A 144,179-nucleotide genomic window follows, 5' to 3' on the forward strand; every position below is an offset into this window, starting at 1 on the left:
AGTGTATTCATGGCTTCATTTGGGGGGTTCAGTTGTATATGATTTCACTCTTACAAAAATGACTAATATGGAAGTATGTCTTGCGCAACAATAAAAAAATGAAACAAAATCCGCATCGGCCAGTGGTTATGTCCTCTCCATCACCTGTTCCCTAATTTTTGTTGCATTCTATGCTTTCTCTGTAAAGGAGAGGATCACCCAAGCGGAGGGACTCAAAAGGAAACCTGAAACAACTGCTTTCCACATCTTCACCCAGAGCTTAGATGAAGCTCTCATAACACACTGAAGACTGGGGTGTTTCAGTGAAGTTCAACGAGCATTTCATTATTCTCCTACCATGAATCAGGCACCATGCTAAATTCTGAGGATACAAAAAAAGGCAAAAAGAAACCCTGTCTTCAAAGAGTTCACATTCTAGTGGAGGAGGGACATCATGTGAATAGACATGGATATTTAAGATACATATTGAGTAGTTGGGAAATTACCTCAGAGAGGAAGGCAACTAGAAACAAGAGAAACTGAGGAAGGCTTCTTGGGAAAGGTGGGATATGAAGGAAGCTAGGGAAGCTAAGAGATGGAAGTGAGAAGGCCAGTGAATACTAAGGCATGGGAAATGGGGAGGCATGTGTAAAGACCAACCAGAAGACCAATGTCTCTAGATCACAGGATCCAAAGAGAGAGGGGGAAAAAGTGTAAGAACAGAAACGTAGGAAGAGTCCAAGTTTTGATGAACTTTAAATATCAAATAGCAGACTTTATATTTGATTCCATAATGTGGGAATTTATTTTTCATCCACGGTTTTAATTCCCATATATTAGGGAGAATCGCTATGTATTCTTGAGTCAGTGATCTGGATCAGAGACACTGTACTACCTGATGCTTTGGGCATTTTCTTTGTCCCTGGAAATACCAAGGAATGTCTTCCTTTTAAAGAGAGTTTGGTTAATAAATGAGGGGACGGTTTGGCTAGAAAGACAAATCAATGCTTTTGTAATCTCGAGTTGGACTTGGGGCTGTGTTTAGGAGAGTGATTAGGATTGACTAAAGATTTGGGAACCATCTGCACAGAGATGGCATTTGATCCTATCAGAGGGCAGTGTTGTGGCTCAGGGGATGCAGAGCCATGCCTGAGGAGGGGAGGTCTTGGGCTCCAATCCAACTTCAGACACTTCCTAGCTTTGTGGCCCTGGATAAGTCCCTTAACCCCTCTTTGGCCAGCCCTGACCACTCTTCTGCCTTGGAACCAGTACACAGCTTTGATTCTAAAATGAAGGAATAGAGGTTAAAAAAGAGGAATGAGACCGAGAAATTCTACAACCAATGCAGCCTCTACAGTGGGACTCAATGGGACTTCAGGGTCACCAGCCTCCACCTCTATCTCCAGACTCTGGACCACCTCACTGGCTTCCTCTCTTCCTCCATCTCCTCTGTCCTCTGCCTTCCTGGCTTCCTTCAAGCCTCAACTGATGTCTCACCTTCTGCCACAAGCTTCCTTCAGGTCTGACCAGCTTCTCTCCAGGATCCCCCTTCACCCCTCCCCATCTCTCTTTTGCTCGGAGCCCTTTCCCTCTTGTCTCCCCATGAGACTGGGAGCTCCTTGAGAACAAGGACTGACGCTCGCCTCTCTTTCTAGCTCCAGAGCTTAGCCCAGTGCCTGACCTTCAGGCCCTTAATAAATGTTTGTTGACTGACTAATACTTAAGAGAAAATGGACCCAGTGAGCAGAGCTTAAAATGCTGAGCTTTAATATTTATAATCTGAGTCCTCGTGGAGTTGATCCCACGAAGGACCCAAAGGACAGCAATAACAATAACGTTTTTCTTATATGGAAATCCCAAAGGCCTTTTGAGGGAATATCATCGTTATCTACCACCAGATGGCACTGGACCATTTATCTTCACGGAGATAGCTGACATTTTGAGTTCATGGAAGCACAGGGTCCTACTTAGAGCCGGAAAGGGCCTCGGGGCTAATCTTCGTCCACGTTTTCATTTTACAAATGAGGAAACTGAGGTCTGTGGAGGTTAAATGACTTGCTAAAGGTCCCCCATAAACTCCGGCTCCGGCTCCAGCTCTTTCCAGTGTATCTCAGAATCCATCTAATTCATTCCCATCCAATTTGGTCTTGGGTCAGCTCCTACCATCTGCTTGGGAGGACCACCAATCTGAGCCCTGATGCCAGGCTAACTCTCAGCCCCCACCATCCCCCACTCCTTTCCCCATCGCCCTTTATCTTCCCCACATTTTCCAGAGTGAGGCTCTTCCTCACATCCTGCACAGGCCCACGGAAGGCCATGATGGGCAAGAAGGAAGCTTTTCAGAATCACAGAACTTGGCAGCGATTTAGTCCAGCTTCTTCCCCAGAGGAAGGACTCCTCACTAAGATACCCCTGACGAAGGGTCGTCCAGCCTCTGCCAAGGACCTCAGGAGGAGATCTCACCGCCTCTGGAAGGGGCCCGTCCTGCTTTGGACCAGTTCTGAGTATGAGGCAGCCTTTCCTGACATCACGCCTGAAGGGGCTGCCTGCCTCTCTGCTCCTGTTCTGGCCTTTGGGGACAACAAGAGCACGTCTCATCCTTCTTCCTTTAGGGCAGTCCTTCTCATAGCTGAGCTGGCTCTCCTGGGTCCCCTGAGCTTTTTCCTTTTCAAACCATGAGAAGGACAAAGAAGTAAATCTAAAGAAAAAACAACAACAACATTTTCAGTTTGGGGCATATTCACTCCCATCTTATTCACAGATCCAAAAAAGATTCTGTGCCTCAAAGGGCACCCAGACTGAATGAGAGCTAAGGAAAGGCACCAAGATCAAAAGACTTCATCAGAAAGCATTTACTGGAAACAGCTAGGTGGCTCCATGGATAAAACGTCAGATAAAGTCAGGGAGACGGACCTGGGTTCAAATCTGACCTCAGACACTCCCTGGCTGGGTGACCCTGGACAAGTCATTTAACTTCATTTACCTCACGCTTGCCCTACTGTATTAGAGTTGTTACTAAGATAGAAAGTAAGGGGTTTGGGGGCAAGGGAAGCATTTCCTGGGTTGGAGTTCCATGGGATGGGACCATGAGTAAGTCACCATTCTCTGAAATGTTTCCCAGATTGGTAAGACAGATGAGATCCACCCCATTTCAAAGGCAACAGAATGGTACGTGAACAGCCAGAGCGCTGCACTTGGACTCAGAGAAACTCCATTTGGGCCTGTTTCAGGGCAAATCCAGACCTTCTCAGTCTTATTCCTCATCAGTAAATTTGAGGCCATCCCTGGAACACCTACTTAATAGGGCTATGGCTCAAATGAGATTATCTCTACAGGGTGCTTGATGTGGGCAGTTAGAAGTTTCAATAACTTTTTTTTGAGTTTTTTTTTAAATCCTTACTTTCTGTCTTAGTAACAACTCTAAGTCAGAGAGCTAAGGGCTAGACAATGGGGGTTCAGTGACTTGTCCAGGGTCTCACAGCTAGGAATTGTGTCTGAGATTATATTTGAACCCAGGACTTCCCCTCTCCAAGCCTGCCACTCTCTCCAGCTGTCTTTATAACATATTGGTTAGCAAAACTTCTTAATTTTATTTATTATTTTAATTTTTATTAATAAAACTTTTGAGATACTATTTAAAGTATGAGAATGTAAACTCTTTGACAGCAGAGACTGGCGACACTTTGGGCTTTTCATCCACAGTATTGGGAATGCACTTATTATTATTATTATTATTATTATTATAATAAAATGGCTGCAACATTACAGAAATCCATTCTGTTGTCATAATCAATAGCAATGACGATTGGAGACTGCATGGCCTAGAATAGGTCCAAGAGTGGAGAAGACCTATATTCAAGTCCCACACCACCTATTAGCAGAGGGAGCACTCTCAGGGTCCCAACAATGATGAAAAGCCAGCACCTTGGACAGTGGTTTGGGTCTAATAAGAGCTTAGGAAATGGCTATTGTTGACTTGAACCACCCATCCAAGCCCTTCGCCAATGGTGGGTCTACATGGAGTTAATCCCAGGTCCCCAGAGGCTCTGCCAGGGCAGCACGAGGGTCTGGTTAGCCACAGGACATCCCACAGCTGGACTAAAGCATAAGCTCATAAATAGATCTGGGAATGGAAAGACCTTCAAGAGTTAGTGAGTCGGTCATTTCACAAGCATTAGGAGCTTACTAGGTGCCAGGTACTGGGCTAAGCACTGAGGACAATAAGGCTAAATAAATACTATCCAGGAACCTTAGCGGTCATCCAAGATCATTGATGGGGCAGCTACAGTGGTTACAGTGCTGGGTCTAGAGTCAAGCAGACTCATCTTCCTGAGTTCAAATCCAGCCTCAGATGCTTCCTAGCGGTGCAATGCTGAGCAAGTCACTTAAGTCACTTGTTGGCCTTAATTCTTCCTCTAGGAAATGAGCTGGAGAAGAAAATGGCAAACTACTCCAGTGTCTTTGCCAAGAGAATTCCAAATGGAGTCACAGAGTCTGACATGACTGAAAAAATGACTCCATGATGACAAAAGATAACATACAGGGTCATCTCTGAAGTAGCCATCAAGTGCCACTTAAACAAAGCTTCAGCCAAACCATCAAAACAAATGACTGTTGGAAGTTAATGAAGTCAGAATTAATGAGGTGTGGCTATTTTCTTTTTATATATCTTTGTATTTCATGGCAGCCAGGACCAGCTGGCCACTTTCAGCAGCCCTTAAGGAGCTGACCATTTGCTAATAAGAAGGCAGAGGCCCATTTTTCCTGGGAACTGATGGGCTTTTCGTGTCATTAGAAATCTGTTACCCTAAAAACTACATTTCCCAGGAGCTCACTGACTTCCTGTCATTACTCACTTCCTGTAGATGAAGGATAAATTGAGTGGGATTCCTGGTCTTGCTCTCTTTGCTTCCTGGGTTGCCACTGTGGTGAAGTGCAGTTTTTGAACAAGTAGATAAGTGATGGGCATGTGGTTTTTTATTTTGTTACCTTTTTATTCCTTTATTTCTAAGGACCATTAACAAATCTCTTAAATATTTTACATTGTTGTATATTAATTTTAATTTTTACATTCTCCAATGGGGATGTGCCGGCATTTGGTAGTTAGCAGACAATCTAGGGCTGGTGAACTCTTCTGGGAGTGTAAAAATAGACTCGAATCCAAGACTTAAATCCCCAGAAATCCTTGCTCCTCTTCCCCAGAATGCCCTCTAATCTCACTGAATTCTCACCTGGGCCGAGAGCAAGATGGGGTATTTAAACCTGGTTGTGAATAGGCTCAGCCTTTTTTTACTTCCTTTTCAGAGCACACGTGGCTCTCCACCTAGCAGGCAAGATGTGAGTGGTCGTGAATAGACTCTTTGGGCCTAGACACGTGCTTTTCTTACTTGTGTTTTTCTTTATATTTAATCTTCAATAAACCTCATAATATATAATACTCCTTGCAGAGAGAAACTAATTTCTACCTGCCTCAGTTTCCCCAAAATTTTTAATCTTTACAGTAGCCACGTTGTTAGTTCAGAGCTGAGGTAGACCAACTTGGCTTTGCTCCACATCCCCAAATTCTGACCCCATAAACTGGGTCAATTATCTCCCAAATAAGAGCATTGGACAAGAGTATGAATCATTGCAAGTACCTCTGAACTATCTGAAAGACTAAAGTGCACCTAAGGCCCTCCTGACAATGACTCTGAAACATTTTCATGTGCAAATACTGTTTTAGGTTCCATGCCAAATAGATGGAAATACTGTCCACACCGACACACATACAGTGGGAAGGGGAGAATTCAGGTCTGAGATTTTAGCTATGTGGAAATTCCCACAAATGGGCAACACTTGAGTAAGATTCTTCCTACTCTAAGCCTCAGTTTCCCTCTCTATAAAAGGAGGAGGTTGGATAATGTGAACTGAGGTCCCTTCCAGCTCTAAATCAATGGTCCTATCAATGTTCTTAGATGCAATCTACAATCTCCTTTACCTTTAAGGCTCCCCAATCATAGGGTGGCAGATGGAGGGGTTGCCTTCATCTTTGAGTTTCACCCAGAATGCTTGTCACATGAGTCATTATGGGGCCAGCTGAAGTTGCTACCAAAGTCACCCCCTACAAACCCCCCAGAACTCCCCACAGTGATCTAAACTGGCGCCACATGGTTTGCTGAGTTTTACTTTTTATTGAATCATCCAGCAATATGGAATTAAGTGAGGAAAGACTCCCTTTGGCTTTCCTCCCCACTTTAGTTCTAGCCATTCCCATGAATCCACTTGGCAAATGTTTAGCCTTCGTGAAGAAGATAGAAGCAAGTTACAAGCGGAGATGTTATGCTTTCTCCATCTCCTTCCATGGCACCAAAGCCTTGGAACCCAATTACTGCCTTCTATTTCCAGAGCATCTCCAGGATTCTCTGTATTCCAGATCTGAACCCAGACACTAAAGCCATTTGGGCAGGCAACTTGACTGTGCCTTCATGAAGTGTGACTTCTGTTTCTCTGACCTTTTACTGAATGTGACATAATATTATCTAATAATTTGGGAAGAACTTTAAGATTTGCAAAGTACTTTATATACATTTTTGTTATATCCTCACCATAACCTTGTGAGGCAAGTGCTATCATCTCCATTTTAAAGATGAGGAAACTGAGGGAGACAGAGGATAAGTGGCTTGCCCAGATCACATAGCTAGGAAGTGACTGAGGCCAGATTTGAAGCCAGGATCTCCCATCTCTGGGCCTGGTTCTCCATCCACCGAACCACCCAGCTGCCCCTCATTTGGGGTTTCCTTGACAAAGTTATTTGAGTAGTTTGCCATTTCCTTCTCCAGCCCATTTCACACATAAGCAAACTGAGGCAAACAGGGTGGTAACTTGTCTAGCATCATGCAACTAGCAAGTGTCTGAGGCCGGTTTTGAACTCAGGAAGAGGCACCTTCCTGACTCCAAGCCCAGCCCTTTATCCTCCTTGCCACCTAGCTGTGCAGAACCTCATTTCAGATGTACAAGCACAGAAAGCATTGTAGACGAACAGATGAACTCTCTGCAAACACTTGGGGGAAAGTCCAGTTTGCAAGTGGCATCATTTTAGCTAATCCCATCCCTGACTCTCCTAGAGGCTAAAACAAAGAACTCAAAAGACTCAGTGGGCTGAATTGACTCAGAATTATCCAGCCTGGCTCCTAGAAGTCACGGGTCCTGAAGACCTAGATTCAAAAGGTACTTAAATCTGCTGTACCTCTCAGTCACCCTAGCCAGGATTAGTGAAGACAATCACATCTTCAGGACCTCTTCAACCATTTCAGTCTCTCCTCTGGGAGGTAGGTCCCTCCCAGCTATCCTAGCACTGGCCACATCCTGTCCCCAGGATCATGGACTTCCATAGCCAGTCTGTGGTCCTTCCTTTCTTCTACTGTCTAAACATATCTAAGGATCCTGAGTTCTGTGGGGATTCCCAGTAGGACATTTCCCGAGACTGGAGGGTCCCCAGGTGGTGGCTCTGTGCCAGTGTTTTTTATGATGGTCTCGTTTGCCCTGATGAAAGACCTGTTTTATAACTGTGGGAAGTTAGGATTTTTTTAAGGTTGACCTAAGCTCGCTTCCATAAGGAAAAAGGAATGAGAGGAAGTGGGGCATCTGAAGTTTGCATTGGTTCTCACTCAATGGAAAAGGGAAAGGTTAAGGAGAGCCACGTCTTATGAAGGAAGATGATAGATTCTGAGCCAGAAGGGACCTTAGAGGCCATCTAGTCCAGCACCCCTTTATTTTACAGATGAGGAAACTGAGGCCCAGAGAAATGAAGGTGTTCAAAGTCACAGGGGTATTAGGTAGGTAGTAAGGGACTGCTGGGGTTTGAATCCAAGCTCCCTAACTGCAGATCCAACGCTTCTTCCAGGTATCCATTAAGCCCTATGATCTCTCTCCCAGCCCCTCTTGTAAACCTTAAAATTTCTTAGACTTATAAATGTTGGAAATTTCACCATTGGGAAATTTCATACTTGGAAAATTTCTTACTGATAGTCTATTGGAATGTGAACCCCATTGGCATGGGAGGTTCCTCCTCCTCCCTTCTTAAGATTACTTTAGGACAGAAACCTTTTGCTGAACAATGGAAAGGGCTTTGACCTATGCTTAAGCATAGAATAGGAAGTTCTTTGAGTCATGATTGATTTTAGAATTGATACAATAGAGATACTTGGAATGAGAGAACCAGGTCTTGGAAAATACAATTTCCACCCTACTCAGTCCTAACAGGATTTAGGAAGGGCTGCAGCATAGATCAAGATTTAATTATTTGAGAATATGACCTTCAACAGACATGTGCAAAGCCCCAGACCTCTGGGCGGTCCTGGGTTAAGCTAGAGCCACCATTGACACAGGGAAGACATGGACAGTGATTGGTAGATGTGAGAACTGAGGGGAGGGAACTTGGATGGTTTCCTTAAAGATAGCAGGGTCTGAGGACTGGGGGGTGGTTGGAGAGGTTTTGCTCTGAGAGGTTGTGCTCTGAGAAGCTTGCTCTAAAGGAAGCTGGAGGTGGAGGCCCCTGAGACTGTTTCTCCATTTTGGTCACGTGAGTAATAGGGACTGATCTCCTTTCTTTGCCCCAGCTATCTAAGGGCTTGGGCCTTTTGGCCCAGCCTAAACAGAAGGGGTATTTAAGCCCTATTCCCTTCTCTCCCCTTTCTCTCTCCCTCTCTCTCTCTCTCTAATACCTTTCTTCATCCTGTTTGTAATTAAACTCCATAAAAGGTTGACTGCTGACTTGAGTTTTCATTTAGGAATTACATAGCTGAATTCCTTGACAACCTTAAATTAATATATATCAGTCTTTTAAAGTGATTTCCTTGTCACACTCTCAATCATAGCCAAATCCTCCATCATTCCATGGTAATGAACAGAACAAGGTCACCATTCCCAAGTTAATTGTTTAAATGTACAGCACTATAGACCACACCTAGAAAAGACAGAAAATCACTTTTTGGTGGAACAATTGGAATTCTTGAGAGGCAGGATTTCTTCATTTTAAAATTGATTCATCAACCAGACCAGTCAAGACATCCGAACCTGGTTAGATGACTCCACACTCCAAAAGGACAAAGGAGAGGGAACTCCTCTTCCAAAAGCTAAACCCCATGTTAGTTCCAAGTTCAGTCGCTTCCTGGGATGAGACAACTGATGGGTAAATAACCACTGATGAGTAAACTTAGGAACCTCCACTCCTCCCTCCTTACTCCACAAGAAGGCAACATCCTGGAAGACAACCCCACGTTCAGCCACGTGGCAGGACCACAGTGCAACAGGGCTGCTAGTTGACTGCCCTCCTTTACCTGGGAGAGTTCTTGTGGTCTCCAACTTACCAGCCCAATGGGGGGAAGACATCTATTTTAGCTTGGAAGCAGGCTGACCTTCAAAACCCAAGGTTCAAAAAAGGTGTTGTAAAAATGATTACAAGTCAACATTAATTTTCCTTAATGGGAAATGCTTTTCTCCAAGAATCTTAAAGAACCATTTTTGCCTAGCTTGAAAGATTAAGCAGAAAGGCAGGTGGCTTTTTTAAAAAATGAAGAGACAGAGAAAGAAATCAGGGATCAAAGTCGGTGGGTTAAAAGGCTTCGTTATAAATTTTAAGGGGTTATAAACAGTAGGTATTTATGACAAATTTGAGTCCTTTCACTCAAAAATCCCAAATCATAACAAATGCAAAGGATGATACAGATAAATTATCACCTGGAATTCTGTCTATATGATGTACTGAATTTACTGGTATTTTTTTTTAACCCTTATTGTCTGTCTTAGAATCAATACTGTGTATTGGTTCTAAGGCAGAAGACTAGTAAGGACTGGGCAATGGAAGTTAAGTGACATGCCCAAGGTCACACAGCTAGAAAGTATCTAAGGCTAAATTTGAACATGGGACCTGCTGTCTCGAAGCCTGGCTCTATCTACTGAGCCACCTAGCTGCCCAAACTGGTCATATTTGGATCATTCTTCTGATCCATTTCCCTAACTGTAAAATAAAAGGTTGAAATTGAACATCTCTGAGACCATTTTCTGTGCCATACTGTTTGGCACTAACAAAGTTGGATCAAACAATACTGACTTGAAAAGAAAAACAAAACCTCCAGGCATGTCTTCCCAATTCCTTTTGACATCCACAGGTATGAAACCGCATAAAATATCAGATGTATTGATGTTTTCACTCAATTTCTTTTCTCGTTCCTTTTTGTCTTTTAAAAAAAAATGTTATAATGAGATGATCGTCTGGGAGGTAGGAAAAAAGGAGGGGCATGTAAAATAAAATAAGATGTCAATTATTTATTTTAAATAAGAAAAAAAATTAAGGCACCTATTTTTGGAGTCCATCACTTAATCCTCAACTATGAACATTTTTATAATTTAAAATATTTGGAGTTATGTGGTCAAATGCTTAAAGTGCAAAATATGATAAAGCGTCAGTAGATCACAGGGCCTAAAGTTAGAAAAACTTGAGTTCAAATCTGGCCTCTGACAGTTACTAGCTGCATGACCCTGGGCAAGTCACTTAATCTCGGTATTTCCTCATCTGGAAAATAAGGAGGATAATAGCACCCACCTCCCAGGATTGTAATGAGAACCAAGGGAGATAATAGTAAAGCACTTCTCCTGCTACCTGGCTCAATGCAGGGGGCTATAGAAATGTCAGTTTTTGTTACTAAGTATTCATAAAGCACTATATCCATAATAAAGTGATTATGCAATTAATTATGAGTTATTCATCTCAATGAAAAGCAAAAACGCATAGCTGAAGTATTTCTTGAAAAAACGAAGCCAAAATAATGTTTAGATACCAGCCTGCCATTTCTAGCTTAGAGGGATGTCTAAACTGCCAGTCCTCCATGCCTTTCAGCAATACTCTGACTCAAGATTTCAGATAACATTTCTAGAAACCTTGAACAAGGATGTAGTATTTTCAAATAACCCCAGTTAAACCACCAAGCCTAACCATTAAGCCATTCATTCTTCCTGAACCACTCCCCTCATTCCTAGAGTTAAAACTAAGGAACCTCCCACTCTTCCAAAGAGAGCTTCATTGGGAGAAAAGTGTGTGTTAGGGGTCATTTCCAATCAGCAGATAAAGAGGAGACTGAGATGGGTCAAAAAATCAAATCCGCTGGCTTCAGACACTTCCTAGCTGTATGACCCTGGGCAAGTCACTTAATCCAGTTTGCCTTGGGGGGTGGAGAAGGGGAGCTTTCCAGAGCAATCATGGTTTCCATGTTAAAAATGAAATTTAATTAATTTAGACCATAAGCTTCTTGAGAGCGGGTCCTCTGTCATACTTGTTTCCCAAAGAAAACGATATAGGCATTGAATACCTGTTCAAGAATTGTTTAGAAATGAAACTTTCATCTTAGATTTCAAAGGAAGGGTTACCAGTTGGGTAGAAAGAATTAAGAAATTATCTAGCTATGACTAGACCTTGAATTCCGATGGCTGAGATGGATTCTAATTTTACTGAAATGTGCCCCTCTCCCACATGCACAATCTTTTTCAATCACTGCTGTATTTTAGAAATCCAACACCGAGTTCTGTTCCCAAAGATGCTGCCAATAGAATATTATACTGTTATGAAAACTATTGTATAATTTCCATTTTATTAAATGTTTACAGTTATCGTCATTCTCAGCAAGTCCTCTGAGCAGGTGCATTTCACAGGGAATATGGCAAAACCAATCTTTGTAATGCTTCCTTTGACAACTAGGATAACCCTATTGATGTAAAAGGTTCTCATCATGCTTATTGTTTCAATTCAAACTCTCCGACACTCGCTCAGCTCTGTCAGATAGTGATCACGAGTCCCTGCAGTGGTTAATTTTCTTAACATAAATCCTTAAATAATTTTTTCCTAACTTGAACACATAACTGGACAAGCATTCTATGATACAGCTATTCCCAAGAGATTGGCCTAATAAAATGCATAGGGTGCCGTGTTTAATGCAGGGATGTTTCTCTAAAAGGAACAACGTTCTGCTACAAAGTATAGAAATAAGCATAAGGGTCTGCAAAGCACAAACATTCTATCAAGTTATGTTATTACATAATGAGAAATAGGTATTTGCTATAAATCAAGGGGGGGAAACAGCACTGAAATTTTTAATAGTTTGCCAAATATACAGCTATTAGGATTCTCTAAATAACACTTAAATTAAAAAATTGGTATAGATGATTCTATAAAATGAACACAAATTACATATCAACAACCCCTGCAGTCCAATAATGAACCCCCAATAGCAAACAGCATGGATTACAGTCAAACACATTTTAAGAAGACATCATTTAGACATTTAAATCAAAGTAACTAAGACCAGACTAAGTACATTCATTCAAGTACAATAAATTTAGCTTTTCAGTTTTTATAATCATCAGTTAATGACAAAACTTTAGGTGCAATTTCACATATTCTCATACACTTTCCAGTCCAGTTCCCAGAGTAATAAAGTGTCTTTGTGCACTTGATTTTCTTTATATGCAGGTGCAATATACATTGGTTATAGAACATTTCACTTCATTAAAACTGTTAATACATACTGTAGGTGAACACCAGATTAAAACTCAACCCAACAACTATAAAATTTCAAAGAAAAGACTTGAAAGTACTAATTACTGTTTAATCTCTTGAGTATAATCCCCCATATCGGAGTCTATCAAAGTAATCGAGAAGAACTGATTTGAACATTGACTCCAAGAACAGGAGCCCTTAACCTTTCTAAAACATGAATAATATATATTACAAGTTTTTTGCCTACATTCCAAAAAAGAACTTTTATTCTCACTATCAAATTCAAAGTAGTTGCACTTTGAAAACACAGAGGATGACCACGGTCTACGATTGTTTATGATAAAAATGTGTAGTATTTTGCTTGTGGATATGGAATGGAATGTACTTCACAGTAATTTACTACATTATTCTACTTTATACATCATTGAATGAACACTATAAGTAAAATGTACCATCTGGATAAGAAATTAAAAAGAAAACAAAAACTTTTAAGGCCTTTGGATGTTATCTATCATCATTACACAAACTCTAGGATTGAGTAGGGGTAATGCTGTTGGATAGTATGAACTCAAAACATTTCCAGCCATATTTTAGTAGCCATTTCAACTCTGAATGCTGGATACTCAACACGAATTTATCTAAAGGTTTTTTGGAGGTTTTTTAAAAAATAATTCGCATCTTCTAAGTATCAAACTAAATTTGATCTCTGAAAATAATCACATTTTAAAATTTTATTATTTTTTTCTTAGATGGTGACTGAGTTTTAATAAGACATTTCATTTGTTATCACATAAAGTATTGGAAGTGTTCCATGTTTTTTGAACATTTGACATTTTTTACGAATTAGCCTTGACATTACAAGCCTCATGAAAACTCCATCCTGGGATGTCATTGATTCTCTAAATAAGGTTACAAAGATACCAAATCAAGGGTTGAAGGCACTCAATAGGGAAGTTATTGCGAGGTAATGTAAACAATTTGAGAAGCAAACAAAATTTTATATTAGCAAATGGCAAAAGTATTGATGAAAGGCGATGGCAACTCCTTAAAATGGACACTGTAAACTAGATTTCTATTATTTGACAGCAAATATCTTAAAGATTCTATCCACTTTCCTCTCATCTAGATTTTTTTTTAAAATATTATCCCAAATACATAAAAAGAACTTTGAAATCCAGCACCTTGGGTAATGCCAATGCTCTAAAACATTCACTTATATCCATGCTGAGAGGTCAAAAAGCTTTACTTGTTTGCAATCTAAAACCTGGAAATAGTGGACTGGTAATGTGTAAAAAAGAAAAAAAATATCTTTCTGTGTACATATATAACAATTAATGAACATCGAGTTGAAAATACAAGCCCCATGTTGAAGCAATTTAATATACAAGTTTTCATAGGTTTTTTTTTAAAACTAGATAAAATATTGAACATTTTTATAATTGCTTAATAGCTTGTGATTCATCGTAATCTATGCAACTTCCATCCGTATTAAAAATACCAATTAACGTAAATACTTTGTTATAAAAACTATTGTATAATTTCAATTTTATTAGCGAAACTTTTACATAGTTATCACAATTCTCAGAAAGTCCTCTGAGTGGGTGCATTCACAGGGAATATGCTAAAAATCAGTATTTGTGATGTCTCCTTTGATAACTATGACAACTCAGATCTCTGTCATGCTTATTGCTTAAAATTAAAACTCTTATACACTCAAATGTTTGCTAAATAGTGAATATGAGTCCCCACAGTGGTTAATTTTAGCACAAATCCCTAAATATTGATAGTTGGTTTTTAACTTGAATCAGTTGTTCAACCAAATCTAATCTGATTCACATATGCTACATAAAGAAGTTACAAAGGGGGTCTTGACTGACAATGACATCAAAGTGTAAACAAAAAAATTAAAATCTAATCCCATCCCTGAAAAAAGATAACAGTAATTAACTCTTTTCATGTAAAAATTGGATTTCAGTGATCAGTAAACTAGCCAAAAATAAGATACTGATCTCATAATAATATACCTGCAATAACAGGTGTTAGCAAGTCTGGTGTGTTTATTCCATACTTTACTGATCTAGAATGTGCAACAACAACAAAAATAGTCTGCAAATAATACGACTTTCTCTAAATCAGAGTTGACACATAAATGCTCTTCTGCACAAAGGCTCTCACCATATTTAAATCAGGCTTAAAATAACCTTAATCTTCTGAGTTTAGGGTTTAACGAACTCATAATGTTAATGATCGTTCTTAAGGAGATTTCTTGGATTTGACTTGTCTTCGCTTTTCTTTCTCAAACCAAAGACTTCCCCATTATTCTGCTGGCCTCATGATGGATGTAGCTTAAGACAGGGAGAACATATGACAAAAGCCCAATCACTGCTATCAGAGGATTTGGGGCCAATTCTCAAAACTAAACAACTACAGGGTCAACTGCACTTATTTTCTTTTTTGATAAAACTGTAAAACACAACCAGATTTAGAAAAGGGGCTGAATTTATTGAGGTACTTTTCAATCACAAAATGAACTCCTACAGAGGAGCTCTATTTTCTTAAACTGGAGCATTCTGCAGTCGGGTCTCTTAGTTTTAGGAAGTCAAGATCGTTCTCATCATCCTCCCCACTCTCCCCGCCTCTATCTCAAAGCCCTACCCCACCCCCCCCCAAAGTAAAAAGAAAGAAATCAACCCTAGGGTTTAGAAAAACAAATAACTCTCACCCTTACCAATGGTTTAAAAAAAAAACTTATCTGTTGTGTGAAAGACCCAAATAACAACCCATGGCTAAGCAAGTATTTTCCTGGAATGTGGCAAATTTAGAAATGAAGCAAAATACAAGGATAAGGATATGGATTGCAACAGGAAAAGATTTTTTTAAAGCCATAATCAACACCTCCTCTTCAACTTAGTTTAGGCCCCTAAAAACAAAAAGATCAAAGGATTGCCGATGGACTTTTTCCAGCAGACTCTGACTGTAGTTTGCAAGATACTGGAAAGTCAACCTTGGAACCAGAACTAAAAGTATTTTGCCTTACATTTTCGCCTTTAAGCAAAACTGAAACTAAGCTTAAATGAACTCCAAATGGCATTTTCCATTATAAACTAGTCTTTCAAATTATGACCGACTTGATCACAAGCAAAAGACTACAAAATGTAGCCCCTTGCCTTTACCAAAAATGAATGGGAAAAGTTTCAGATATGCAATCTCAAAAAAAAAAAAAAAGCTTTTGGCATTATGAAAGGTTTTTTTTCCCCTTGTTCACTTACCACAAATACTTAAGCATCCAATTTTTCAATTTATATAAAAATATCTAAGAATGTGTGCAAAGTGGCATCTTCCCTCGATAAAATTCGATTCTAAAGGTTTAAGTCATCTTTAGGCATGATCAGAAATGTAAGACTATTTCTACTGACTTGAATAACAATAGCAGAAAGATGGATTTTATGAAAAAAGCACAGAATTCTATTATAATACACCAAAAAAAAACAATCTGATTCTAAATAATGACTCATACTTATAACCGCTGTCCTTGCTTATGAAAATTGAGACACCGCTTTAACAACAGGTCCATATGTTCTTTTCAAACAAATGCTGGTAAAAATGAAATATTTCATTACCTCTAGGAGCAAAAATTTTATTAAAATTTAAAAATTGTTAAGGGCATTAGTTCAATCCTCCATTCCATAAGAGTTTGGATTCTGTCAGAGAAGTAAACTGTAAAAATACATTTATCTCTGAAATGCAAGATTTTTTAAAAAGAGAAAAACATTTTTCTTTTTCTCCTTGGGCAATAATGATTAATGCTCTTCAGATTCCAAACCATTTTTTCTCATGCCAGATAGACAGTAGAAGAAATCTATTGTCTTTCAAACAAGCTGTTCTGGAAATGAAAGAGATTGTCTATTCTTAAAATGTGCCAAGAATAGTATCCACTTTGAGAAAGAAGCACCTTAGCACCTGGTGATATGCTGGTCTGAACATGGAAGAAAGAATCTAGACCTTATCATCATCACTTCATCGATTCAAGAGTTTGTCCAGTTTAGGAACTTGGTCCAGGGCCACTACTGAGGTTGAGGACATCAACTTGCCCTTTCTAGTTTTCCGGCTGTTTTCTAATCACTTTCTGTTTCCATTTCTATGGCTCAATGTCAAGGCTGGGTGGACAGGGGATGCACTGATGAATTTGCTACAGGAAGCTAAAACTAAATCCTTCGAACTCAAGAGTTTTTATTTAACTTAGGCCAAACAGATACATACTATCACGTACCACACCACGTCCGTGCCCTGTTTAACATTTCCTATGTCTTTTATTTGTTCATAGTTTTCTAATGACTATTCATTAATTTTCCTGAGTAAGAGTATAAAAAGTTAACCCTTCTACCCAAAAGTACAAAGACAAATAAAATGTAGTTGAATCACAATACAAATCTGTTACATAACATTACAAGGGCAGAGATTTGTTGCTGCTCTTCATTAGCATTGGCCCCGTAAAAAGAACGTAGCAAAGAATTTAATTATCTAAAATATTTTGCAGTACAGTAATTAGATGTTTCAGCCCATAGACATATCCCTCATCCTTCGTGTTGCTAGGGAACACGTGAGCAAAGTCAATCATCCGCACTTCCACAAGTGAACTTTCAGGGGGCTCCGCGGGACGGTGGTAGAAGACTTTTTCCAGTTGAGAGAGTACATTGCCATTCAAGTGTTCCTGGGATATGCAATTGCTGCTTTTCCATACATTGCCTTGCTCCCCATTTTCAACTTTCAACGGAGTCTGACCATGATGATTCTTTGAATAGGCTTCTTTATGATGCACGTACACTTTGCCGACAGAAGCCCCCACTTTTCCATTCTCTTTAGAACTCAGTAAGTGAATGTTGTTGTTATACTCGAGAACCTCTGCCTCTGGCAGCTGTCCTTTGGACCAAAAGGCCTTCTCTGCTGAAGTCCCGTCACCCAATCTGTTAGCAGTTGGCAGGGATGAACCTTCATAAACAAACAGTAAGGAACTTGCGTAAAAGTTAAGTTGACTCTGGCTTTCAAACCACTGAAGAATTTTCTCAATCTTCTTAATGCTGGCAGCAATTGCATCTTTTCTCAAACAGTACCCATTATGAAAAAATCTGGAAACTCCTACCAAAAGGAAAACAAGATCAATTAAGCAAAGCTCTACCGCGTGTGAAAGTAGCCTCCTCCCGCACAAGAGAGAACCCTATTTTAAACCTCATTTTAAAGTGAGAACAATAGAACAATAAGAATGATATTCAGACACAGTTCTCTATTGGGGATTATCTTGAGCTCCTGAGAAATGTCAGAATCACAGCTACAAAAATAGAATTATGCTATTGATGCAAAGAGGCTAAATACAAGAACAGTTCCATTCAGAATCTTTCATCTATCTATAGAAATGGATATCAACTATCTCTATGAAAAACTCTATGTTGGATGTTTGTCCAGTATATTCTGACTGAAGGTCAGCAATAAAAACCCTAACCTAGACTAGATTCAAACTAGAAAAGAATGTAAAAACCAGTAGTCGGTAGCTTTGCATTCCAGTTCCTGATATAATACTGAGTACACAGGAAACATTTAATGAATAAATGATTAAACATTCTTTTTATTTTAGCTAAATATGCATCACGTATTCTTGTGAGGTGGTTATTTAGGGCTCTGAGCTATTCGAAGCTTATTAGTTCACTCATTCCTAACTAAGATTTCTTATTGTTCCCTTTCTATACCCATTTGGGAATCCAGGAGCTTAGACTAAATTCCTGTATTGGTGAACGATCCAAACAACAAGAAGAGAAATATGGACTATTTGGCCTGGAGGATGATTCTAATCAGTTACTGTGACAGGAGATACTCTTAAATATTATTCTGAGGACGCTATCAGAGTTCAAGGAAGAAAATGGAGCCAAACATATTTTGCAAGACTTTGACTCTTAAGGTCACAGACATGGATGTGTGTTTCCTGCACATACAATGATAATTCTCACAAAACATTTTTTTCCACCTTCAGGTTTCGCTACAATTGAATCCTCAACAAAGTTTATCAGGAAATGTAGATACACATAACATTTGTTGCCACAAAAACATTAGGCTCATATCCTACAAACACAACTTTTTTAACTATCACTCCATTTAATATTATCACATATGGTACCTACATGTTAAAACAATTTTACTCTACGGTTCTCCACAGTAAAGGCCTCCTATGGTTCATCACAGTGCAGTTCAGTTGGGGTCCAGGGTTCTGAATGGGGGTGTTCATGAGACACAAACTCCACTGGGTCCTACCCAAGCTGAGACAGACTTCAAGAGCACAAGCTCAGTGACAGCCTGTATTTCTGCCAAATGAGGTTAGCCAGAGACTATTTATCAAGATGGCTAAAGCTTTTCTGCCACAAAAACTCTCTATTAAGTTGTAGAAAGACTAAAAAATCAGCTTCAGTAGGGAAAGTAACCCCACCAAGAATTCTGCTTAATGCACCTTAAAGTCCATTAGAAGTATTTTGATTCCCACAAAATAGGAGGATTATTGATCTAGAGCTAGAAGAAACTTTAGAGGTCATCTAGTGAAATGCCCTCGTTTTCTCTCTGAGGAAACTGGCCCAGAGGGATGTTACTCCCTTGGCCATGGTCTTACAGATAGTAAAAGTAGCAGAGGGGGTGGCTGCCTCAAACACTTCCTATCTATGTGACCCTGGGCAAGTATTGACCCCCATTGCCTAGCCCTTATGGCTCTTCTGCCTTAGAACCAAAACCCAGTATTGATTCTAAGGTAGAAGGTAAGGGTTAAGTAGCAGAACTGCTATGTGAACCTACACTCTCAATCTGGGTTATACACATATTATCATATAAAACATCGTACTGTATTTCTGGAAGCCTCATGCACATCTACTATAAACTTATCTTGATGATACCTTCTAACTCCCACTTGAGGAGAGAGAATACAGTCAGAAATGGGAACATCATAAAATCCAATTAAGTCATGGGCCCCTTACCATCTTGAATTGTTTCCTTCGTTAAACTTCTTCCATAATGCTGGTTCTGAGTTTCATAACTATCCGAATGAGCGTGATAAACCTGCCAGGAAAGAAAAATGGGATCACACACATTTTCCAAATAGCAGGGTTCTCGATCAAAAAGGGCTCAATTTCACTCCATGGGCCAAGGCCAACCTTCTTCATTGGCTCAAAGCCCGGGAGAGCAATCTCAGAGGTCACGGGATCCTGTCTGGGACAGAGCAGACTAGCCTACCTGGGGGGGCTGACTTATGACCACAACAGAGGAAAGGCAATTTCTAAAGATGAAAAGGAAACGCAGTTCTCATTAGAGTCCTGGGAACTGAACCTCATTCAGATTTAATACCATCTCGACTTCCGGACTTTCTATGAGGACACGGCGTGCCTCAGACTGACTGATCAGGTCAGTCCTGGAGTAGTCTTGGCTTTGCACGTCAATACCCATTCTAGTTTCATCACTGCTTCTCTAGACGTCTATTCAGTCTGATGCCCAGAATTCTGAGTTTGGCTTATAGTTGAAAGGAAAGAAGTCTGAGGTGGCCTTCTGTATCTCCCTACTTTCCATCCCTGAGAACCATCCAAATTTCATAGAAACCAAGTCACATACCAACTCTTTCCTTGATTTCTAGGGAAGTGGTTATCGACCCCACTAACACCAAAATATTTATGGCTGCCTACCTCCAGGGGCAACCAATGTTTAATATACATAAAGTATGTAAAATAGTTATTAAAAAAAGAATGTAGTAAAAATGAATCCTATTTGAACCTAAAGTCAAAAGGGAGTCCCTGGAATTTACTGGGTAGGTAGGAGTCAGATCTATGCTTTGGGAACGTCAATGTGGCAGCTACATAGATAGGGGAAGAGATACAAGGGCTGGAAGCCAGTGAGGAGGCTACTGTAAAAGTCCAGGGGAGAGGCGAGGAAGGTCTGAAATCTGATGGCAGTGTGAGTGGAGAGAAGGGGATAGAAGTGAGAGATATTGTAGAAATAAAAATGTTAAGATTTAGCATCTCTTTGGATGTGTGGGGGTTAGGAAAAGTAAAGGCAGTGAAATGGAACTTTGATCAGCTAGTCTGTCCAGCTAGTTCTTTTTACAGGTAAAAAAAGGAGGCCTCAAATTGTGCTAGATTTGGAGGTAGAAGCCCTGGACTGGGACTAGCTCTGCTGCTTGTGTGACCTTAGGTGAGTCCCTTGGGGTCTGTAGCACCAGACCCTCCCTTTCTAGGTTTTTGTGTCACTGTGCTCACTTAGTTCTTTTCCAGTCGCCTTTCATGGAAGCCTATTTGTATCATCCTCTCTAAAAGAAGAGGTTCCCAAGTCCTAGATCCTCTTCCCTCCTCCCTTTGCCCTTTCTCTCCTGAGACTTCATGGGTGTTCATGAGTCTTGAACAGAATCTTCTGCAGCCAGAGGATGCTTAGGTCCCAGTCCCTCTAGAGCTCTGGCCCCATATTAGCAACTGCTTATCAAACATTGAAACCGAATACTACACAGACATCTCGGAATGGATATTTCTAAAACAGAGCTCCTCCATCCCCTCTGAGACACCCTACTCTCTAAACTCCCCTATTTACACTGAGGACACCATCATCACTTCCAGTCACCTAAGAGCAGGTATTCTTTAATCCAGTGACTCTGGCTTCTTGGCTGTGCCACATAAAAGACACTCCATCTCTCAGCTTTGGGCATTTTCTCTGGCTGTGGCTCATGCCTGGAACACTCTCCATCTCTCAGCTTTGGGCATTTTCTCTGGCTGTGGCTAATGCCTGGAACACTCTCCATCTCTCAGCTTTGGGCATTTTCTCTAGCTGTGGCTCATGCCTGGAACACTCTCCGTCTTGTACTCTACCTACTGCTTCCCTGGCTTCCTTTCAGTCCCAAATGAAATCCCAAACTCCCCTTTAATTCTCATCCTCTCTAGGTTAGTAAGTTCCTACTGATCCTGTCTAGAGCATCTGTACATATTTCTTCATATGTTTATGAACTTCTTAAGGGCTGGGGCTGTCTTTGAGCTCTTTTTCCATCTATGGTGCTTAGCACACAGTGCCTGACACCAAGGAGATATTCAACAGATATTTACTGATTAATTCTCTACTCACCTGCATTGCGGCCAAGTTGTGAATTTTACACCTCCCCACCTTCCTTCTCTAATTTCACTCCAGTGGTCCCAGTTTACCTCAGGCCTTAATCACCTCTCACCTTCATGACTGCAATCACCACTATACTTTATACTAGAAAATCATCTGCTCTCAAAACACAGAAGCATCATATTTCAGAACTGGAAGGACCCTTTGAGATCACAACTACCATTCACATAGGATTTACAAAGAACATTGTAGGTTAACTAATCTGATGCTCCCATGGCCCTTTTCAGTCAGGATTCCAAGTACCACGGCACATTTTAGAAAGAAGGAAACTGTGGCTCAAGGACTTTAAGAAACTTGGCCATGGCCACACACCTATTTAATAAGTGCTACAAGTCTCATTCACCTAGTACGACTCTCATCATATTATAAACGAAGAAAAATGAGAGTCAGAGAAATAAAATATGTTGACAGTAGGAACAGAAGACTTTCTAGGTTAAGTCTTAATATATGAATAATTTTGTTTGAAGTGTCGTAACCTCCCCAAAATGTGAGAAACAAGTGAAATTTTAAAGGTCTGTACGCAGACCAAATTTGAACCCGGGTCTTTCCAACTCCAAGCTTGGCACTCTATACACTGAGCCATCCAGCTGCCCCTAAAAATAAAATATTTAACAAAAATATATTCCAAATTAAAATAATTTTGTGGGTGGTATAACTAACCAAGATTCCTGATATACAGACTTCTCCCAGAAATTATTCTTTCTGGAAGTATATATAAGATTTCAGCCTTCACAAAGGAAAATAACTGTCATCTAAACAAAATGTAATAAAGGTATCATTTCACTATTCTCTTAGTCATGTACAAACTTGTGACATTTCTTCTATTGTTACCTTTAACTTATTTAAATCCTGTCCTATGTAACATGATTTCATGTGAAGGGTCATAGTCATAGCAAGACACCTTGATCCTGGCTGGAAGGTCGACATTTTCCTGTTGCACATCCCAGTTACTGACATTCTTATGGGCTACAGTAGTTAAACATTATGGCAGATGAATCCTGTCTCTAGTTTCCCTAAAACACTGGAGGGTTCTTAAGCCCAGGAACAGCATCACAGACCTCTTTTCCTCCCCACAACATTACAGCTTCTGTTTCCACACCCAGGCCAGAAATCAGCTCCTCCTCCTCAACCTGGTAAAATTCTTTATTCCTTTCAAGACCCAGATCATGCTCCATCTTCTACATAAATGAAGTTCTGTGGATAGAGCCCATAAAAAAGGCAGTAACTGGGATGTGTGACATGAGAAAATATTAACGTTCCAGCCAGGATCCAGCTATCTTAATATGGCTATGACCCCCCAGATACATTCATAAATTACATAGGACAGGATTTAAATGAGTTCAAGGCAACAATAGAAGAAATATCACAGGGTTATATATGTTTTAACAGAACAATGAAATTATATCTTAGAGGATCGTTTCTATGTGAAATAACTATAATTAATAAAATTTAGTATAACATAAGTATTTTTAAATAATGTATATTTTAATATACTTTCATATAATTTTAAATATAATTTCAGTTTGGAAAAATCAAGCCCAATCTATTTTATACTATTGTTAAGTAATATGTAATTTTATTGGTTTTCATATATAAATAGTATTTCGGACAACATTAAAAACATGGAAATTTTTATTAGGATGGAATTTTCAAAGGGACACTTGAGACTCATGAAATCAATATAATGATCAAATATAAAATACATCACTAATTCACTAGCAGACCTCTTTTTGATAATTAAAAGGTAGTTTCCCCTTTCTTGCTATGTCCTAAAATATATACATGGTATTTACAATTAGATGTAAAGTAGTAGGCTTCACCTTGCAAACAATTCCAAATTATTCCTCAAGGAGGCACAGAGGATTCTTTCAAAGATCTAGAATTTCCTAAGTATAGATATATATTCCAAAAATGCTGGTCACAACTTAACTTGGTGTAAACAAAAGTATATATTATGTGCAAGGGGAAGGAAGGGAGGGAGGAAGGAGGAAAAGAGAGGGTGAGGGAGAAAAGGAAGGAGGGAGGGAGGAAGGAAGGAGGAAAGGAGAGGGAGAGGGAGGAAAGGAAGGAGGGAGGGAGGGAGGAAGGGAAGGAAAAGGAGGGAAGGAGGTTGAAAGGAGAAACTAACATTCTACTAGGAGGAGAGATCAGGAACAAAACATCCACAGATCAAAAACGGATAATTTGAGGAAAGGAGAAGTACCAATAAACAAAGGGAGATCAGGTAATATAAATCCACAACCCGAAATAGGCTCTTCATCAACTTCTATGGAAGAGAAAAAATTCACCAGCTGATACTCAGCACACTCTGGTAATGAGCTTCTCTGTAGCTTGGCTAGACCGATCCTCAGAACATTTCTCAGTCCAAAAATTTAGTCTATACTCAAAGAAGGTCTTTCTATAGTATTAATCCCACTAATTATGAGCTACTGACATGGCCTTTGAAAAATTATCTATGAACAATGAGAAAATGAAGGAGAATTTTTATGAAGGATGAAAAGAATTGATGGAAAAGCATATACATAAAAAGGAATTGCCCGGCATTCTCTCTATCCAAGAGCATTAATTCAGACTTCCTTCTTAAAGAAAAGAAAATTGATTTGATGAGGATGACCTCAATTAGATTCGTATTCATCATAACCGGAGCACTTAAAAAGTCCAACTCCATTTTTCAAAATGGAAGAAGAGAGAACTTTATGGCATCATATTTCCTCAATTCAATTCAAACGCTTAACAAATATCTACTCTTCTGGGCCATGCCTAACTCAGGCCAGTCCAGTTATTCAGGCTGGAAATTAAAATTCAATGAGATACTCAGGAATAATGATAATGAAGCCACTTTATTTAGAATGATTAATAAAAGGATAGTAACTAAAACAAAAATGCTATTCTTCAATCCCTCTGTAGACACTACAGCAATCAAGAAAAAAAAGCTAGGTCAGAAAGGAATTTGTATCCTATTGACCAATGAGAATTTCCAACAAAACCTCCAATACCAACTGTGTCCACAAACTGGACCTTCCTTTGAAGTTTCATGCATTTCCTCATGGAAGGAAGACCTCTGGCCTCCTCTCCCCAGATTCTAAAAGTACCAGTCCAGCTTAGTTAAAAGAAGAGCTGTCACTATCATACTATGTCAAGGCACTATCAATCAGGGCTCTTAAGATGTAGTCACAAGATAGAGTTCCTCCTCTTAAAGAGTCTCCTATCTAGATGGAAGAGAAGTCAACAAGCCTTTAGTAAGTGCCTACCGTGTACCAGAAAATGTGTTCTAATTTGTACTCAAGTATGAAGAAAATCCAAAGAATTATCAAAAATTCCAGGAGAGAGAGGAGTGCTCTTGTTCCAGTTTCAGAAAGGTAAAGGTTAAAACCAGGGAAGGCTTCACGGAAAGATGAACTTGAAGGATGTTAATATGCAGAGAAGGTAAGGTAGGATGAGAAGCCAATCCAATGTTAAGGAATGGTGTGAACAAAAAGAAAAATCTTGATGTTAGAATGAATTTCAAAGACCATGAAGGGAAGAAAAAATAGTTAGATTAGAGAAAACTAAGACATCCACTTGGGCAAGAATGTTTAGTCCAGGAAGAGACCTAAGCTAAAAACTGGACTTTGGAGGAATTTAAAGACCAATGAGGCTGTATTTTTATTTAACTGGCAATGGGTAAAGGCTTTCAAGTGAGGAATCAGAGAACTGTATTATGGACACCCTCACCTACAAAAACTCACTTATTAAAAAAGTTTCATAAATGTTTTTTTTATTTTAAAATATATATTACACATTATGAATGTGATTAATATGCATATGGATACTTAGATATGATGCAATGGGGATGGGGGGATTTTTTTTTTTAAACCCTTACCTTCCGTCTTGGAGTCATTACTGTGTATTGGCTCCAAGGCAGAAGAGTGGTAAGGGCTAGGCAATGGGGGTCAAGTGACTTGCCCAGGGTCACACAGCTAGGAAGTGTCTGAGGCCAAATTTGAACCTAGGACCTCCCGTCTCTAGGCCTGGTTCTCAATCCACTGAGCTACCCAGCTGCCCCTGAGGGGGAATTTTTAAAATCATTTTATTTCTTCTCCAGCTAAAAACCCTCCTCAATTCAAGAGTTGATTCTAAACTCCACAGGAAAATGAACATTTCAAATTAGAACGCTACAATTCAGATTTCCATCACAATTTATTATTCTTCCATATTTTATGATAAGACAGGCTTGTTCTGGAGTTTTCTTTGATATTTATTTATCTTTCTACAACATCCATGATCTCAACTCTAAATTTCACTTTGTGTCATGTCTCTATCTTATGTCCCCACAATTGCCTGGCACAGACTTCAGCAAGCACTCCTAGGTGCTTCCCCAAAGATTTACTACATCAGACTCCATCTATATTAAAAGTAATTCTAAGGGTCAAAAATGATTATGGAATCAACATGTGAATTCCTCTTCTCTGTGAAACAACAACAAAAATCAATGTTACTGATGGAATACTATTGTTTTTGATCTGTGTAGGTTTTGTTCCTGATCTCTCCTCCTAGTTAGTTTCTTCCCTCCCTCCGTCTTTGTCTTCCTTCCTTCCTTCCTCTTTCCCTCCCTTCCGTCCTTCTTTCCTCCCTCCCTCCCTTCCTTTCTTCCTTCCTCCCTTCCTCTCTCCCTTCCTTCTTTCCTCCCTCCCTCCCTTCCTTCTTTCCTCCCTCCCTCCCTTCCTTCTTTCCTCCCTCCCTCCCTTCCTTCTTTCCTCCCTCCCTCCCTTCCTTCCTTCCTCCCTTCCTTCTTTCCTCCCTCCCTCCCTTCCTTCCTTCCTCCCTTCCTTCTTTCCTCCCTCCCTCCCTTCTTTTCTTCCTTCCTCCCTCCCTCCCTCCCTCCCTTCCTCCCTTCTTTCCTTCCTTCTTTCCTCCCTCACTCCCTTCCTTCCTACCTTCCTTTCCCTTGCACATAAAATACACTTTTGTCTATATCAAGTTAAATTGTGACCAGAATTTTTGGAATATATATCTATACTTGGGAAATTATATATCTTTGAAGGAATCCTCTGTGCCTCCTTGAATAATGAACTGGAATGACCTCCAGAAACTGATGGAGAGCGAAAGGAGCAGAACCAAGAGAACATTGTACACAGAGATGGATACATTGTGGCACAATCCAATGTAATGGACTTCTCTAGTAGCAGTAATGCAATGACCTAGGACAATTCTGAGAGACTCATGAGAAAGATTGTATCCACATCCAGAGAAAGAACTGTGGGAGCAGAAACACAGAAGAAAAACATGGGATCAATCATGTGGTTCGATGGGATATGATTGGGGGTTCTGCTGTTAAGAGATCACTCTACTGCAAATATGAATAACATGGAAATAGGTTTGGAACAATGATATACATATAACCCAGTGGAACTGCTGGTCATCTCTTGGGGGGGAGGTAGGGGGGAAAGAAATCATGAATCATGTAACCGTGAAAAATTTTTCTAAATAAAAAAGGGAGAAAAAAAAAGCAGACCACAGGATGGAATGAATTACAGAATCACAAAGATTCACATGAAGAAAAGTACAGCCTCTCCTCACAGACACAAAGATTGCAACTCCTATTTTGGCTCCTTCACATACACTGTGGCCCTCTTTCAACCATATTTGTAACCTGGAAGCACTACACCCAGATAAGAGGATCCTTATAAATGATGTCCTTAACTTATTGAAAAGTATACCAAATTCACTCATTTATTCTCTTTTAGCTTTTTGAGCATTCATATATCCTAGCTTAAAGCCCTGCCATTTCCAGAACTTGAGAGTTCACAGTTAATCAAATACTTTGTCCACTCTTTCCTCAAATATGCCAACGGACTCCTTTCAGGATCACTTTGACAACAGCACTGTTGATTATGAGGAAAATAAACAAAAGAAACAGAAATTTGTTAGACTGTGTCTTACCCTCATGCCAAGCACCAAGAACCCAATCTCTTCCATTAATGGGTACTTGCTGACCTGCTGCTGAATCTTCTCAGAAGAGGCGAATGGGTCATAGCTTTTCCGCCCTATCTTTACATCCATTATACAGGGCTTGTTAAATGTATGCGTCACATCTTCCAGTTTTAGGTATAAATCTGTTTTTTTAAAAACAAATTTTAGTTAGCAATGCACAAACTTTTTGACTATATGAATGATACTGAAGGAAAAAAAAAACAAAAGAAAAAAGTACTGAAATTAATGAGACTATTCAGATATAATAAGCTAAAACACCCAAAACACTGGTTTTTCTGCCACACAAGCATGAACTACACATTCTGAGGTTAGCTGTTTGCCAAGAATAGATGAAATCATGCTCAACCATAAGAGAAAGACATCCAACAGCCTGTATGGCTACAAAAGACACTAACAGCTTCGTTTAAAGGCAATGGGACAATTTTTAAAACTTGCTCTGCAAATCCATTGTAAACTATCGAGGCTCTGAAGTTTTAGATTAGATTTTAACCTTTTTTTTTCAACAAACAAATATATACTATGTTCAAAGTCTTATGTTAGGTACCCTGAGTTACTGACACACTGCGCAAACCTCTAAAGAATACAGAACCTAAAGGGGAAAAGAGATACACAAAAGGAAAGAGATGTACAAAAGTAAATATGAAAATAAAGTATACTAAGTGAGAATAGTCCAGATGTCTTACCTCTTTCAGATAAAAAGGAAAGGGGATTTCAGAGAAGGTAACACAAATTAGATGGATTTCAAAGAAAGAACAGCAGGGGCTCCCACCCGATATTGGAGAGAAAATAACAAGAAAAGTGATGTAAACAGAAAACAGGACAAGAACAAGAGGCAAGCAAGTTGTTTATTTTGCCTAGGACACGGAATTTGACAAGGACTAACATAAGGCAAGGCTGGAAAGTATATTAGGAATAGATGGGAAACCAGATTACAGATTGATATTTTATTTATTTCATAATAGGTATAAAGGGAAAATTTTATGGTTGGACTGAATATATTTTTAGTTGGTCACCAGGGGATTTTAAATTCTAAATCCCAATGAAATACTCAAGTCAGAGTGGAATTTTATGGTGGTTTATTTGCAATAGAAGGAAGAAATTAAGAAAGAGAGAGAGGAAAAAGGGAAGAAGATTTGCTCCAGCCAAGGGATCTCTCCAGAAAGCCAAGGAAAGGGGAGTCAGCCTTATCACTCACCACATGATCGTCTAATGAAAGCATTTTGAGGTCTCTTGCTCAAGCTCCTCCGGGGTCGAGTTCTAGGGTCAAGTCCCTCTCACAGAAAGTGATGTGAAATATAAAGGCAGTTCTTTATGTCACTTCCTGTGTCTTACATGTACCAATGGTGGCTTAAATGTGGCTTTGGACGGCCCAGAGGTCAGTCAGTTGTTTCTGATTTGTCACTTGCTAGCACACACGGGTCATGGACCTTCCTCCCTGACACTTAATTCTTAAGTGGGGGTGTATACATTCTGAGTTGCTAGAATTCTAAAAACTAAGCAGGGTGAAGTAAATCTAAAATTCACATAGGTAACTACTGAAGGCTTTTGAACAAATGAATGACATAAATCAATCACAACATGAGGAAAAGCATTTTGGCAGCAATTTTTAAAAAATGGATTGTAAAATGGATACTGGAGACAAGAAGATCAGTTATTTTACAGACCTACGACTATTTAACAAAACACAAAATAACAAGATACAATTACAATAGTCTAGGTGAAATCATAGAATCAGCATCTGGAGCTATACAGTACCTTAGACATTATCTACATGAGGAAACTGGGGCTCAGCTAGGGGAAATGACTAACCCAGTGACTAGGAAGTAAAACCAGTCTTGACTCTAAATTCAGGGCTCTTTCCATTATACCTTTCAAAAAGGTGGCTTCAAAACAGTAAGTAGGAAAAACAAGAGTCCTTCTTTCAGATGCCATGGAGGCAGAATCATCAGGCCATAGGAGGTAAGAGAGGAATAAACAGCGCAAAAGACACTAGGGCAAAGACTGAGGCAAGGTGATTTCAGCTTAGGATTTGAGCCTGAGATACCAGCAGGACCACCAAGTGAAGATGTCCCAGAGTCCACTGTGTATGAAATCAGCATAAAAATATGACTCATTAGGCAGCATATGAGCAGTAAGTTAGGACAGTGCAATTTCTGACTCCCTGAATGGGCAGGCAGAAGTCTCTGATGTGGTATGTGGTGTGATTATGTGCCTGGATGTCAGAACACATGACCCAGCCTGTCCAATCAAAAGCTGCGTAGGCATAATGTCATGGGCAGTAGAAGAGCCAGGGCAAGCAGGATCTCTCAAGTCTTTTTGTTCTGGTCCCTTCCTGAAAGCAAACCTGATCCTTGGCTGGCTGGCCTTCATTTTATTTGGCTGGACCATGTGGTGCCCCCAGTTGGGAATCTAGGATCTGATGAAGTAGCAGTATGCCTGGAAGACTATGATAATTTGGAAGGTCTGGGAATCTGTCTGTCTCTCTTTCACAATTAAATAATTATAAATTTAATATAAACCTCCAAGATTAATTTTCATTATAACAGATGAAAGATGCGACTGGCAATCCTCTCTAGGAGATCTGGAAGTTAACTTCCCTAAAGTATAGAGAATTTAAGCCACAAGAAAAAATCAATGAGGAACAGAGACAGGAGCAATACAAAATAGGCACTTTCTTTGAGGAGAAAGAAGACGACAGAAACACAAGACTCCCAACATGGTATTTTCTCAATTTAAACACCATAACATAAATGAATCAGTTCTTACTAATAGCCCACAAGGATAAGGAAGAATAAGGGTTGGAATGGACAGACAAACAAGGTATGTACTATGTATCAGGCAGAAGCTTACATTCTAATGGGGTCAAACAACATATATTGGGTGCAGGAAGGGCAGAGAGAGAAAGAGGGCTTTCATGGGGGCAATCCAGTTGACGAAGAGGTGGTGGGAGTGTGAAGAGTGGAATTACGTTTGAGGTCAAGAATGGTTCTTCAGCCCCAAGGAAGGAGGATTGTTTACTCTTCATTTGCTAACAAGAAGAAGGCCAAGGCAGACACAGTTGCTACTGTGGTTAAGTATCTCTATGAATGTTGCTGGTTTCAAAACTTGTGTCAAGTAGGGGGGAGCTGGGTGGCTCAGTGGATGGAGAGCCAGACCCAGGGACGGGAGGTCCTGGGTTCAAATCTGGCCTCAGACACTTCCCAGCTGTGTGATCCTGGGCAAGTCACTTGACCCCCATTGCCTAGCCCTTGGAGCCAGTACACAGCATTGATTCCAAGACGGAAGGTGAGGGATTAAAAAAAAAAAAAAAACTTGTGTGAAGTAAATGTCTCGGGGGACCTGCATCCCAGTCCAAACCCAAAAAAAGAGGCTCCCGTGTGGATGGGCAGAAGAGTCACAGAGCCTCCTATCTGATGGCCTGGCATAACTCACCACAGAAGCCAGCGCCGATGGCATGATCTTCAAAAGCTGATCTTTGAAAGCCGTTGGCCAAGGGAAGAATTTGGGCCCGGGAGCCCAAGTGCTTCGCTCCCCTCCAGCTGTGCCGTCTGTGAGCCGCCCACCTTACCCCAGACAGGGGAGGGAGGAAGCGCTCCCACTGGGCTTCTGGGCAGAGGGGAAGGGAGCAGCTCTGTTCCTCTGCCTTTCTAGTGACAAACGGGGGGCGGTGCACTCGGCATACCACCTTTGCCACACAGGCCAGAGGTCTGCCATCATAGGTCTAGGAATTCACAAGGACGGCGAGCAGAGCCAAACAGAAAATGACTGGCATTAATAGTAGCAATGATTTATTGTTCCCCGAGCTAAGATATAGAAATGCCTAACCTCAATGATAGCACATATTAAGAGGGTTTCCAAAGAAGGTTATTGATCAATAACATATCAGAGTCAGCTTTCATCTCCAAAATCCATTCAGTACCGTCCCTCTCTGTGGGGCTTCAGGTCAGGTCTCCAGACTGCAAAACGAAGGACTTCAAGGCTAACATTTTGGGTTTGGGTCTGTTTGGAGTTTGTTGTTGTTTGGGGGGAGGGGAGAAGACTTGCCAAAAAAATTTGAAAGACTGTCTGTCGTGCAGAATAAAAATTCCATTTGTCTTTCTTGGCTTAAGGAAATAGAACTGAAAACAGACATGAAAACTGCAAAGGCAAATTTTTAGTCCAATTTAAGGGAAAACTTTGCAATAATCAGGCATGTCCAAGAGTGGAGATGTAGTAAGTTACCTATTGCCCTTGCAGCAGAGGCTAAACGACTACTTGTTGAGTATGTCATTCCAAAGATTTCAGCTGCATTAATGGGCACTCATTAAATTTCATCTTATGGATTAGATCGGAGTTCCAATTCTGGGAGTTTATGTTCCTATGAACTTAGAAGCCAAACAAGATAAAACATAGGGCACAGACAATAAAATAAACGACTATCAAAACCTACTGCTGTCAGGTTCCTCTCAAATCATCCAGGTTGATGACAAACCAATAAAGGCAATCTGGGAGCAAATACAGACCCAAGGTAGGGCTCTTGGCAGTTTATAATACAAGTTCTGCCTAGCTGACTTCGTGGATGATTTTTAAACTAGAAAGGGTTTATGTGCAGAGCAGAAGAGGTACATGTGTGATGTATGCAATAATATAGGCCTATTATACGGGTAAAGTCATCTGTAAAAGGAAAGACATCCCAGGAGGGGAAAAGTCGCAGCTACATCAATGTCCTTCCAAAGACGTATTACTAATCAGTAAAAAGTAAACTATAGCATTTGTCTTTTGATTGGAAAACGAGGGGATGCCCTTCAATTGGGGAATGGCTGAACAAACTGATATCTGATGGTGATGGAATACTATTGTGCTCAAAGGAACTGGAGGGATTCCATGTGAACTGGGACGACCTCCAGGAACTGATGCAGAGTGAGAGGAGCAGAACCAGGAGAACACTGTACACAGAGACTGATACACTGTGGTACAATTGAAGGTAATGGACTTCTCCATTAGGGTCAATGCAATGTCCCTGAACAATCTGCAGGGATCTAAAAAATACTATCCACAAGCAGAGGATAAACTGTGGGAGTAAAAACACCAATGAAAAGCAACTGCTTGACTACAGGGGTGGAGGGGAAATGACTGAGGATAGACTCTAAATGAACACTCTAGTGCAAATACCAACAACATGGAAATAGGTTTGAATCAAGAACACATGTGAAACCCAGTGGAATCACTCGACAGCTATGAGGGGGAGGGGGGGAGGAGAAAATGATCTTTGTCTCTAATGAATAATGCTTGGAAATGATCAAATAAAAAATTATTTTTAAAAAAAAGCATTTGTCTTTTGTCTAAAGACTTCCCATTTAAATGATGAGCTTCTATCTAACGGTTACCAATTTAAAGAATTGTAAAAGAGACCGCAGTGATCTCTAAGGTCTAGTAACTGGTTTTCTGGTGAAGACACAGCCTCACATTTGCCCAAGAGCTCTTGGCCAGGGGCAGAACTTGGGTCATTCTAGCCCTGCCCTTCTTCCACTCTCACACAACTGCCTTCTCAATCTCTCCAACTTATTAACGGCTTCAAGATCAAACAAATGCTGGGTGCAGGCTATCAACAAGTCCATTAAAATGTGCTCCAAATCATCAATGACAAGAGAAATACATATTAAAACAACTATGAGGCTTCACCTCATATTCATTAGACTGGCAGAAATGACAAAAAAAAGAAAATGACAATTATTGGAGGGATATGAGAGAACAAGCACACTAACACAATGTTGAACCCATCATTCTGAAAAGCAATTTTGAACTATATCCAGAGTCACTTAACTGTGTAAACCCCTAGATCCAGCAATCACCTCAAAGAGATCAATGAAAAAGGGAAAAGATCCATATGCACAAAAAATATTTATGGAACTTTGTTAGAGCAAAGAATTGGAAATAAAGGGTGTGCCCATCCACTGGGAATGATTGAACAAATATAATAATAATAATAAAAATTGAAATATAAATATGAACATAACATATTTGAAATCTATGTCCAGAAAAGCCTGGGAAGACTTGTATGAACTGATGCAGACTGAAGTCAACTAAGATAAAAGTTGGATTAATTCATTAAGTATACACTGCAAAGGGAAACTGTGAAAGACTTCAGATTCATAATCAGTGTTATGACCACTCCTAACTATTTTCATGATGAATACCTACCTCTTTGCAAGGAAATGATGACTACTCTACCAGGGTAAAGAATGAGATTTTCAGACACGTATTATTTTGTTTTACACATTTGTTACAAAAGAAAGATTTTATCTTTTCTCTTTGATGAATGAGTTAAGGAGGAACAATGATGTCACTCCTCAAAAAGAAGAAAAGGGTGTTAATGAAACATTAAACAAATAAAATTGAAAAGAAGTTCAGATGGAAAACACAAACAAGCAAGGGAAGTTTTGAAACTAAAAGGTTCAACTTAAAATATATTTAAAACAAGTTCAACATAAAAAAGACTTGAAAATGTCCAGACATTCTTTTTCTGTTTTGCCCCATATGAGGAAAAGCTTGTTTGTGAATACTTGTCCATTTTATCACAATTTTTAAAATGGAAAAAATTTTAAAATAAAACTCTAAGAAGTTTCATTACCACATGCTTATTTATTATAAGGGAGAGCTTTTTCCTGGGGGAGTTGTGAGGAGACAGGGCAAGAAAAAGTAAGGAGAAGGAAAGGCAGGGAAGGGAAGGGAGAAGGGGGAAGGAGAAGGAAGAAAAAGGAGAAGGGAGAAAAAGGGGAAAGAGGAAAGGGGAAGGGAGGATAAGAGGGCGAAAGGAGGTGAAGGGGAGTAGAAGAAAGAAGGAAGGGGAGAAAGAATAGAAAATTTTAGAACAATTTTCCAGTCTTGTGGATATTAAGTGAAGAAAGTCAGTACAGCTTGTGGAACTGCTCTCTGTCTGTGGGTATCATTTCTGCACTGTTTCCAGGCTTACAAAGCCTTTTTGCCAGTCTGCATCAAGAACAAGGCCCCAAGCACTTTCTCAAGCAGCTCAGTGACAGCTTCACCTCTTGCTAGAGGAAACAAAGAATCCTAAGGGTGGGGGTAAGGTGGGCATGTATTCCAGGTCCAGAGGATACAAAGGCGCAGAGATGACAGACAGAGGATCATGTGTGAAGAATGGCTAGTGGCTAGTTTGCCTGAACTGTAGAATGCCAAGGCATACTGGAACCAGATAACAACTCTCTTTAAAAAAAAAAAAGAGCTCGTCTTCGAATTGTCTATAATTGCCAAAAAGCAATAAGGAGCCAAGAGTATAGTGAGTAGGTGACACGGTGAGACCTGCCAGGAGAGGGAAGAGTTTTGAGGCAAGACAAATGATGAGGACACAAACACCAAGATGGTGACCATGAATGGGGAGAAGAAGTCAGATAGGATAAATGTCGAGATGTAGAAACAGTAACATTTGGAAATTAAGTGGGGTGATCAAGAATGAGGGGTCAAAGGTAATGCCGAGGTGGCAAACCTCTGTGACTAGAAGAATGGTAGTGACTTCACCAGAAATAAGGATGTTTAGAAGTGGGGTAGAACTGGGGGACGAAGATATCAAGTTTAGTTTTGAACATTCAGAGCCCAAGAAGCCAAAAGAACATCCAATCTGGCCTGTACCTTAGGCACTTGGTTGGCCTAGGAGCCAATGAACTTCTTAAGTACCTCATTAGTAAGCAAGGAATGACTCAACAAAAAGAACAGGCAGGACTTTTAGGTCTACAAAGTACTATCCCCTCAGTTACTGGGAGAGGTAGTCATAGAAGCTTTACCCCCACTTTACAAAAGATGAAACCAATGCTCAGAAAAATCAAGTGACTTGTCTATGGTCACAAAAACAATAAATATCAGAGTTGAGATATAAAGCTAGGTCCCTCCACTAAAGCCTAATTAGTCTTCCTGGACAGTCAAGACCACATTACCCTAAGCAAAATGCTCTTTAGTTAGTTCTCATTGCCACCTCCCCATTCTCTTCTCCAAAAAAAAAACCCTCCACTTCAAGTGAACAAAATTATGCCAATATTTTGGAATGCACCTTTGTCTTGCCTTTTAAAGGAAGTTATTACTGTGGCAGAATTAAGCTTAAATACAATTTATAAACTCACATTATCATATCCTGCCCCCCAAACTAAGCAACCCAAAATAGGATCTGCCTTACTTTAAATCATTTTAAAATTACAATTAGACCTGTCGAATGACATCTTAAAAGATCTTCTGTCCTTTAGGGGAACCTCTATCCTTTAGCAGAGAAGACAACTAATTCCTAACAAGTTTTGCCCAGGAGGCTATGATAAATACCCACTTCTCCAAGAATCAAGTTAAAAAGCCTCGATGATAGAGGAGCTGTTGTGAGACCTAAGCACTAGGTACCCAGGAAGAAAAGAAAGGACCACTTAAGAGATGAGGTCATTTGAAAAGTGGTTTGAAGAGGGCATGATTCATGAGACTAGGGAAAAGAAGCCTACCTGTTCTTCTCAGGCCTACTTAAGAGTGAGCCACACGTCACAAGAGGGGCAAGATAGCAGTTGTGAAAGAGTCGATCAGACAGCAATCATTTACTATGTGCTAAGCACTGGGAATCCAAAGTCAACAGCAATCCCTGTCTTTACAGAGTTCGTGTTGTAAGGGGAAAGCTCTAACCATGTATGGCGGCTACGGAGGCTGGACCTAGAGACCTGACTCTCCTGAACAATAACATTACGCAACTCACTTTCTGAACCTGTCTGCCCTACACTGCGATGCCTCTCTCAAGTCACAAGGCACTAGCTAAGAGGCCAATCACTGGAACCACGTTAGAGGGTCAGAGTAAGGCTGCTCGAGGCTACGTCAATGAGCTAGGGATTCCTGCCTGGTTCATTAGCCTTTTCCTCATTTAGGGGCCCCACGGGTGTGCCAGAGTACAAAATGAGGCTGAACCTATCCCAGAAGTTAATCAGCCCGCTCTGTGGTGAAGAGGGGAACATAGGGAAGAGGAGTCTGACAGGTTAGGTCAGAATGAGTTTCAGAACAGATAACATTCTAAAACAAGGCTGGTCCAATCCCCTGTGGCTGGCCACCAGTGCATTTGCACTTATCCCTAGAATTCAATACCTTGCACTCTACAAAAAAACAAAGCTCATTACAACCCCCCATGCAATCGCAAACCAGTGGTCACAATCTTCGCCCTACACTTTAGCTTGTTTCTTTGTGAACAAGGCCAACAAAGAGCATGGAGTGTTAAAAGGCCCCAGCCAGCTGGCTCTGGAGGGGGCAGCAATCTACAACCTTCCCACATTAGGAAAAAGAGAAGGAAGAAGCACTGTGGGAACCAACGGGGTTCCCTGCTCAGGACTGATATGGGCTCCCATCAGGCTCATTGATGCACTTATAAACAGACAGTGAAGAGATGCTTTCACTTTGTCCTGATGTCACCAGTATTTTAGTCAACTGGCCAAAGACTCTAAGTTCATAAATATGGCTCCTTGGAACTCCTAGGATCTCAGCAGTCATCTAGTCCAACTCATACTGAAACAGGGATCCCATCTGAGCCAACTCTCTACCTCTGGAGAACTTTATTTTTTGTTTTGGGTATTGGAGGTATAAATGCTTCTGGCTTTGCTCACTTCTCTCTGCATCGGTTCACAAAAGTCTTTCCGTGTCTCTCTGACATTATCTCCTCATCTCTTAAAATCCCATCACATTCAAAGACCACAATTTCTTCAGCCACTTCTCAAGTGAAGAGCAAAGTCTTTTCCATCTTTGTGTCACCACAGAAAGAGCTGCTATCAATATTTCTGTGCCCAAAGGACCTTTTCCTCTTTCTTTGATCTCTCTGGGGAACAGGCCTAGCCATGGTATAGCCAAGCACACATTTCTTCTTCTTCATCATCATCCTTATCATCATCATCATTGGGCAGCTAAGGTGACTCAGTAGATAGAGGAGCCAGACCTGGAGTAGGGAAGTCCTGGATTCAAAATCTTGCCTCACACCCATCCTAGCTGTGTGACCCTGTTCAAATCACTTAAAACTAATTGCCTAGCCATTAACACTCTTGGAATCAATAATCAATAACAATCAATTCTAGGACAGAAGGTATGTAGTAGTAGTAGTAGTAGTAGTAGTAGTAGTAGTAGTAGTAGTAGTAGTAGTAGTAGTAGTCGTAGTAGTCGTAGTAGTAGTAGTAGTAGTAGTAGTAGTAGTAGTAGTAGTAGTAGTAGTAGTAGTAGTAGTAATGATGATGATGATGATTAACATTTACAGAGCATTTATTATATGCCAGGCACTAGGCTTAGCCTTTGGTCCTCCCAACAACCTTGGGAGATCAGTGCTATTATTATCCTCATGTTATAAAATAACTGAAAAAGAGGTTAAATGACTTGCCCAGAGTCACAAAGCTTTAATTGCTTTAATTTGCATTTCTTTAATGGGTAGTGATTTGGAATATTTTTCATATGGCTATAGATAGTTTGCATTTTCTCTCCCGAGAATAGCCTCTTCAAAACCTTAGGTCATTTATTGATTAGAGAATGACTCTTTTTCTTACAAATTTGAATCAGTTCCTTATACATCTTGGAAAAGAGATTTTTTTTTTAAAAAAAAACCTTTACTCTCTGTGGTCAAGTGACTTGCCCAGGGTCACACAGCTGGAAAGTATCTGAGGCCAGATTTGAACCTAGGACCTCCATCTCTAGACCTGGCTCTCAATCCACTCAGCTACCCAGCTGCCCCCTCCCAGAAGAGATATTTATCAAGAAACTTGCTATAAAGACTTTTCCCTGTAAATTGCTTCCTTTCTATTCGTAGCTTCGTTCACTTTGTTAGTGCAAAAACTTCTAAATTTTGGATAAACAAAAGTATCCTTTTTATTGTCTGTGTTCCTCTGTTTCTTGTTTGATGCTTCTCTATTTCTTCTACCATAAATGATGGTTTTCCATGTTTCTCTAACTTGCTTATCATATGGCCTTTTATGTCCATGTATACAATAACAATAAAATTACAAAAGCAAATAACTTTGAAAGGGCCAATGATGAAATAAGCTATGCATGAGAGATGATATGCCAGGGTGGAGAATGAGGAAGATCTATTTTTGTATACAGATTTGAGATAATCTCTTTTGCTTGGCTTTGCTTTTCTTTATCCTCCACCCACACCCCTTCTGGGGTAAAGCATAAGGAAGAGAGAGAAAAGACATGTTCTTTTTTTTTTAAGACAGACCAGAGTGCAAGAGTATGAAATATTGCTGCACTTTTCATGATGTCACTATTATTAGTTTTACTTAAATGTTTTACTTTACTACAAGAGAATTCTAACAAACTAGGGGTAATCTGTAAATGGGTACCATGTAAAAAATAAAGTTCATCAATAAAACTTTACCAAAAAAAAAAGAAAATTCTAGTTCATGGGAAGTTTTCCCTCTTATCCACCAAACTCTATCTCTACAACTTCTTTCTCTCCCTGTGTGTGCCCTCTGCAGTCAAGAGGAACAAGACCAATCCTTCTTCTCTAGGCCTCCATCACCATTCCAGTGGCCCTCCTCTGGAGACCACCCTCCTCCCACCTTAACTGAAAATGACAGACTCACAATTCAACAAATAAAGGCTTGCTGAGCACCACACTGGAGAGAGGGCTTCTAAAACGCATTCATTCTAAATACTGCTTAATGCAATCTAAAATCACATTTGCTTTCTTAGTCAAGTTTCACAACAGGCTCCCAAGGAATTAGCATTCCACTAAAATCCTTGTTGTAGACAAACTGTTAGTTAATAATTATTGATAATCACTTTGTAAAATGTTTGACAGCTTGCCAAATGCTTTGTATAAATGATTTTCTATCCTCACAACCACCCTGTGATGTAAGCGCTGTTCTTGCACCTATTTTACAGATGAAGAGCCAGAGGCTGAGAGAGGCTGATGTCACTTGCTCATGCCTCCAAGCCTAGCACAAACTCCACCACCTAGTTGCCTCTATGGCACCTCCCTAATCTTCTACTTAATAGACCCCCTCCTACCTTTTTTAAAAGTCCAAAGTTTACTAAGTCAGCCCAAATCCTATTAAGGTTCTTAAAGAATCCCTAATCCTGCCACTTAAGATGTCTACTAGTTCCCCCAAACATCAGAACTCCAATCTACAAAAAATAGCTACTAAAAAGAGTCAGAATTTATATGACGCATTCAGGTCCTAAGGGATGACTGGAAGCGATGAAATGTGGTTAGTATGATAACAGATGGATTTGGGATTGGTTGAATGGCCAAAGTCAAAGAAAAGGCCTTAACAGAGTAAGGTCAAACTAGAAAGAAATCTCTAGGAGTGCCCCAGGAAACTCTTCTTGACCCTAGGCTAGTCAAATGATGAAAAAGATGGAAAAAGATAGACTGAGTCTATAGGAACTATAGCTTATTCTGAGCATACTTTCTTCTTGTTCTCCTCCCCTCCCTCCAGATGAGAAGTTGATTCTTTAAAATTGTCCATGAAAATTCTTTTTTTCCAAAGACAAGGGTCCATAATATACTTTCTTTTACTCTTAAAGAGCCAATAGCAAGTGTAATTTAAAATATATATATATATTCCTCAAATTAGAGCTTATTGTGGTTCTATGAAAGAATATTCTTCTTCAAACTCAACTTTTATCAACTCAAAGGTTTTCAGAAAAAAGAAACTTTTCCCCAACAGATGAGGTAAATGGTATCCCCAGATGGCCAGGGTTGGGGCTCTGGGCCTAACCCACAAAGCCCGCAGCCCTAGACTAGCCCCTTCACCTGCTCTAATGCTCACTCAGGATAACAAACTTTCTGCGCTCTGGAGATGTCCGGGGCTTTTCACATGTCGCCCCTCCACAGCCACATATATACATTTTCTGATTTCTCCCTGGTGATGTATCATAAAAGATGATCCGACTGTAGAGTCAGATAAAGAAAAGGAAAGAATGACGCCATAAACTCTTCTTGGAAAGCCTGAGCTGGGAGTTTCAGCAAAGGTTCTCTAAGCAATGTGTTCATGCCCACACACTATGTCACAGAGTGACACGACCAGCACACTTTGTGCTTTTTTCTCTCTAAAGGTAAAACATTGCTCTGGTAAACAAATTATTTCTTCACACTCTACCATAAGCACATATGGAGAAATACCAATACTTGAGAAGAATTAAATGATTAATAAATATCATTCGGATCCAAAACAAGGAAAAGAGAAAAGCACATCATGTAGGGAGTCTCTCAGTTCTACAGCAAGAGTCATACTCTACCTTACCCAGGGTATTATATCACAATTGGGCAGAACTAGCTGTGGAGGGCCAGGAAAAAAAACCCGTTTCAAGTGCTATCTTGTGCCTCCCCCTCCCCCAAGACTGGTTTTCTGTCACAGTGTTTCTGTCCCCTATTTTCACTTTTCTCCTGAAACTGCCCACACTCAAGCTGAAGTCCAGTGAAATTCCTTGTCATCTCCCGCTCCCCTCCTCCTTTTCTTTGCTCTCATGTCCCTTATAACCAAACCGTCTGAAGAGGCCGGCTACACAAGGGGTCTCCATTCTTTTCTTTTCAGTGCTTTCAATCTGGTTTCCCACATGTTATCTCCAAAAGTATCAGTGCTTTGATTCCCAGTCCACAAGACTTTCCCTGAGTCTTCTCCTCCACACTTTCTCCTCTCTGGGTTTCTGTGACACTGCTCCTTCTTGGTTCTCCTATCTCACCGCTCCTACTCAGGCTCCTTTGCTGGGTATCCAAGTCTCACCTTCACTAACTACATGTCCCTCAAGGTTCTTTACTGACCCTCTTTCCCTCTGCACTATCTCACTTGGTGCTCGCATCAGCTCCTATGGGTTCAATTATCGTCTCTATGAAGATGATTCCCAGATGTACACATCCTGATCTAATCTCTCTCCAGCACCTAGTCAGCTAGACATGTATCTCCAACTGCCTAATGGAGATAACAACCTGGATGGCCCACAGGCAGGACTCATCGTGTTTCCTCTCAAACCTTCTGTCCTTTAACGTCTCTGTTAGTGTCAAGATTTACTACCAGCCTCCTCGTTACCCAAGCCAGCAATCTTGGTGTCATTCCTGACTCTTACTCCCTCCATATCCAATACCTTCCCAATCTTGCCATTTCGGCCCTCCCCAGACTACTGGAATATCCTTCTTCCTGGACTCCCCGCAAGTCTCTTCTCGCAGCAATACATCCTCTACTCAGCTGCCAAGGGAATTATCGTGTCAATCAACAGACTCTAGGGCTCCTTATATCTCTGGGGCAATATGAAGCTTAGCACTTGAAGGTCTTCAAAACTTGGCCTCTCCTTAGGTCTTAGTCTACCCCATCTACTGTACTACAATCCAAGGATATTCGCCTACTAGGACTTTCCTCGAACATGATACACCTTCTCCTCTGCCTCTTCTTTCGCCTGGCTTTTTTCAAGACTTGGCTCAAAGCCCATTTTCTGAAAGAAGTTTTTCATTCCACCTGACCAGTACACATCCACCCAAGTAGGGACTATCTTCCCCTTGAGATTACCTTCAGTCTCCTTTGTATCCAAGGTATCCTAGTGCAGCTTTACATTATGATGGTTCATCATCTATAGCATCTACGTATAAAATTGACTATATGCATGTCACTTCTGCCATTAGAATGTATACTCCATGAGGGCAAGGGCTCTTTTTTTGCTTCTGTATGCCCATTGCATGGCATACCCATAACTCATAACTGCTAACTGAACAGAAAGATAGATGGTCCTTCTCTTTGCCAAAAAACCCTAATACAGTCTTGATCACATCCGCCCATCTTCTCCAGCAGAGCATCCCCGCTCTCTCAAAATTATCAATCTCTCTACATCTAGTAGTTTCTTTCCTGTTGCCTAGAAACAGGACCAAGTATCCTTCATGCTTGAAAAACCTTCAATAGATACTACCATCCCCACAGGACCTATTTCTCCTCCCTTTCTCAGGCAACTCCTTGAAAAGCTGTCTATATTCATTGTCTCCACTTCCTCTTTTCTTCTCACTCTCTTCAAAACCCTCTATAACTGGATTGAAGGTCAGATCTAGAGCCGGTCCTGAGTTCAAATCTGGTCTCAGAAACTTCCTAACTCTGTAGCCCTAGGCTAGTCACTTTACCCCCATTCCCTGGACATACCACTCTTCTGCCTTAGAACCAATGCACAGTATTGATTCTAAGATGAAAGGTAAGAGGGTTTTGGGGTTTTTTTTTTAAACCCTCTACAATCTGGCTTCTAATCTCATCACTTAACGGAAACTGATATTCCCAAATTTAGCACTGATCTCTTATATTGCCAAGTGTTAATGAGATTTTTCCTTCTGAGCTCTAATCCCCTATCACCAACTACCTACTAGATATTTTAAAGTGGATGCTTCACAGCCATGCCAAATTCCAGATGTGCGAAACTGAACCCAATACACACTGCGAGACAGCCAAACTGGTATTCTCCTTGTTTCTCATACATGGTCCTCTATTGCTCCCTTCCATACCCTTCATTCCTGGGATGTATTCCCTTCCCGCTTCCATCTCTCTGAATCCCTCGTTTCCTTCATGGGCTGACTCCTCCACAGGATCTCTCCTGACCTATCTCCTGTCAGCTGTGTAATAATAACGTGGATAGATGGTGATATCCACGAGAGGAAACTGGGTTAGATGCTCAATTGGCTGTCTGTAAGTATCTCAGTTCCCTTTTGTGATGGGAAGGCAAAAGTGAGCCTTCCTTCACTAGGCACACCAGCCTTGGAGACTATTTTGTATGAAAAGTATTTATGTTTATTGAGAAACCAAGGGTGGAATATGAGGATTAAAACACAAGGATGCCCTAGTTCTAAGTCCTACTACTCCAACCCTTCAATCTAAATCCATGTCCCAATGGAGTCTTCAGGTCTTCCAGCTACTCTCTCCCTTCCTGGCTCTAGCTAGTTTCCCACCAAACCTTTCTAATCTGCCCGACTACACTCCTCAGTAGTTGGTTTAGTCATTTATCTCCGAAGTTGTCTCCAAATTTACTAAGGATGAATCCAAGATGGCCGAGTTCACTCAGAGCTGAGTCTGGCTCTGAGATGAGAACCTCAGAGCCCAACAAACAGGATCTTCAGGGAAACCTTCTCTCGGGCAGTGTTGGTAAACACAGCAGTATGGATAGAGCTTCTGGAAGATGTTCTCTCCAGTGAAAAAGGAACCTCCAAAAGCAGTTTAAAGATTTCTCTTCTTCCACAAAAGGTTAAGGTAGAAAACTCAGAAGAGAGCAGCAGCCTTCCTCCCCCAGCTCAGGACAGGAAGTGGCAGTTGTTCACTCAAAACCCTTCCTCCAGCTCCCTGGACATTCAAGATCCCTTCCAGGATTCTTGGAATGAGCTCATGTTAGTAACTCTGGAGACAGCATCCGATATTCTTACACTTCAGCCTACCAAAATTCAGCTCTCTATAATCCCATTCTTAGAGCCGCTAACTTCCATCATATGCATTTTGCAAATACTTCAATAGCTCTATTTATTCATGTTGTCTCTCCAGAGAAGGCTGCCATCCCCAGCACTAGCACAGAGCAGGGGATTAATTATTGCTTGTGAACTTTCCCTCCCTCTCCATTCTTTCTCTCTTCTATTTCTACCCTTTCCCCTCCCTTTTCTATCTTTCCCCTTCCTGTCTACTTCCAGGGACACCAAGAAATATGGTGATTTAGTCCTCCTGATGGTATGTGGGTCAGAAGGGATGTGTATCAGGGAATGGGCCTAGTTTTATCTTGATTTTTAAATACAATGTGTCCATCCTTTAGTGCCATAGAAAGTTTTTCCCTCCTGATTATAACGAGATAAAACATTGCCTCAATCCATAAAGGTTTCTATTTGTGTTTTACTATTAAAATATTAACAATAATATCATATTTGCTCACAATGTTACACTGTAATTTTACTCTGAAAATGACCCAGCCTGGGTAGGGAGTTTAGGGGAGGGGAAATTATGCTGGTGATTGAGGGCTAATCTGACAGAAGATCCTGTGACCAGTACTTTATTGGGACTATAAATATGACTCATCCCAAGGTACAAAGCAATGACCTAATTGCTTGAGTTTTAATCTATTCTTCCACTTGATAATACTTTGCCCTCAGGAAGAGTATGTGCTTGGCTCTCTTGAGGACAGACACACAAGACTGGCATCAAGAGCAAATAACACCTGTCTTTTCCCCAATGGTTTTAACTTTAGAAAAGAGTGATTTGGCCCTCACTTGTCTCCTCCAGGTCAACTGCCAAACCCCATTTTCCATCCAGGCTTTTTGGGGACTAACCAGGTATTCATGGGCACTCCTCAACCTTGTAGTTTCTCTAGAAAGAATCATGCAAAAGATTCTCAAAAGGAAGACTAGGAAGTACATTAAGTTAGACATTTCTGTACTCTTAGCCAAGGGACAGAAAAAGATAGCAGTGAAAAAAAAGGAAAACAAATGAGTAAATTTGGAATAAACAGCCAGTATGTGTCTTCTAGCTTAATTATTAGAAAGCTGATAATTTGTTTTACATATTTCATTTTAGACATTTTAAATGGATTTGTAAAACCTAATTCTCTCATCAATTTTTGACTGAGGAAAGAATTAAATGTGCGAATTGAGTTCCTTTTTTTCCCCTACTGTTATCAAGTTTGATTTCGATTTCATGTTAACTCCCAAAGTCACTTTTAGCAATCATAAGTAGAAAATTGAGGGGGAAAAAATGCATTACCATTTGGTGCAGTAGGTGGTGACCAGATGCCATAATATTTTGGCAAATATTTCCGTAGCTCTAGGAGAACACTGTCCCCACAATCAGCAGCATAAACCTAGAAAACAAAAGGAAAAAACAGTTTTCTTTAATGTTTTTTAATAGATGAAGATGGACCCCTAACTCCTTGCTAGTCTTTCCTACCAGCAATCCATGATTGGCAGTGTGTGGCATAGTGGAGAATTAGGGCGGAAGGCATGGGCTATGGGCTCTGCCACTTACTGCCTGGGTGAACCTGGGCTGGTCCCTTACCCACTCTGTTCCCCAACCTGGGCAAAGGTAAAATGCGAGCATTGACCAAGATGCCCCAAGAACACCTGGCTCTCCATCAACAATCCAATCATCTCGGAAAGGCAGAAGTCAAATTTGGGAATCCTTTGCTAATCCCAGTTAATTGGTTGATTAATTAATATTACAGTTGTACAACAAGACTAATAAAAAGTACTAAAAATTTAATCTTTGTATTTTTCAAAATTATGTTGAAAGATCTATTTGGGAGGTACTAGAACTAAAAGCTTAAAAAAAGCATAACCAGTCTTAATTATCTACAGATGAGAAGAGAGAGCTGAGACACCAGCAATTCCCAAGGCTCACATAAGAAGACTAAGTGTGCTCATCGGCACTTCAAAGTCCAGCCGATCGATCCTGCCCCACTAAATTCGGCATGTGCCTTTGTTCTCCCAGAAGGGAGCACCGGATTAATGACAAATCAAACCTCACTGCTTGCTCGCTTGCTCCCTGTCCCAAGCCTCCTGGCTGCTCGCCCTCTTCTCTCTCATCCAACAATTCTCAAAGCTGCCAAAATCAGCTTCCTGAGGGGTGGCTCTCACTGTGTCCCCCAAACGATGCACAGAACGCATTACCAAGCGCTCCTCACCCTTCAGCGGTCTTTCCCATTACCAGCATCCTCCGTGCCTCGTGCTGTTGCCTGAAGGGCTCTTCTTCTCCCAAGTTCAGTTGGGGGGCATTTTCTCAGGGCAAACACGTGCTGGTACGCCGACCCCCAGCTTAGGGCCTTCCAGAACCTTCTGTCTGCAGCTCTCCCCTCGACTTTGCATCAGGCTCCTCTGAGCTCACCCTGCATTGCTGGCCAAGCAGACAGTCATGCTACCATGAAGAGTGCTGGGCCTGGAGTCAGGAAGACTTCAGTTCGACCACTGCCTCAGGCTGCATGACCCTGGCCAAGTCACTAAACCTATCTGGCTCCGTTTCCTCCTCTATAAAATGGAGATAACAGCATCTAGGCGCTCAGAGTTGTGGTAAAGCACTCTGCAAACCTAAAAGCTTAGATAAACGATTGCTAAACTCAGCAGGAGAAAGAGGAGTCAGAAAACCCCAGGAAGGCAGGACTGGATTGTGTTCATTGTCTTTATACCCAGCACGTAGCCCAGCGCCCTAAAACTGAACTGAACCAAATTACGAGAAACACAGCTGTGACTTCTCTATGTTTACAATCAAATGGAGATGGCCAACACCCCAAAAGAAGCTACCTTAATTAGAATCCTGAGCACATACTATGCAAAATAAGGTTCTATGGGAATGTTGGAGCAACAGGAAACAACAGAGCTATTTCCAAAGATCCAAGAGAAGAGCAGGTAGGGGGCAGCTGGGTAGCTCAGTGGATTGAGAGCCAGGCCTAGAGACGGGAGGTCCTAGGTTCAAATCTGACCTCAGATACTTCCCAGCTGTGTGACCCTGGGCAAGTCACTTGACCTCCAGTGCCTAGCCCTTACTGCTCTTCTGCCCTGGAGCCAATACACAGTATTGACTCCAAGACAGAAGGTAAAGGTTTAAAGAGAGAGAGAGAGAGAGAGAGAGAGAGAGAGAGAAGGGCAGGTAGATGCAGAGTATCATAGAAAAAGTCAGTGGACTTGGGTTCAAATCCTGCCTCTCATATGCACTTAGCCAGGCCCCATGCTAGGTCCTGGGGATAAATGCTATGTTATAAATAGATTTATTTAATTGCTGCACTTTTTCCCATATTTGGGAAATTTTTGGTCACATAATATTTTGGGTTCAAATGCCATTAATATAGTGGGGAAAATGGTTTCGAGAAATATTTTAATACTTTAAGATCCTCTTTTCAAAACAAAAAACTGTTGAGGCCAATGTGAGGTCAAACCTACAATACAGACATAAATCTTTACTGTACACAAGAAAAATGCAGGCCAAGAAGCCAGGCCCAATTCCACTAAGTTATACCAACGTCATAACCAGCTGAGCCGTTTTCTGGGGTTTCTTTTCTTTTAAGCCACAGCAGCATAGGAACTGTCACTCCAATCAGTGAAAGATAACTCACTAGTACTAAGTTAAGTGTGCAAACTAAGCTTTAATCACCTCTCAAAATAAGAAAGCTGAACAGGCAACCTAAAGCAACAGAGAGGCTGGCTGACTGACTGCTTGACTTTGAGACAAAATGATCCGAGTTCAAATCCCAATGCTGACACTTTAAAAGCTATCATTTAACTACTCGAGGCCTCACTTTTCACATTTGCCTCCCAGGGGAAGCGAATCAAGTGAGAGACTGCATGGACCATGCTTTGGGGACCTCCAAATGCTACCAAAATGAGCTGATTATTTTGGAAAGCCAAGTTCGAATACCACTAGCTCGTTGGGAAAAGTCCTTCAACCTCTGGCTGCTCCAAGCAACTCCCTATGACAGTTTTAGCTTGCGGAGGTTTCAGCCTGCACTGAGAGGTTTCTTCACTCTGGTGCAAATATCAATAATATGGAAATAGGTCCGGATCAATGACACATGTAAAACCCGGTGGAATTGCATGTTGGCTGTGGGAGGGGGTGGGAGGAGAGGGGAAGAACATCAATCATGGAACCACGGAAATTTTTCCTTAATTAATTAATTGGAATGCTGGTTTATCGATTTGTAAACTGAAATGGCTGCTAATTGCGTTTTCTCTCCCTCTTTCACTCTTCCCACTCTCCTCTGCTCCCACACATTCTGCCCCTCCTCACTCTAGCTCCCCACCAAGACCCAAACTCATTCAGTTGTGTCCCCAGTGGGGAGGAGCTGGAGGGAAATGTGGAGGGGGAGGGCCTAGAACCGTAGGCTGGCAACCATCTTGCCCAAAAGGTGGTTAGCCCCTCCTGAACAGAGAAGGCAAAGAAGCAGGTGGTATGCACCATGGTGGTGGATCAAGCCCTTCTTCACCTGGTCTGGCCCCTCTCTCTAGCTTTCTTCCACCTGACTTTGCCCCCTGCCCCAGTCTCCAGTCTGCAATCCAGTGACTGTTCTCCTGGCTGTTCCACAAACAGGACCCCTCCCCATCTTCTGACTCCAGGCATCTCCCAAGCCTGGAATACTGCGCCCCCTCCTCACCTACGCTTCCTGGTGTTCCTAGACAAGAAGCTTTCCCTGATCCCCGGCAATGCTAGTCTCTTCCCTCTGTTGCTTCTCTCCAGTTCAGTTTGCCTCATTTATATCATTTATCCGTAATAGTTTATATGTTGTCCCCCCCCCCCCGCCTCCCCCCAGAGGACAAGCTCCCTGAAAGCAGGTGCTGGCTGTCCTTTTGTCTCTTTTGGATTCCCAACACTTGGCACAGAGCCTGGCACATAGTAGGCACATTGTAAATGCTAGTTAACTAACACACAAATGGACAACAAGGCGGCCAGCGAATGAACAGGAAAAGAGCAGCTTGCAAAGCTCCTTTAATAGGCTCAGTTTCTCCAAGAAACCAAGACCCATCGCTTAAGCACCAACATTCCTGCAGTGCTTTGGAACAGCCCCAAAACATAGGATGCAGCTTCTAAAAAACGGAAAGTGAGAATCCCCTAGAAGGCAAAGGGCAGGTTGGATGTAAACAGGCTGAACCATGCAACTACTGGGAGGTTCTTTGAACAGGAGAAATGTCATCAGGAAACGTCTTCTAAAAAGAGATGAGTCAGCCACGTGGCGAGGAGGAGCCATGGCCAGTCACAAGGCTCAAATGGCATATTCTGAGTGTCAGGAGAAAATGAAGACAGCCTCCCACCCAATGGGTGGACTCTCTATGGCAAATCTGTGGGGAAAACAAGGAGGAGGGTAGACAGGCACAGATAGGACCCCGAAACCCAAATCTGCCTAGCTTGAGAGAACATTCAAATGGATGAATTCACAGCTCCAAATTTGAACTGTGGCTTCATCTAGTCATTTCCAAACACAAGACCCCAAGCTGTGTCCCCCTCAAGTGACAATGAAGCGTTAATGAATGCTCATCTGCCATTGTCACCAAAGGAGTTTATGATCATAGATAATGAGTGAGAGGGTACTAAAGGTCTCCCTCCTTTTATAGATGAGAAAAATGGAGGTGCAGAAAAGGGAAAGGATTTCTCTAAGGTCACATATAGTGAAGAAAACTAAATTGGGATTTGAACTCAAGTCCCATTAATCCCCTAGTTCTACAATACTCATTGAATCTCTTCACAAGGTCCACGTCCACCTAATTCTTCTATAACCCAGCCCACATCCCTCCAGCTTTTCCCCAAGAATTAACATAACTATCAAATATTTTGCTAAAATCTAGACAAACGAAATGTACAGTATTTGGCTTATGTACAATCTTCTAGTCTAGTAACTGTGAAAAGAGAAAGCGAAGCTTCGCTGGACCCTTGTTATCACAGTGTCTTTTCCAAACATTCATTAACCCTTACTTTAATGCTACATTCACTTTAATGCTAGAATCTTAACAAGAATCAGAGTCAAGCTCCCTGGCCTAGAGTTTACAGACTCCTATACTTAGATTCTGTAACGGAAGAAATATGACAAGAACTATAGAGATATGATTTGAGAAACTCTTAAAAGAACAAAAAAATTTCAAAATTGCTACCACCCGACTGTGCCACTTTATTCTTCAAATTCATCTTGATTCTTCTACGCAATACCTTGTTCAGAAAACCATTTTCGAAGAAAGCCATAACCTAGATAATCTGCTTTTGGGGATTCTCTTTTTGGTTCCTACTTTAGCCCTGAGAAGAGCAAAAGAAACTCCTATCCACAATAAAACAGAAATTCAAACCTGTCAACAATACAAATTTCAAATCTTCCTTTCACATTTTGATAAGAAAGTATTAAAACAGTGTAAACCTCAAAATTTCTTAGACTTATAAATGTTGGAAATTTCACCATTGGGAAATTTCATACTTGGAAAATTTCCTATTGATAGTGGGTCTTGGCTATTGGAATGTGAACCCCATTGGCATGGGAGGTTCCTTCTCCTCCCTTCTTAAGATTACTTTAGGACAGAAACCTTTTGCTGAACAATGGAAAGGACTTTGACCTATGCTTAAGCATAGAACAGGAATTTCTTTGAGTCATGATTGATTTTAGAATTGATACAATGGAGATACTTGGAATCAATCTCCACCCTATTCAGTCCTAACAGGATTGAGGAAGGGCTGCAGCATAGATCAAAATTTAATTATTCCAATCTCTACCCTACTCAGGTTAACAGGATTTAGAAAGGGCTGTAGCAAAGGATCAAAGATTTAATTATTTGAAATTATGACCTTCAACAGACATGTGCAAAGCCTCTGGGCGGTCCTGGGTTAAGCTAGAGCCTCCATTGGCACAGGGAAATTGATGGACAGTGATTGGTAGATGTGAGAACTGAGGGGAGGCAACTTGGATGGTTTCCTTAAGGATAGGGGGGCTGAAGACTGGAGGGGGTTTTTTAGAAGTTGGTCGGTGTGGTTGGTGTGTGCTCTGAGAAGCTTGCTCTGAAGGAAGCTGAAAGTGGGGGCCTCTGAGACTGTTTCTCCATTTTGGTCACGTGAGTAATAGGGACTGATCTCTTTTCTTTGCCCCAGCTATCTAAGGGCTTGGGCCTTTTGGCCCAGCCTAAACAGAAGGGGTATTTAAGCCCTATTCCCTTCTCTCCCTTTTTTCTCTCTCTCTATCTCTAATTACTTCCTCCTATTGTAATTAAACTCCATAAAAGATTGACTGCTGACTTAAGTTTTCATTTAGGAATTACATAGCTGAATTCCTTGGCGACCTTAAATGAATATATATCAGTCTTTTAAAGTGATTTCCTTGTCACAACAGTTAAGCCAAATCAGGTTCCCTTCCTCAAGCCCTATTTCAGGTGCATGACATTAATTCATGTAGAACATTCCCACTCTTTAAAGAACTCTCCACATCATGGCACTTCTGCACGATCTCCTTCCAATTTTGTATTCTTTCCCCTATGGATTCTCTCTTGGAGAAGAGGACAGAATGGACAGAGTGGGAAAGGCAGGTGGCATACAAGTAACAGACAATGAGATCTTACTTCGAAAACACAGCACCTTCAACATCATAAGCACTCAATAAATCTTTGGAGAGTGAAAAATGGAAAGACCTTCTCTGCACTACACAGAAGAGCACCGACTGCCAAAGGGCCTAGACTCAACAGGTTTTGCTACAGAGGTGGGCCATACTCATTCATATGCAAATCTGTCTAGTACAGACATCAAACCACAGAATTATGTTCCATTAACTCAAGCTTCAGTCTCCTCGATGACTATCAATGGTCCCAAGGAACATATACTGCTCATCATTCAAGCTCCATGATGACCCATCATTGTTTCCCGTGAAAAACTGACTAAAACATATCTGTCACTATTACTACATTCATTTATTATCTCCTATCATTATTTAGTCAGGAAAGAGAACTTGGTGACAATATACAAGAAAAAACATCTATTTTTCAAACTGAAAAAAAAAAAGCACATTGTGAGCCAAGCCAGGCGGCCTTCTTTGAGATTACTGAGGTCTTTATTATGAATAACAATCGTCTTCCTCTGAATCTTTGAACCACTCTCTCTCAAACAACTCTGCAGACATGGAAATAGAAATATTGTCCTGGAAAAACTCTTAAGATATCAATTATATATTAAGTTATATAATAGAAAAAAATAGAAACAAAATCATTTGTCAACAGTTCTATAAATAAGAGACTGTCCACCCACACCAAGAACATTTTCATGCTTTTTTGTCAAAAAAAGAGGCATTGAAGATGCAACCAGCCTGTGCAGTGATAGAGCACTGGGCCTGGATTTCAGAAAGACCTGGGTTCAAATCCAACCTCAGACACTTACTAGCTGAGACTTTGGACAAGTCACTTAACTTCTATTGGTCTGTTTCTTCAACTGTAAAATAGGGATGATGAAGATAATAGCAACTGCCTTGAAGGATTGGTTTTATGATCAAATGAGATAATATTTATAAAGCACTTGGCACAGAGCCAAGGCACTATAAAAAAGTTTATTCCCTCCCTCTCTCCAAACCAGCAGACAGAGGCTTTAAAGTACAGGATGTCCTAGGGATCCTAGAGGGCTAAAGACTCTGGGGGAGAGGAATAAGAACCAAGCCTGAAACAGGAGCAGGGAACCAAAGAGGACCTTATAACATAGAGAACAGAATCCCTGGGGGAAATATCTCAACCTACTTTGCCCTGAAAGGAGTCTGAATTTTCAGGAATGAACAACAAGGAGCCAATGAAGATTTCTGAAAAGAGAAGAGGGACATCACTACAACCCATATCTGTCCTTGCTAACTTTGAAAACACAAGGAAAAGCCAAATACACATAATCCCGGAGTCTTAACTTCATCCAAAGCCTGGGGAGGAAGAAAATTTAGTAAGGAAATAGAAGACCTCTTCATCTCTGAAGAATGAAAAGAAAGTGGATCATGATGCTGGGGCTGTGAAAAAAAGCAAAGGAAGTCCCATCTGATGGCCTCAGTCTTCTCAGTAAAAAGATCTAAGTCATTAGCTACAAATTTCTGAGGGAATGGGGATAAGGATAAGCCCATGAGGAAAGTGGCAACTATTTCATTGTTTCTCTGTGAAGGATAAAACAGGAATGGAAGTATTAAGAGAAGAAGAACTCTAAAGCAGCAGTAAGGGCTCTGCTATACTTATATTCCATAAAAGTATACTCTGTAAGATCAGCTCCATTTATGCCATATATTTCTCTGTCCACATTTATCAGTGTAACACAAAAAATATGTCCAACCTGCAATAAGACAACTAAGGCAGAGCTCCTAGCCAATAACTATTTATTAACAGGACCTGGCTACTTTCAACCAATAGGATTCCAGATATTCCTCACAGTCTGAGACACCTTCGTGCTCCAGAGTACAATATTTATAACTCCTAAAACACATTCTCATTGGTGGTTCTGGGCCAACAGACCTGCAATCCCTGCCCCCCCCCCAACTCCTCCAGCTAGTGGACCCAAAGCAATGGGGTAGTCCTAGGATAATGGGGCCAAACTGCCCCACATACACACGGCCAGCCCATAGTCAAAGGGTTATCAGCTGGTGAGGAGACTGTCACCACTCAATGTTGGGCCCCAGAGGGAAATGACAAAGAGTCAAGGGGCTCCAAAGATAACTCAGGGGACTTTCCATGAGTGATCACGAGAAGGATAAGATATGGGTCATCTCTGCTGACGAGATGGACAGGCATCTTGGCTATACAACCAGCACTGACTAAAGGGCTCATAAGATGAGCAATAGAATGCTATCTCCACCCCCCCACCCCCCAGGTGGGTGAGGAGAAATGTCAAAGGAAAGCGGTCCAGATGATATCCCCTTCCTCATGTTGGCATTTACGCCTCAGGTCACATGGTGGAAGTCCTCTAGTTAGGCCATTTTTGAGGTCAGGCAAGTACATGTTTATAATCCAATATTAGATTCTATTCAACTATTTAACATAATTTAATTACTCCTAATGATATTATGTATTAAGATTAGTTGCTTGTCCTTAACTGTCTAGATGTATATTAATGTCTGTTAGTACAAAGAAATAATCCTAACCTCGACATGGAATCACATTAAACTGGATAATACTGAAAGGGAATTAGCCTAGGGGTAAACTCACTGATTTAGGATGGGCAGGTCAATCAGAAGGGGGATGTGAGGTGGTGTAAGGATCAGAGAGCCTCCTATCTCGGTACATAATTTCAGGAACAATGGAAAACTAAGGAACAAAGAAATATGTTTTGGAAGGGACACCAATGAACTATTCAAGTAGCAGGTCCTGGAGTCAAGAATAGGTAGAGAGGAAAGAGAGATCAGAGTAAGAAAAGGAGATGGGGGTCTAGAGCCTGGGAGTCACAAGAAGACCAAGGAGGCTTGCTTCATCCGAAATAGACTGGGAAGGAAAGGCTGTGGTCAGAAAGGCATATTTCAAAGGTCCTGATTCAATTCAGCAAGGAGGAATTTGGAACATAAAGAGGAAAGAAAGACTCTGCCCTCAAGGAGCTTTCATTCTGGGGTGGGAAGTGGGGAATTAGGAGGCTCTGGCAACATGTACAAAGGAAATATAAAGTCAGAATGGGACTTGGGGGGGGGGGGCGCATAACATTAATGATTTGTGAGGCTCAGGAAAGGGTCTCACAGAGGAGGTAACAGGAAGGAAGTATTGGCTGTGCAACCCTAACCAAGTCATCTCTCTAGGGAGTTTCTTCATACAGGATAGATTTGAGAGTCATCTACCCAGAAGTAATTATGGCCTTCAGTTAATAAAGAGAAAGGAGGGCTCAGGAAGAGGAAGATGGGTCAGTAAAGGAAACAGAGAAGGAACAATCAGGTAGGAAGAAAACCAAGAGGGCACCGTGTCCTTCAGAGTTGTGAGGGTTTGAAAATATACAGGATAAGACCTTGAAGGAGGAGCTGAGGGATAGGCTTAGATCCCAGCATGCGACCTGGCATGACCAAAAAGGAGGGCCTCCCGGTCTTCTACTGAGTCTTGGGTGCCCTTTGTGTTCAGCAGCTCCGATCAGAGGCTCTACTCAGAAAGGACAATCCCTCTCCCCCTCTTCCAGGGCGCTATCAGAGAAAGCATTCTTTGCTCATCCCGAGTGTCCTCTTTCCCCAGTAGACAAGAGAAATGGCTTCCACTCTCTCAAATGGCAGTAAGCCAGAACCCACTTGGCTAAAAGAGATCTCAAGTGATAACCTAATGTCACCATTTTTTCAGGAATGAATGCCTAATATTTTTAGGGTCAGTATCATTGAAATATATCAGAGGTCATATACAGTCAAACACTCTTTCTTATACGGATGAATAAAGTAAGATCCAGAGAGCTTCAACTGCATGGCCAAGGATCATCCTGGGAGTATGCAATTACTGGTAAAAATTCTTTTTTCCAACTCTCAGGCTCCCACCTCACACCCATTAGACTGGCCAATATGACAGTAAAGGAAAATAATAAATGTTGGAGGGAATGTGGCAAAATTGGGACACTAATGCATTGCTGGTGGAGTTGTCAATTGATTCAACCATTCTGGAGGACAATATGGAATTATGTCCAACAGACTATAAAAGAATGCATTCCTTTTAATACAGCAACACCACTAGGTCTGTATCCTAAAGAAATAAAAGAGAAATGGGAAAGGACCTGTTTGTACAAAAAATATTTATAGATGCTCTTTTTGTGGTGGCTAAGAATTGGAAACTAAAGGGACATGCACAATTGGGGAATGGCTGAACAAACTGTGGTATATGATGGTGATGGAATACTATTATGCTATAAGGAATGATGAACAGGATGATTTCAGAAAGAACTAGAAAGACCTATATGAACTGAAGCAGAGTAAAATAAGCAGAACTGGAAGAACCATTATACACAGTAACTGAAATATTGTGGAACAAGCAAATGTGATAGACTTTGCTACTAACAGCAATAAAATGATTCAAGACAATTCTAACAGACTTAAGAAAAAGAATGCTATCCACTTCAAGAGAAAGAATTTTGGGAGTATAAATGTAGATGAAAACATAATTTATCACTTGTTTAGCTGACTATAGAATTTGGGGTTTTGGTTTAACAAGATTATTCACTTACAAAAATGAATAAAATGGAAATCTATATTGCATGATAATACATGTATAACCCAGACTGAATTGCTTGTCAGCTCTGGGATGGGGGAGGGAAAAAGGGTAGGAGACAACATGAATCATATAACTTTGGAAAACGTGTGTGGAAATCTGTTATTAAAATAAAATAAATATTGAAAAAAGGAAAAAAGAATTCTTTTTTCTAGGAGCAGCCATGTGGCGCAGAGGATAGAGTATCAGGCCTGGAGAAAGGAGAACGTGGATTCAAATTGGACCTCAGCTACTAGCTGAGGGACCCTGGGCAAGACAAGACACTTAGCCCCAATTTTTAAGTCCTTTCCTTTCTGTCTTAAGAGTGGTTACTAAGTCAGAAAGGGTTTTAAAAAAGAAAAAGAATTCTATTTTCTTTTCAGTACAGAAGTAGAAGACTATGCATGAATTTCACACATGCTGTCAGAAGCTGCCATGATTATCATTAGTTTTATTTACCTTTTTTCTATTGCAAGATAGAACTTAATGAAGGGGGGAGGGTAGGGGGTGGAGATATAATCGAGCCACTTAAGAATGGCATCAAAAAAATTTTTAATTCTATTCCTATTAACAGAAATTATTCTTTTTCTTTAAAAAAAACCTTGACCTTCCATCTTGGAATCAATACTATGTATTGGTTCTAAGGCAGAAGAGTGGTAAGGGTTAGGCAATGGGAATTATGTGACTTGTCCAGGGTCACAATGTATTTTTTTTTTCCTCAGTCAGGGGGTTTATTGGGATAACAGGATGGGAAACTGAGGTAAGAGGGATGAGGATTTCCCTAGATTATGGGGATAATTTTAGAAAGGTTTGAGGAAGTATTCCAGTCACAAACTGCGACTCTGAGACAGTTAGGGAGATGGAAGACAAGAGCAATTCAAAATGTTTGTTCTTCACAAATCATCCAGGTCTCTCAGCTTAACCGCAGAAAGAAACAAAGTTCAAAGTCTCTCCTTTTCTCCTAGCCAGCTCAATTCTCTTATAGACCACCAACTGAAAAGCTTCTCCCCTGGTCAGCTTCTACTGCTCAGAGCCTGAGAGACAGAGACCCAGCCCCAAAAGCCAAGTTTCTCTTCTCAGTGTCAAAGGTCAGATTTGAACCTAAGGTCTCTGTCTCTAGGCTTTGCTTTCAATCCACCGAACCTCCGAGCTGCCCCCTAAGAGGAATTACTCTGATGTGTTTATGTGTCTGTGACTGAGCTAAGAATTTCCCCATGGGCCTAATAATTCTCATTAAACGATACTCTTCTCTTGAGCAAAATTCCATCTTCAATGCTCAGGGTTGAGCTTCTGGGTCCTCTGAGTAATTCTTGACCTTCAACACATCTGTGGTATTACAGACAAATTTCCCCACCTTGATCACAATGAATTGCCAGCTAAAAAAGGCCTTCCATAACTTCCATCCTTCTACCTATAATATAGGAGGCTGGCTGAAAACCAAACACATTAGCCAAAGCTTCAAGAAACAAAAAGAGGAAGAAAAAACTGAGTTTTCTTCGCGAATCCTATCTGGGCAGAATTCTAACCGTACACTAGGCAGAGCCCGAGCAGCACAGGCAGCGTACAACACCAAGCCCAGATGGGCCAGTCACATCGGCTGAGTCACAGGAACAGATGGCAACTCCCCTTGCAGGTTAGGTTCTCCGGCAAGCACAAATGCCTGCTTAAAGGCCCAGGGGCACGGTGGCTGATCCTCTCTGAGGCGGGGCAAGCGGAACAGACTGGAATCAAGGACGGAGAGGTAGCCTAGAACAGTGCCAGGAAATGGAGAGCTTTAAAATCAGCTCTTCCCTCTCTCCCGCTTCATTTCCGGGATAATCGGCAAATGAGAACTGCTCTGCCAACTGCTGATAAGAGTCGTAAACAGCCATAAAATAATGTCCTGTGTTTTACAGCAGTCACTTTCCCAATGTTACTTACTGCCCAAAAATGATTTCCTAAATGATTCCCCGAATGAGGTTCTGGGTAAGAACACATACGGCACCGTTTGCCCCGCTGACATGGTCCATCTTCAGAGCCGAGTTCCAAGCAGGGACATTCCATATCTGCTGAGGCAGGAACAAGCGTCGGCCTACCTGCTTCCAACTCTAGCCCAGCACCGAAGGACTCTGGGACGTCAAGGCTGACAAAGCAATCCCCGTCCTGGCCCCTGAGCAGGAAGAGCTGCTGGCTCGGTGGGTCTTACAAAAGCCCATCCTCAGGCTCCTCGGCTCTCCCAGGGGGAGCGGAGGCCACCCTTGCCGGCTCTGGCCCCCCAGCACTCTCTCCACAGGGCAGCTAGAGCAAGGGGAGCTGCGGCCAAACAGCCTTCTCTAGCAGTCTCACGTCTCTCCCTGCTGGGGGGGAGTTCATTAATGCAAGGCGCTCCCAATGTGGAGATTCCCTCCACCGGCTAAGCTTAACAACTCTCTATTTTAAAGTCTTCGCGGTTAATTGACTTGATTTCAACTCTGGGTATATATGAAGTATCGGCAGGGGGAGGATTCGCAGCTTGAGTGGCCAGGAAAGGTTTCATGTAGGAAGTGGCCCCGCACTGAACTCTGAAGACAACAAAGGCGTCAGAAATGACTGGGGATGCAGTCCAAGTTTGGGGGACATACCTGGGCAGAGGCCCAGAGAGGAGAGATGGAAGTTTACATGTGAAAATGGGGAGGAAGAGGCCTGTTGTGAGGTCCAAATAAGATGAGGTACGTACAATGCCGGGCAGGCTCCAAAGAGCTGAAAGAGTGATAGTCACAGAATTTCTTACAACTATTGTGAAATAAGTGCCCAAGATCATTCACAGGCACTCCTGCTACATGCATCGATCCAGAATGATTTCTTCTCGGGCCTCCCACTGTCAGGCACTGGAGATCCAAAAACAAACATGAAACATTTCTTACCCTCCAACACACACTCATCTAAACATACACAAAATAATACAATGTAATTCTGGGAAGAAGGCCCTAGCAGTTAGGGAGAGGAGGGAGGGAGCAGAAGCCTCACAAAGGAGGCAGTGTTCGGGCTGAGCTTTCTAGAAAACTAGCACTGCTAAGGGGAAGAGGTGAACTATGGAGACAGACAGACAACAAATGAAAAGCACATTCCTTTATACGACAAACAATAAAATCTAATCGTCAAAGAGGGAGGTGGCTCAATGGATAGAGAAAGAAGACTGGAGATGAGAGGTTCAAATTTGACCCCAGATACTTCTTAGCTATATACCTTGGGCAGCGTCTTGTAACCCAATTGCTTAGCTCTTACTGTTCTTCTGCCATGGAACCAATAGGCAGTATTGATTCGAAGACAAAGAGAATTTTTTAAAAGAGTGGAGGGAAGGGACTCGCTGAACAAAACTTGCCCGAAAAAGGAAGCTGGAACTTAGTAGTAAAGAAAGGGCTTTAAATGCCAAAGAGAAGTTTTGTTAAGTCTCCTAAATTTGTGGGAAGCAAACCTCACAGTAACTGAGATCTCAAAAAAACAGGCATCTTCAGTGACCCTCCTAGTTCCTCTGTGAAACATCCATTTCATTTCTTAAGGACAAAGGGGCGTCACTGGTCACTGTCTTAACTATGTAAACAAATAACAATGCTAGGACACAGAAAGAGCCACTCAGGACATGGCCAAGGATGGGATCATTCATGGACCCAGACACACCCTGAAGAATGCTAAAGGAATCAAAACAGAAAACCCAAGTAGGACAACCCAAGTGCAAACAGGATCCTATGATAATTAAATGCAGGCAAGATAGACTATACCAAAAGTCCATGTCCTGAGCTTGACAAACTCTTAAAACACAGTTAATTGGGGGCAGCTGAGTAGCTCAGTGGATTGAGAACCAGGCCTAGAGACGGGAGGTCCTAGGTTCAAATCTGACCTCAGTCACTTCCTAGCTGTGTGACCCTGGGCAAGTCACTTGACCCCCATTGCCTAGCCCTGACCACTCTTCTGCCTTGGAGCCAGTACACAGCATTGACTCCAAGACGGAAGGTAAGGGTTTAAAAAAAAAAACAACACAGTTAATTAATAACCAAGCATCAGGGGCAAGAGTCATTCAATATTAGTCATAATCAAAATAAAGTTTTCTGCCTTCCTTAGAGCTCTTAACCCTGGGAATAAACATATAATAACGGAATGGAATTGCTGATATTCTTCTAGAAATGCTAGCTTTAGCAATAAAAGGAGAAAAACAATTGAAGGAGTTAAAGTAGGTAATGAGGAAACTAAATTATCACTTTGTATCAGCATATCTATATGTAATGAACAAAGAAAGTCCAGTAGCAAGAGATAGAAAGCGAAATTCCATTAAATTAACTCCAAACAATAAAAAATACTTGGGAATCTATTTGCTAAAACAAATACAGGAATTAAATCACTTTCCACACAAATAAAATCATATCAACAATTAGAAAAACATTAAATGCTCATGGGTAGGTCAAGCTAATATAATAAATGACAATTCTTATCTAAATTAATTTGCTTGTTCAGTGTCCTACCAATCAAACTACCAAAAAAACTATTTTATAGAACTAGAAAAAATAATAAAATTCATCTGGAAGAACAAAAGATCAAGAATATCAAGGGAATTAATGACAAAAAATGTAAAGGAGAGTGGCCTAGAGTACTAGATCTGAAGCTATCGTCGAAATGATCGGGTTCTAGCTAAGAAACTGAAAGGTGTATCAATGGAATCGATGGGGTAAATGGCCTCAGCAAGCTCAGTATTTGATAAACCCACAGATTCCAGTTTGGGGGATAACTGGGAAAACTAGAAAACAGTATGGCAGAAACTAGGTACAGACTAACATCTCACACCCTATACCAAGATACAGTCAAAATGGGTATATGACTTAGACATAAAGGGCTGATACTATAAGTAAATTAAAGGAACACAGAATAGTTTAGCTGTCATATCTACGAGAAGAAAAGAAATTTTGACCAAACAAGAGACAATACAAAAAATAAAATGAATAATTTTGACTATATAAGGTTAAAAAGGTTTTGTATAAACAAAACCAATGGAACCAAGATTAGAAGAGACAACAAACTGGGAACAAATTTCTATAACAAATTTCTCTGGTAAAAGTCTCATTTCTCAAATATATAGAGAATGAAGTCAAATTTATAAGTACAAGCCATTCCCCAATTGACAAATGTCAAAGCATATAAATAAGTAGTTTTCAGACGAAGAAATCAAAACTAGCAATAATCATATGAAAAGGGGGCGCTGGGTGGCTTAGTGGATTGAGAGTCAGGCCCAGAGATGGAAAGTCCTGGGTTCAAATGTGGCCGCAGATATCCTCACTGTGTGACCCTGGGCAAGTCACTTGACCCCCATTGCCTAGTCCTTACCACTCTTCTGCCTTGGAGCCAATACACAGTATTGACTCCAAGACAGAAGGTCAGGGTTTAAAAGAAAAAAATGTTCTAAATCCCTCTCGATAAGAGAAATACTAATTAAAACTGAGGTACTGCATCACGCCTATCAGATTGATCAATATGACAGTAAAGGAAAGTGATAAATGTTGGATAGGATGTTGCAGAATTGGGACACTAAAGCAATGTTGCTGGAGTCGTGAATTGATCTAACCATTCTGGAGGGCAATTTGGAACTTTGCCCAAAGGGCTATAAAATGACCCATTCTCTTCGCTGTAGTAATACCTCTACAAGGTCTGTATCTGAAGAGAGATTGTTTAAAAGGAGAAAGGATCTACTCACACAGAAGCAGTTATAGTAGTCCTTTTTGTGGAGCAAAGAAGTGGAAATTGAGGGACTATCCATCCATTGGGAAATGGCTAAACAAATTGTGGCACATGGTGGTGATGGCATACTGTTGTGCTATAAGAAATGATGAACAGGATGATTTCTGAAAGAGCTGGGAAGACCCAATGAACTGATGCAGAGTGAGATAAGCAGAACACTGCACACAGTAACAGCAATAGTGTGGCACGATCGACTGTGACAGACTTGGCTACTCTCAGCAACACAGTGACGCAGGACAATTCTGAGGCCCTTGAAACAAAAAATGCTCTCCACCTGCCTCCAGAGAAACCACTATTGGGGTGGGAATGCAGAACAAAGCACAGGATTTTTCGCTTTGGTTTATTTGTGTTTTTGTTGGGGGGTTTTGGTTTTATGAGTATTCTCTTATAAAAAGGAACAATATGGAAACATGGTTTACATGATAATACATGTATAACCCAGATCAGATTGCTTACAGGAGAGAGAGGGGAAAGAAGGGAGACAATTTGAATCATATAACATCAGAAAACTCATGTGGAAAATTGTTACTACAAGTAATTGGAAAAATAAATTGTTTTTACTCTATAAAAAATGTAACCTCGGGGGCAGCTGGGTAGCTCACTGGATTGAGAGCCAGGCCTAGAGACGGGAGATCCTAGGTTCAAATCCGGCCTCAGCCACTTCCTAGCTGTGTGACCCTGGACAAGTCACTTGACCTCCATGGCCTAGCCCTTACCACTCTTCTGCCTTGGAGCCAATACACAGTATTGACTCCAAGATGGAAGGTAAGGGTTTAAAAAAAAAATGCGACCTCATTTGATCCACACAACTCTGGGTGACGAGTATCTGTTGTCCCCCTTTTATAGTTGAAGAAATCAGGGCAAACAGAGGTGAAGTGACTTGGCTGGGGTTACGCAGCTAGTAAGTGTCTGAGGCTGGATGGGAACTCAGGAATACAAGTCTTCTGGATTCCAGGTCCAGCACTCTATGATTGATGCCCCGTTAGATTCTGGGAAGAGTCCAAAGACCATAATGAACCACTATATTCCACCCCAAGGCCCACCTCCTAAGGAACAGATCTATCACCAGAGGGAATGCACCCCAACAAAATCATTTGCTTAGAGAATTAGAAAAAAGGGCCTTTTGATAGCATCTATTTAATGCTCCTCCCACTCTCAACTCCCAGGTCTAGAGAGGAAGAAACAGAATTCCAGTTCTAAGACTGGGAATAAAATGTCCTTAGTCACTCTCCAGGCCTTGTTGTTTGTCCCATTAGGACTGAAGCTTCTTAAAAGTCAGAAGCACTTCATCTTTTGCACTTCTATCCCAGGCCCTGGCACACAGCAGGTACTTGATACTGATGAACCGAGGTCCCCAAAGCTCTATTCGTTGTGCTTCCTGAGCTGGCCTTTGTTTCCCAGCCCTTGAACAAACCCAAACTATGGGCCATGGCAGATCTGGAGTAAGAACTTGCTTTCCTGTGCAGCACTCCAGGAGCAGAGCCTTCTCCCGTACAAGTATTACTCCTTCTTACTACCCAGACCTTCCATCACTGCAAGAAAGGGCCCCCGAGAACTGGGAGGAGAAGCTTCCAAACACGAATGTCTCAGAACTGCCTCACAACCCCACCGTAGATAAAAAGGGCCGTCGAGTTCAGCGGCTTCCCAGAGGAAGGCTGGAGCGCCGAAGACTGTCGGGGCGGATCCGAACATCCTCCCCAGCCCTCCGAGCTGGCCCAAACCCCCAGAACGGCCAAAGGCACAGCCCAACACCACATGAGGGCTGCTTCTCAGCCCCTGGGTGGTAACAAGCCAAGGGAGAAGAGAACAGCTGGAGAGATGCTCTCCACACCACGAAACTCATTCATTCAAGGTCTCTTACTGTGTTGTAGAACTCCAGCTCCCTGGGGCCCCGGGGCGGTGGCTGCAGCTGCTTCAAGACTGTGCCATCTGGGTGTTGCAAGATGCCTAGGAGGCAAAAGGTGAGGCTGTCAACAGTTTCATACAGATAGATTTTGCTTACATGCAGAGATCTGCCCCTGGAAGTGTGACATTTTTATACATTTCAACTTTCCTCTCACGAACATACATTCATCCCTTTGCTTTTTTTCTGCGAGGAGGATGTCCAGAACTGTGACTTCATTTGCTGTTTGGCAGCCAGGACAGACACTTCCTCCACCCAAGCCATCAGGAAGCCCTGACATACAGATGAAGGGACTGTCGTCAAGTCCACAGTGAAAGGCCTGAGCGTTAAATGCAGATCTCCCAGAATCCCCAAAACTGCATTCTATCCACTATGCCACAATTAGTGCCTTATTCCAAAATCATTTCATTTGATTTCATTTGGAGCATTTTTGTATACAAACCATCTATTCCTAAAACTTTCCCTTTACATATCAGTGACCTGTAAATAAGTGTATTAGAGGAGCTAGAAATGTCTTCAAAAATGATTCCTGGGAAGAGCTAGGTGGCTCCCTGGTTAGAGACAGGGGTCCTGAGTTTGAATCTGGCCTCAGGGACTTCCTAGCTGTGAAATCCTGGGCAAGTCACTTAACCCCTACTGACTAGCCTTTATTGCTCTTCTGCCTTGGGATTCATACTTCGTATCAATCCTAAGACAGACAGTAAGGTTTTTAAAAAATAATTAATGATGTTCCCCTTATAAAGGCTTTAAGGTTTGCAGAGTCCTCTTACACAGATCCCATTTGAATCTTATAATAACTCTATTAGGTGAATTAATATGATCTCCATTTTACAGATGAAGCAAATGAACAAGGAAAAAAATTTGAAGTGTTTCGTTCAAGATGAGGCAGCTAATAAGTGCTAATCATCAGGGGGCAGCTGGGTGGCTCATTGGATTGAGTCAGGCCCAGGGATGGGAGGTCCTAGGTTCAGATCTGGCCTCAGACACTTCCCAGCTGTGTGACCCTGGGTAAGTCACTTGACCCCTATTGCCTAGCTCTTACAATTCTTCTGCCTTAGAACCAATACATAGTATTGATTCTAAGATGGAAGGTGAGGGTTTTTTAAAAAGTAAGTGCTAAAATCATAATAGCCTTCCCCCATTATAATTAATAGCCCACATTAAAAATGTGATTTACGTATTACAAAGAGCTTTACATGTTATCTCCTGTGAGATAGATGCTATTATCCCCACTTTGCAAATGAGGAAACTGAGGTTGACAGAAACAAAGTGACTTGCCCAGGATCATAGAGGAGGCAGAAATTTCAAGCCAAGCTTTAAGTCCTGCCTCCTGGTTTCCTCAGAAAAGGCAGCCTGCAGATGAAGAGAGCTAGAAGAAAAGAGGGCTCAGAGGCATAATGCATTGGGCAAGCCCCTGGGGTGAATGAGAGAAAAGAAGATCAAAAACAGGAATAAAACACAGCCCCCCTTCCCCCATTTGAAGCCAAGAAGTCAGCCAGCCCAGCAGAGCAGAGCAGAGCTGAGAGTGAAAGCAGAAAGTCTCAATCAGGCCTGCATAGGCTAGTACTGCTGCTGCTGCTGCTTTCACGTTTCTCTCGGTCACAGCAGAGGGCACAAAGACTGAACGTGGAGGACGCGGTACTCCAAAAATGACTGCTGATGTAAAACCAAAAGGCACCAATAACGGAAGAAGGAGGCCAGAAAGGCAGGAGCGAGGCAGGAGCACGAGAGGCTCAGGAGGGAATCAGTCCCCAAGGACTCCCTGAGGACTTCCTGGCCCTAAAAGGGGCTTGGAAATAGTTGCTATAGAAGTCCCTGGGATTCAATGGGCCAGTGCTATGCTATGTCATAAAGATTCACAGAGGAGCATCATTCATCAACTATTCCCATGTAAACAAGCCTCAAAGCCTTTGTAGAGAAGGGAGGGTAAAGACGGAGAGGCGGACTTTGATCCTTTTCTTTTCCTGTACCCCCTTCACAATTGTCTTGGGTGCCATCATGTGCCTCTTCCCTGGAGGTATCCTGGCAGCCATGCTGCTGCATGCTCCCTAGTTCGCATCAGCAACATTTCCATATCCAGAGCTCCAATGTTGGAGCCCAAATATGGATGCTCTACGGCTCTGGATGAAAAATTAGAAAAATCTTGCGCTTAGTCCTTGCATTTCCACCTTGAGATTCCTCAGTATGACCGCACTGGATCATTTGCCAAACTTTCTTGAAACTTGTTTTACTTTTCAATGCTTCTCCCTGTTTTATGAAGTGAGGCTGATCATAATCATCTATCAATTCTCCCTCGTAACATTTTACCAACAAGTTTCTATTGAAAATTGGGTTGCCTGAGGGTGCCGCCTCTATCACCCTGGCAAGTAAATGAACTGTTTGCTGAAGGACTTCTTTTGAAGTCCTTGTTATGACGGCTGATTCATATCAATTAAACATCCTTATAAAATCATAATTGGAGTTGATGTCATTTCTGCTGTCAATTACCAATTTTTCATTATCAACTACTTCAAATAACTTAGGAATGAGCTGTTTCAATTGCATGCCATATTTTTTCTCATCATTATTCTAGCTTTTTTACTACTTTTTACCTTTGCTTTAACAGTGGTGAGAGTGTAAACAGGCAACTGATTCAGAGATGACTCTAATAATTAAACAATAAGGAGATCAGCTTCATGTTTTTGGTCCTCCTCATGTCTAGGACCTGTTGATTTTTTCCACAGAAAGCATGTAAGATAGCATGAGGTTTCTATAGTCTACAAAGTCTTTGCCCTCTCTCTTTCCTCCTTCCTGAATGATGTTTTCCATCTTATTCCCATCTCTGTACTAATCATAGGGAATCAAAGTGTTGGTTGATTTAATTTAGAGGGTCTTAGTGCTTCTGCACCTGTATACTCTTTCTGTTAACTGCCATGCTAGCAATCAGGGAGATAAGCATTTCCAAAGCTTGTGTTTTGCACATTTTTCACCATCTTTAAAGTTCCTCTGGACACAGGAGATAATGAGGAAGAGATATCGTATGTCAGAGGAACTGATATGAAATAGGAAGCCCATATTCACCTTCACCAAAATATGTGTTATTCAGTTCTTTTTCAGTTACATCCAACTCTCCATGGCTCATTTGGGGTTTTCTTGGCAGATTCTGGAGTGGTCTGCCATTTCCTTCTTCAGCTCATTTTACAAATGAGAAAATAGGGTTAAGTGACTTGCCCAAGGTCCCACAGCAACACAAGATTTAAGATGAGTCTTTCTAACTGATACAAAATTCCCTTATAGATATAGGAGATATAATGGAAGAACAATCCAAATAGACATGGACAGCCCAAGTACTCCATTATTATCTTCTTGATATTGGGCAAGGTGAAGAAAGGCTAAAAGATGGTGAATGAACCACTTACAGAGAAAGCGTGAATAGGTAGAAACTAGCTTCACTGGATAGAGCACCCAGACCCTCAGGTCCCAGCTCCATGTTCTTCTGCACAGGCTATATTCTTCTAGAAATATTGTAGGGCCGTAGATGATGGAATGCTACAGTCTCTAAAGAATTAAAAATGAAGATCAACCAAAGGAAAAGAAGTGAGAATATGATGGGCACTGAGCAGAGTACAACACAGTCAACCAAAAAGCATTTATTAAGCACCGATTATATGTATGCCAAACACTGTGTTAGACACAGGGGATTAAAAAAATTAAATACTTCCTACTTTTATGGAGCAGATAAGTTAAAAAAATAAATTATTGGATCTGGTGAAGGAGGCACAGTAGTAGTAAATGGAGCAATCAGGAAATGCCAGTAATTTCTGCATATTGCTAACAAACTGAACAGAGAGGAACTGCATTTAAAAGAATTACAAAAGATAGAAAATGCATGAGAGTCTACCTACCAAGAGATATAGAACTATATGAATATAACTAACATGACGGAAATAAATAATAAAGAATAACAGAAATTTAAAAAACTAAATAACTGGAGGAATATTGGTTGCTCATGGGTAGGCCTAACAAATAAAAATCACATCATCTAAATTAACTTAGTTGGTGCCATACCAATAAAACTATCAAAAGATTACCTTAGAGAGCTAGAAAAAATAGAAATGAAATTCATATGAAGAAATAAATGTCAAGAATGTCAAGGAAAATAATGGGCAAAAAAGTGGGTAAGAAGGGAGGCTAGCCATATCAGACTTCAAATTATACTACAAAGCAATAATCATCAAAACAATTTTGTACTTTTAAGAAATGGGAGATTTCAATCAATCCAATCAGAATAAAATGGATAGACAATATGAAGAAGGAAATAAACCCAGTAGTCCTGTGCTTGATAAATCCAAAGTCCTGAGCTCCTAACAATTTAACAAAAACTTCTGGGAAGACTGGAAATAAGTCTAGCAGAAACTAGATTTATACCAGCACTTCAAAACATATACCAAGATAAACTCCAGATGGATACTGACCTAGACATGAAGGGCAACATCATTAGCAAAGAAAAAGTTTAAGGTCTACAATATGGGAGAGTTCGTGACCATAAAAGGAATAGAGAAAATTGCAGAAAATAAAATAGACAACTTCTGATTTAAAAAATTTAAAGGTTTTGCAATAACAAAACCAAGGCAGCTAAAAAAACTAAAAGGGAAATTAACAACAGGAAAAAAAGCTCTGCAGCCAGTTTATCTAATAAAGGTCATTTCCAAGATATGTAAGGAATAAATTCAAATCTGTAAGAGCCATTCCTCAACTGTCAAGGAGTCAAAGAATACGAAACAGGCAGTTTTCAAGGGAAGAATTTTGAGCAATAAATTTGTTGTTACTTAATAGTTTTTTAGTCATGTCTTAACTCTTTCAAGACACCATTTGGGATTTTGTTGGCAAAGATACTGGAGAGATTTGCCATTTTCTTCCAACTCGTTTTGCAAGAAAATTTTACAAGAAATTTTAAAAGAAAATAGGGAGTTGTCCAGGATCACACAGTAAGTGCAGGAGACCAGATTTAAACTCAGTCTTCCTGACTCTAGGCCCAGCATTCTGTCAAGCATTACCTAGCAGCCTGAACTATCAATAGCCATGAAAAAAATGCTCAAAGTCATTAATAATTAGAGAAATTCAAATTAAAGCAACTCCGAGGTTCCATACCTCACACTCATCAGATTGACAAAATTGACAAAAAAGGAAAATGAAAGATTCATGAAGCACTACTGGTATATGAACTGGCACAATCACTTTGTAAAGCAATTTGCAAGTAAGTCCTAAAAATTACCCTTTGACCCAGTAATAATTAATAAACAGTCATTCTTCCTATAACACTTTAAAGTTTGCAAAGAACTTGAATATACCAGCAATATCTATACTGAGCTACACCTCAAAGAGATCAACAAAGAGGAAAAGGAGCCAAAGGTAGTAGCTCTTTTTGTAGTAGCAAAGAATTGCCAACTAAAAGAGTACCCATCAAATAGGCAATGAACAAATTATGGTTTATAAATGTAATGGAATACATAATAAATGATGGGGACAGTTTTAGAGAAACATGAGAAGTCTTATATAAAGTGAAGAAAATTAAATGACCAGAACCAGCAGAACAAAATCTATAACAACATTGCAAAAACAAATAACTGAGCTCTAAGAACTCTGAAATAGAACTGCTTCAAACATGGATGATACAGAAATTTGTTGTTTAACCAGGCATGTTAGTTTCAGAGTTTTGTTTTTCTTTTTCTCCAAAGAGAGGTGGGAAGGAGAGAAAAGAAATTGTCAATTGAAAACAAAGTTCAAATTGTTTTGAAAGATGGAACTTAAGTGGAGACAATGAAAGTTGGCTTATTTTGGCTAGACTGCAGAGTTCATGTTGTAGATCACAATGATAGCACTTTTGAGGTCCTCACAAGAAATCCACGAGGCAGACAGAATTATTATTTCATTTTACAAGTGAGGAAACAGACAGAGAGAGGCTAAGTGACTTGCCAGGATGATGGTTAGTAAGCATCCATAGCTCAATCTTGAATTCAAGGGTTCCTGACTCCAGAGTGGAAGTTCTATTCAGAGATGAAGAATAATTTATTATCCATCTGAAAGTACTGGTTAGAGCTAGAACTTAAATAGCTTCAAATGCTAAACAACAGAGAAGTTGGTTTTTGATGCTAGAGATACTAAAACTTCTCAAGCAGGCCAGTAATAAATCTATTAGACTTGGGATTTAGGAATATTAATTTGTCAGGGTTTAGAAATGAAGAAATTTGTTTTGCTGGGCTTTTTATTTGTTAGAAAGGTTCTGTTTTTATTTTTTTCCTCAGGGAGAGAGGGAGATCAAAAATCAATTCCCATTAAATTTTTTTTTTAAACCCTTACCTTCTGTCTTGGAATCAATACTGTGTATTGGTTCCAAGGCAGAAAAGTGGTAAAGGCTAGGCAATGGGGGTTAAGTGACTTGCCCAGGGTCACATAGCTGGGAAGTGTCTGAGGCCATATTTGAACTCAGGACTTCCTGTCTTTAGGCCTGGCTATCAATCCACTGAGCTACCCCAGCTGCCCCCTCCTGTTAATTTAAAAAAAAAAAAGGTAATATATTGAAAAGAGGCTTTTTTAAAGGTTTGCAAAGAATTATACATAATTTGAGTCTAACAAAAACCTTGGGAAACAGAAACCAAAGATACAGTGATCCTCAGTTTACCAAAGAGGAAACTGGGGCTCACAAGAGATTATATGACTTCCTTCCTCTGGGAAACAGAAGCAGGGATTTGAACCTCTGTATCCCTGGGTCCCAGTCTGATGCTGCATCCATTATGCCAAGTTGCGTTGACATAGAAATGCAAATCAAAACATACTAAGGAACTCAATAATATCTATACTAAAATAATATACTACACTATTCTCAAAAATAGAGTCCTGTTATGAGACGAATATGGACCTGATATGCAAACAAGGGAAACAGAGAGCTGTCTATATCAAACTCAGTAATGAATATTGAGGCAAAAAAATTGTAAATCTAACTCTCATGACAGGATTTGATTTAAAGAAACTACAGCAATAAGTTGGCTTCAAAACAGGGATACAAAGAGAGTTCAACATTAGGAAAGCAATTAGCATAACTGCAAGAAAGACAATAAGAACTACAAGATTATTGCAATTTTCAACAGATGTAAAAAGAACTTTTGACAAAATCTAGGTAGGTCAGTGACTAGATCTTTGACTTCACTGGCAGAGGTATCTCCCTTTCCTCCTTTGAAAGGAAGTGACTTGGCCTGGGTCACACAGTCAGTATGTGCCAGGGGCAGAGCTTTATTGGTTTCAAAGCCAGTTCTCTATCCATTAGACTGCCTCTCATTTAACTCCTTAAAGCAGAAGCATCAAAAGGCCTTTCTTGCAATGTGACCAAAACTATCTATTTAAAATATGAGCTTACATCTTTTCCCCAGTACAAACCAAGGTAAAGTAATGATGCCCCCTTTTACTCCTGTTATTTGGCATAGTTCTAAGAAATGCTAGCTGTAGCAATTAAGCAAATAAAAAAAACAAATATAAATATTGATAAGACTATCCAAGTTTTAACAGCTGATATGAAAGTTCCCCAAAAATCAGCAAAGAAACTCAGATGATTAGTATCAGTACACAAAATTAACACACAAGTTATTAGCATTTCTATATGGCAAATTAAAATAGGAAGAGAAACTCCATTCAAAATAATAGAATGAATAAAAAGTCTACAAGTCAGACTACCAAGACACAAATGATTATAATAACTACGAATACAAAATACTGGTCAGAAAAAAAAAAAAGATTTATAGCTGGAAAGCTCATCACAAGTCAAAAAAGTTAGATCACAATTAGTCAAAAGAATAAAAAAACTCATTAGAAAATTCAATGGTCTTAAGATTTTAAGAGATATAATAAAACTTATGAATGAAAGAGACACAGCATTATCCAATTTAAAATCTGACTACAAAGCTGTACCTACCAAATCTCTTTGGTACCAGGTTAAAAACAAAAACAAAAAGTAGGTCAGTGAAAAAGACAAAAAAAAACAGAAACAGGCAAAAAGAGAGAACAGTAATCTAGTGAGTCCAAAGTATGGATTTGTTTTGCTTGACTCTGCATATACATACAAAGTTGTTTGTTTTTCTTTTTTCTAGCTAGATAGATAGAAAGGTAGGAAGGAAATAGAGGCTAAAGAGTTTTGCTGGGATGCTGGGAAGGGCAAGAGAAAGGACATTTTTAAAAAGAAAAAAAAGTCATTGGAGCTTTTTTTTTTAAATTACACAGAAGAGAACATTAGGCCAAAAGGAATATGAGGCAAGCAAAATGGTTTTGAGGGAATTTGAGGTTGAATTATACTTGAAAAGAAAGCTGGACACAATCAGTGTTTGAAGTTTGAATCTTCGTTTTCTTTTCTCCTATGTATATTCAAATACTCATTTTGTTTGGTATATATTCAGAATAAAAACATTTACATGTATATATATATGTATATATTTAATATATGTATATTAAAGGTATAGAGAAAGAGAGAATGTATGTATAAAAACACCGAGCTTGGCCTCAAAGAAGAAATAAGAAAGTCCCCATCATGCTCTTTGCAGAGGTGAGGTCATTGAATATGATGGCATTTTTCTATAGAACCATTAAACTCTTTCTCCTCCTTTTACTCTTTCTCATAAGGGATGGTTCTGGCAAAGAAAGAGATAAAAATGGAAATGTAGGTGTAAATGAAAAATATTAATAAAATTTATTTTTAAAAACAGTAGTCCAATATTTGATAAACCCTAGTTACTATGCAAAGGACTCCTTTTTCAAGAAAATTGCTGTCCAAGTTGTAATTTGGCAGAAGTATGGTTTAGCATACATTCCTTAGATCTCTAATATATTGGGGAAAGGGGAGAGTGGAAATGGAGCCTCTTCCTTCTAAAGCAGGGACAGAGTGAGAGGAGGTGTTGTTTAGCCAGAGGAGAGAAAGAGGATGGATTTTGTCTTTTTCCCCCCTCAGCCCTCTCTGACTAGAACCCCTCACTATGGCTGCCTTCAATTCCTACTGGCAGGCTCTCTGGGATCTTTGTTGGAAGAGGCTTCAGGTGGCCTCTTTCTTTTGGGGAGAGAGAAACCCCTTCTCTTCCCCCCTCAATTCAGGCTGTCTTCTAATAAAACTGGAATCAGTTCTAGGTCCTTCAAGGGAAGCAGGAAAGGGACAGGGCTGAGGAATGGTAAGGATTGAGATTCAGGAGGGAAAGAGGGAGAGGGGGTCCCTAACTAATTAACACCCTTCCCCCAAAGTTAGGTAGCTCAGGTCTGATAACCTCAACCTTCAGAGTAGAGAAACCCTGGTTTCTTGGCTGGCACAGCAAGTGTCCCCAAGTTCAAGGTTTAAAAGGAATTGTAGATCTTCTTTGTGGACTGCTTGTCTCTCAAAGTCCTTGTCCACTGGCTGGAGTTTGGAAGGATCTGGGATCAGGAATTCAGGGAGAGAAAGACTTTGAGATTCAGTCAGAGTCCAAAACAAAAAACCTCTGCCCAGGTACTCTCCGCCAGGAGTCCATTTCAAATGCCCTGGATCAGCTTTTTCTCTCCCTACAAGGTTCCAAGTACCTTCTTGCCCCTCCTCCCCTTCACTGCTTGCAGGATTCTTTTTTTTTTTTTAACCCTTACCTTCCATCTTGGAATCGATACTGTGTATTGGTTCCAAGGCAGAAGAGTGGTAAGGACCAGGCAATGGGGGTTAAGTGACTTGCCCAGGGTCACACAGCTGGGAAGTGTCTGAGGCCAGATTTGATGCTTGCAGGATTCTTGCAACTCTTCCAGGCTTATTCCCAAAGTTTCCAGATTCCTCTCTCTTACACCTCACAACAGTAAACTTTCCAGTGGTCACATAATCAGGATATAAAAGGTCAAACCACATAAAAACTAAGACCATACAAGTACCTTGCAAAACTATGGTCAAGAGGGAAAAAAATTGGGGGAGGGGGAGGAGGAATCTTATTTAGTCAATTTAGAACATTATTCCTTGGTTACAAGAGTTACATTATTTCCCTCCCCTACCCCCACCCTTCCTGAAGCCGATGCGCAATTTCATGTGTCCTTGATCAGAACCCATTTCCATGTTGTTGATGTTTGCACTAGGATGTTCATTTAGAGTCTATATCCCCAATCATATCCCCTGGACCCATGTGACCAAGCAGTTGTTTTTCTTGTGTTTCTGTTCCCACAGTGTTTCCTCTGAATATGGATAGTGTTCTTTCTCATAGATCCCTCTGGGTTGTTCAGGATCACTTCACTGCCACTAATGGAGAAGTCCATTACATTCGATTGTGCCACAGTGTATCAGTCTCTATGTACAATGTTTTCCTGGTTCTGCTCCTCTCACTCTGCATCATTTCCTGGAGGTCTTTCCAGTTCCCATGGAATGCCTCCACTTTATTATTCCTTTTAGCACAATAGTATTCCATCTCCAACATATACCACAATTTGCTCAGCCATTCCCCAATTGAAGGGCATCCCCTCATTTTTCAATTTTTTGCCACCACAAATAGTGCAGCTATGAATGTTCTTGTACAAGTCTTTTTCCTTATTATCTTTGGGGTACAAACCCAGCAATGCTATAGCTGGATCAAAGGGCAGACAGTCTTTTAGCGCCCTTTGGGCAGAGTTCCAAATTGCCCTTCAGAATGGTTGGATCAATTCACAACTCCACCAACAATGCATTAATGTCCTGACTCTGCCACATCCTCAGGGAGAAAATTTTTTAAGCAAACAAGGACACAAATTATAAAACATAAAATAGGCAATTTTAGCTACATACAATTAGAAAAGTTTCTGCATAAATCAAATCAACACAGAACCAGAACTAAAATGGTAGAGTAAAAACAAATACATGCATTAAATATCAATGAAAGTCTGAAAGCTAAAAAACTGACAGAGAACTTACCCAAACAAGTGGCCCAGAGAAACTAGAGTTGAAAAGTACAAATGATCATATGAAACCCAAGAATTACTGCCAAGAAAAATGCAAAATACAACAAATGAGATTTCACCTCATACCAAACACATCAGAAAAATAGTCTATGTCAAAGAAGATATATAGGAAGACAAGCACATTGATACATTATTGGCAGGGCTATGAAATGATCCAAATAGTCTGTATATAAGTTGGAAATTAGGCAAGTAAAGTGCCTCTACTCTGTGATCCAACAATCCCCTTACTGGGCATAGATTCCAAAGAAGGCAAAGATGACAACAAAGGCACAATACAATTATGGAAGTTCTTTGTTTCCAAACTGCTTCCCTTAAGTCCTTTTGTTCTTTAGGTTCTTTAGGGGCATCAGCCTGAAGAGACAGGCCCAACCAGCACTGAAAGTCAGAACTTTTCTTCCTGTTTCTATCTACTGCTAAGACTTTGACTTAAGAAAACTAGTATAGATTAGCATAGACATGAATAACAGAAACCCTCCACCTGCCTGTGAGGCCTGGCCTCAGCCCAAAAGCTAAGAGAAACTCAAACCCAATCTAGGAAAATCCAGATTCCCTCTTCCCTGATATCTCCCCAATCCAAATTTGTTAGTAAAATTCATCTTTATTTAAATAACTGCAGTCAGATAAGAGGACTGTCATTTCAGGGGACATAGAGGGAGCTGACCCATAGCACAGCCATTCAACCCTAAATGGTCTTTATCAGACCCCTGCCAGGTGACCTTGGTCTGGGGAGAGGTTGGGGGGGGGGGGAAGGGGGGAGGTCCAGCCTTACCTGCTCTTGGCATCTTCAACACCAATCAATAGAAAAGACATCCCCCTCAGGCAATCATAAGTGGCCCATTTCTCGGGAACCCCGATTTTCAAAGATAGCCTCTCGGCAGGGGGGCATATCTCTCCTTTTACCTTACCGGCAGCCATATTCTCTCTCCCTCTTCCCCCTCCATTCCCTGTTACAAAACTTCCTTATTCCCTGTCCCTCTTCAATCTCTACAATTCCCTTTAAATATTGCAAAAAAGAGGCAGCCTCTGAATCAAGAAAACTAAGATTCAAATTCCAACTAACATTTTCTTGCAGTGTGATATCAAATGAGTAAATCAGAACCCAAGCCCAGTTTCTTCATCTATAAAATGAAGGCAAATTATATCTCTAGTTCCCATCCCACAGGGTGGTTGTGAGAAACAAATGAGAACATATCTAAGGCACTGTACAGAGTCAGAATTAATTTTTCTTCAAACATTTTCTACTATATAGCACTGCATTCAATAACGTACAGTTGGCATGGAACAATAAAGAGAAAATAACAGAAACAAGGAAATATTTTTGGATTTTGTTCATTCTAATTAATATCAAAGATTCTGAAAATAATAAACAATAACTAAAGTAATATCACAAAAATATGGCTAAAAACACACTGGAAGTTCAGTAACTGGCTTCCAGAAATCAGATAATTCAACAGGAGACTGGGACAGAGAACTGTGGATTGATGGATCAGATTTGGTCACTATCATTTGTATTTGTTTAGAATTATCACAAAGGAGGACTCCAATCTAGGGAGGTACAGGGATAGAAAAACCAAATGATGCTTCTAGAAAAGTCTCTCTTTAAAATTCTGAGAACAGAAATGAAATTATCACCAGGAACCTAATTTCCTTAAAACATTGACTATTTCTAATTAATTATTCAGCAGATGGGAAAAGAAAATATCAGAAGCTATTCTTCTAAGTAGTATCACATTAATTATATAGCACCCTGTCTAAAAAGAGCTCTAGAACCACTTTACTGAAGAATCTTCTAGAACTGAAGCTCCCCCTATCCTTTACAGTTCACCATACTCTTTAGCAGGGCAAGGGGCACTAAATGAAGATCACTCATCTGAAGCAGCTGAGAGAGCTATTTCAAGTCTTACTTTCCCTACCTATTGGTTTTGCAATCTTCCTATCCTAATTCCTGTATTATTAAATTGGAACATAAATATAATCGTATTTATCACTAACCAGTTTGTCAAACACTTTTTTTTTAAACCTCATTCTTTCCTTCCTTTAAAGCTATGGAGGAAGAGTATACTACACCATCAAGAATTACTTCTAAAACAAAGAAATTCAGGTCCCATTACCAATAATTTCATGGCTTCCAATAAAATATTGACATGACAACACCAACAATTTACTGATCTGTCTCATTTACAATGTTTACTTAGAGAATAAATTCAGTTGCCAGATCAAATCAAGGAAGTGAGGCCAGAATGAGGTACTGTAAAAGTAGGAGTGGCTTATGACAGGAGACCATAATTGTACTTTGAGTCAAGACAGTTTAATCATCAACACAAATCTGATTAAAAGAAGTTGAACATTATCTAAGAATGCTTTTATTGAAAATACACAAATTTAAATCAATAGCTAAGAAATGCAATCGCTAAATAGTTTCAATACTTACTATGCTCAAAGTTCAATAGACTGCAATGCAATATGACATGAGGCAACGAATACAATCTACTAGCCAACAAGCATCCTCCTGACAAACATTACCAGGAACGGCAGACCCTGGGGAAACTTGGCACCTTGGAAGAAGTCTTACCCCAGCATATGACTGTACTTAAAAAAAAAAAAGGTAATGCTATTAATGTCTAATGCTCAACCACAAAAAAGATACTGACTGAGTAGGTAAAGATAGGCCAGTAACAATTTTAATACCTTTATTAAATCTCTTTGGACAAAGCAGAAAAAATAAATTTAGAATATCACAAGATTTATAATGTATTTCATCTCTGAGAAAAATCAATATTGAACCTCTATTATCAAGATGGGTAAGGGGGAGGGGAACCTAACAGTTTTTGCAGTTAGCATTCATTCTGGAAGCCGATGTACTGATTACAAGCTGCTCTAGTAAGATCAACTTCTCTCTTAGATGAACTTTTCTTTTTTTTCCTAACTAAAATTTGACCTAGCTAACCCACAGAGGCATCTTCTGCTCCTACAGTAAATGTCCTGGGGGACAGTCCCAGGGACAGAGAATACTCCCAAGTATCTCCAGGCTTTTTGGACTGACAAGTAAGCAAACTACTAGAGGAACTGGCCCTATCAATCTTACAGTATTGCTCTAAATGAAAGCAGAACACAAAATGGAGATGGGAGACGCAACTAAGAGACCAAAGTCTGATCATTTCTCCTCAGAATTGGAGTTGGTTTCATCATTCATCTAAGGAATCAGCATTTCATGAGTCACTTGGTCATCTCAGATCACACACAATACTCAGAATAAGGATTTACAAAAAATGACCCGAAAATAACTACAGCTCCATTATCTTTTTTTTTTAACTTTTACCTTCTATCTTAGAATCAATACCAGGTATTGGTTCTAAGATAGAAGAATGGCTAAGAGCTAGGCAACGGGGGTTAAGTGACTTGCCCAGGGTCACACAGCTGGAAAGTGTCTGAGGGCAAATTTGAACCCAGGACCTCCAATCTCTAGGCCTGGCTCTCAGTCCAGAGCCACCCAGTTGCCCCCTACCATTATCTTCTGTAGAAGATGAGGTATGAAGAATTTGGCTGAGACTCACCAAATTAAATGAACATACAATTCAATTTATATTTATCTTATGCCTACATTTATCAGTGCTTACAAACGTTATGCCGTGTAGAAGCATACTGGGCCCACCTCCACAATTAATTCCCTCCTCCCTGCTACATATTACAAAATAGAACATTAGAACAATATTTTAGTTTGAAGTCCCATGTCAATTCTGAAACAATGCTCTCCCCTGAAATAACATAAAATGTTATTGAAGTAGGAACTAGTTTCTAAAGGGAGGCCCTAATCATACTAAGAAGACCTTCTCCCAGGAAGTGGTGATAGATCAAGATAAGACTAAGGGAAAGATGAAATTATTTAATTCTGTCTATAAAAGGTTATCTCCTGAGTTCACCTTTGACTGGGTGGGAAGGACAATCTTTAAACTCTAAGACTCAAAGGGAGTGGTTAAAGAGAGTTGGACAGTTTGGGAAAATGATTCTCCAGGGTGTGTCTACATTTAAATGACTACAGCTCTGTTTGGTGAATCAAACTTTATTGGACTTGGAAGCTCTGTAACTATGTCCAATCTTACTGCATACTTTGGTCTTTGGCATTATTATACAATATAATTCAAAAACAGCTTGTAAGAGACTTTCAAGAGCAGGATGAATTCCATCCCTTGGGATTTCTCTCTAAGCAGAAGTAATTTAGAATTAGAATTAATCTAATAAATAAAATTTGTCTGACAGGCTTATGTTCAAAATGCAGAAAATATTTTTCTTCCACACTAGTTATCAGGAATACAAAGGTAAAATGGAAAACAAACCCAGCTTTCCTTTCTACTGGGGTGGGTGGGTGGGGGGGCAGAAAACAGCATAGAAGAGAGTTCTAATACCAAAAAGGATCAGAAAATGTTTCCTAGAGGAGGTGGCAACTGAGCTGAACCTTGAGGGATACACATCATCAAAAAAAAGCTCCTTATATCTTTCATGGGCTCTTGTCTATGATATGCTCTGCATAGGAGACAGAACCTTCAAGGCAATGATTGTTCTAGTAAATGAGATTCCTATTTGAAGTCATGTGTACACAGAGTGATCTTAGAGTCTCCATATCTTTTTGTCATGGACAAAATAAAAATAGCAAAGATGAATACTCCTCCAAAAATGCCCCATCCTGCAAGATGTCCGAATGGAAGAAAGATTCCAGAATCACAGACTTTTACAGTCAGAAGGGCCTTTGGTGCCACTTAATCCAAGCTGAACCCAAAAGAAATCTCTGGGCAAGTAACCAAGAACCCAGCACCTCTTCAGGTAGCACATTCTACTTTGGGAGAGTTCTAATTTATAGAAAGTTTTTCCTGACATAAAATCTTTATTTGATTCATGGCAACTTCCACTCCTTGTTGCTGATTCTGCCCCTAGGAAGCAGAAAGATTTGTTCACATAACCTCCCTTCAAATATCTAGAGACTATAAGAGGAGCACCCTGTCCCATCCATCCCAGTCTTTCTTTCTCTAGGCTATTCAATCAACAATTAACAAGGCATGTATTAAGTGCCTACTATGTGTTAGGCACTGGGGATATAAAGACAAAAGAAGGGAGTTACTGACCTTAAGATGCCTAAAATCTAGCTAGAGGAGACAACATGCCCCTAGGTAGAAGTTAAACATAACAACACAGATAAAAGATAACTTGGTATGGCAAGTGCTAGCAGTTTCGGGGAATGAAAAGGCTTCCTGTAGAAGGTGACAATTGAGCTGGGCTTTGAGGGAACGCAGATGTGGCATCATAAGTCTGGAGAAAGTCCCTTCCAGACATGGGGGAAAGGCCAGGGCCAAGGCACTGACATGGAAGATGGGGAACTGCGCAAGAGAAATAGTGAGGACAGTCAAGGGAACTAATTCTTTTACCATGGACTATAAGAGTGAAATGCTCCATTTCTTCCTGCTACCCAGAGCACTGCACTAGGCTCCACACTCATCCTAAGAGGGGCATAATTATTCCCACATGAGGAAAAACAAGCAAATTAAGGGCATCTGTTGTACAGAAAATGGCATGAGCGGAAGTGTATTTGTGCATGCCCTATGAGCTCACACACAGAGATCGTGGACAGAAACTACAGGTAGTTAATTAGCTGGATTCAGATCTGACCTGCAAATGTTGAAGAGACAAAACTACTGTGGGAAACTGGAAATGAGCAGTGCTCATTATGAAGCCCAAGATTATCCTGGTAACAAGACATCCTTTTACCCATACTCTTCTAGTGACGTTATAAGGCTACAAGACAATGAAGACTCCAATGTCCAAAGAACTGCAGCTGAAGGTCATCATGGTAGAAAAGGAGAAAGGTGTGGTGAGGCAGCCAACAGAAGTAGGGCTTCTCTACCATACAAGGGATGTCATGAGGGAGACGCGATCTGGAAAGGAAGGTAGTAGCAGTATCCCTACTCCTGGCTTCCATGCAAGTTAGCCTGGTTTCCCTCCAAAATGGGCTGTAAATTGTCCTTGAGATTTGATCGGCTCAGGTTACTCTGGCCACTATCTGGTCTCCTTACTCCACAATAACCAGAAGGGACTCTAGCAGCTAAAGCTACCTTCTGGGGCTTGCCTGGTAACTGCAAAGCAGGAAAGTTTCACCCAGCTGGAACTCCCAGTTGTCCCCAATGAAAATCCTTCTCCAGCAAAGAGGAAGAAAAGAAATCTTTTTTAACAGCTGAATGATCTTTGAGCCTCTCATTTCACTGCCATATTGAATCTAAACTCCCAAGGGAATGACTTGACTCAGGCTCTGTCCAGAACATATGGTGAGCATGAAGGATATCCACACTACACCAAAGGAACTAGAGAAAGACTCCTTCCCCCTCACACAATTGGTAGAAGCCCAGTGGGCATAGGTGTGGTGGAAATTTTATGGGGAAAACAGGATGAACTTCATGAACTGCAATCTACCACATCAAGGCAGTTCCCCCACAAGGAAGATATCACAGACTGCACTTGCTACCACGTACCAGCTATGTGTCTGCCAAGTCCACATAAGAGTTATGTGGTTAAGAGTGACATAAGGAAGGCTATGGTTAGAGACAAGGGAAAGATCACTTTTTACAATTTAATTTATGCAATAATCCAGGACAATTCTGAGGGACTTATGAGAAAGAACACTACTCACATCCACAGAAAGAACTGTGGAAGGAGAAACACAGAAAAAAAAACAACTGCTTGATCACATGGGTGGATGGGGATAAGATTGGAGATGTAGACTCTAAGCAGATCACCCTAATGCAAATATTAATAATATGGAAATGGCTATTGGGGGGACAATATGAATCATGGAACCATGGGAAAATATTCTAAAGTAAATAAATAAATAATTTTGAATATGAAAATAAAATTTAATTTAATTTAAAGGCAGGAAAGTTGAAGAGGATGAGAGGGAGAGGTATTGAAAAAAGCCTTCATGAAAAAGAAGATGCAGATTCTGAAAAGCAGGGGAGGTCCAAGTTCTTCCCAATCTTAGTAGACATGACCTAGATAAAGATTCAGCCAAGAGAAGGAGTGGTCTGAAAAGTAGGAAGAGAACCAGGAGAGAGTGGTGTACTGAAAACCGGAGAGAGAATGAGGAGATCAGAGACTACTAGGCTGGTCAATTAAGAGATCACTGGTAACTTTAGAAAGAGCAGTTTGAATCGCATGATAAAGTTGGAAGCCAGACTGCAGTGATTTAAGAAAAAAATGAGAGGAAATGAAGTTGAGATTAACTTCCTCAAGGAAAATTAGCCCCCCAAAATAAGAGCTCAATAGGGCCACCACAAGCAACAATGGGTGGGGTGGATCCAGGGAAGATTTGGGGGGGCTGGAGGACACATGGGCACGTTCATCTTCTCTTCAGATGTAGCACAAAGATATGTACACTCAAAGCATGTCAGAGATGTGTGTGCAGGCCATACTGCCAACTCTTTTAAGATTCTCTGTAGCTTAAAAGGATGGCATAAAACTGCATACAGAAGACCTATAATTTTAAAATAAAGGAAGAGTTTCATACATGCTTCTATTTACAAATATTTGTGATACAGGTAACCCAATGGAATTGCTCATTGGCTGGAGGGGGACATGACATAAATCATGTAACCATAGAAAAATATTCTAATTAAGTAAAAATTTTAAATTAAAAAAAAACAACCCAAATATTTGTGATGATGATATAACACTCTCATCTTTTATAAGTGAAACTATGACAGGGCTTAAGGGGAAAAAAAAGTAGAGCTGAGTCCAGTATATTGTCCATTAAGTATCAAACACGAAGACTGCTCTGGCCTGAGTTTACACCACAAAAAACCAGCTATTAAAGCAGATCCTGTTACCTTCCTAATGAGGCCAAAACCATTTTATGTAATAGGTTTGAGTCAGTCAACAAGCTTGTATTTTACTGGGTGCTTGCTAAGTGCTGGGGATACAAAGACAAGCAAAGCCACAGTCCCTGTTTCTCAGGGAACTCTCACCCAAAGGGAGGGGGAGAAACAGCCAATAAGTCCCAGCCATCTGTAGTGTAAATGGAAGAGAATCTCAGGGGAACTTCAGTCTTTAGTATAAAAGTTCAGATGAAAGGGAAAAGAGTTTCTATTTTTTTTTTTTAATATTGGTGAAGCATGACACATACCAAAGGTGCTCCAGGAAGTGGATTTCTCTATGAACTGAGGTTAAAAGTCTATACACAAGAATGGGGAATGTTTAGCCAGGAGAAGAATCTTAACAAGGGTGAGGATAGCTGGTATTGTGGAGTCTAAGTTTAGAGAAGGGAGAAAGAGATTAACTAATTTAATTCTAAGGGGGAGAACTAAGAAGGAAGAAGGGAGGCTGGCGTTCCCATGTGGCCTCAGAAGGGTAACAGGTCGCCCACAGGATCACTGATTTGGAGAAGCCATCAAGTCCATGAGGCCTTGCACCTGGTCACACAATGACTGCTGAGAGGGAATTTGACACCAGGCATAATACTCATGCCACAGTAAGTCTTCAATCAAGAGCTGACTGACCATACCAACAAGCATTTATTAAGTACCTACTATATCCATCCCAGGCACTGTTCTACTACCCCTAGGGATAAAAAGAAAGGCAAAGGACAGTCTCTGATCTCCAGAAACTCACAACTGAAGTGGCCAGTGACAAGACAGACGGAGGTCGCACAGAGTTCTCTTTTTACAGAAAACTCAGTCATAACTGAATTATTCCACAACAATTGATCCGAAACTCCTGGGTTTTTTGTTAAATTCGAGTCCACACTCACCTGTTCGTGGATTCTTAACAGCATCTTTGGAGGCAGTTTAGCAGTCTCCTTCACACACCTTTTTAGCACCCTCCTCCCCAACACTTTACCTGGTGGTACAAGCTCTGAGAATAACATCTAATTAGCCTACATAAAGCATTGGGCTGCCTTCCAGCTCAGCCTTGCTATCAGGCTTTTCATGCCTTTGCCTTCCTCCAGAGTTGATTAGCTCATCTGATTTAATCAGCAGCATAAAAGGATCAAGGTCAGGGGTTGAATCCACGTGGGCCACTTAGTTTCTCTTTTCCAGGACCACCCTGGATGTGGAAGGCAGACACTGGGGAAACAGCTTGTGATCCTTCCTCAAGGGAGCTGCTGCAGGTTTGCAAGTCATCTCTCAAGTGCAGCCTATGACTAGCCCAGATCCACAACCATTCTCCCAACAAGTCCCCCTTGTACCCAGGCATACCGGTGCCAAAGAGCTGGGGGGCAGGGGAGCAGAGACAACATTCGGTGGCCTTACAAAGGAATCTGCCACACAGGAAAGTCTTAAATTCACAAGACTATCCAGCCTTTCAAAGTCTATCCATGACCAGAATATGAACTTAGAGGGGCAGCAGAAGAATGTGGTGCTACTTTTAGATACATCAGTGTGGTGTTTCTTTTAATAACTATCTTTAAATCATACTACTCCCACCTCTCCCCAGAGGGAACAACAATGTATAATTGTGGATTCTGAAAGTCAAATTGTCAGACAAAAGGGGATTAAAGGCAATGTGGTACGACTGTTTTGGAAAAAGTCTGACACTTGTCTGGAGTAGAACAAGCGCTCCTGTTTAGACCTTCATTCCCTCACTCGGTGCCTTCCCACAGCAGGAAATGCACCCTCAGAAGGGCTCATTGTAAAGCAGGAATTGGCTTCAGTACCCCTGGGCTGCTCTAAGAATACCCAGGAAAGCAGGAGGTGGAGAGGAAGAGAAGAGCTGGAGAAGTCAAGATAAGGCTGACTCACACACTTACAAAACAAAAACAAGCCAAAAACTAAACCCAAAATAAAAAAGGCCCCTCCAGCTCTGCAGCTGCCCCAGCGGCTCATTCAGGGGAGCGCCTACTTCCCTACCCAGCCCAGTAAAGGGAAGTTCCTGCCTGTCACAACTAGGATGAGCACTTAACTCCCCACCCCATCCTGCCCGGGGAAGAGCCCCCAATTGTCTCCCATTCTGCCCCACCCACCTGCCCCAAGGGAGAAGACCCCCGACTTTAAAGGCTGTTTCCTTGTGTGTAAAAATGACTGGACTAGGTGACCAGGGGGAGCAATTTAGAGTACTGGATCTTGGAGTGGAGGAGACCTGGGTTCCAATTCTGCCCGAGGCTAGTATCCTCACTGTAATATGGGGCTCATCAGAGCAGTAGCTCCTGGTGGTGCGGTCACCTGACATAAACCCACTCCAGTGCCGATCCCAGCTCCTAGGAAGGGGCCGACACTCCAGAAATCCTCCTTGTCTTCCCTCTAAAAACACCTCCATCTCCACAAACTAGGACTGAAGAATCCCCTTCCCCATCCGGGTCTCGGGCTCCCAAAACACCAAGTGAGGGCAGGAGCTGGGCCAAGTCCAGGCCTTCAGCAGGAGAGAGGCTGCAGGTCATTCATTAGTCCCCTTCCACAGTCAGTCCACGGTTATTGATGAAGAGCCTACTACGTGTTTGGTAGTAGTTTGGTAAGCCCTGGGGATCCGCACAAAGACCGGTAAAACTACAGCGGGGCCTTGCAGGGGCTCTCGAGGGCCCCTCGTTCTCCGCTTACAACCCCACCGAGAGCCCCCAAGGAGGTTTAAAAAGCCCTGGGCAGATGTTCTCCTGGGAAGAGGATGCCAGAGACATCCCAACCTACAGAGGGGGAAACCGAGGCATGCCGCGTGCAATGATTTGTTCTTCCTGACTCCCAAGCTAACATTCTGCGCTGCCTAACGCGTGCCAGTCCCTTATCACCCCTAACCCAAAGGTAGTGCCTCCCACCCAGAAGGCAGAAGATCCCCTCGTTCTAGGCTAGCTCCGAGGGCTCCGAGGGCTTCGGAGGCCTCTGGGAGTCCGAGCCCGGCAGACCGCCCCTCGAAGGCTGGAGCCGTCAACCGTCTCTGGCCATGCGGGCTTCGGTGGTCCCCGGGAATCTGGACTTGAATACAAGGGGCCGCTGGCGCGGAGCCAGGCCACTCTCACGGTTGGGACTCCGCCGGACGCCGGGTCCTGGCGCTCCAGTCCCAGGAGGGCCCTCCCGCCTGGGAGGAGGAAGTCCGGCCCGGGGGGAGGGGAAGCGCCGGGGCTCGCGGGGCACTGCGCCCGGGCCGCGCTGCGGGGAACTGAAGGCTAGAGACCAGAGCAGTAAACTGAGGCCAGGATCACTTACCCACTTTGTCTTTGCCATACATGTGCCCGGCAACCTGATGAGAGAGCGGGACGCAGCCGTTGAGAAGAGGCGGGGGCGGCGGCGAAGGTGAGCCGGGGAGCGCCGGCTGTGGGGCAGCTGGGGGTGCCCCAGCGGGCGTGGCTGGGGACGCGGGGGCCGGGCCGGGCAGGCGCGGCCGCGGAGCTGGGGGCTCCGTGGCCATGGCGGGGTGGGGGGCACTCAGGCGCCGCACCGCGGAGGGGCCCGACGCCCAGGCCCCGGGGGGCCCTCGGGGGCCGGGGCCGGAGCCGTGACCGGGAGCCGGGCTGCTGTCTCTGCTGCCTGGGGCGCGCGCTGGGGCGCGGGACCGGCGCCCATGACGCGCCTCGCACCCGCGGAGCTCCGGATGCAGCCGCAGGCGGCTGCTGAGGCTGCAGGAGCCGCTGCTGCCGCCACCACCGCGAGAGAAGCTAAGGAAAAGCGGCCGATCCTGCGGCCCCACGATAGCCCTCAGGGCCGAGGAAGAGACCCCGCCCCCGGCCTGGCCCGGCTCCGCCCCCTGCGTGGCGCTTAGACCACGCCCCTCAGACGGAGCGGGAGGTGGGGGGGGTAAAGGGTAGAGCGCGAGAGGGAGGCCAATCTAGCGTCCTCCGCCGCGCTCCAGCTCGCGACTGCCCCGAGGCTACTGGGTATGCCTGGGGGCGGGGATGTCCCCACTGAGCATGCCTATAAAAACCATCCCGCCTCTTATCCTCCCCTCTCCCCGGGATGGAAAGGGGAAAAAGAATCCCTTTTCCCGGTAGCACCCCCCACTTTTCTCCCCCCTACACCCCATGGCTACTGAGCATGCTCAATGTCGCTCAATCGAGCAAAGGGAGAGTCTAACCTCACACAGCATCCCTGATGGTTTCCGGCTTCTAAACAAGCTCAGAAATTAGCCGGCCCCGCCCCCAAGAGTGAGGATGGAATGTCAAACCATCAATAAACATTTATTCATACTAACCAAAACTAATAAATAAAAATAGGCCTCAAGAATCAACTAGGAAAATGAGCAAAAAAACAAAGTAAAGACCAGACTACTAAGGTAGAAGACCAAGACATAAACTCAGGAAGACAGCAATGTGAAAACATTTACAAGCAAAGCTTCAAAGAAAATCCTAATTGAACCCAAGACCAGCAAGAATTCCTAGAAGAGTTAAAGGAGAAAAGAGAGATAGAGGGACCATTAGGAAAGGAAATTGTGGTGATACCAGAAAACTAGAAAATGAGAATTAACTGCACTGGCAGCTAGGTGATGAAATGGATAGAATGGGGTCACTGGAGTCAGAAAGACTCATATTCCAGTTCAGATCCAAGCTCAGACATTACTAGCTGTGTGACCCTGGAAAAGTTACTTAACACTGACTGCCTAATCCTTAATGTTTTTTTCCTGCCTTGAAATCACTATGAAGTATAGATTCTGCTACAGAAGGTGAGAGAAAGAGGGAGGAAGAAAGGAAAGAAAGAAGGAAGAAAAAGAAAAAGCAGATTAAGTCAAATGGAAAAGGAGGTACAAAAATTCACTGAAGAAAATAATTTCTAAAAAATTAGAATTGAATATGTGGAAGCTGGTGACTTCATCAGCTTAAAAAAAACAATAAAACAAATTCAAAAGAAGGGAAAAAATAGAAGAAAATGTGAAATATCGCATTGGGGAAAAAAAAACTCATCTGGAAAATATATCCAGGAGACCTAATTTAAGAATAATTCAACTTCCTTAAAGCCATGATCAAAAAAAGAGTCTAGACATCATCTTTCAAGAAATTATAAAGGAAAACTACTCTGATATTATAGTTCCAGAGGGTAAAGTAGAAATTGGGTAGCTCAGTGGATTGAGAACCAGGCCTAGAGACGGGAGGTCCTAGGTTCAAATCTGACCTCAGCCACTTCCTAGCTGTGTGACCCTGGGCAAGTCACTTGACCCCCATTGCCTAGCCCTTACCACTCTTCTGCCTTGGAGCCAATACACAGTATTGACTCCAAGACGGAAGGTAAGGGTTTAAAAAAAAAAAGAATCCACTGATTACCTCCTTAGAGGGACTCCAAAAATGAAAATTCCTGGGAGTATGCTAGCCAAATTTCAAAGCTCAAAGTCAAGGAGAAACTATTGCTAGCAGCCCAAAATAAATAATTAAAATATTGTAGAACCATAGATAAACTCACACAAAATTTAACAGCTTTCACAATAAAGGGGCAGAGGGCTTGGAATATGATATCCCAGCAGGAAAAAGAGCTAGGATTACAAAGTAATCTTACCAGCCAAACTGAGTATGTATAATCCCTCAGGGGGAGAAAATGGATATTTAATGAAAGAGTACTTCTAAGCATTCCTGATGAAAAAAATCAAAACTGAATAAAGAATTGGACATTCTAACAGAAGACTCAAAAGAAGCATAAAAAGATAAACCTTAAAGAGTAATCATAAGTAGCTTAATAAAGTTAAACTATTTACATTCCTATATTTTTAAAATATTACATATAACTCCTAAGAATCTTATTATTAGAGAAGTTAGAAGGAGTTTTCATAGAGGGATGGATTTGAGTGCATTATGTTGGGATTTTTTAATGGAGAGTGAGAAAGAGGGATGCATTGGGAAAAGAGGGAGAGATAGAATGGGAAATTTTTCTCAGATGAAAAAGGTATTCAAGGAAGAATTTTTATAGTGGAGAAGAAAATGGGGACAGAGTGAGTAATGCTTGAACCTCATGCTCATCAGATTGGATTCAGAGGGAAGAATAGATATGTGCCTTCAAATCTATCTTACTCAGCAGGGAAATAGGAGGGTAATAGGGATAAGATTTGGAGAGAGAGGATGAGATGATAAAAGGAAGGATACAGTAGAGGAGGCATTGGTCAGAAGCAAAATGGACTTTTAAGAGGGATAGGATAAAAAGAGAGAGAGAGAGAGAGAGAGAGAGAGAGAGAGAGTTAAATGGAAGAAAATAAGACAGAGGGAAATACACAGTGATCATAAATGTGAATGTGAATGGAACTCATAAAACAAAAACAGAGAGCAAAATGTATTAGAAACCAGAATCCAACAATATGTTCACTATAAAAGAAACTGGAAATGGAAAGACATAAAGATTTAAAATAAAGGACTGAAACACAATATATTATGCTTCACCTGAAGTAAAAAAGGCAGCAGTAGCAATCATGATCTCAGACAAAGCAAAAGCAAAAATGAGCCTAATTAAAAGAGATAATCCCGGAAACTATATTTTGATCAAAAGTACCATAGACAATATGTTTTATATATACCGATGTAAATACATTATATATATATATAAAGGTTTATACCCTTACCTTCTATCTTGGAATTGATACTAAGTATCAGTTTTAAGACAGAAGAGGATAAAGGCTAGGCAATGGAGATTAAGTGATTTACCCAAGATCACACAGTCAGGAAGTATCTGAGGCCACATTTTAACCCAACTCTTAATATTTTTTTAATTTTTAAAACATTTTATATTAAAAACACCAGAATTAATATTCTCTAACTTTTCTAGCAATATGATACATCCACTCAACCAATGAATGAGGAGGAGCTAACATTTAGAAGATTCATTGTCAAACTTTGACAATGTAAATGCTGTTTGATTATTATCAGCCTCTCCACTCTTTCCTGACACTGACACCTTTCTTGACACTGATCATCCTTGCCCAAGCAGAAAAAGGTCTGGCTACACAGATCTGTGGACTATGTTTTATTTTTCTTTGTTTTATGAGTTGCTATGACCACAAAATTAAAAAAAAAAATGGTCAGCCTCTTGATGATGTGACTCTCTATAGTTAACCAGATTAACTTCCTATCTCTTCTGAGATCATAAAAAATCCAAAGCAAAACATTTCCTGCCTTCACAGAATCTAGATTCTACTTAAGTAAGCAACATTCACCCAAAATGTATAGAGATACAAAGTAGCCTTTTTATCTAATAGGGAAAGGGGGGAATACTATAAAATAACTGCTAAAGAGTTTTGGTGGAAACAAATCCTCACTGGATCCCTCCCACCATCTCCACAACTTTATCTCCTATATCTGGTCTCCTCTTCTTGGCGGAACTCTGAGAAATCTATCTGTACTGTAGATGCCTCCTCTTCCTGACTTTCCTATTTCTCACTACTAAGTATGGCACCAGCCTTCCAGATGCCCAGGCTTGGCAACATTGGTGTTATCCTCAATTTCTTACTTGAGTTCGCTCCACATATCCAATATGCTGCCATATCTTGTCATTTCTACCTTTACAACTTCTCTTACACATGTCCTCTGCTCTTGAACAGCCACCACCCTGGTTAAGTGGGCTTTTGTCACCCCTCACCAAGACTATTACAATAGCCTCCTGATTGCTCCCCCAACTCATTTATTAAACTGACTTTCCTAAAGTACTGGTTTGACCATATGACCTCTCCTATGTCAGTAAATTCCATGGCTCCCTTTTATCATGAAGATCAACATAAAGCTGTCTGTTGAGAGTTTAAAATCCTCAAACCTGCTCCCTTATTACCCTTCTGGCTTGTATTAGAAATTAAAGTTGAAAAAATTGGAAAAAATATTTGGCTTATTTTAAAATAATAAAAAATCATTCTATGTTAACATAAACAACATATTTATGAAAAACTATTCCAAAAAGTAATGAGGACTGGAAAGATTATACATACTCTTACAGATTGCTTTACTAGAAATCTTAATAGAAGAAAGCTTCATTCCTCTGTTTCTGCATTCAATCCGTTGTGATCAGCTATTTTAGTTGAATTATATGAAGAAAATGTAGCTTTACACATACAGTGATCCCTCACCTATTTCAGGAGTTATGTTCCAGAGTACCCCCCCCATAGGTGAAAATCCACAAAGTAGCAGTGTTTTATATATTTTAAGATTTAAGAGTTTTTGGGGTGGTTTTTTTTGTTTTGTTTTGTTTTTTTCCAGCACTGTTTTAATGGCAACTTGTACAAACCAAGCCTATGCACACTTAGAAACAGTGACCATCTGGGCAATGGGGTGAAGGTAAGGAGGCATCCCCCTCACCCATTTTGACCTTGAGGTGGGAGAACAATTGGCCCATGCACCCCACTATCCCTCACACTTTAAGAACCCTTCCCACTCTCCTATAAACCTTTTCCACACTCCCATTAACTTTTCCCATACTCTTATAAACACTTCATATGCTCTTAAACACTTTTTACATTCCTAAATCTGTGTAATTTGGCACTTGGGTTCACTGCCAGAAGCCTTATAAGGTGAAGAACGTTTGGGTGTGTAAAAACTAAATTAAGTTAACACTCTGGTTCTTAAGTTTCCATAGAGTTTATTAATATTTACTTGAATAAAAGAGGCCAGATAGATATAAAGCTATTTAAGTCTATTCTAATCTTGCTAGGCATCTCTTCACTTCACAGTTCTCTATCTCCATCACTGTCCTTTCACCGCCATATCCAAGGGAATAGAGAATACTTCCTTGTCTCAAACCTTTTAACTTCCTCCTTCCCATTGTAAACCTTAAAATTTCTTAGACTTATAAATGTTGGAAATTTCACTATTGGGAAATTTCATACTTGAAAATTTTCCTATTGATAGTGGGAACTCTATTGGAATGTGAACCCCATTGGCATGGGAGGTTCCTCCTCCTCCCTTCTTAAGATTACTTTAGGACAGAAACCTTTTGCTGAACAATGGAAAGGGCTTTGACCTATGCTTAAGCATAGAACAGGAAGTTCTTTGAGTCATGATTGATTTTAGAATTGATACAATAAAGATACTTGGAATGACAGAACCAGGTCTTGGAAATTACAATCTCCACCCTACTCAGTCCTAACAGGATTTAGGAAGGGCTGCAACATAGATCAAAATTTAATTATTCCAATCTCTACCCTACTCAGGGTAACAGGATTTAGGAAGGGCTGTAGCAAAGGATCAAGATTTAATTATTTGAGAATATGACCTTCAACAGACATGTGCAAAGCCACAGACCTCTGGGCGGTCCTGGGTTAAGCTAGAGCCACCATTGGCACAGGGAAGACATGGACACTGATTGGTAGATGTGAGAATGGAGGGGAGGAAACTTGGATGGTTTGCTTAAAGAGAGAGGGGTCTGAGGACTGAGGGGTGGTTGGTTGGAGAGTTTTGGCTCTGAGTAGTTGGAGAGGTACTCTGAGAAGCTTGCTCTGAAGGAAGCTGGAGGTAGAGGCCCCTGAGGCTGTCTCTCCATTTTGGTCACATGAGTAATAGGGACTGATCTCCTTTCTTTGCCCCAGCTATCTAAGGGCTTGGGCCTTTTGGCCCAGCCTAAACAGAAGGGATATTTAAGCCCTATTCCCTTCTCTCCCCTTTCTCTCTCCCTCTCTCTCTGTATCTCTAATACCTTTCTTCATCCTGTTTGTAATTAAACTCCATAAAAGGTTGACTGCTGACTTGAGTTTTCATTTAGGAATTATATAGCTGAATTCCTTGGCGACCTTAAATTAATATATATCAGTCTTTTAAAGTGATTTCCTTGTCACACCTTCTGGGTCAAACTCAGTCATCTCCTGATCAAGTATGTCTCCACAGTCTCCTGACTCACACTAGAGTGCTCTCCCATGATGTAGTGTGTGCAGCACAGGGATGCAGGTAGGATGACCCTAGTACATGATTTCTGGAGGCAGGGGTTCCCTTTACCCAAGTGGCATAGGCCTTGAAATAATTTCAAATTTTTATGAAAACTTCACAAAAACTCAACACTGCAGAGCAACACTATGCCCAGAGACCAGACCTCAATGTGAAGGAGAGATGCTGAAGGAAGGGCCACAGTGCCTGAGGGCAAACAGACCAATGCTACAGTCACTGACTGAGCCAATCAGCACCCAGGATACAGAACACAGCGCTGTGGTTGGTCACCTTTCAGCCAATAGTGTGCTGTGTACAATCCCACATTGGCAAACTCACTCAAGTGGTAGTGGCCTACTGCATTTCCATTGTGTATATATGGTATTATTCATCCACAAAATCCCCCAATACATGATAAAGAATTGGATTTTTTTAAACCCCAAGGAAAAGGAAGTAATAGGCAAATAAGATGTTACTACAATTGTGAAATGAATTTTAATCTTAAATTTTCCCTTAAAGGGTCTTGAGAGCCAAAGGGGTCCCCCAAACCATACTGTAGTTTGCTGAGTGGGAGGCCAGTTTTTGATGTGGCCGGATTTGCACTTTTAGAAAACCATTTCAGTAGTTGTGTGGAAAACAGATTAGAGTGGTGAGGCAGGTGAGGCAGGGAGAATTAGAAGACTGATGAGGTTCCGAACAGGGTGGTGGCTTCATGAGCAGAAGAAGCAGATAAAGACAAGGTATGGAATAAAAATAGAAATCATGAGATTTTATAGCTGATGTGGGATCAGTAAAAGCGAGGAGTCAAAGATGATACCCAGGTGTGGAGTGATCTCTACAACAATGGAATTTTGAAGAGAGAAGGGCCTGTGAGAAAATGAATTTAAATACCCAAAGACCATCCAGTTTGAAATATTCACTAGAAGAGGTTGTTAGTGATACTGGACTGAAGTCCAGGAAGAAGGCTAGAGCTAGAGATATAAATCTGGAAGTCACTAAAAAGAGCTGATAATTAAATCCCTAAAGGCTAATAAGACCACAAAGTAAGATGGTTTAGACAAAAAAAGTCAAGAAAGTAGAGCACATAGATCTGAGGCTTGATTGGAACTCAGGCCTTTCTGACTTCAGGCATAGCACTCAACCATACCCAATAGGTTAGAAAAGAGAAATTAAGTCTGGAGAGCCTTGGGGAATATGGTATACTAGTAAATGTTTAATAACCAGGTCTAGGTGAAGGGGAAAATTCCATAAGACACACTTTTAAATTTAACCTGTACTATTTACATTTTTTTTATTACTTCCTTGAATTCTAGACAATCAACAACAGCACATAAGCAAGACAATTTCTTAGATTTAAATACTCAAAATTTAACAACCAGCTCTTAGGAGCCTATGTAGCAGATCTCTATCCAGCACACTGGCTGGAAGTCTGAGCCACCCCCTAAGGACCTTTTTCCTGAAAACATAACCTCAAGCCAAAACTGGACCTTCTCAAGGCACTGCCCCTTCCCTCTCCTTTCCTCTGCCACTTGGGTCAGCCATCTACCTGATACCCTAGTTTCTTCCTTAGTCTTCCCTCCCTTTCTCGAGATTTCCTTTTTTCTCCCCTTTTCAAATGGGGCTGAGAGGCAAAAAAATACACCCTTGGGTAGCAGAAGATAAGTTCGGGTAGAAGAAAGGTAACAAAAGAGGAGAAGAAGGCTGTAATACTCCATCAGTCAGGAAGAGAGCCATGGATTCCGAGAGACAGAGGGGAGGAGGGGGAGCATTCCCAATTTGGGGGTACGGCCCGCACAAAGGCATGGGGGGAGGGGGGCTCAAGGGGGAGACAGAAGATCCTCCAGAGGGCCAATGTGGATGCGCCGGAGGATGTGTGGGGAAGAGTTGCCGGTCAGAAACCTGTGCGAAACGGCCCTGAAGGAGCTCAGAAGCCAGGTTGATTCGGTACCAACCGTCTAGAATGCTAGCTGCTTGGAGAGACATACGCAGCCTCTCCTGCCCTTCCGGGCTTTACCACGGGCGCCCTGACTGTTCCAAGAACAAGACCCTGCGCCGCTCGGCTCTGGCTATTCTTTTTCTGGCCCTCCACCAAGTCTAGGCAGCTCTTCCTGTTCATCTCTATCTCCAACCATCGTTCAAGTGCCAGCTAAAATCCCACCTCCTACAGGAAGCCTTCCTTGGGCCTTCTTGATTCCAGGGCCTTCCCTGTGTTCATCATCTCCTATTTATTTGTATCCCTCCTTAGGCTGTCAGCTGCGGGAGGGCAGGAACCGTCGCCTGGCACACAGTGGACGATTACCAGGTGCGCACTAGCTTTACGCATTCACTCCTTCAGATCAGGGGATCTCTTACCCAGCAGTGATAACTAATCCCGAGAGAGCCTAGCTGACCACGTGGGGAGGGAGAACAAGTTTTAGAGCCAAAGGGATGCAGCGGGGTCGGGCGCCTAGAGTGGAGGGGTGCGCGGGAGGGAGCAAAGGCGCCTAGCCGAACGCGCATGCTCAGTGCTCCCAGACTCCGGCCTCTTGCCCAGCCCCTTCCACGAGCGTCGGCCGCGCCTGCGCAGTGCCCTCCGGCCCACCGAGAGTTCTTGGCCTCGCGTCGCCTGGAGAGCCTCAGCTTCTGCAGGCGGCGGCTGCAGCGAGGGCGGGTGTGTGGTCAGGGCCGGCAGCGTAGGGCCGGTAGCGCAGGGCCGGCCGGCACGAGGCTGCGGTGGCGCCCCCTCCTCGCGGAGCGTCGGCGCCGCCATGGGCCTGAATTCCAACCTGTCGATGCGAGGTGAGCGCGCGGCCGCCTGACCTTGAGCGGCGCGGTGGCCAAGGGCGCGGGCCGGGGAGCGGTCCGTATGGGATAGGGGAGCCGCCACCTGAGAGCCCCCCCCCGCTGAGGTTAGGGTGCGCAGGGGGCCATCCTCCAACCCGTCCCCCTCCCTCGGGTGCTGGGGGAGGGGTCCTAAACCTTGCCGGCGATGCTAGCCCGCTGGCGGGGGGTGGGGCGGGGAGGAGAACAGAGTTGCGGGACATCTTTAGCATCCTTCCCCTGTCTAAATCGAGGATACTCCTCCCCAGACCCCTGAGTCTGCCGCTTAAGGATCCGGCCTCTCGTGCTGCGCTAGCTCAAGGGCCTCCCCCTCCCCTTTAATTCCCGGGGCCTCCGGGTCTATCCAGCCCAAGCCTGACCGGAGGTCCTAGAGCTGAGCGCCAAAGTGCTCGTGGGTGAACTCTGAGAAACCGGCCCAGAGAAGGGGGGAACCCTCCCAAGGACACTGGATGTGGGAAGGAAGTGCCCCCTGCGCTGGGCTCTTGACCCCCAAAACAGTGCTCCTTCCCCTCTAACCCCTCTGCAGGTGATCCAAGGACTCAGCAGCCTCAAATCCAGGGTCTCCAGTGGCCCTGGGGCCCCTGAACCATTCCCACCCGTTCAGAAGGTGGGGGATGACTAATCACATCTTTTTCATGTGTGTAAAGAGCCAAGGAAACTCCAGCCAAGCCCTCCAGGGTTCCCTGTTCTTGGAGCTTTGTCCCTGCCCTTCAAGAACAAGTGTGGCCCTGGGCCAAGACTGTCTTGAGGTTCCCCTGCCTGCCTCCCTCCCTCCCACTTTCTGGTGATGCCCAAGGGATGGAAAACACTTTGGCAAAGCAGCCACAACCTTTAACCCAGCCAAACTGGAAACTGCACCCTAGCCTTTGAAGCGCTGAGATGTAAAGGTTGGCTGGGGCTGGCACGAACCAGTATGGGGGTGGGGGTTGATTCAGCATCCAGAGAAGCACACCCCATGGCTCACCGTTGGAAAGGAAGACAGGTAGTGATGAGGACCAACCCAGAGGGGTGCTCCCTGGAGCTGGAGTAATCAGGCCAAAGCTGGGATAAGGGATCTTGGAGGGTTTTTAAGTCAGCCCAGGTGCAGGAAGTTTTCAGTGATGAAACAGATCATTTGGGGCAAGTCCTCCTATCTCATGTACATTTTTTGGCCTTTTCAAAGTTTCATTATATTCCTCCAGTTAGATGACCCCAGTGCCTTTAAAATAAACATTTTGTAAGAACTCAGTTGACAATTAGCTTTTCATTTATTGCATGTTGTTTGGATGACCAAACTTCTTGAGAGTGTCTCTAGTGTATTAAAAAAATCATTAACTTATTAGCAACAACATTAGTAAAAAGCTTTAGACGTACAGACTTTACATTTCTACAGGAAACTGGATGAAGAATCGTTTAAATTGTAGGAAAATTGCTCCCATGGGTGACAGGCCATAAGAATCTTTGCACAGTATTCATAGCTAACCTTTATATCATATAAACTTTGTAAAGTATTTGTTTATATTCTCATTCAAGCCCTACCCCACTGTGAAGTAGGCCCTATAAATATCACCATTTTACAGAGGAAGAAACTGAGGCTCAGGTAGATCATGTGGTTGGCCCAAGGCACCTGGTATAGAAAATATTGAGATTTGTACCCAGACCCCCCCTGCTCCAAAACCAACAGTGAAGTCTCAATATTTGCCTGGATTACAGTGTTGGGAGTGGTGGTCTAGTTTTCCTCAAAATCTGGCACTGGGTGGATTCAGAGGACTTCCTTCAGATCCTGACTGTGTTACCCTCAGCATGTCCCTAACCTTGGGTTTCCTTATCAGTAAAGTGAGGGGATGGAGCCAGTTGGCTTCCTAGGCCCTTCCAGCTCTCAGTTTTATGAACTCATGAATCTTCCCTGGCCTTCAGTGTCCTTCTCTGTAAAATGAGGGCCTTGGACCAGAATTGTCTTTGGGTCCTTTCCACCTTTAAATATGTTGTCCTCTAATGACACAAGCAACCTTGGGGCCTCCTATTGCTACAGGTTTTGTGGCTTTTATCTTTAAAATGTGAATAAAGCCATGGGAACTTTCGAACACTAATGTTTACACTGACATGTTTTTGTGGTTTTTGCTTATTTTGATGGGATAAATATTTGGAAATGCAGCCGGTTTAAGCTAAGGGCCTTGGTTCTCAGAGCTTAAACACTGATTATTCTCAGAATCCTATCAGACTATGGAGGAGATTTGGTATCCACCATGACTTTGGAGATGCTCCTTATTCATCAAATGAAGGCATTGGCCCTCCCAAACATCTTGCAGCTTGAAGTCTGTGACCTGGAGGCAGGGATCTTGTGGGTTAGTGAGCCCTTCTTCTGGACATGGAATTTTGGCAAAGCTTTGGAGTCCAAGGACTTGTGGTGAAGGGCCTGCTGCATTACTTATTTGGTCCCTGGCACATTCTTTACCTAGAAAATGTCTGGGGTTGTTTGAATCTGCCTCAGGGGTCCCTTCCAGCTGTTAAGAGTCTAAGCTTTTCTCTGTCAGTGAAGCCTTGGGTGATTCATTTGTAAAACAGGGAAGTTTCCAATAAAATAGGGCTTCTCATCCTATGTGCTGTCAGCCCCTCCCACCCCAGGAGACCTGGACAATTCTGAAGAACACATGATAAAAATGCTCTCCACCCCCAGAGAGAGAACTGATGAACTCTGAGTACAAATTAAAGTATTTTTTCATTTTCTTTATTATTTTGGGGGCTTTGGGGGGGGGGGTGTGGAGGCAACATGATTAATATGGAAATGTTTTTTACGCTTTTATATGTATAATTGATATCATATTGCTTGCCTTTTCTATTAATAAGGAAGATTGGAGGGAAAGATAATTTGGAACTCAATTTTTTTTAATGTTACAAATAAACATTAAATTTTTAAACAGAGAGAGAGTGGTCTCGGAAGTTATCTTTTTTCAATCTGGGGTTTCTAATAGTGCAGCTACCATAATAGAGAGAGATCTCATCAGTGTTTTGGTCTCAGAAAGTAGGCGCCTCCTTGAAAAGGTTGGAAACCATTTAATTCACCAAGCATTAAATCCGTGCTCCCTAAACAGTGAGGGATGCAGACAAAAGTGATACTATCTTTGCCCTTATGGAGCATGCTTTCTGCTGGGGGAATATGGACAGAAATTATGTGAAATATTTTAGACTTGAGAGAACCTTAATTGTCCCCTACAGATGAGGAAACAGTCAGAATTATCTGTCTTACCATCACAACGGTGACTGGTGACCCAAGCAGAGCTGGGATAAAACTTCATTCCTCTGACCATAAAACCTCTGCCCCTTGGGGCCTGTTTTTCTGTTTGTTGTCTGTATGACTGAGGATGAGCATGTCTCTTCTCCAGGCCTCCGTTACCTCATCTGTAAGATGAAAGTGATCAATGAGGTCCTTTCTGGTTCTTTGTTCCCATTTCCCTGATTGAAGGGAACCTCTATTCTTGCCACTGTCAGAATCAAGCTTTAGACTGCAGGAAGTACTTTTTGAACCTGGAGCCATATAAATGCTAGCTGTTGTTATTACTATACTTCGAGGAGATTTTTAAAAATCTTAAAAAACATGCCAGGTATATCTTCAGAAGTCTGTGGGAGAGGTGGCGGTGGTGTTTGCCCCATGGGAGGCCCTCATCTGGTGTTTTGGTGACCACTTTTCCTTTGGGCAAGAGGCTTCAGAGAGAAAACAAAGCCAAACTTGTAAAAAAAAAAACCTTTTTCTCTTCTGCAGTTTTCAAACTGTTTGGTTGTTTTGTTCAGTTTTACATTAGATATTGTTGGAACTCTGTGTTCTCATTCAAACAGCTACTGTAAGCAGAACAGCTGGCAGGAAAGGCACACAGTCCATTTGAGTATGTCCCACTAAAAGACCAAAGTCTGGGGAGAGGAGTCTGGTCCCAGTGGCTTCCTAAGGAAGGCTTAGGGGGGGGGGGTGTACAAATTAGCAGAGAGATCTGATGGGCTGGTATAGGGAGATTGAGCCAAACTCAGTGAGAAGGAGGTGCTGAGTGAAGAGGGCAGGGAAAGTTTTCTCCCCAGGGGGAAAAAAAAAAACCAGTCCAAAGAGGAGATGGAAGAGTGGTCCAGGGTGGTGGTGGTGTCAGAGGAGACAAGGCAAAGGGCACATTTAGGAAGGCTGAGAATAGCCACGATCATTTGAAAGTGTTGTAGGATCATATATTTGGAGATGGTCCCAGGGACCTTAGAGGTCACCTAGTTTATAAGGTAATGATACAGAGGTCTCTAGAGGTTAAGTCCCTGGCCCAAGGCCATCCTTGAGAGCAAATGGAGTGCAGGACCAGGATTTAGGATCCTTGATCCATTGCCCCAAACCCACAAAGAAACTAGCCAAAATGGAGGGAAATACAAGGAACAAAAGGTTTTTAAAAAGTGGTCTTAAATGTTAAAACAGGCTAGCAGGTAGCACTAAGAGAGACCTGGAAATATCTGGCAAGGTAGAAACAGTAGTCTGGTTCATTCTGGATTCCTTCTAGAAGTAACCATGTTTCTGTTGGGGCTTGGTGTCTGACTTTTGAATCTGGCCATGCCTTAGAGCTGATAATTCACCACTGACAAAATATTGAAGCCACTTGTCCTAGGAGAGCCAACCAGGAGAACGCTGAGAAGCTCTCCTCTCCATCCTCTTTCCCTTCTTTTTCCAGCTTCTTCCTATTGCTCTACATGCTGGAACAAGTGCAGCCTTTTGATGTGGTGGGCAGGTTAGTAATCTTGGAGCAGGATTACCTGGGTACAACTTCTCCTATTGGTGTTTGCTAGCTTTATGACCCTAGACAAATTCTATAACTTCTCTGGGCCTCTGTTTTCTGTAAAGTGGGGATAGTGGTCATTGTACATACCTTCCTTACCCGATTGTGAGGTTCCAGTGAGAGCCCAGATGTAAAGCACTTTGCAAACTGCTTAACACGGGCTGAAGGCCATTTAATGTCTTGCCTTTGAGGCTACCAGGCAGTGCAGAGCTGATTGGAGTCCTGTTTAGGGGGTTCTGAAGGCTTTTTAAAAGGCTACATGAAGAATGTTTAGGAGACCCTTTAGAGGAGAGTAAGCAGAGAAACACTGAAAGAACCAGGGGAGGCAATGTTGGTCCTAAGGTACCTGGCTCTGGGATTGTTTAAACAGGGAAATTTCTGGTGAGGAAATGCCTTCTGCCCAGGCAGGTGGGCATCTTTGAAACCTTGTCTTGGAGTGCTTCCTTAGCACTGAGACTCCTCTCACCTCAACAGAAGATAGACCAGCCTGTATGTGTCAGAGGCAGGAACTGACCCCGGCTCTTCCTCCCCCATTAGAATGTAAGCTCCTTGAGGGCAGGGGCTGGGTGTTTGCAACATAGAACCCACAAGTAACTTCCAGGAGGATGAGAGTAAAAGATAACATCAAGGAATTTATGTGGCAGGCTGAGAAAATGGATCGGTCCTGTGGTGTGGACAACGGCAGAGAGCCCAAGAGCTCTCCAGGTTCCTTTGGGTCAGAAGAAAGCAAGCAGCTTGGGCCCTGTTTTGAACTCCTGGGAAGATGTGGAGAAGAGGCCTATGGTTTGGATAGTGGCAGATGGGTATAGTCTGTGTCTGGAAGAAAGTCCCAGTTAAATGAGCAGGCAGGCCCATTAGAATATTTGACAGTAAGCAATAGGTTTCATCTGTGTATTCCTATCTAATTTTAACATGAGTTTTGTATTTTTTCAAAGTTTCAGTTTCTGTGTTCAGCCTTCTTTCCCCCTCTCAATCATCAAGTGGACTTCAGGATTCCCTCTTCTATTTCTATTTAGATTCTTTTGCCCCTGGAGAGAACTGTGATGAGATACAAAATGAGTACTTTGTAAACACACAAAACCCTTGCTTGTTGGCCTATCCATCTATTATTTATTAAATTTTCAAACTTTTTACGTTTTTGTTTTTACATCACTCGGGATCTGATGCAGAGTGAGACATATTTTTGGACATGGTCAATGTGGGGAATATTTTGCTGGACTATGAATATTTGTTTAAACATTTTTTTTTGTTTGTTTATCCTGAGTGAGGTGGAAGGGAGAATAAGTAGATTTTTAAGTGGAAAAAAAAAGTAAGACAATTCTTAAAAGTGTGTATTTCAGAGGCAACTAGATGGTTCAATAAAGAGAGATAGGCCTAGAGGTGGAAAGTTCTGGTTTCAGATCTGGCCTCAAACACTTCCTAGCTGTGTGACCCCTGGCCAAGTCACTTAACCCCCCTTGCCTAGCCATTACCCCCCTTCTGCCTTGGAACCAACAGTATTGATTCTAAGATGGAAGGTTAATATTTTTTAAAAGTGTTTATGTCACCTTTCAAAATATGTTCTTCCCTGTTCCTTATCCAGTGTCACTAAGTTTAAAAAGGGGGGGGGGGAAGGATAGCAAAACCAACAAATTAGTTGTGTCTGATAGCATAATTCTCTGCACCATAGTCCTCCACCTTTTCAGAGAGGAGGTGCACTTTCTGACACGAGAATTACTCTGTATTTAGATGTTTTTGATGTCTAATTTTTTACATTTGCTTATGGGTATTGTTTTCCTGTTTTAAGTTTTGCTTAATTTTCTTCATCATTTCATATAAATCTTCCTATGCTTCTCTGTAATCCTCAAATTCATTATCAGGGAGTAATAATATTCTCACTTTATTCATGTTCCAGAATTTGTGTAACCATCCCCTAACACTTGCTTTACAGGAAGATGATGGATACCTGAGCTTTCCTGGTAATGGTTTTCTTTTTCCTTGATTTAGCTGACTGCATCGCAGCTGTGGCACTGGCTGCTGGGACCGCGGTGGTGGGGTATCTAGCTTACAAAAAGTTTATGGTTAAAGAAAAACGTGGCAAATCCATGGTCAATCTCAGCATCCAGAAAGACAACCCCAAGGTTGTCCACGCATTTGACATGGAAGACTTGGGAGAGAAAGCTGTGTATTGCCGCTGTTGGAGATCCAAGAAGGTGAGGAGATGGGGCTTTGGTCCTTTAGCCTTCCCCAGTATCAGCAGATTTGAAGCCATTCTCAGGCATCCCTGTCATTAGATAATTCTTGCTTATTTGCCCTTTTCAAGAAGTGAGACCCACCCATACCTTCCCAGAGTCCTATGTGCTGGCCAGGGGTTTTCAGTTTGTTCAGTTGTGGTGTACCAAGCTTAGGACTGATCTAACAAAGAAAAACCCTAGTTCCTTTGAGATAGCTACACTGCGTCAAACCCCCTTCTGAAATGTCCGGTGTAATACCAGCAGCTGTTAAACAACCGTACTGGCCCAGCATTAGAGATAGGAATCTTGAGATGGATGAAATACTTTCCTGAAGCCATAGGGGAAGAGGAGATAAATTCACTCCAAAAAACTTCTCAGCATTTCTGCTGATTTTTGTGGTCACAGAAAGAACTTTGTGTACTATCACTATTAATTAACATAAAATAGATTTCACTAAAACAAACGCTTAGAAGGCTAGGCAAAATAGAGAACAGAGATAGCCATCTTTCTGACTCTTTTCCTCTAAGTGTGTTGTTTGTTAATCTTTTCCACTGAAGAGAGCTCTTACTTCAACAAAGAATTGTCACTGATGAAAATAGCCAACTGGCTGGTCCTACCAAAATCTCTGCCCAGATCATTTATCATCTTCATCACCTCGTGGCCTTTTTCTATATGCACAGTTGAGAAAATTGTTGGAGGCAACTCTGCCATGAGAGCAGAGACAGTGTGGGGTAAGAGCCTCAGATGCACATTAGCTATGGGATCCATCAGGCTCCTTGAGGACAAGGACCCTCTTTCTCTCTCCCCCTTTCTCTCTTTTGCTTTCCTTTCTCCCTTTTGCTTTCTCAACATGTGTGCAAGTATGTGTGTATGCCAGTAGTAGTCTATAATCGCTTAATAAATGCTAGAGGTGGGGGGGGGCAACCATTAGCATTTATAAGTACCTACTATTTTTAGGCCAGTCTTTGTGTGCTAGAAATGAAAAGAAATGAATGATGATGGTGACATGATCACAGGCAAGTCATTTGACTTCTGAGCCTCAGTTTCCCCCTGTAAAATGGGGCTAAAAATGATTGTGCCACTTTCCCTTGCATAGGCTTGCTATAAAGAAATTCCTTTGCCCACCTTAAAGTACTATAAAAATGTAAAACGATTAGGCTGGCCTCAGGGATTCTAGACCTTCTGGAGTCTTTAGAAAATCTGGAGAATGGGCAACCACTGTTGAATGCTTGACAGCAGGTAGGATATTGAAAATCTTTTTGACTCAGCTGAACACTTATTAAGACATAAATATTTCTCTTTTCAGTCTCTTCCCATTTTTCTCACAGGCCTAGTCTCTTAGAAAAGTGAGTCAATGTTCAAGACTTTGGAAATGAGCAAGGAGAATGGGGACCAAATTTAGAAGGAAAACTCTCTCATGTCTGATTAGACATCTGCTTTTCTCTCATCCCCCAAAGGGATTGAAGAGGGACCTCACCGCAAAGCAAGACTCTTTTCCCATTTCCCTGAGGTAATAGTTCTCTTTGAAAACTGAAGGTCACCTCTGACTGCTTGAGCAGAGGGTCCAAGAGAAATGAGGGCTCTTAGACAGTGATTGTGTCTTTGGTTTTACTGCAAGATTAAGTGGCTTGTTCTCTAGATAAAGTAGAATGTTAATCCTGAACTGTTAGCTGTCTTGTGCTAACTAGAGGCATGCCAGGAAGGCCAGAAGGACTTTGCTGGCTTGGACTAACTCTGAGATCCATCCATCTTCCATATCCTAAGATCAGTCTCATCACTGATGCTTAAGAACTTTGGGACCCCAGGAGAGTGATTTTGCTCCTTTTCCCTCCTCAGTGAACAGAGAATAATAATGCCTTGTGAGATGGTAAGATTTCAGTGGGAATATGCCATCAAACACTTCTCACACCTTAAAGCCCTAGACAAGGCTTGGCTTTTGTACCAATAAATGCCAGGCACCAAGCACAGATAGGTTCTCTGATCTCAGAAAAGGGAGAGGACAGTGAACATAAATGGCCCCTGTGGGCCCTTCTGGATCTAGAGTTGAGACTAGAACCTGGGTTTCAATCCTTCATCTGCCACCTCTGTGGCCTGAGGCTCTTTGGGCCTCAGTATCACCCACTGTAAAATGAATTGAAAGGGGAGGGAGGCAGCTCGGTGGCTCATTGGATAGAAAGCCAGAAGATCCTGGGTTCAAATCTAGCCTCATATTCTTATAACTGTGTGACCCCTGGGCAAATCACTTAATCCCACTTGCCTACCCCACACCCTTCTGTCTTAGAATTGTTATTAAGACACAAAGTAAGGGTTTTTTGTTTTTTTTTTAAAGAAAGGAATGAATGGGTTAGACCACATCCCTCAAAGTCTCTTCCACTGCTATATTTATCCTTTTCTGCTATTAAGATTCATGTGGCTACAGTGTCTAGGATGGATGGAGAGGGTAGAAATCAGATGCAAGAAGACCAGATAGGAGACTGCCAGGAGCTGAAGAATCAAAGGATTAAGCTTAACTAGGGAATATGGTGGGGAAGAGGATGACAACCGACATCTGTAGGCACTTTAAGGTTTGCTAAGTACTTTGCAATATTACTACATTTGATCTTTGTAAACAGATAGGCTCTATGATCATCTCCATTTTATAGATGAGGAAACTGAGGCAGTGGTATCTTCCCACATCCCATAGGTGATATTAGTCTGAGACTGGATTAAATTGACGTTTCTTAACTTTAGGTACAGCACTCTTTTCGCTCTACCCCTTGCTGTGGAGAGGAAGAATAGATAAATAGAACAAATCAAAGAGATTTCGGTTGGCAGTATTTGTCAACTTCTCAAGTATGGGGTCGGAAGTTGGAAAATCTGTTGGAGATGGCTCTGAGGTTCCAAGTCTGTTGGACAGGGCAGAGCAGTGGTGGGCAGAACTTGGGGCTTTAGGAAGGGGAGCTGGATTGACAGGGGAATAGGTTCCATTTTAAGCCCTCGGAGTTTGAGATATTAGGGTAGCCACTGAGCAGCTGAAAATGCAGGTCGGAAGCCAGAAAGTGAGGGAGACGAGAGGGAGAGCCATCTTCTTAGAGACCAGCAAGGCTAGCCAGCCTTTGGCACCGGCTCTACTGACCAGTTAGAGGAGGCAACTGGACACGAAATTGACAGGGAGTTCTGGGATTTGATCCTGGGTAACCCAAACCAAAATCAAAGCAGACCACATTCAAAAGTTAGAGCAGAAGCTAAGGGGAGAGTGGCTAACAAGGGCCGGTGGCAGGAGGAAATGACTGCCTGGAATTGGTGCCTGTTAAACTGTTCCCTTTAGCAGTGACTAGCCTTTTAGCAGAAATCCAGGGTTCTAGTCTCAACTCCAGAGTTTTGGTTTTAATTCCCATCCTTGGACCCACTGGCTTCTCAGGCCTTTTCCCTAGTCCTTGCTCTCTCCGTATGTGGGCAAGTCGCTGAACTTCCCTGAGGTACAATCCATCTCTCCATTTGCAAAGCAGCAAAAATAAGATTTGTCTCTACTCCTCAGGGCTGTTGTGGCAGTCAAGTGAGGGCACGTGTGCCCTAAAGGGCTCCCTCCACATGTCAGCTTTGTTATCACTGCGATTCTGCTTCCTTGGAAGGCACAGCTGGCTGTCCCCCAAGGCCAAAATCCTCTCTGTTTTCTCCATTTCCTGGCCTCCTGCAAGTTCCAGCTAAAATCCCATCTTCAAGAAGCCTTTCCCAGTCCTCCTTCCTTCTGTGAAGCTCCAATTTATCCTGCCTGTAATTTATTTGTACAGAGTACTTTGCACATTTTCTCCCCTTTTAGACTGAGCTCCTGGAGAGCAGGGATGACCTTTGGCCTCCTTTGGATCCCAGAGCTTAGCAGTACCTGACACATAGTAGGACCCATAAATGCTTATTGCCTGACTAGGAGCAGAGAGCTAAAATCGGCAAAAAGCAGATTTCAGGTCAGTGTAAGGGAAAATCTTGACCCAAAAAAAACATTCCTTGGGGAAGCAGTATTGTACACTAGGAAGACCTATATTCAAATCCCACCTCTTTCAGGCCTGGGTGATCTCGGGCAAGTCCCCTCTTGTCCTCGTGTAAAATGAGAGAGTTCTACATGGTGGCTTCCAAGCTCCCTTCCCAGTCTATATCTGTGATCTTATGATTAGAACTGTCTGAAAAGGGGAGTGGGCTCCATCTCCCTGGGAAGAATCTTCAAGCAAGGGCTGATTGACCATTTGTCTGCTGGATTGTAGAGGCTCTTCATGGTCAGATTCAGGTCCATTCCACCTCAGAGATAATGGGATTATAATTTGGGTTATGGTCACCTGACTCATTTGATGGATCCCAGTTCAATCTTTCCTATTTTAGCTTTATTTTATTCCTTATTAAGTTTCTAGACTCAGTTTCCTCGTCTGTAAAATGGGGGTATTGGACTAACTGATCTCTAAGGTCAGTCTTAAATGTCAGAAGAATAGGTAAAGTGGAATGAGATTTGGAAGAATTCTGAAAGTCAGGCTAAGGAATGTTGATAACCAACCGTGAGAGAGCCGTCGTGTGAGGATGACCCAGGGAAAGACAGACAGTAATTTTATTTTTTAGTGTATTGATGTCTTTTGGTTTTACATCCTCATAGTTATCCTCAGCATCTCTCCCCCTTTATTTATTACAGCGATATGTCATTCCAGTCAGGACAGTGAGGTGGCACAGTAGATGGAGCACCAGGCCTGAAATCAGGAGGCCCTGGGTTCACAGGTGGCCTCAGACACTTCCTAGCAATGTTACCCTGAGCAAGTCACTTCACCCCATCGCCTAGCCATTGCCTAGCCATTGCCCTTCTGTCTTAGAATTGTTACTGAGACAGAAGGTGAAGATTTTATACATATACGTGATATATATGTGCATATATGTAATTTGTGTATGTGCGTTATAGCTATAATTTATAATAATATATAATTTTGATATGATGTAATTCTATTTATCTGTATAGTACTAATCAGTTAAGAGGCACCTCAGTACAATCCTACCCCTGGGCCTTCATACTGATACACCAAAGGACAAGTCACTCTTTTCTGGCCTTAGTTTCCTCCTGTGTAACTTGAGGAAGTTGAACTAGATGGCTTCTGAGGTCCTTTCCAGCTTTTCTATATGACCGTGGGATTAACACACACTGATTAAATGTCTGCTAAGTGTCAGGCATCTTATTTGGGGCCAGGGATACAAAACCAAAAAGATTCCCTGGCCTCAGGCAGCTTACATCCTATCGGGAGACACAACATGTTACGTCGACCAAAAGCACAGACAGGAACTTTAATTATTGCTCTTTTAATTAGGGAGTACGACACCCTGGAATTGGGCTTTGTGGTTGTGCACCAACCACTTCCCTTTCTGGGTGTTTACATTACATGTTTCGTGGTAGAATTTTACCAGGTAAGTGTGCATGACTGGGCTTTTCAGAGACCTACACTAGCACAGCTCTGGCCCAAACACTGGGAAGTTAAAATATCAATCTTCTTCCCTGTTTAAAGTTTTGGGTGACATTTGTTCCTTTCCAGTCTTTAGCACTCATACCTTCAATTGCTTTGAACTGTATTTCAGCATAATAATAGCTAGCATTTACATAGACTTTTAAGGTTTGCTGAGCACTTTACAAATATCTCGTTTTATCCTTACAACAACCTTAGGATATGGGTGCTATTATTGTCCCCATTTCTTAAATGTGGAAACTGAGGCAGAGGTGAACCAACTTGCCCATGGTCACACAGAAAGTGAGTAATTGGTTTCTTCTTTGGTACTGCATATTTAAAAACACGATTATAAGAAGGGGTATCCAGACTATTCAAAGGGTCCATGACCCCCAAAAAAGATAAAGAACTCCTAATTTGCAGGCTCTCATGAAGAGATGCTTAATCTCAGCTCTTAGACTATGTACAAACAAGCTTCATGACTAGTTGGGGGGGCATGCTTCAGCAGCCCCATGGTCAGTCTACATGGACATCTACAAATATTTCTTTACAAAAGCAATTATTAAAAGGTAAATGATTTCTGGGGTGGAAATAGATTGACTAGCATGAAGAGACAGACTCAACATGAAAGCAGGAACAGAGAGGTGGGAACCCCAAGAGAAAAGTTCCCATTCCAACAACTCGGTCTCTGATCAAAGGAAATTTACCAACATTAGGAAGGACTTTGTGGCACCATGATGCTCTTTGCCATTGGAAGAGGCTGGCTGGCAGTTTAAATCCAACCCATTCTGGACTAAAAGAATTTTGTAGTATGGCAGTATCCCTTTTTCTTAGACGTAGTTTCAGATTAGCAGCTGAGTTTTCCAAGGGTACTTTTGTCTTTGAGTTGGTGGTAAGGGAGAGTGAGGAGAGTGTGAGGGGTTTCTTAGGTCATTGCACCAACCTGGAGGCAGGACTAATATTTCCTGAGATGGGAGCAAGAGATTAGAAGGAAATGAGATACTGTTGTTTATCTCAGCTTCCTAATATAAATGCCCTTTATGAACGAATGAACAGTGTTGATCTCAGCAGTTTGCCAAGCTCAAAGAACTACCTCTAGAGGTTTCTTGGCTAAAGCTGTTGTTGATGGGAGATAATTGGGAAGTTGATCTTATAACATTGGTCCAAGTTAGTCAAATTTGTGTCCAAGGACTCTTTGGTGGAAATTTGCAGAAACCCATATGGTTTTACATATAGAAATGACACTAAAGAACATGCATTGCCACCTGCTTTGCTTCTGCATCCTTAGGATCTGAGGGACTTTCCATCTGATTTGTAGATGAAATCTTCTAAAAAGGTGGTGTCTGCCTATTCTAATGGAAGCTCCTGGAGAATAGAGACTCTTGCTTTTCTCTTTGTAGTCCCCTGGGGCTGAGCACAGTGCTTTGCAATAGTAAATGCTCTATTTATCCATTCTTTCAAAATGGGAAAGCTTTGGAGGGATCATATTTTTCCAGTGGCTGAAGTTGTGCAGGAGACTGGGTCAGGGTCGGTCAGGAGAGTTGTGGAGGAAGATTCTGGTTTTAAAACTGCCACCAAGACTTAGTTGGAGGAAAAGGTGCACTTTATTGGAACTCTTGGGAATTCAATAGATTTCCTTGTCATCCAGTGAGCTGGTACATTCCCAGTGTTGTGCCAAGGGCCTACTTTGGGTTCATTTCAAGCCTGTTGAAGTAGCAGAATTGCCCAAGATTGGTGCACAACTGTAGGATTGGGAAAGAAATGAAAGACGGTAATGCTTTTTGAGTGTCATTTTCATAAATAAAATCATGACTGTTTTTGAGAATTTGGATAATGGAGCCCTTCTGACTTTACTTCTCCTTAGGAATCATGTTAGACTCCCTTCACAAACTGCATTCAGCAATGGCCAAAGCCACTTCTGGGGAATAGTTAAACATCATGTCCTCATGTAGCTGAACCCCAGTGACCCTGTCCTTTCACATATGGTCCAAGTTGGCCCTTCGTGCTATATTAAGAAGCACATATGGGTGAGCTCGGGGAAGGAGCATGCATCATTGGTGTTGATGTCAGCATCTTCCTTTCCTTTTCCAGCTTGAGGTTTTCCCATTGGGGTTGTGATCTTTTTACTTGATTTAATTGGAAATATTCCTGGGAGCTTAAGAAACCAGACAGCTCATGGACTAGAAACCAGCCTTATGAAAAGTCTAATCTTTACTTGTAGGGCCTGATGCTAGCTTGATCTGAGTTTGTAATACTGTCTCTCCTTCTGACCTGCCAGGCCCTGGGCTGGATGCCCAGGACAAACACAAAAATGAATCAGACATTCTTGTCCTTTAAATATTGGGTAGAATTCATTTGTCAATCCATCTGGTCCTGGGTTTTTTTCTTAGGGAGTTCATTTATTTCTTATTCAATTTCTTTTTCTAAAACAGAGTTATTTAAGAATTCTGTATTCTCTTCTGTTAATCTGGACAATTTATATTTTTGTACACATTCATCCATTTCACTCAGATTATTAAATTTATTGGCATATCATTGGGCACAAGAGCCTTTTATTACTTGGAGGAGCAGGTAAAATGCAAAATAATCTGAGTGGGGATGGCATTAATAACTGGATGATTGGCAAGGCCTTGTGTTGTATCCTGGAGTGGGGCCTTGAAAGGGGATGAAAATCATAGGAAAAAATAATTTCATTAAAGAGAATGGCAACAATGAAATAACATATCAGAATTTATGGGATTCAGCCAAAGCTGTGTGTGTGTGTGTGTGTGTGTGTGTGTGTGCAGTTGTGGCTGAACTGACTATTCAAGATTCCATTTGGAGATTTCTTGGCAAAAATACTAGAGTGGTTTGATGTTTCCTTCTGCAGCTCATTGTACAGATAGGGAAACGAGCAGAAAAATGTTAAGGGTGGGAAAATGCAGCTAGGTGGCTCAGTGGATTGAGAACCAGATCTAGAGATGGGAGGTCAGGTTCAAATTTGGCCTCAGATACTTCCTATCTGTGTGATCCTGGGCAAGTCACTTAACCCCCATTGCCTAGCCCTTACCACTCTTCTGCCTTAGAATCAATACTATATTGATTCTAAGGCAGAAGGTAAGGATTCTTTAAGGGGAAAAAAACTGTCTAAGACTGGATTTAAACTCATGTCCTCCTGACTCAGGACTATCACTGTATCTACTGGTATAAGTAAGAGAACAGATGAAGTGGGCCTGCAGGGAGATGCAGATGCAGAGAAGAGATTCTGGAATTCTACAAGGGGGAGTTGGGCTGTTGCTAAAGGACAGTTGGGCCTTGGGCTGGAGCTGCTCTCTGGTTTTGACCTGGAAGAGACTGGCTGCTGGACCTTGGCCGTTTCTACCTTATCTTTTCCATCCTACCTGCTTCCCTTGCTGGCTGTTGATATCTACAGAGCTTCCTGGTGTGATCCTGAACTGTCTGGGCATCTGTCTGTAAGATTTGTTCTGGGATCCTTTTGGATCCAGGACCTCTTCCTGGTCCCTGTCCTGCCTAACTGCCAAACCCACTACCTCTAATGTCACCAAAAGGGGGGTTAGTTTTGGTTAGTGAAGGTCTATTTATATTAGGGTCTGGGTCTTTAGACAGCTAGGTAGTTCAGTGTAGTTTGAAGCCAAGAAGACTCCTGGTTACAGGACAATAAGATCTGGAGGGTTTTAGGTAGTTTACATTAGATTAGAATAATCCAAATCCCCTTTTCACCTTCCCTTGATTAATAAATCCATCATCTATTCTTGATATAACCTGAACTGTGTTTGTTCCTCAGGACAGGCTTTGCCTGATGTGGGCCTGTCAGCCTACAACTGACCTTTCCAAAGTTATTCTTCTGATACTGGCCCTACATTTAAACATCTAATCCCATCCCCAAAACACCCTTACATTACACTACCTAGATGCCCAAGCAATACTTCAAGGAGTACTTGGTGCTTACACGGTATATCTCTAAATGCTTACATCAATAAAATAAAGAAATTAATGAATGGTGCATGCAACTAAAAAAACTGAGAAAAAACAAATTAGTTATCCCTAATTAAACACCAAATTGGGAATCTTGAAAATCAAAGGACAGATGAATAAAACTAAAAGTAAAAAAACCCATTGAACTAATAAATAAAAATGTGAGCTTTTTTTTTTTTTGAGGGAAAAAAATCCCAATAAAATCCATAAACCATTGATTAATTTGATTAAAAAAAAAAACAAATTATCAGTATCAAAAATTAAAAGGGTAAATTCACCACCAATGAAGATGAAATTAAAGCAATAACTAGAGACTTTTTCCCCAATAATATACCAATAAATCTAATAATCAGAGTGAAATGGACAAATGTGTACAAAAATATAAATTGTTCAGATTAACAGGAAAGGAAATAGAATTATTAAATAATCCTATCTTAGAAAAAGAAATTGAACAAGCCATCAGTGAGCTCCCTAAGAAAAAATCCCCAGAACCATATGTATTGACAAGTGAATTCTACCAAACATTTAAAGGTCAACTAATTCCAGTATTATATAAACTATTTGGAAAAAAGAAATGAAGACAGAGTCCTACAAAATTCCTTTTTACAACATAAATAGAATACTGATAAGGAAGATTAAAAACAGAGCAAAATATATATAGACCAATTTCCCTAATGAATATTGATTTCTTTTTAAACCCCTACCTTCCATCTTAGAATCAGTACTGTATATTGGTTCTAAGGCAGAAGAGTGGTAAGGGCTAGGCAATGGGGGTTAAGTGACTTGCCCAGGGTCACACAGCTGAGAAGTGTCTGAGGTCAAATTTGAACCTAGGACCTCCCATCTTTAGGCATGGTTCTCAATCCACTGAGCCACCCAGCTTCCCCCATGAATATTGATTTTAAAAATTTAAATAAAATACTAGAAAAATAACAATATGTCACAAAACTCATACACCGGGACCAGGTTTAATTTATATTAGAAATGCCAGGCTGGCTTAATAGTAGGAAAACTCTCAAGATAATTGACCATATCGGTAACAACAATAATCATGATTATCTCAATAGATGGTGAAAAAGCTTTTGACAAAATATAACATTCATTCTATTAAAACCACTAGAGGGGGCAGCTGGGTAGCTCAGTGGATTGAGAGCCAGGCCTAGAGATGGGAGGTCCTAGGTTCAAATCTTCCCTCAGACACTTCCCAGCTGGGTGACCCTGGGCAAGTCACTTGACCCCCATTGCCTAGCCCTTACCACTCTTCTGCCAAGACAGAAGGTAAGGGTCTAAAAAAAAAAACAAACCACTAGAAAGCATAGGACTGACTACATGGAGCTTTCCTTAAATAATATCACATCTAAAACATCAGCAAGCATTACCTGTAATGGGGACAAGTTAGAAGACTACCCAGTAAGATCGTGGGTGAAGCAGGGATGCCCATTGTCTCCACCATACTAGAAATGCTAGTTATAGCAATAAGAGAAGAAAAAGAAATGGAAGGAATTACAATAATCAATGAGGAAACATTCCTAGATAATCAACTAAAAACTAGTTGAAATAATTTCAGCAAAGGTGTAGGATATAAATAATAAATCTACATGGGCAGATTGAGCTGGTATAATAGAAATGATAATTCTGCCCAAGTTAATTTACTCATTCAATGCCATATTAATCAAACCACCAAAAATTATATAGAGCTAGAAGAAATAATCATAAAATTCATCTGAAGAACAGGAATCAAGAAAAAAAATGTGAAGGAAGATGGCCCAGCAGTACCTGATCTCAAACTGTATTACACAGAAGTATTCACAAAATAATATGGTACTGGCTAAGAAATAGAATGTTGGGTCACTGGAATGGATTAGGTACACAGTAGTAAATGACCATAATATACTAGTGTTTGATAACCCAAAGATCTAAGCTTTTGGAATAAGAACTCATTATTTAACAAAAGTTACCAAGAAAACTGGAAAGCAGATTGGTAGAAAATGAGGTATAGGATAAGATCTCACACCATATGCCAAGATAAGATCAAAATGGGAGCATGATTTAGACAGCAAATCAGGTGAGCATGGAAAATTTTAACTGTCAGACATGGAGAAGGGAAAATTTTAAGATCAAATGAGAGAGAGAGCAATTACAGGATGTAAAATGGATCATTTTGATTTTGCACAAACAAAACCAGTATTAGAAGAAAAGAAAACTGGGAGAAACCAGTAACAGGCTTCTCTGATAAAGGCCTAATTTCTCAAAAAATAGAGAACTGATATAGAGTGAAATACAATTTGGAGAACATTGTTCTCAGTAACAGCAATGTTGTATGATGATCAACTGTGCATGACTTAGCTGTTCTCAGCAGGTCAGAAATCCAAGACAATTCTGAAGGATTTAGGATGAAAAAACGCTGTCCTCCAGAGAAAGAGCTGATGGAGTTTGAATGTAAATTGAAGCACACTTTTTTGAACTTTATTATTATTTTTTGATCTGCATTTTCTTTTCCAGCATGGCTAATATGGAAGTATTACATAACTCTTAAACACACACTCTCTCCCTCTCTCTCTCTCTCTCTCTCTCTCTCTCTCTCTCTCTCTCTCTCTCTCTCTCTCTCTCTCTATATATATATATATATATATATATATATATATATGTATATATATATACATATACATATACATATATATATCAAATTGCTTGCATTCTCAAGGAGGAGGAAGAAAGTATTGAACTAATTTTTTTTTGGTAGGCAATGGGGGTCAAGTGACTTGCCCAGGGTCACACAGCTGGGAAGTGTCTGAAGTCAGATTTGAACCTAGGACCTCCCGTCTCTAGGACTAGCTCTGAACTAAATTTTTAAAAAATCTAATTTAAAATTTTTTGTTTACATGTAATTGGGGGGGGGGTAACATTTTTTCTAAAAGGAGATAAAGGGTAGGGAAGAATGCATCCCAACATTGTGCAACCTATGCCATGATGTGGAAGTAGGAGCTAGTCATGTGTTCATTTTTTACTGACCACCAGCAGAATACCAGCTCCTTGAGGGCAAGACCTTTTGGCTTTGCCTCGCATCTGCCTCTGTCTCTGTCACATAATAAGCTGTTAATAAATGTTTGTGAATTCATAAGTGCTTAAGCTTCTCCTCTCAGTCATTGAATGCTAGGCATGCCAGTTCTTTAAATTTTTTTAATGAACAAAAATCCATTTTCTACCTTCCTCTTCCTCTTCCAAAACAAACTTATAATAAATCAACAGAAGCAGATGGAAGAAACTCCCACGTTGGACATATCCCCCCAAAATGGCTCCATCTATACTTTGTCCATTGCTTTTCTGCCAGGAGGGAGGGAATGTTTTATCCCGAAACCTTTAGAATTGTGGCTGGTCATTGAGTTTGTTACATGTTTAGCTGTTCAAAGTTGTTTGTTGTTACATTATAGCTATTCTCCTGGTTTTTCTCCCAAGGCTTCCCCCAGCCTTCCCAGGTGTCTCTGAAACCATCTCCTTCATCATTTTTCTCTTTTGCAATATGTCTAGATTGTAATGTGATGAGCCATTCCTCTATCCAAAGGCATCCTCTTGGTTTCCAGTTTTTTGCCTCCCTCCAAGACTTTGCTTCCCCTGAGTCCTTTTCCTTTTTCTTTGAACTCTGGAGTCTGGGCCTCATGCTCGTACCTGAGGTCAAGGGTTATACATGGTTCCAAATTGCTTTTCAGAATATGTCAGTTCTTGAAGTCTGGTGGCCCGAAGACCAGGAAGGCTAGCAATAGATGTTGACCAGAAGCTTTACGAAAAGTAATTTGCATTTGTAAAAGTATGTTGCTGCTGACAGCCAGCTGGGATCCTAGACAAGTTCAGGCATCCCCCCACTCCCTTTTACTGATGAAGTGACTGCCCCAGAGTCTCCTGAGCAGTAATTTGCCAAGGATGTGAACTTGGGTCCACCCTCCTCTCATGTGGTCCCCTTTCCCTGCCCTTGCTCAGCATCATTTCATGTCAGAACTTGCATTCCTCCTATAGCTAATGGAGCCCGGGCCACTTTTCTTGTGGCTTTATTTTCAGAACTCTCTTTTATCACACCCATTTGGGTGGGAATGATCAGTACTCTGGTTTGATAAGCTTGTTTATAAAATTGGAGCCACTGTCCGGTGGGAGCAGAAATGGTCTGCATTTGCTTGGTGAACCTCGATCACTTTGCAGTGTTGGCCCCAGTGACATCAGTGACCCTTGCTAAAGGGAGAGAAGTTTGGTCTTTTAATTGCTCATCTTCACCATGATGGAAAGACTAAGAAATGTCTTCCTCTTCCCCTACTTCTGGGTTGTGTGCTTACTGGCTTACCTGCCCCTTTCTGCAAGTAAGAAAAGATGCTGGGTCCCCTTAGGTGCTGGTCAGACTGAAGCCAGCGGTTTACGAGCAGGCTCCTTTCTCAGGCATTTTTCCTCATTGGATCACAGGAAGCAGGTCTGGACTTGGAGCCAGTGGACCTGGGCCTTATCCCAACTCTTCTCCTTAGGTTCCTTCCAGAGGTCACTTCTGTCCAGGCCTTTACTTGCATCATCTGAGTAGGAGGCTCTGCCTGGCCCAATTCAGTTTAATCCTCTTCTCTGCTCTAAATCAAATTTACCTGTGTTCAGGAGATTGGAAACTTAGTCCTTTCTTGGTAACAATGATGTTGTATGTGAATGGAGACCCTGGAAGATAAAGGCAGATTTCTTTCCAGTGCTCGCCTTTTGCCTCCTCTGGTTGTTATGCTGGTAATTAAAAACAAAAACAAAAACAACTGCATTTGATCTAACATAGGCAGCTCTGTGGTGGGATAATATTAAAAACTAGGAAGCTGGTTTGGAATCATTTTACATGCATTATCCCCTTTTATCCTCACAACAACCCAGGAAAATCCAGTTCACATTCCACCTCCGCCCCTGACTCGCTCTTGGCAAATCATTTCCTCATCTGTAAAATGAAGAGTGGCCTGGAGAACCTTTAAGGTCCCCTCTAGCTCTGAAGCTGTGTTCTTAAGAACCTGGTAGGCCACGTGATAGGATTATTCCCAGTAGAGGCAGCTAGGTGGTTCAGTGAAGAGAGTGCAGGACTTGGAGTCAGGAAGACCTGAATTCCCTTCTTGCCTGAGACATTTATTAGCTGCATGAACCCGGGCAAAGCCCTTCTGTTTGCTTCAGGTTGCTACTTCCATAAAACGGGAGATACTAGCACCTACCTCCTCTCAGGGGTTAAAATTAAAGGTTTAGACTAAATTCTTTAAGAGTATGGTCGCGAGGTGGCAGCTGGGTAGCTCAATGGATGGAGAGCCAGGCCTAGAGACGGGAGGTCCTAGGTTCAAATCTGGCCTCAGACACTTCCCAGCTGTGTGACCCTGGGCAAGTCACTTGACCCCCATTGCCTAGCCCTTACCACTCTTCTGCCTTGGAGCCAATACACAGTATTGACTCCAAGACAGAAGGTAAGGGTTTTAGAGAAAGAAAAAAAAAGAGTATGGTCGCCAGGAATTACTCAGTTCCAAATGATTTTTAGCAATTTATATAAGAGGGAAAGTAAAAGTAAGAAAATCAGAGAGGAAAGGGTAAGATATCTAACCTAACACACCAAGTCATTCGCTCTGGCCCCTGGCTCAACCCAGCCAGGACGAATTAGTTCTCAGCCAGAGGGGCCTCAGCCTTGAGCCAAGGGCCCAGGGATGAATAAAGCAAGAGCTTCAGTCAGAAGCCTCTCTCAAGAGGGCGGCCTCTCCTGAGGCTAGTCCCTCCAGAAAGTCCAGGAAAGGAGTCAGCCTTTTTCACTCACCCATGTGGTAGTTCTAAGGGAGAGATTTAAGAACAGTCTTGCCAAGTCCCAGGCCTCAGGTCCATGAAGCAGATTCTTCACCAGCCTCCCACTCGAACGCAGAACTCCGAAGAAGCCTCACAGGAAGTTGTCGCTTCTTTTAAAGATGCTTCTTTGTGTTACTTCCTGTACCTTCCTCTATTTTTACGTGGACAAATGATAGTCTATAGTTTTGCTTAGGTCTGCCCAGCGGGCAGTCAGTGGTCTCTGATTCATCACCCACTTTCACACATGTGGGTCACAGACCTCCCCCACTCAGGTGTAAGTGGGTGTATCCGCTTCTGGTGATTGAGTCTAAAAATGGGCAGGGGAGACCCTCCCAGGGTGGTTGTGGGGATCAGGAGAAATGATCCTTGTAAACCACTTACCTACCTTATCGGGACCGGGTAAGTGCTAGTTATTGGTGCTCTACTCTCCAGATAAGGAGTCTGAGTCTGTCTGGGTTATGATTTTTTAGGGCCTCAGCTGTGAACTGTCCGGGCATCGAACGCAGTAGCCGCATGTGAGGCAGAAGTCGATAGGACTATGCTCACGTGGCCCCAGCGGGGGCTGTGATTATTGCCAGGTTGGTCCCACGCATTGATCTCGCGCTCTCTCTCCTTGCAGTTCCCATTCTGTGACGGGGCCCACACGAAACACAACGAGGAAACCGGAGACAACGTGGGACCGCTGATTATCAAGAGGAAAGAGGCGTAATGGGTGCCCAGAGTGGACCGCTTTGTCCCGGTGTCCCGATTGTTTTGAGAATGAATATCATTTCTGTCCACTTGCCTTTTCCCCGTGGTTCTCGGTGTGGCCTCTCGCAAGCCGAGGCTTTCATTTATGTGCCCTCTGCCTTACTTCCTGTCCGAACACCATGTAAAGAACCTTCCTGGCCTCTGGCTTGTTTTCCTGTCTTGTAGGGATTGTGTTCTTCGCTTCCTCCAAATTCTAAATAATGACCGAGTATCCTTGGATCTGTATGTTGATGTTAACATATTAAATTATTTTCAAAATCACGTAGATCCAAATTGTAATTGCATGCCACAAGCAGAAGCCTCAGCAAGACCCAGAAAGCAGCCGCCCCTTCCGAAGGGAGCCCCTTTCTTTGTCTGAGGTCGGGCCTTGCTGGTAGAGGAGGCGCGCAGCCGATGAGGAAATAGGATGTTCAATGTGTATTTGCAGAGTTATGACCTAGAGAAAAGTCTCCATTTGGGTGGGGAGCTGTTGGGGATCGGAGGAATGTTTGCACAGGAATCGGCCTGTCCCGAGGGACCGGGCCTTGGAGTCACTTAGTCCGGGTCCTGGCCGCCTCATCTCCTGCAGATACTGCATTTATGTATCTGGGAGACAGAAGCCAACCCCAAAATGTGCATCCAAGAACCCCTGGAGCAGTCAGTGAGACCCTTGAGATGTCCAGGCGTGGCTTGTTTGGCCACGAGCTGATGCTGAAAACGGGTGCCTCTCCTCGCAAGCCTCCAAGTTGGGGGGAGGGGCCGGCGTCTCCCCGATGGGGGGGAGTCGAATGGCTTTACAGATGCCCGTTTTTAAGATCCGTCTCACCCCTCCCATGAGGACCCTCCCTTGTTGCCCATCAGAAATCAGGCCAAACAAATCAGTCCATTTGCCTCATTTGGTACCTGCGGTCTCCCCCTGCCCTGCCCAGAGGTGGCGGCGTGCTTCGCATGTGGCTGGTGTTAAGGAAATTTATATGAAGAGGAAAACAGGAATTAAACCGTATTGTTCTAAACCGAGTGTTCTTTTTTCTTAATTTAGAAAAGGCACAAACTCAAACCCCCAAGAGGTTACTTTTTGTGGCATAGACCGAGAAGGGCGTTTCTGATGGGGGGGGGACACCATCTTCCCTCCTCCTGGGGTCTGAGCATGGGTGGCTCCCCAAAGTCAAGGCCATCAGAAGGGAAGCGCCCCTCCCAGCCACCTTGAGACCCTTTTGAGAATGGAAAACTTTGTCTGAACTGCCGTCCCCCGGGGTGACCTGGTGCCAGCCCGGAGGATCCCGTGACACGCCTCGAGGTGCAGCGGGGCATCCCGGCTATTTTCACGGCCAGGAGAGAAGGACCAGGACGCGGCTGGCTGGGTTCCAAAAAACGGAAGAAATGAAGGGCGACCCTTGAGTGGATCAGAGATCCTCCTCATCTCCTTGGAAGGCAGGCCTGGGGCCAGAGAACAAAATTCAAATCCAGCCTCAGGAGCCATTTTACCCTCCTGGCTCCCTCTCCTCGTCTATAAATGAGCTGGAGAAGGGAATGGCCAATCCAGTGTCTTTGCCAAGAAAACCCTGCTTGGCTCTGGGACCTCTGGAAAAGGCCTGTCAGTCAAGCTCACGTGTGCTGGGCCTGCTAAGCCCTTGTCACTGGGCTGTAGGGATGCTATGACTATCCTCATTTTACAGAGGAAGAAACTGAGGCAGACAGCCTCAGGGACTTTGGCAGGTCGTGGGTGTCTGAATTCCGATCTCCTGCCTGGGCCCAGCGCTCTTACCCGCTGCGCCACACGGTCAAAAACCTGGAATTGGCAAGAAGACCTTCTTGGCCGTGGAGCGAGGTCGCGTTTGCTCCTGGGAGCACAGCGCGGCGCCGGCCCATAAGAAACATGCTAAGTGCTGGTGCCACTCCTCCTTCCCTCCATCAGGGCAAAGCAATGAAACCTCCCCTTTCTCTTCTCCCTCCTCAACTTTTTATAGCCGCCTTGAAAAAGGGACTTCTGGAAAGGCGACCCCAGAGAGAATTCAGTTGCGTTCTTCCCCTTCGGCCTGATCTTCCGTATAATTAATCGGCCAGCCCCTCGGCCTCTCCGTGTGGCCTGAGACGGTCCATATTCAGAGAGGGAGGGAGGCTGTCGGCCAATGAGGGCTCTCGAGCAGGGCAGCGTCTCCGGCAGATGCTCCCACGCTGGAAAGGCTCCGAGGACCACCTGGTGGCCGGCCCGCGAGGATGGCCTGGCCGGAGCTTTGCCTCTTGAGAGCAGGCAGCCGCCCTGCCCGGCCCTTTCTTCTTCCTTGTCACCCACCAGCTGGCCTTCCCCACCACCTCTGGTGGCCCTGCGGGATGAGTCAAAGCGGCTGCCTTGGGAGAAAGAACTCCAGGGGTCTTGGAGTTGGACGACCTGAGGCCAAACGCTGGCTCTGACCTCGGGCCGAGTCCCTTCCCCTCGCTGGAAGGCGCCGAGCAGGGACTAGGTGACTCTTGTTGCTTCTGGGCATGGGGGGGCGCCCAGGGGCCCCCCCAGATCTGAAGCTGGAGAAAGAAATGGCAAACCCCGTCTGTCTCTCTCCAAGAAAACCCCCGACAGGCCCAGGGAGCTGGGCACGACTGAACAACTCCGAAGCTGCCTTCCTTCCCTGCTATTAAAAAAGAAAACGAGAGAGTGGGGGCCACAGAACAGTCCTGGGTGACCGCCGGCTTGGGACCAGAGCCCAGAGGCCCCCCCCCAGCAGCTCTGGCGATGGGGCTCCCCAGAGGGGCCCACTCCCCAAACAGCGGCGGCTGGAGCCTGGCCAGGTGCGCCACCTCGTGGGCAGTCCTCGGGCCCGAGGAGGGAGTGGGTCACTTCAAAAGCGACCTGCCCTCGGCAGCCTCTGGGCTCACTGTTCTGTGTGACGCGCCTGCCAGAGATCCGGGCCACGAGCTCCTCCATCGTTTAGTGGCATTTCTGTCCTTACTGCTGTTAACAATGAGAGTCCCTGTCAGGAGCCAGCCCTGTACGGAAATCCCATTCTATCTGCACCACCACCAGGGAGGAAACGGGTCGAGAGAGGTTCCCTGACTTGTCTAAGGCCACACGGCTAGGAAGTACCAACGGCAGGACCTGCACGGAGGTCCCCGTTCTGCCTCACTGCCCGAGGATTCGTGTCTCCTTTTGCGGGAGATTAAAAACAGCCTTTTCTGATTGCTGTAAACTTTCTCAAATATCCAACATCCAGGCCGGTAAGGAAGGAGCCCCGAGACATGCTGAAAACGCCCCTTGGCCTTGGAGTCAGAAATCTTCTTGTTTTTCAGTCGTGTCCCACACGGTGACCCCATTTGAGGTTCTCTCGGCAGAGATGCGGCAGCGGTTTGCCATTTCCTTTTCCAGCTCGTTTGACAGAGGAGGCAACCGAGGCAAACGAGGTGACGGTCACATAGCTACTTAATTGTCTGAGGCCCGTTTGAACTCGGGAAGTCTTCCTGATTCCGAGCCTGGGTTCTAACCACGGTGCCGCCTAAATATCCCAGAGTTAGAGGACATGAGTTCAAATCTTGGCGATGTGATTCACAACCTGCGTGATCTTGGGCCCGTCTCAACCTCTCTCTGCCTAGATTTCATGGCCTTTAGGGTCCTTGATCTAAATCTCTACTCTTATCAAAGTCTGGGAGGAAGGGGGCCGGACCTGGCCTTTAGTGGGATAGGAGTCTCCCTCTGCCAGTGAAGATTTGCAATTTATCTCTTGAAGAAAGTTGCTTGAGATAATGAGCTCAGTGACTTGCCCAGGACCACCCATCCAGGCTGTGTCAGAGGCAGGATTTGCATTGCTGGTCAGGCTAGAAGCCTTTATTCACTGCCAAACTCTGCTGAAGAAGGAAATTCACAGAAAAAGAGAACAGCCCAGCTCAGGGGACACATTTTGGTGGAAAGACACCAGGACGCGTCTTTGTTTTCCACCCTTCCTGTCTCAGAATCGGGGCTCTGTATTGGTTCCAAGGCAGAAGAGCAGCAAAGGTTCAACAACAGGGATTAAGTGACTCCTTCAGGGTGGCTCAGGGGATGGAGAGGGGGGAGCTCTGCCATTTCTGGACTTATCTCTCTCTCCACTGAGCCACCTTGTTGCCTCTGTACATACATTTTTATGCTGAGGAAGGGAATTTTGGAAGAACTGCGAAAGGCTGCTGGTGGAAGGTAGGATCTGAGCGGAGTCTTTTTTGTTTTTTAAAACCTTTACCTCCCATCTTGGAGTCAATACTGTGTATTGGCTCCAAGGCAGAAGAGTGGTCAGGGCTAGGCAATGGGGGTGAAGTGACTTGCCCAGGGTCACACAGCTGGGAAGTGCCTGAGGCCAGATTTGAACCCAGGACCTCCCATCTCTAGGCCTGGCTCTCCATCCACTGAGCCACCCAGCTGCCCCCTCTGAGCTGAGTCTTGAAGGAAGCCAAGAGGCAGAGATGAGGAAGGAGAGTGTCCCAGGAACAACTGGCAACGTTTATACTAAAGCCCTTACAAGAACTCAAACAGCTTCAGCCCATTTTCTTCTTGGGTTCCATGACAATCCTATGAGCTCAGCACCAGAGCTATCTCTGCTAGGCCAATTTTACAGGTAGAGAAGTCAGAATCAGAGAGGCCACAGCTCTGAGTGTCCATCAGAGGACCCAAATGGGCCTTCCAGAATCCACGGCCACTCTTGACTCATCATCTCAGATGGGAAATAATAGTGGATGTTGCAAAACAGATGCTTAGCTCATTTATCAACCACATGCTCTTTCAACAGTGCCTCCTTCCCTCCCTCCACACCCTTGTTTCGTCAGAAAAGATTTGTTTGTGAAGGACAAAAAAAAAGGGTAAGTGAAGAGATGTGGTTTGATAAGGAGAGCAGTGGGAATCCTTGGGTTTGAGTCCTGTCTTTGTCTAAGAGGAAGGAGTCAAGTGGCCTGGACTCAAGTATCAATAACTTCTGGCATTCTCTTTTTAACCTTGCAAATGAGTATCCCAATAGCCTTAGGAGGAGGTACCAGAGATTAGCTCTGTTTGACCACTGAGCCTTACAGAGGGTCCCCTCTAAGGGATTTGGGGGAGAGATGAGGAAGTAAGAACAAACATTTATTACTCTTTGTGAATGTTATCTTATTCAATCTTAACAACACTGACTTTTACAATTAAGGAAACTGAGGCAGACCAGGTAAAGTGCCTTGCCTGGAGTTACACATTTAGTATGTATCTCGAGGCAGGATCTGAACCACTGCACTACCTAGCTGCCTCTTGGGAAATAAAATAGGAAACTTCACAGTCTCCCAGAAGAAACAAGAAGAAGAAGAAGAGAAGAAAAGAACAGGAATCTTGGACAGGATGTGAACCTTTGGAGACATGAATAAGCAAATGGGTCTGGGAAGAAAATCTAGTGAGAAAATGCTCAAAAACAGTTTTCTCTCATGTTTCCCTTGGTTCTCTGGTAAGGTTTGGGGCAAATCAAAGATGTTTCTGATCTTATCTCAGCCAGAGAATGCTGAGATGGGGCTCACTAAGACAACAGTGCACTCCTCTCCATCACCTTATCTCTCAAAACCATCCATTTCCATTCTCCTTTTGGACACCACTGGGTGATGCCAAGGTTATCTAGTCTAGGGCTAGACCAGAGGAAATGGTTCATGGTGCTGTGCATTTGAACAGTGGCCAGTTAAAGCACAGGATCCTAGGAATTAGAGCTGCAGTAGACTTTGTCTCAGTTTGATTAACCTCCTTATTAACTTCCTACACAAGGAAACTAAAACCCAGAGACCTAGGGAGTATCATGGAATCTCAGTGCAGCCACCAAATCCAACTTATGTTTAAATAAGAATCTCCTCTGCAAAATATCTGAAAAGTGGTGCTGGCTTTTGCTTGAAGACCTCCATGTATGTGGCATAGTCTGCTTATTGACTGGCTTTCACGGAGAGCAAAACAATCAACTCCCATGGCATGGGACTCAAACTAAGGGCTTCCCAATCAATCAAGTATTTTTTAAGTGCCTACTATGTACCTGGCCCTGTGTGAGGCACTGAGGATGCAAAAACAGAATGAAATAACACTTCCAAGGAAAAGAGATTAATATGTGTGTGTGTGTTTATATATAATAAAAATCAAATAAATAAACATAGATATAGGGAGAGCACTAGCAGTTGGGGAGAGATTAGGAAGAGTTTCATGCTCAAGATGTATTTTTAAGTTGCCAGTGGAAGAGAAAGACTGAGGCAGAAGCAAAAAGAGAGTGCATTCAAAGCATAGGGTATGGCTAAAGGAAAGGAGTAGAGATAGGAGAAGGTATGTTAGGATTGAGTAATAGAGAAGATGATTTGGCTGGATTGAAGAGTGTGGGAAGGAGAGTAATGAGGCTAGAAAGATAGATTGTAACCAAGTTGTATAGGATTGTTTCCCTTTAAAAAAAATTTCCCTCACCATGAAGTCAGGAAATATGATTTGGGTTTTTTGTATATATATTATAATATAATGCATATTTCCCTATTCATCATGTTGTGAAACAAGACACATATTGCTTACACTGGAGAAAAATTCATAGAGGAAATAAAATAAAGAATGGCATGTTTCAATCTGCATTCAGACTCTCTTTGTTCATACTATAGCAGAAGGCATCCTTTTTCTTCATGAGTCCCTTGGTTGATCAATATTACATTATTGTTGTGTACTATAAAGATGATTTTAGGGTTGTAACTTAAAAATCTAGATCTAATTGGTCGTCAAATAAAATACCCAAGTCAGTCTGGAAATTATGGTAATTTAATTAATATAGAGGGAAGTAATTAAGGAGAAGGAAGAGGGTATAGGATTTCTCCTGCCTGGCCTATGCCAGGGGGAGTTTAAAATCCCCACCTCTAGGTCTCTGAAGAAGATTAGAGGCTTCTAAGAGGATAAAGTTGGAAAGTAAAGGAGGAAAACTCAGCCAGAAACTCACCACTGAACTGGACAAATAGCTTGTAGCCACGCTAAGATGCTGAAAAGCTCAGCATGCTGCTCTCAGCTAGCTCTCCACCGCCAATAAGGATTCACGCCAATAAGGAATCCTGGAGACAGCAAGGGAGACAAATATATAGACCTTTCACCCTTGTGTCTCCTCTAAATGCCCATTCCTAGTTCTCATCTTCTTTTGATTAGATTATATCATTAGAGTTAATTAACACTTCTTTGTTAAATTCACCTTTTGTTAGTTACTTGACCTTTTTGTGATTAATTTAACCTTTATAGTTACTTAACACCTTTTTTGTATTAAGATCTAAAAATAGACGTACCTTAAAGTTCTAGCTTCACTATAAGGTGAGAACTATCCATCCACCTCCAGAGAAAACTGTTGGGAGTAGGAATGCAGGGGAAAGCATATGATTTAGCCCTTATTTTGGGGGAGTTATGTGTTTGGGGGTTTTGGTTTTAAAAGGTTACTCACAAAAATGAACAATATGGAAATATGTTTTGTATAATAATGCATGTATAGCCCAAACTGAATTGCTTGCAAGACTGGGAGGAAGGAGGGAAAGAGGAAAAGAGATATTTGGATCATATAACTTTGAAAAATTTATGTGGAAATTTGTTATTATATGTTAATTGGTAAAAAAGAAATTTTTAACTTAAAATAAGGAAAGAGTATGGTGTCATGGAAAGGGAAGTGGGACAGAATCTAGGTTTGAAACACTATGCTAATCACTGCTTATATGACTTTTGGTAATACCCTGACCTCCTCTGGGACTCAGCTTCCTCATCTGTGGTGGGAAGAGATTATATTAGATGATTTCCAAAGTGTCACCTTATTTAGATGTCATTAGGGGTCACCCATTGCAATCTGTATCTGACCAGGAATCTTTTCTACAGACTGCTAGAAAAGAGCCATCTACTCAACTTCATTGAAAACCTCCAGTCAAAGGGATCCCACTAGAATGCACAACAGACAATTTAACTTTTAGATATCTCTAATAATTACTGTTTTCACCCAAAATAAGTCTAAAAATGTCCATGCACACACAGCTCCGCCTCCCCCCCAACTCTGCTTCTGGTTCTGCTCTATGGTCAAGAAGAAGAAGAAATCCAATCTCTCTTTAGAATTGGTTTTATGGTCCAGATTCATTCTCTTCCAAGATAATAATACTTCTCAAAAGTGATCTAAAGTTTAATTAATTCATTACCAAGAAAAATGCCTTTTAGGAATGCCATTAAGTGATGAGAGGGCAAGAGAAAGGAGTATCACTGGAGTTTGGGGAAACCACATTCTTTAATGTTAACAATCCTTTAATTGCTTTCAGACTTATTTGTGCTTCTCTTAAAAATAAAGAAGCAGGATAGAGAGCACAGAAATAGAATAAGGAAGAGGTTTTAGAGGTTCCTGTACATTTAGTTGTTTTCTATTGTGAAAATAGAGTCAAGAAAGATGTGGAATCATGGGATTATAGAACTGGAAGGAAACATGAAGATTAATCCACCCCTCTCATCTTACAAATGAGGAAATTAAGTTTAAGAGAGCTGAAATGGAATATGAGTAGTAAGTAATAGCACCAGCATTTGAATCAACAGCTGGTTCTTTCCATCACTGGTTTCCATGGATTGGAACTCTTCTACAAACATCCATTTTAATGTTATCTCAGGAGAATAAGAGAGATGATCCAGGATAAAAACTGATAACAATATTTAGGAGAATCCTTCAGTTATGACGAGTAAAGGAGAGAACAAGTTGAATTCTTCAAGGATATCTATTTTCTTCTGTACTCTCTACTTAGCTACCATAGTGATATATCTGGAACCAAGCCAAGATGGCAGAGTAGAAAGAACTAGAATAGCAGAGTTCTTTCCCACCATGCTTCCACAAATATCCAGATCAATGAATTGAGCATGAAACTCAAAATTATAAGAAAACCAGTAAATTAAATGCCAAAATTGATATCCACAAAACCAAAGAAGAAATTAACAAAATTGAAAGAATAAATAAAATCTGTTTTAATACGGACTAATTTGGTTATTGAAAAAGTAAAACAAAAAACAAAAAAACATAACCAGCATCAAAAATGAAAAAGAATCCACAGTAAATGAAGATGAAATAAAGGGAATTATTTGAAACTACTTGCCCAAGTACATACATATCAATAACTATCCATAAAATAGATGAATATTTACAGAAATAAATTGCCCAAATAAACAGAATGAGAAATGGAGGACTTAAATAATCCAATCTCAGAAGGGGGAAAAAAAGAGGAGAAGAATTTATAAGCAAAGTCTATCAAATAGTTAAAGAAAAATTAAGTTTTTTTGTTTAAATCCTTACCTTCTGTCTTGGAATCAATACTGTGTATTGGTTCCAAGGCAGAAGAGCAGTAAGGGCTAGGCAATGGGGGTTAAGTGACTTGCCCAGGGTCACACAGCTAGGAAGTATCTGAGGTCACATTTGAACCCAGGACCTCTCATCCCTAGACCTGGCTCTCAATCCACTGAGCTACCCAGTGTTAGATTTAAAATAGTTTTGAGCGTTAAATTGTTGTAGATAAGAGAGTGGGAGCCATAAACTGTGATAATTAAAATGTTTGAGCAAGAGAAATATATATAACAATTATGACCGCTGAAATATGTTTTCTACTGTGTCTTGATTTTATATAAATATAAGATGGTCACCAGGGAATATGTTCCCAATTTATGAATATGCCCAAGCCAACTGGGTTTTATAGAGAACTTTAATTTATAATACACTGATTAATCAATAGAAAAAGAGAGAAAGTAAGAAAGGAATAAGAATGAATAAATCAGTCAGTTGGTTTTATCACTCGCCCAAGATCTCCCTAGGTAAGGCTTCTCATGCCAACCTCAGGTTCCACCTTCAAGAGAGCCTCCTTTCAAGAAATGTTTCCAGAGAATTCTCCTGCTGACTCCTGCTGAGTTCTCCTTCCACAGCCTCCTTCAAGACCTCTCTAGGATCTCTCCCTCCAGGACCTCTCTCCTCTCAGACTCCTTCAGAGCATCCACTCTCCTCCCCGTCCTCAGACCCCCGCTATCTTTAAGCAAACAATCTAAGTCTGCTCCCCTCAGTTCTAACATCTACCAATCACTGTCAATGTCTCCCCTGTGCCAATGGTGGTTCTAGCTTAACCCAGGACTGCCCAGAGGTCTGTTTCCTTTGCACATGTCTGTTGAAGGTCATATTCTCAAATAATTAAATCTTGATCTTTGCTACAGCCCTTCCTAAATCCTGTTACTCTGAGTAGGGTGGAGATTGAAAGTTCCAAGACCTGGTTCTGTCATTCCAAGTATCTCTATTGTATCAATTCTAAAATCAATCATGACTCAAAGAACTTCCTGTTCTATGCTTAAGCATAGGTCAAAGCCCTTTCCATTGTTTAGCAAAAGGTTTCTGTCCTAAAGTAGTCTTAAGTAGGGAGGAGAAGGATCCTCCCATGCCAAGGAGTTTCACATTCCAATAGAGTTCTTACTATCAGTAGGAAATTTTTTCAAGTATGAAATTTCCCAATGGGGAAATTTCCAACATTCATAAGTCTAAGAAATTTTAAGGTTTACACCAGCTGCCCCAAGAACGATTAACTTTTGATTTTACAATTGAATTTGCCTCGGATTTACTCCAGTCTATCCTCTACTTATCTGCCAAAGTGACCTGAAAGTGCTGGTCTTATGATATCACTCTTCCATTCAATGAACTCTAGAACTCCCTATTATCACTAGCATCAAATCTAAAACCCTCTCTTTAGCTTCTAGAGTCTTCACAATCTGACCCTTTGCATTTTTGCAGTTTTCTTACATCTTACTCCCCCTGCTGTACTCTTTAATCCAGTATCCTAGATCTCCTTGATCAGCTGGGTAGCTCAGTGGATTGAGAGCCAGGCCTAGAGATGAGAGGTCCTGGGTTCAAATGTGACCTCAAATACTTCCTACCTGTGTGACCCTGGCCAAGTCACTTAATCCCCATTGCCTAGCCCTTACTGCTCTTCTGCCTTGGAACCAATATACAGTATTGATTCCTGGCACAAGACCTTCTTCTTCTGATCCTTTTCCTTGATATCTGTTGAAAATATTAAATTTAACTCTCCCCATATTGTGAAAATGAAATTAACTCTCCCTTGATTTGTGAAGATTAAATTAACTCCCCTGCCCATTTTTAGATTTAATCACCAAAAGTGCAAACATCCCACTTAATCATTAAGTGGGAGAGGTCTGTGACCCACGTGTGCAATAGTGGGTGACGAATCAGAATCAAACTGACTGACGCTGAGCTGTCCTAAGCAAAGCTTCAACTATGATTTGTTCACATAAAGTAGAGGAAGGCACAAGAAGTGATGCAAAGAAGCATCTTTAAAAGGAAGTTACAACTTCCTGTGAGGGGATTCTTCAGAGATCTTTGGAGGACATCTTTGGAGAGTTCTTGAGTTCTTCGTGCTTGAGACTTTAATGTTGACCTCTTCTGGAGTTCTGAGTTTGAGTTGGAGGCTGGTGAAGAATCTCCTGACTGGACTTGAGACCTTTCCTGGTGAGATTGTTCTTGAATCTCTCCCTTTGGACTGACACGTGGTGAGTGAAAAGAGCTAACTCCTTTCCTGCATTTGCTGAAGAGATTAGCCTCAGGAAAGACCTACCCTCTTTTTTAATTTTTTTTTCTATTAAAACCCTTACCTTCCATCTTGGAGTTAATACTGTGTATTGGCTCCAAGGCAGAAGAGTGGTAAGGGCTAGGCAATGGGGGTCAAGTGACTTGCCCAGGGTCACCCAGCTGGGAAGTCTGAGGCCAGATTTGAACCTAGGACCTTCCATCTCTAGGCCTGGCTCTCAATCCACTGAGCCACCCAGCTGCCCCCAAGACCTACCCTCTTGAGAGAGGCTCCCTGCATCGCCAGGTCCTTAGCTCAAAGCCAAGATGTCTCTGGCTAAGGACTAAACTCCACTGCCTGGGTTGAGTCAGGGGTCAGAGCAAAATACTTAGTGCATAGGCTAGGTATCTTACCCAATCCTCTCTCTGAATTCTTACTTTCACTCTTTCTATATTTTATAAATAAATCTCTTAGAATTAATTAAACTTCCTGGTGACCCTATTTATTAAATAATGCCATCCTACCTTTTATAGAAAACCCCTTTTTTCTTTCTACACTGGCCCTCATACCTGGAATTCACATCCTTCTCATCTCTGTCTTCTGGCTTCCTTGACTTCCTTTGAGTCCCTGACAAAACCCTACCTTCTACAAAAAGGCTAATATCTTCCCTCTTGATTATTTCCCATTTATCCTATATATATCATATACAAACAGAGTTATTTGCATGTAATCTCTCCCATTAGATTGTGAGCTCCTCAAGGTCAGGAACTATTTTTTTGCTTATTAAATGCACAGTGACTTGATTTATCCATAGCTACTGCTCCACGTGATAAATCATGCTAGTTCCCATGTTCCCTAAATAAGTGCCTCCATCCCTGTCCCTTCTCTCTCACCAAGTACAATCCCTTCTCAAAGTTCCAGCCTCATATTTCCAGCAACATGCTCAAGATTGCCACACAGTAGGACCACTGAGGACTAGTACCTCGCAATCAACATGTCCAAATTGGAATATATCACTACCTCCCAACTCCTGCTCTTCTCCTGCCCTCCAGCATCTCTACTTCTCTTAATGGCCTCATCATCCTCAGAGTCACTTCTAAGTTACCTCTCCCTCATCCGCCTCATCCAATAAGCTGCCAAGTTCTTCTGATTCTGCCCATGCTATGAAACTTATGTCAGCCTACTCATCTTAACTTCCACTCTAACCAACTGGATCCAAAGACAGCCATGACCTCATGGACAAATGGGTGTGACCTCTGAGTCAAGCATTAGTAAGCAAGCAAGCAAGGAACCTTCATTTAGTGCCTGCTATGTGTCAGGTACTGAATTAGGTGGTCGGGATACAAGTACAAAAAGGAACCATCCTCTACTCTCCGGAGTTTGCATCCTATCAGGAGGATATAAGATGGACATTTTAAGATCTGTGCATTGTTTTACAAATATCTCATTTTATGATCATAACAACCCTATAATAACACCTACCTAAGAGGTAAATGTCATTATGTCCATTTTATAGATGAGGAAACTGAGGCTAAGAAAGGTTTAGTGACTTGCCCAGGGTTACACAGCTATTAAGTGTCTCAGGCTGGATTTGAACTCAGATCTCCCCAACTCCAGGTCTAGTGCTTTATCCACTGTCCCACCTAGCACCCTATACATAAATATATAAAATATTAAGAAAATAAATGCAAGATAATTATTTGGGGGTGGCGAAGAACTAGTAATTGAAGGAACTGGGAAAGTCTTCTTCTAGATGGGGGTGTTTAAACAAAGATTAGAAAGAAAGAAGAAATTCCTAAGATACTTTTATAAAAGGAAGGTGAGGTCAAGTTTTGTCTTTGACAGATGTCACTGTGTGCTATTATTAAGTGCCTACTGTGTACATGGCCCTATGCTTCTAGTGTTCCAAGAAAATTTCTAAAACCTGCAAAGTGTAGAGTAGGTCACAATCTGCTTTGATGGAGGGTGTATCCTCAGCTGGGAGTTTCCTACACAAACAAAACCACAGGTTTGGTTCAAATATAAAAAGGAAAAGCCAGAAATGTTGCAAAAGGGCAGGCTGTGTCCCATAGGCCTTTGTAGTCTCATCTCCTAGCAGAGTGAGGCCCTTAATGAATATTTTCTGAATGAATGAATCCTGCCACACTGTGAGTTATTCCAATATTCCCGAGTCTCATTTCTTCATCCATAAAATGAGGGGATTAGGTGAGAGAGCAGCTGTGGTCCCTTCTGGCTTTAAGTTTCTGCCCCCCATGGACCTAGGTTGGGCTTCCACCAAGCTAGCCAAGACCACCTGGGCTGCCCCAACAGGGCTTGTTTGGGGAGTACTTCCTGATTGTCTTTTCATCTAGATTGGAAAGCTGCGATGTGGAGGTCTGAGTCCACCTACCACTGAATTACAGCCTGAGGAAGCTTCATCTGCCCTCCACTAAGGCCAGGTATGCATCAGGTACTTAGGTAGGAATGGAGAGAATGTGAGTCCTTAGGGCAGAGGCGGCCACCTTGCTAGAAGCAAGTGGATCTCAGGCTTCTGAAGCATTTATCGATTGGTGTCGGGAAATTTGGACCTGAAAGATTTCGAGAATGATCTCCAAGCGCTTTCCTATCTCAGAATCCTAACCTACGGACTTTTCCTGCCCTAGCATGGCTTTTTAACGGTGGAAAATACTTCAAGTTAAGTGAGTTCCATAGGCCAAGAGTTAGGTAGGATAACTGAGGCCCCCTGGACTGACCTGCTTCTAAACAAGAGTATATTCTACTATATTCCAGGCAAGGAGTCATCCCCGGTTTGCTTGAAAACCCTGAGGGAGAGAGAATAAAGTCCCAGATTCCCAGGGCACTAGATGATAGCATCAAAGATTTAGGGACTTCAGCAGTCATCTAGGCACAGGGTCATGGGTCCAAGGCAATAGAATTAGAGACTTAGAAGCAGAAGATCATTTAGAGGTCATCCTACTCAACTTCCTTCCTTTACAAGTGAAGAAACTGAGGCCCACAGAGGTTCAGTGCAATGTTCAAGACCACACAGGGAGTAGGGGAGACCCCTAATTTCACTCTCAAACATCTCTAATTGTTAGTTCATTCCTGACACAACCCTCAATTGTTTCTCCACCCAATAGCTCCTACTTTGATTGAGCCGTCTTCCCATCATCCATGGTGTTTTATTTCAATTGCATTGAGTTAAATAAGAAAGCAAAAATACTCATTGAGGGTCTACTAGGCAGAGTGGTGGGCCCTGGAATCCAAAGACATTTTAGCCATATAGGTCTTTAGAGTCTGTTGAACTGGGGAGAGTCCATCAAACAGTTATTGAATACTTCCTCTTCTCCACACGACATATCCCTAGCTCCACCAGCCCTCAAGTGGGGAAATTCTAACCTTTGATCTTCACTGGACAACATCCATCATCCATCCACCTTCCTGGATACCTTCTACCAGATGCCCCCAGCTTACCTCTGCCTTTTCTAAGACATGATTATTGTTGTTCAGTCTTGTCAGGCTCCTTGAGATTCACTTTTTGAGGTTTTCCTGGCAAAAATATTAGAGTGATTCATGATTTTCTTCTTCAGTTCTTTTTATAAATTGAGAAACTGAGGGCATCTAGGTGGCTCAGTGGATTGAGAGCCAAGCCCAGAGATGAGAGGTCCAGAGTTCAAATCTGACATCAGACACTTTCTAGCTGTGTGACCCTGGGCAAGTCACTTAACCCCCACTGCCTAAGCCCTTACCACTCTTCTGCCTTAGAACCAGTACATAGTATTGATTCTAAGATGGAAAGTAAGCATTTTATTTTTAAGACAAATGGAGAAACTGAGGAAAACCAGATTAAGTAACTTTCCCAGGGTCACCCAACTATTAAGTGTCTGAGGGCAGATTTGAGCTCAAGAAGATGAGTCTTCCTGACTCCAGGTCCAGCACTCTGTCTACTGTACCAGCTAGATTAAAACATGATACCCAGAACTTAGGGGACTAGTTCAGATGGGGCAGGTATAATCTTTCATCTCCCTTTTCTGGACATTGTGTCATTTACTGCATCTTCCAATAGTACCAACTTTTTTGTTTGCTATTTTAGACTGTTGAATATAAACACTTTTTAGTGTCTTAATAAGCCCTGTATCAGGGCAGCTATGTGGATCTATGGATTGAGAGCCAGGCCTAGAGACGGGAGGTCCTAGGTTCTAATCTGGCCTCAGACACTTCCTAGCTGTGTGACCATGGGCAAGTCACTTAACCCCCATTGAATCAATATCCAATATTGATTATAAGAGGGAAGGTAAAGAGGGCTCAGTGGATTGAGAGTCAGACCTATAGAGGGGAAGTCCTGGGTTCAAATCTGGCCTCAGACACTTCCTAGTTGTGTGACCCTGGGCAAGTCACTTAACCCCATTGCCTAGCCCTTACTGCTCTTCTGCCTTGGAACCAATGCACAATATTGATTCTAAGATGGAAGGTAAGGCTTTGTTTTGTTTTGTTTTTAAGAAAGAAAAATAAAAAAAATGTCTCAACCACAGGAAATGACCCTGAATTACTCTTTGAAGGAAACAAGGAACACAATGAGGCAGAGAGGGGAGAAAGAATATTCCAGATACTAAGGGACCACTGGTATAAAGGCATGGAGGTGGATATTTGTGAACCAGAGAGCAATCTGACTAGATGGGAAGAAGAGTCATGAGTCTACCGGTCTGTTTCAGTGTGTCTTTACATATAACCATGTTTTCTCTAGAAAACTTCATCCCTAAAAAAAAAAAAATAGAACACGGATGATGGGCTTGGGGGGCGGTGTGTGTGTGAAAAGAGCAGATTTTAAAGAAATTGCTTTAAAACTTGATACTATTTCTGCTCAGCCTAGGCTGTATCTACAGTCTTCCTCCCCCCAATATTTCTTATAAAATCAATCACCCTCTACACTGTTCTTAAGCCTTATATCATCTTCCCTTGTTGTTGGCATCTGATACATTGAAATGGTCTCCGGTCCACCTCCAGTGAGTTCTTAGCAAAGTTCTGAAGGCTTAATCGCTAATGCCTTGGAATCTAACCCCGATGACAAATCATTCTTTGCCTGCTTCTCCCATCTAGTCCCTGGCTCTCAGAGACATTGCTGGCTCTCCTTTTCTTGGCTAGGGTCCTGGTGGGAATAAATAGACTCCACACTAACCCCAGGGCTTCCTTCTGCCTTTCTTCTCCATCCTGCCATGGTACTTTCCTTCTCTGCTTTGCTCTTTTTGCTCATTTGGGGGGTCTTGGCAGTATTCCTCCTCTTATTATCCTTCTTCAGAATTCATACTGATTACCACCAAAACCAGTTCTTGAGCACTCTGATTTCCATCTCTATATTAATAAGAACATAGCCCTAGAAGTGCTCTAAAGTTAAAACAAGCAACTGCTCTTAAAAGAATCCTGTGAGGTAGCTATGTATCACTATCCCCTTTGACCATCTCCCACAAGAGGCCCCTGCTCTTACCGTCATCACTGACTAGGATTCAGCCCTGGGGTAGCCTAACCCCAAAATAAGAGGATATGACTTTTCTGGAGCTCTCTGGCTTATTGCCCTCACCCCAGAGTAGAATGCTGGGAAAAAAAATCTCTTGAAACAGAGGTTATATGGGTGTCTCTGAAATGGATGGATGGATGGATGGATGGATGACTTCTTTTAGAAAAGTCATTCAAGGTACAAAGCAGTCCATGTCATGGATAAGTCTGCTATTTATTTCTTCTGTCCCGAAAGAAATACTGGGCATCCCCAAAGCCTCAGTGAAGTTTTAGGCTATTATACAACAGTTTAAAGCTGCCCTAAGGCTTTGGGACCACCCTGTTCTTAAAACCCAGCAGACACAAAAGTGTACATGAAGGAAGACTTAAAACAGGATCTACTTTGAAGAACCATCAAACACATATTTCACTTATGTCTCAGACTTAGACTGTTTGAGAAACTCCTGAGTCCAGAACTCCCAGCCAGCCACTCATGACTTAGGCTACAGAGTCCTCCTGGTGATGGAGCTCTCCTCTTCCAAGGTGCTGCTGTGGAAATCATCTCCCATTGGCCAATACTTGACTAGAACTCAGGACCTCTTGGACTGTCAAGACTGCCACCTAATCCAGCATACCTGGACAGTTCTCTGTGCTCAAAGAAAAAATACATAAACCAGAAAAAGAAGCCAGTGATTGGAATTCCAGTCTGAGGCTTGCCTAGACCACAATGTTTTCTTACTGCCCCTCTTGAGCTAGAAACAGGATGGTCTGGAGAGTTGGAGGGGGACAAGTCAAGTCCTTTAGCAAGAGGCCAGAGCATCCTCTGCCCAAGGGAAGGGATCCATCCCCACATGTACCACTACTATATGAATATATCCATTTTGCAGACAAAGAAAATGAGCTTGTTCTCATCAAGGTTAGGCCTCATCTCCTATACTTACAAGACCTTTCCCCAAATTGTAAGGACTCTCTGACCCTCTCCCAAACTCCTCTGTATCTCTCTTTTAAAAAAAAAAAAAAACTCTTACCTTCCATCTTAGAAATAATAATGTGCATTATTATACATTATTTATTACAGAGGCAGAAGAGTGGTGAGGGCTGGGCAATGGGAAGTAAGTGACTTGCCAAGGGTCACACAGTTAGGAAGTGCCTGAGGCCACATTTGAACCCAGGTCCTCCCCATTCCAGTCATGGTATTATATCCACTCTGCTACCCATCAAATCTATCTGTTGTCATTTTCATTGAAAGCGTTTCACTCTATAACCGAGGATCCCAAGTTATGATGTTTCTTTGGGCACATGATAAACCCAACTCATAGCCTATGGATTTACTCACCTCTCCACAGAGCACTTATAAGACAACTTCATTCAGTTGGAATGTATTTTTTTTTTGTCTTCTGTTTATCCTATATGGAAGATATTCATGTGATTGTGGTTTATTTCTTCTAGAAGAGCATCAGCTTACTGTTGATTATCCAGCAAAGATCACATGTTAAAAATTATATAATAATAGTAGCTATTATTTATATCATCCCTACTATGTACCAGTCACTATGCTAAGCATTTGGCAAATATTATCTTAGTTGATTCTCACCACAAACATGGGAGGTATGTGCTATTATTATCTCTATTTGACAGCTGAAGAAACTGAGGCAAACAGAGGATAAAGTGACTTTCCCAAGGTCACACAGATAGCTTCTGAACTCAGATTTGTCTCACTCCAGGCCCAGAACTATATACACTGAACCCTGTGTTAATGTTTGCCATTGGCATAAGTGGCATAAGATTCTTTGCATCTTCTACCTCCTTTTTCCGCCATTCTGCTCCCATCATTGGGCAGTGGAAGTGGGGTAGTGAGTCACAGACAAACAGCCACTTTGTCCTTTGAACTATTTCATGGGTAATAATGTAAAACAACAAAACCACTCAGTTGCACACACTTGATGACAAGCCTCTTCTTAATGAGATTGGCTTTTAGATGACAAAATACCTAGTTCATCACTGGGACCATACCTGAGTCCTTTATAGCTTGTAGGAGTCCATCATAGTTTGTGTTGGGCTGATCGAGTCTTTGGGAGTCCTGGGTCACTCACATGATGAGGCATCTGAGGAAGACTTTGGTGAATGCAAATGCTGAGTAACTCTGATACTAATCTGGTAAACTGTAAACTCCTGGTAGACTGGGATTGTGCCTTATTTTAACTTTGTATCTCTAGCACCAGCATCTAGCACAGTGCTCTGCACAGAGTTGTAACAATAGATATATATGTATATATTTTTTAAACTTTTACTCACATTCTTTACTCACTATATTTACTTACCACACCTCCTTTCCTTCTTATCTTATCTTACCTTAATTAATGACTATACTAACTACTCTGTTACTATATTCTCTTATAATAAAGCTTGTTTCCTTGGAATGGAGTAGTCATCAATGAATTCTTTGAATGAAACTCAATAAGTATTAACCCCAGCAGAATGGCTCTTATTCTTATACATTTAATTCAGTTCCCTATATATTGCCTAGGAAAGAAACTTTTATCAGAGAAACCTAACTGCAAAGATTCCCCCAATCCCAATTTCCTCTTTGTTGCCTAATTTTTAGTACAATGGTTTTTTTTTGTTTTGTGCAAAAGCATTTTAATTTAGATATAATCAAAATTATATATTTTACTTCCTGTGACCTATCTCTTGTTTGGTCATGAGCTTGTTCCTACCTAGATCTGACAACTTCTTCCATGCTTTTCTAATTTATTTATGACGCCACCCTCTATGTCTAGATCATGTACTCATTTTGAACTTATCTCAATACATGGTGTGAGCTGTTGGTCTCATCTCTACCTTCTTTCTGCCAGACTGCCTTCCAGTTTTCCCAACAGTTTTTGTCAAATAGTAAATTCTTACCACAGAAACTTGGATCTTAAAGTTTAGCAAACATTAGGCTACTTCATTCATTCACTTCTGTACATTATATACCTAATCTTTCCCACTGATTGACCTATTTCTTACCTACCAAACTGTTTAGATGATCACAGCTTTATAGGATAGCTTGAGAACTGGTACAACTAGGTGTTCTTTCTCCCTTTTTATTTCACTAATTATTTTTTATTTTCTTGACCTGTTAAAACAATAATAATACTAAAAACCTTATGTTCTTACAGATGAGTTTTGTTATTATTTTTCTAGTTCTACAAAGCTCTGTAAGTATGGCACTAAATAAATACATTTATATACATTATATGTCCTTTTTATTATACTGATTCAGCCTACCCATGAGCAATGAATACTTCTCCAGCTATTTAGATTTGTCTATATTTGTGTAAAGAGCATTCTATAATTGTGTTCATATAGTTCCTATACATATCTTGACAGGAAGGCTCCCAAACATTTTGTACTATCTTTAGTTAATTAAGGAGCTTACTTTCTTATAGGGAGAGAGAATGGGGGCGGGGTATGAAAGGGGAGAGCTGGGAGAAGTAGTTTGATTTGGGAAGTTAATGAAACCATAAAGAAGTAGAGCCATAAAGAAGAAGAATGACATCCTTTTTTTTTTTTAATCATGTTGATTCTGGAAATGGGAGAGAGATTAAGGAGGAGTATGTGCATGCCAACAAGACACCCAGGAGTACATGGCAGCAGATTACTATAACCAATAGAGAGAAGGCTTTCAAATCAAGTGGGAATGGAAAAGGCTTCTAGTAGAAAATGGGATCTTATTTTTTTACACATCAAGACAATTTTGTATGTGTTTTCTGACATTTTGTGATCCAGGCTTTTTCCCTCCCTTCACACCTCCTTCTTCCCCAAGATGGCAAATAACATGATATCAGTTGTTCATGTGCCATAATATAATATCTATTTCCACACGTTGCTTTCACTACATAAAAAAATAATGGAGAAAGTGGGATGAAGAATGGTGTGCTTCGATCTACATTCCAACTCCATCAGTTCCACCAGTGCTCATCCATTTGCAGAGCCCCTCAGCATTGTCCTGGATCCTTGCCTTGTTGATAACAATTGAATCATGTACAGTTGATCATCATACATTATTGTTGTTACTCTGTAGAATGTTCTCCTGGTTCTGCTCACTTTACTTTTCACCAGCTTATATAAGTCTTTCCAGATTTTTTCATGATCATCTTGTTTGTCATTTCTTATGGCATTATGGTATTGCATTATAAGCATATGTGATAAGGAAATCACCTTAAAAGACTGATATAGATTTATTTAAGGTCGCCAAGGAATTCAGCTATGTAATTCCTAAATGAAACACTCAAGTCAGCTGCCAATTTTTATGGTGTTTTAATTACAAACAGGAGGAAGAAAGTATTAGAGGAGTGAGGGAAAGGGGAGAGAAGGAAATAGGGCTTAAATAACCACTCTGCTTAGGCTGAGCCAAAGCGGGCCCAAGACCCTGGATAGCCAAGGCAGGGAAAGAGATCAGTCCCTATTACTTATGTGACCAAAATGGAGAAAACAGTCTGTGGGCTCCTCCAACTCCAAGCACCAGGCTCCAACCACCTCTCTCCCTCCTCACAGGAAGTCACGAGAACTCCTGAGCTCTCCCTCACTTCTTCTGGCTCACATGTGCCAATGGTGGCTCTAGCTTGACCTAGAACCACCCAGAGGTCTGTCCTTTTTGCACATGTCTGTCAAAGGCCATATTCTCAAATAATTAAATCTTGAGTTTTGCGGCAGCCCTTCCTGATCTTGTTACTCTGAGAAGGGTGGAGATTGTAGTTTCCAAGACCTGATTCTGTTATTCCAAGTATCTCTATTGTTACTGATAGAAATAGCTAAATCCCATCTTCTAAAGAATGGTCTGAATAGAGTGGAATAGTTTTGAAATTCACACATATACCACAATTTATTCAACCATTCCTCAATTGATGGACAATCCTTCGGTGTCCAATATTTTACCACCACAAAAAGAGCTGCCATCAATATTTTTGGACAAGTGGTTCCTTTCCCCCTATCTTTGATCCCTTTGGAATATAGACCTCGTAGTGATATTGTTGTGTCAAAGGGTATGTACAGTTTGATGGCCCTTTGGGCAAAAAGATGGGACTTCAGCTGGGACCTGAATGAATCCACGGAAACCTGAAAATAGAGACGAGAAAAGAGAAAATTCCCAGCACAAGGGACAGCCAAGGAAAATGCATGGAGTCTGGAGACAGGAATGTTTTATTTATGGAACAACAAGGAGGCCAGAGTCACTGGATCTAGGAGTATGTGTGTAAGTGTATGGGTCAATGTAAGGAGACTAGAAAGGTAGGGGGATGAGGCTAGGTTAGGAAGGACTTTGAACAACACACAGAATGTTTTATATTGGAACATGGAGGTGATAGGAAGCCATTGAAGTTTACTGAGTAGAGAAATGATGTGCTCAGATCTGCAGTCTGAGATCACTTTGGCCACTAAGCAAAGCCCATCAACTCAAAGGGGCCCCAGAGTAGGAGATCCAGAGATGAAAGGGTTAAGTTCTCCAGGGCATTGTCTCTTGTGAAATAGCCTGGGAGTAGAATAACACATACAACTCTTCTTTTTAAAAAAAATAGACTGAATTTTTCCAATTCCATGTAATAACAATTTTCAACATACATTTCCAAAATTATAAGATACAAAGTGTCTCCCTCCCTTCCTGCTCTCCCCACTCCAGGAAATGGTAAGCAATTTGATCATATGGAAACTAAAACCGAAACACAAATAAAGAGGAAAATCCTATGCTTTTCTCTGCATTCCAACTCCAACTGATCTTTCTCTGGAGGCAGTGAGCATTCTTTGTCATAAGTCCATCAGATTTGTCCTGGATCATTGTCTATGCAATTCTTTTTCATCTTAGATTTAGAGAGTTGGCTGGATACCGAGAGGTTAGGGGACTTTTCTAGGGTCACACAGGCAATATGTATCAAAATCCATCTCTATTTTTAAAAAATCACTTGATATAGATATAGATATAGATAGATAGATAGATATAGATATAGATATTTAAACCTTACCTTCCATCTTGGAATTAATACTGTGTATTGGTTCCAAGGCATAAGAGTGGTAAGGGTTAGGCAATGGGGGTTAAGTGACTTGCCCAGGGTCACACAGCTGGGAAGTGTCTGAGGGCAGATTTGAACCTAGGACCTCCCATCTCTAGGCCTGGCTCTCAATCCACTGGGCTACCCAGCTGCCCCCCACTTGATTTTTTAAGCGCAGCAAGAACTCTCCTTTCACTCTACCATTTCAAAACCAGCCATATTTCCCCATTAAAGTTCTTAGGATAGCACAGAGGGGTATGGGCATCTCTTTGTCTAATATTATTGGTTCAGGCTTCCAGTTGGGGGACCATTTGTTGCCAGAGATCAGTATCCTAGTTCAATTTGACTATCAATAAACTTTTTTTTTTTAATAAAACCTGGGGGTTAAGTGACTTGCCCAGGGTCACACAGCTGGGAAGTGTCTGAGGCCAGATTTGAACCTAGGACCTCCCATCTCTAGGTCTGACTCTCAATCCACTGAGCCACCCAGCTGCCCCCTATCAATAAACTTTTACAAAGAGATTTTTACTTTGGAGGTTTAGCAAGAACAGAGCAACAAGCTTCCCTTCTCCCAACACCATGAAGAGCTGACTCCCCTATTCCACCTTGGTCTTTGGGGAGAATAAGAACAGATGTACAGAAGCTTCTACATAGCATTGATGCCACCAAGTTCAGTGTTAAATGCAGCATGAATGGCTACATCTCTGTCTCAGCTACCACTGATTTGGGTCTTGAAGGCAGCCTTTTTGGGACCTCAAATCTGGCCTAGACTCAAATCCGAGACCTCAGGTGGATCACTATTCTTACCTCTTGGTGCTATAGTCACCTCTGATTTTCTTCACCTAAAACAAAGAATAAATTCCACTATATCCATCGATCACATGCTGGCCTCAGATGAGAAGAACCCAAGGCCTCTCCCTTCATCTGATTGTCTCTCTTCCCTCACTGAAAGATGTTAGGCAAGAAAAGGATATCTAAAGAGGTGGGAAGCTGGCTAGAACCTTTTCAAGGCATCCCCAGTTTCAGTCAATGAAAAAACTTCCTTTTCACCATATGGTGATCTCATCGGCATCCATGGAGTGAATGACAATCTTTACGCTGATGATTCTCATATCTGCCTCTCCTGCCCTGCTCTCTCTGCTGCCCTCCAATCTCACATCTCCAGCTGCCTTCGAGAAGTCTCAAACTAGAGGTCCAGCAGACATCTCACACTCAATATGTCCCAAACAGAACTCATCCCCTTTCTCCCAGAACCCTCTCGCACCTCCTACCTTACCTATTAGTGCCGAGGGCAATACCATCCTCAAAGTCCCTCAGATGGCAGAAGTCATCCTAGATTCTTCACAATATCTCCCTCATCCCCACCACCCAATATCCAAGTAGTTGCCAAGGCCTGCTGATTTCACCTTTCCAACATCTTCAGGCATCCCTTCTCTTCTCTAACACTGCCGCTACTCTACTGCAGTCCTTCATCCCCTCACACCTAGATTACTGCAATAGGCTGCTGATGGATCTGCCTGTTTTAAGTTTCTCCCCACTCCACTCCATCCTCCATCCAGTCACTAAAATGATTTTCCTAAAATGGAAGCGTGATCAGGTCATTCCCCTTCTCAGTAAACTCCAGTGGCTCCCTATTGCCTTCAGGAACAAATACAGAATGCTCTGTTTGGCATTCAAAGTCCTTCATAATCTAGTGCTCTCCTACCTTTCCAGTCTTTTTACATTTTATTCCCTGATAGTAGTCTCTGACCCAATGACACTGGCCTCCTCTCTGTTCCAGGAATAAGACATAAGACATCCCATCTCTTGACTTTGGCATTTTCTCTGGCTTCCTTCATGCCTAGAATGCCTAGAATGCTTTCTGTTCTCTACTAGACTTCCCACCTCCCTGGCTTCCTTTAAGTCCCATCTAAAATCCCACCTCCTACAGAAAGCCTTCCCTACCTCCTCTTAATTCCAACAAATCTCTTCAGTTAATCATTTCTTATTTTCTGGTATATAGCTCACTTTTTTATTTATTTATTCGTTTTTAACTATCTGCAGCTTACACTTCCCCTCCATTATTCCTTTTTATATCTCCAGCACTTACCAGAGTACCTGCACGTAGTCATAAATGTCTGTTGAATTGAGTTGAACTGGTTAGCAGACTCTGATCAATTATAGAAAGTGTCTACAGGCTCCAGTGTCCACATGGGGATCACACCAGCTGAGACTCCACACATACTCATAAGGACCGGGCCCTTTGGCCACTTGCCCACTGTTCCCAGTAGGGAATTGTTCCAATGGAGAATTCCCCAATGTGGAAATTTTTAACATTCACAAGTCTGAGAAATTTCAAGATTCACACCTTTCAATTAATTTACAATAGGAGAGGGACCCATCTTCAATTACCCAGAGACCTGGGATCTCGTTGATATGTGTATTCCATGAAGCAACAGCAAGTACAATCAGCAAAATGATAAGGGGTCCAGGAGAAGAGGATGATTAGAGGTGAAACACTTCATCAAAAGGTCAGGATAGGAAAAAGAGGAGGGAGTAGCTAGTACATGGGAGATGGCCTGAGAGAGAACTGAGGGGCCAAAGGACTAGAGGTCATGACATGGATGAAAAGTAAGAGAAGGCAGACGGAGTAGTGGGAAGCCCATAGATTATGTTCAGAGAAGGGAATTTCAGAATTCTTAAACATTTGTGGGTGACAGCAACATCAAGGGTATGACTATCTTATTGTATGACTGAGGTAACTTGGAGGAGTAGCTTACAGGAGGTCAGTAGATTGA

At 41.9% G+C, this 144,179-nt stretch overlaps 2 protein-coding genes across 4 annotated transcripts; one reads left to right on the forward strand and one right to left on the reverse strand.

The window, feature by feature from the left end:
* Positions 1-11,584: 11,584 nt before the first annotated feature.
* On the reverse strand, positions 11,585-86,615 carry IPMK (inositol polyphosphate multikinase). 2 transcript variants are annotated; one of them, XM_001375674.5, is made up of 6 exons: positions 85,998-86,615; positions 63,838-63,923; positions 45,343-45,439; positions 27,605-27,777; positions 19,516-19,597; positions 11,585-17,644 (listed from the first exon to the last, which is right to left on the reverse strand). In XM_001375674.5, the coding sequence occupies exons 1-6, from the start codon at positions 86,197-86,199 to the stop codon at positions 17,022-17,024; spliced, it is 1,263 nt and encodes a 420-aa protein (XP_001375711.3). In that variant the 5' UTR covers positions 86,200-86,615; the 3' UTR covers positions 11,585-17,021. The 2 variants fall into 2 exon arrangements, with proteins under 2 accessions (XP_001375711.3, XP_056651657.1); XM_056795679.1 differs by having other exon boundaries at positions 27,659-27,777; positions 85,998-86,522.
* An 8,372-nt stretch (positions 86,616-94,987) lies between these two features.
* CISD1 (CDGSH iron sulfur domain 1) lies at positions 94,988-119,388 on the forward strand. Of its 2 annotated transcripts, XM_007478331.3 has the most exons (3): positions 94,988-95,377; positions 102,181-102,386; positions 118,266-119,388. In XM_007478331.3, the coding sequence occupies exons 1-3, from the start codon at positions 95,347-95,349 to the stop codon at positions 118,353-118,355; spliced, it is 327 nt and encodes a 108-aa protein (XP_007478393.1). In that variant the 5' UTR covers positions 94,988-95,346; the 3' UTR covers positions 118,356-119,388. The 2 variants fall into 2 exon arrangements, with proteins under 2 accessions (XP_007478393.1, XP_016281651.1); XM_016426165.2 differs by lacking the exon at positions 102,181-102,386 and having other exon boundaries at positions 95,082-95,377.
* The last annotated feature ends 24,791 nt before the right edge of the window (positions 119,389-144,179 follow it).

The sequence above is a fragment of the Monodelphis domestica genome, chromosome 1 (assembly GCF_027887165.1).
Source record: "Monodelphis domestica isolate mMonDom1 chromosome 1, mMonDom1.pri, whole genome shotgun sequence".
In the NCBI taxonomy this organism is placed as follows: Eukaryota; Metazoa; Chordata; class Mammalia; order Didelphimorphia; family Didelphidae; genus Monodelphis; species Monodelphis domestica.

Coding starts and splice junctions, on each gene's coding strand:
- IPMK (XM_001375674.5), bottom strand. CDS start 86,199: ATGGCCACGGAGCCCCCAGCTCCGCGGCCGCGCCTGCCCGGCCCGGCC. Junction 27,778..45,342: donor ACCACCTACTGCACCAAATG/GTAATGCATTTT, acceptor TTAAAAAAACAG/ATTTATACCTAAAACTGGAA. Junction 17,645..19,515: donor GAAGGAAACAATTCAAGATG/GTAAGGGGCCCA, acceptor TCCTTTTGGTAG/GAGTTTCCAGATTTTTTCAT.
- CISD1 (XM_016426165.2), top strand. CDS start 95,097: ATGCTCAGTGCTCCCAGACTCCGGCCTCTTGCCCAGCCCCTTCCACGA. Junction 95,378..118,265: donor TTCCAACCTGTCGATGCGAG/GTGAGCGCGCGG, acceptor CTCTCCTTGCAG/TTCCCATTCTGTGACGGGGC.